The sequence below is a fragment of the Diadema antillarum genome, unplaced genomic scaffold (genome assembly GCF_040938485.1).
Source record: "Diadema antillarum isolate AM-2024a unplaced genomic scaffold, OU_Dant_1.0 seq00000810_RagTag, whole genome shotgun sequence".
In the NCBI taxonomy this organism is placed as follows: domain Eukaryota; kingdom Metazoa; phylum Echinodermata; class Echinoidea; order Diadematoida; family Diadematidae; genus Diadema; species Diadema antillarum.
This window is the reverse complement of record NW_027271690.1, coordinates 952,192-1,074,041: the sequence shown is the minus strand read 5'-3', so window position 1 is coordinate 1,074,041 and position 121,850 is coordinate 952,192. Positions and strand designations below refer to the sequence as shown.

At 37.7% G+C, this 121,850-nt stretch overlaps 4 protein-coding genes across 4 annotated transcripts; 2 read left to right on the top strand and 2 right to left on the bottom strand.

The window, feature by feature from the left end:
• Positions 1-1,765: 1,765 nt before the first annotated feature.
• LOC139739703 (protein brambleberry-like) lies at positions 1,766-17,614 on the top strand. Its single transcript, XM_071650314.1, has 12 exons — positions 1,766-2,100; positions 3,878-4,006; positions 5,163-5,348; positions 5,892-6,114; positions 6,465-6,581; positions 8,302-8,481; positions 9,862-10,068; positions 10,749-10,857; positions 12,395-12,545; positions 13,022-13,170; positions 14,549-14,752; positions 15,591-17,614. The coding sequence occupies exons 1-12, from the start codon at positions 1,846-1,848 to the stop codon at positions 15,745-15,747; spliced, it is 2,067 nt and encodes a 688-aa protein (XP_071506415.1). The 5' UTR covers positions 1,766-1,845; the 3' UTR covers positions 15,748-17,614.
• Positions 17,615-22,992: 5,378 nt separating this feature from the next.
• Positions 22,993-49,868, bottom strand: LOC139739702 (uncharacterized). The gene is made up of 9 exons (XM_071650312.1): positions 49,547-49,868; positions 47,591-47,765; positions 45,048-45,196; positions 43,794-43,920; positions 32,190-32,248; positions 28,579-28,698; positions 27,113-27,199; positions 25,916-26,063; positions 22,993-25,515 (listed from the first exon to the last, which is right to left on the bottom strand). Exons 1-9 carry the CDS (start codon positions 49,793-49,795, stop codon positions 25,427-25,429), a joined length of 1,203 nt encoding a protein of 400 aa, XP_071506413.1. The 5' UTR covers positions 49,796-49,868; the 3' UTR covers positions 22,993-25,426.
• Positions 49,869-53,913: 4,045 nt separating this feature from the next.
• On the top strand, positions 53,914-60,793 carry LOC139739701 (MICOS complex subunit Mic10-like). Its single transcript, XM_071650311.1, has 4 exons — positions 53,914-54,205; positions 57,248-57,295; positions 57,891-58,000; positions 60,623-60,793. The coding sequence occupies exons 1-4, from the start codon at positions 54,124-54,126 to the stop codon at positions 60,698-60,700; spliced, it is 318 nt and encodes a 105-aa protein (XP_071506412.1). The 5' UTR covers positions 53,914-54,123; the 3' UTR covers positions 60,701-60,793.
• A 5,092-nt stretch (positions 60,794-65,885) lies between these two features.
• Positions 65,886-88,609, bottom strand: LOC139739700 (aromatic-L-amino-acid decarboxylase-like). The gene is made up of 14 exons (XM_071650310.1): positions 88,409-88,609; positions 85,739-85,852; positions 83,088-83,210; positions 79,990-80,124; positions 78,581-78,691; positions 77,967-77,999; positions 77,257-77,418; positions 75,363-75,430; positions 73,880-73,950; positions 73,305-73,324; positions 72,329-72,427; positions 69,524-69,625; positions 68,577-68,753; positions 65,886-66,589 (listed from the first exon to the last, which is right to left on the bottom strand). Exons 1-14 carry the CDS (start codon positions 88,607-88,609, stop codon positions 66,098-66,100), a joined length of 1,908 nt encoding a protein of 635 aa, XP_071506411.1. The 3' UTR covers positions 65,886-66,097.
• Positions 88,610-121,850: the final 33,241 nt, after the last annotated feature.

Below are 121,850 nucleotides of genomic sequence, written 5' to 3'. Positions count from 1 at the left end.
GCTTATGCATTTATGTGAGCTCGTGAGAGGACTTCACACGCACGTGCATGTGCACTGTCGAGTGTTTGTTGGTGCAATTCTAACCGCACCAGCGACCCCAACCCGTTACAGCGCCCCGCACGCGATATTTTTTTCCCCAGTATGGGAAAGGCATTTATTTGTCTTGGTGACTTGGATAGAGAATAACTATCAAGTCTTTGACTTTATTACTCTCTCTAGCCTTAAGCCTGACAGAATGAACCGTTACAAACTTAATATACTTTAGAAATTAAGAGCAAAAATGAAAACAAGATGTTGAGCAAGACCCCGAATGGGAGTCAAACCACGGACCTTCTGTTTATCAGTCCAACTCCAAGCCCTAACACACCGTGCCAAAGCGAGGAGATCAGTTCGGGAAACCCACTCACAAGGGGGGCCTCTCCTTATAAGTAACCCGTCCCCCTTATAAGTAACCCCGTCCCCTTTATAAGTAACCCCCGGGGCACCCCTTATAAGGAGTCTCCACGCTTTTTTGCAATGCAACGCGAAAATGAAAGGACTGCGGCAATTCGCTTGATTATGTCCATTAAGCTTCACAAGTTTCCTAGTTACTCACGAAATTTGAGCAAAATCGGTTCGAGTGGCGACTGTCTCGCCACGTCTGCACTCAAGCATTGCCGCGCCGCCGCGCCTGGCGACACTCACGCCAGTAATCGCTCGCATTTCAGCATTCGCATGGGTCGTTTGACATCGCATTTAAATCCATGATTTTAGATATGATGCCTCGAACCGATTTTGCTCAAATTTCGTGAGTAACTAGGAAACTTGTGAAGCTTTATGGACATAATCAAGCGAATTGCCGCAGTCCTTTTATTTTCGCGTTGCATCGCAAAAAAGCGTGGAGACTCCTTATAAGGGGTGCCCCGGGGGTTACTTATAAAGGGGGACGGGGTTACTTATAAGGGGGGACGGGTTACTTAACAGTTAGGGGGGCCCCCCTTGTGAGTGGGTTTCCCGAACTGAGATGCCTAAAATGGTGGTCATTGTGCTTAAGAAGTATGCGAACACAATTTGTCTTAGGTAGAGTCCATATACATGTAGTCTTAGGTTTCAGACCTTTTTTGTCAGTAGACTGCCGTAGACTTTACACACACTAGTGACTTTCCCCATCCTGGGAAAAAAAAATATTGCGCCCCGCGCCGGGGTTAGTGCAATTCATGAATTGGTGACTGTGAGTAAAAATTACTCCTAGTTTCTCGGAGTCATCCTCGCCTCGTTATCGGAAGAAGAAGAACAAAAAAGAATGAGAATATCTATTATCATTCTTTACTAAATTTACATATTAAAGTCACTTTTTTCGGGGTCATTCCATCGCCATCGCGATTTAATGGAATGACAGAAAAACACAGCATAAATATGAATGCATGGGACCGTACTTCGTCGGGCCCTGCCTTCTGCGAACTTCAACAAAATCTGCTTTAAATCAGATATGCCTACTACCATTTGTATCATCCTCTTAGCTCCTTACACTCATTAATCAATACATGACATAGATTAAATTCGGACACAAATCAGACATAAAATTAACTAAATAAAGTTGTTACGATTTTACCTTCAAGACGTCAGTCTGTCTGACCTTTGAACTGTTTAAATGCCTGTCCAGACTCGACTCTGCATCTCATTACCATGCAAACCAATGGATGTACGTGTAGCGTGTGAACCGCCCCGCCAATGTTTTGAATAGAAAGCGCTTGCATTGTATTGTATTGCTTGTGAATGAAGACGATTGACTGTATTCAAAACCTGATGGACACACACAAAAGAAAAATTATTTCGCAACTGCTGTGATTTGAGTTGAAATTTATCATGAAGGCACATCTGATGGTGTTAGTTGTGATATTTTCATTTCTTATTTGTGATGCAGACGCTTTCCTTTCGTGGATTTTTGGTCGATCAGAGCAGCAGGAAAAAGATGCCTCTTCTTCGCAGAGCACAACAACCACCGCGGCTGGGCCAGCCGGGCGAGTTCCGTTTGAAATCAAGTCGGCGGACGAAAGATTTCTCGGCACCGGGAAAGAACTAATGGCAGGGCTTTCAGAGTTGGACACTTGCCACCATACGGTACGCCATGCGCCAACAACAGGGTGGAATTCAAGGCATAATTTGTTTTACCAGCTAGAATTTTGATCAAGTTCAATGACACTTAAATTCCCATTCAGTATCAATGACTATCAGACTACCAAATCTAAGTTAATATAGGCCCCTACAGCATGTAAATTAGTAATTACAATTGTAGTATAAATAAAACTAGCATATAACTAAAGGGTCTAACCAGTGTTTTGTAACATTCATCATGTTCATTGGTAAATACACCTGTAATTTATAATCTGCAGATTCGTGGTCAATAATGTCACTGTTGTCTATGGGCATCATTTCCAGTACCTGCTCTGTCCCTTTCTGTTTTATTTTCATACTTTCGTACACTTGACTTGGGTTGGTTAGGGGGCATTTGTTTGACCGAAAGATCGGTCTGTAATTACAGTATCTTGTCGTCGGGGATATAATCCGCAGAGACTGTGTTTGGCTTCTCGGAATCCCCTCCTTTAATGGAGGAGAGCCGTAAAAGTAAAAAAAAAAAAAAAAAAAAATGAGAAAAGACTCCTCTGGACAGACAGATTTTTCTGTCTAGGCATTTGTATGCCATTCCAAAGACTGTTTGATATAGAACTAGACTCTATATATATTTTTTTGTATGTAGAAGTGTTTCACAATTGTATGATGTTTGTTTGTTTCTTTCTTTCTTTCTTTTTTTGTTGTCATAACAGCTATGTTTGTACACTGTACAGTGCAACGATCATGACTCAGATCCTACAGTGTATCCTTGTAACATTCTGGGACTGTCAGTACAAAATAAAAAGAGATACCAAAGTACTTCTACTTCTACGTTGGTACTCGACAGGATCCATCACTCTGAATGTAGCATCAAGGGGACATGGGTTAGACAGAAAAATCTGTCTGTTTTGAGGATTTTTTTTTTTCAATCATTTATTTTTTTTTGACATTTATGGCTCTCCTCCATAGACTACATATAGGAGGGGATTCTGTGAAGCCATACGCAGTCTCTGCGGAACATACAATGTACATGTATCTCCCAGGACCAGATAAAGACCAATTTTTTTGGTCAATATGTGGGTTTGAAACTGTTGAACTGAAAACCCAGGATAACTTCTTAAAACATTATGTTAAATAGAGGGTTACAAAAGTTCTATAAATTGTACATAGATGATAAGTTTTGAACGGGAACCTCTACTCAATAGGGTCTTTTAAGACCCTACAAATGACCAGACATACGATATTTGCAGCAGATCTGAATGTAACTGCGACCAGCCCGAACGCAAAGCTCCCACAGTATTTACTGTGTGAAGGAGCGCACCGGGGTTAATCTGCATGGTAACTAAAGTTTTAAACTATTTAGCAATTAGGTTGTACTTGAAAGCCCTTAGTGTCAGAGCCTTAGCCAATGAGTGTATATAACTTTAATTAATGATATGTACATGTATGTAATTGCAGATGTTGGATACTAAATTTATGATAGCATGATATAAATATTACAAATCTACTTATTCTCTTTATAACAAAATGCTTAGGTCAGGGATGCCTGCATTGATTAAAAAATGATAATGAAGAAAATGATTCAATTAAAGGCAGTATCACATGCCAGTTGTTGCTAGTTTTTTATATTTTTTTTAAAAATTTTTTTGTTTAGATTTTTGCTTCACTTTGTAGTATTACTATTAAGCAAAAAAAAAATGTACTAGACTCATCAAATACTTTCAAAACTGCATTTTAAATTGTCCAACTGATCTCTTCTGTTCTATTTGTGCTATGTTGTGGGTAGGTGGTATATCAACTGAAGGCATCCTGCAATGACATGACCGAGGAAGAAATTGCCAAACTGGGTGTGAGGTTGCTCAACTGTCAATCACAGGCTGAGGGACGGCCTACCTACAAGTGTACAGATGACATGGTGAGCTGTAAAGGTCTTGCCTCGATTTTGTTTGTTTGTTTTGTTTTCACTTTACAATATTTTTATGTTTTCCCTGTCTTCATAAACTAAGCATTGGTTTATTCACATGGTCTGCATCCAGCAGTTCCCTTTAGCATGATATGAACCTGTCACAAGTGTTGACATGGATTTCTATTCTTGAATAAAAGCTTTGCTGTCACATTCTCTCTTTTTAGCTCTGCTCCAGAAGATAACACATTGTGTTTAGATCCTGACATGTGGTAACCTCCCTTAGCAGGTATAATAGACTACAGAATTTTCTTTTTCTTCCCACAAGTTTTTTTCCTTTCCTTACCACGTACTTCTGCATCAAGGTGTCATGATAGCACTCCAAAAGGTTTTTTAAAATGCACATTCTTTTTTTCTTTCTTTTTCTAACCCGTTGAGGATGAGTCCTTAGTATACTCGGGCAAGCGTCTATGGGAAATGCGCGTTGTAGCAAAATCAAACCGTCTTCAACATATTGGGTTAATTGTCCTCATTAGTCATAGCCGATGTACATACAATACATGCAACCGGTATTCATGGTGAAAATGTTCTTTTATTGTATTGCCTTGGATTTGCATTATATTAATTTCTGTCCAAGGCTCTTTACTCTACATTTACCTTTGCAGAAAAAAGATAAAACATGCATATGAGAAGATACAAAATGGTAATGGATGATTTAATATCTCTCAGAAATCTTACATCTAGACATTCAGGGAGGTCTAAGGTTATACAACAAGATGCAATACATCAGAAACCCTGCCCTTTTCATGAAAACAGGAAAAATATTGGGCCCTCAGTTGTACAAAGATCATAATCTTGAATTCATCATCATTGGAATACTTACAAAATGTACACGAAAAGGTAATTTTTTTCTTCAACGCATATTTTACATAGAAGCAAGTTCTGTGGAAGAACTATGAGGATAAGGATTGAATGAATGAAATTCTCTCTTATTGTGTGACTTGGACAGTAGTTCACAGATAATAGAGCTTGTCCATCTCTTCATCTATGTTATCAATGTGGAAGCAAGTACCATAGAAGAAAAATCTAGAATATTTTTTTTAATGTGTCATTCTGAATGATAAAGAATGGCAGGCTTCTTTAAAGATGGGCTTTTTCCTCCTTCTAGACTGTAGCTGACTGCACTAGTGGCATGGACCCAAACACATGGAATGCCTACCATATCGTTAGCAACAGAGCCAGGTCGGTGTGTTACTCCGTGAGGCAGCAGCAGTTCCAGAGGCAGACCCAGTTTGCCGTCAACCAGCTCGCCTTGAGTGCTGAGGGACAGCTTCACCTCATGGAAGACCTCAAGGTAGGACTAGTCATGTCCCTCACCTGGCCTGGATATTACTGCCCATATGGTGCAAATCGGTCCAGTTTAAAATACTATAATTTTATATAAGTAGTTATGGTACATTATCAAGATTTTAAGATCAACTTTGCTTGCCCTCATAGGGCAGAGTTGATATCTAAAAAAATCATTCAAGGTTATCGCTGTAAATTCTTTTTTAGGGTATACACCATTATCAGCATACAGTACCAAATATTCAATTTTATGCCTCTTTATGCCACTGTATTAATCAGGGCAGCATTTCATGGAACTTGTCAGTCTCTGACAACTACATGTATTTTAAGCTATTGAAATCCTTGCATCTGAGTGACTGAGAGCAAATTTGGTAGTGAAAATCTCTGACAGAATACCTGGTGAAATGACGCTCTGACATCAAAGGAGTTCAGACCTAAATAATGCTCCCTGCTTGACAGTTTATCATGAAGATGATAGATGTTTGACAAGATGCATGATTATACTGTCAGTGACTCAACTGTATGTGACTTGATTCTGTCTTGTGATCAGACTGGTCAAGAAGAGCTGGGCGCCATGGCAACAGATACCTTGCAGACCATCTCGGAGGGTCAGGAGAAACTGGTCAAGACCCAGGAGGCCCTAGGCTCCTCTCAGGCCAGACTGAAAGTCAGCGTGGAGAGCAACATTCGGGACCTGACCAGGGAGAAGGCGCTCATAGCTGCCGGTCATCAGGAGCTGGCCGAAATGACGGACAACATCAAGCACCAGCTGGGTCAGTTTGCATACTGCCTTTGAGATGGATTTCCCAATATCTCTTGTTTTGCGCTGACAGTGTGTATCTGTCAATTATGCAACAATTGCATAATGCTTTCCTCAGAAATTATGGTGACTTCTTAGCTTGTTAGTACTCACATTAGACCAAGTGAGATTTGACTCAGAATCTCCTTTTTTAATGTCCAAAATGATGTCCACTACACCACCCTTGTACTCCCACACAAATTGGTATGATAATGTCGTCAATGTTTGTCCATGATTTTTAAAAAAAAAGAGAAAGAAAGAAATACTCTGTGTTGCAGTTTTAATCTATGTGTATAATGAATCATTGCTTCATTCAAATCACAGATGAGGCTACTCGCCAGTTGTTGGACCAGGATCTGGACCAGGCTGCCAAGCATCAGGAACTCCTCAAGGACCTCTCCAGCCTCAGCCGTGTTGCCCAGGATGTCTGGGACAAGCTTGGTATGCAATTAGAGTATAGAAAACATTTTGCAGGGGTTGATCGTAAAGTTACCCTACCTCCTTATGGCTGAGAAACAATGTCAGCTCACCTTGTAACTGCACAACCAGGCAGAGGTCAGGTTAAAATGATAGAAATCGACTACATTTAATGCTGAAATTACACTATTGTCACGCATTTTGGTTAAGATGTTTGATGTAATATTATGTATATGGCATTACTTGTTTTTCATTGTTTTCATGATTATTGTACAAGTCTATGTAAAGGATGTCTCACTAGCGCTATTGCAAATTACTAGTTTAGCAAGCCCAATCCCAATTGCTTTGCATACAGCGGAGTACTCTCTTTGGCCATCTTCTTTGTTCTTCTGACCTTCACATGTCATTCTGTGCCTCCCTCGCTCTGACTTTGCTTTCACCTTCAGTACTTTCGCTTTGTCCCTTCTCACTTTGACTTTGCCTTGTCTTTCAAAACTCTTGCCTTGCTCTCCTCAGTTCAACCTTGTCCTGACTTTCAGAATCCTCGCCCTTACCCTTCGCCCTTGCCTCTCACTGTCCTTCAGCCCTTTGTGCTTGCTTCCTATCTTGACTTTCTCCTGTCCTTGTATCCTCTCCTTGCCTATGACTTTCAGCTCTTCATCTATGCGCTCAAAGACGTCCTTCTCCTATATTCTCCGCAGCGCGATAAACGTCTTTCTCGTGACTTTCATGACTGGTCCTCTCTATCTCTCTCGAACAAGAGGAGCTTGTTTGACAGCAGTATATAAGACAGACTTTGCGCTTATCTCAAAAGAATTGACCTAGAGGAGAGTGTGTCCGCTAAGAGTGAAACCCGTGTTTGGACAGCGAGAGAGTAACCTACGAAAGAGATAAAGAGTCAACCAGTCCAGAAACGGTCTTCAGTCATGTTAGCTTTTCGCATTAATTAGTCTAAGTCTTTCACTGCATCGCATCCCTCTTCCCCATACCTTCGAGAGTACTGAATGGATACAATTAGTCAAACTAGGTATATACATGCATTTCCGCACAGTGATTTGGTGGAGGGAAAGATTTTTGCCATGGGGTCAAAGGTCAAGTGAAAATTTTAAAATGTCACAATTCTTTTGATAATAGCTCAAAGTATTGTGAAAATTTAATATTACCAGGCAATGATTATTTGAGAAAAAGTTGTGAGCCATGGAGTTGAGTGGCAAGGGTCAAAGGTCAAGTGAAAATGCTCAAATTCCTGAATACTTCCTCACTGAAAAATTTGGCAATCCAAATGAAACTTTGTTCAAGGAATGTAAACACTCAACACATTTGCAGTTGTGCCAAACTTTTAAACATGTCCATTTCATTTTTTTTTTTTGCCAATCATGTGAAACTGTCATCTCACATTGTCAAGATGTACTTCAGATCTATTGAGAGAATAATGCTATCACATTATGGTGGAGGCGTATTAGTCTCTATAGCGACATTTAATTCTAATCTAATACTATGTTGAAAGGCATCCTGTTCCATTCATTTTCTATTTTCCACAGCGCCATGGATATCTTTTATGTGTAGAATGAGTGTGTTATAAGAGTACACTATTACCATTATTATCATCAATATTATAATGAAATTATGCTGCAAGTTATATTGAGTGCCATGATATGATGGGTGGAGATGACGACATGACATACAACCATCTTTCATGATTACTTTCTTTTTGATGTTATGGACTTTAACTTTTGTGGTGCAGACCACAACATGCAGTACATGCACACATACCAGGAGGAGGCTGCTCACCACTACCAGCACACACTGGAGAACCTGCGCAAGATGAACGAGACCATTGCCTACCTCCTGCACGTCATGGAGGACATGCAGGCTGAGATCAACCAGCAGCTTGGCTGGGTCACCTCGCTCCTCAAGTGGACCGGTAAGATGAAGTGATATGCCAGAAGGGGGAAGGAGAAATCGTCATTTTCAAATGTTTCAGATTAGCCTTGAGCTTTAATAAGAGGGGAGCAGCAAAATTGATACCATGTGTTACAAGAAGTCAGAAAAAAAGTACTTGAATCATAATCTACGAAGTTCTAGTTTATAGAGGAATGATGTGGTACCTATACTGTAATCATCTTCTCATTGTTAACACTTACCTCCCCAAAGCATATGAGATATCAAGAGAGATTTTCACTCCTCTGCTTCATAGTCTCTTGCTTTCAAGAGAAATTTTATTTGTAAAAATCAAACATGATTGGCAAGTATTCAAACATTTATGTTTAAGCTTTGCCATTTGATTTAAGGCTTTGAGTTTTAGCTTGCTTCCTATTCTTTATGGGAAAGATGGGGCAGTTCTAGTCACCTTCTCATTACACTCCCATCAATACCTCATAAATTTCTCACTGTCCTGCATAGAAATTTTCACCAAATTTCCTTGTATTTACGTTGCAAAGAAAACCCTGTGTCCTGCGCATTGAATATTGTGTTTTGATATTTTCACAATAATGACCCTTTTGGCAGGAAGGGGTCGTAGTTGTTAAACAAACAACCAAAGATATGATTTTTATAATAAATATTTATGTGTACTGGTACTTGTGTACAAGGATATGAGAGACTTTAAAAGTGATTACATCATCACCTAATATGGTTGTACATGTATATGATTGCAGCTAATATCTGTGTTCTATACGTGTGTGTGAAACATCAAAATTCCATTACCTTATTTGTTATTTCATGTACTTTTTTTAAAATGAAACTTCATATTGCTCTTTTCTTTTAGTTATACTCCATGTAGCAAAGTTATCTTGAATATGGATTTGAATTGCATTTGAATTATTTAGAGCTCTCTCAGACGATGGAAAAATCTGTCTTGTAATCATGCTTATGACTCGTAATAGTAATTTTGATTTGAGTTTTGGAGGTACGAGCTTTCTGACCTGTCAATTAAACTCCCAAAGCACATGCTAGATGCATCGCAGGTAGATTACTTTAAATTTCATGTGGTCTGTACGTGGAAGTAAATGTAGGGTCAAGCAAAGCTCCGCCTCCTCACTTATGTTTGGAAGTCAAGTCTTTCAGACTGGAAGTGCGCAATATTAATCAAGCAAGTCAAGATTTGAAAACATTCTGGACCTCAATTTGCTAATCAAGATTGGAGAATTTTGAATTCATGAATTTGCTTTCAGATGCAAGAATGATCTTGATTACAATCAGGATTCTTCTATAGAGATTATAATCATGATTACACAAGAAATTTTTCTACCATCTGAAAGGAAGCTTAGTATTTAACCAAGTTTTCTTTCCTTCCTTTCTTCAGGGGAAAACATGGCGGTCCTAGTCACCTGCACCCTCCACTCCATCTACTTCTTCCTGGCTGCTGTGCTGAGCTCCTTCCTCCAGACACCATTCTTCTCCCGTCTCGTCCTGCTGTTCATAGTGCCGCTGAATGCAGCAGCAGAGATGAAGAATGGCACCAGTCTGGACTTTCCGGCCCTCTCCTTCTTCATCGTTGCCGTGGTAACAGGTTAGTGTCTTCCTCTCCACTCGGGCATTTACTTTGGTAAATCAGAGGCAAATTGTGCCACTGACCCTTCCTCAGATGTCAAAACATCATCAGCGTTATTATTATTTTTAGACTTATTATCCATTATCCAATGTTAACAATGTCTTTGGTACATTTATATATGATGCAGTATTTGCGCTGTAGAATAATTGCTGTGTATTTGTATTTTGTATATACATGATTTCATTCCATTTGATTTCTTTCACATGTATGACTCTCATTTAATATTACCAATTTATCTTTGGCATAGTTGCTTTGTACAAGTCAATTTACACCCATTGTATAATATCATTCACAGAGAAAATCTGTGAATATGCTGCTGATTTCTCTCTTATCAAGATAAGAAACTTGTACCATTCCAAAGTTTACCAGGATGCATCATAGTTCATTGTATTCATTATTTATCAATCAAAATCTAATGTCTGTAACACAAGTTCTGCGTTACACTTTCTTAACCGCAATTGTTGTTGAAATGTTGCTTTCAAGTCATCATTTTTAGTGCAGAGCTCAGATTGGTATTTCAAAACCTTACTTCATCGTTCTTTAACATTGGCTACTAAACAAACTAAGAAGTGGTCAGAGCATAGTATGGTCTATGGTGTGCACTAATGGATTTACCCGTATTTATTTCTTGATTCCAGCAAACTGGCTTGCCCTGTGGATCTCTTCGTATAGACGGAAGGGGGTTGAGAGAATTGAAGCAAGGAAACCTGTGACTCTTTACCTTCCTGATATATCTCACATTCATGGGTACGTTAAAGCTCTCTGTTTATCAGTGAATGAAGTGAATTGTAGCCTGTAAGTGATGTAATACTTGAGCATGCCAGTCTCAGACAACAGCCCTCTTATTAGAAAAAATGCAAAACCACCACAACAACAACAACCTGTTTTTATGCCTCCGCCACGAAGTGTCGCCGGAGGCATTATGTTTTCGGGTTGTCCGTCTGTCCGTCCGTCCGTCCGTCCTTCCGTCCGTAATCAATTTTGTGGACAGCATATCTAAAGAACCGTTAGAGGTATCCTAATGAAACTTGGGATGTATATGTATGAGTGGGCGAAGTTGTGCCTATCAACTTTTGGTGCACATGCTCAAGGTCAAAGGTCAAAGATCAAGGTCAAATGCCCAAAATTTCACTATTTCCCCTATATCTCTGCAATGCCGGAGGTATTTTCTTGAAACTTGGTGTATACATGAACTACCAAATGAAAATTCCCCAGAGAGAGTTTTGGGTCGTGAGGTCAAAGGTCAAGGGTCAAAGGTCAAGTGAAAATTTCAACATTTCACTTTTTTTCTCCATATCTCACAAATACTTCAAGGTATCTTCATGGAACTTAGTATATATGCATGTACTGACTTGCAGTGATCATGTAGGGAATTTAAGGGTCATGGGTCAAAGGTCAGGGGTCAAAGGTCGAAGTCAACTCATTCAGTCTTATCTATGCAATGCCTGCAGGATTTTTTCTTGAAACTTAGTATATGCATGTATTACACAATACAGATTCTCTGGGAAGTTTCTTGTCAAAAGTTCAAAGGCCAAAAGGTCAAAGGTCAAGTGAAAGTGTTAAATTTCACACATCTTTAAACTTATAAAAAGGTCAAAAGTTGGGTACAAATCCCCAAATTCCTGCGCTCTTATCAGACAGTATAGCCATTCATCCAAATAAACCTAGTTCAAGGAAAGTGAACATTCAATGCATGTGTGACAAACCTGTCATTTTAATATTTTGCCAGTTATGTGAAACTGTCATCACACATTGTCAAGGCATTGTGCTATAGACCTATTCGGAGAACCATGCATTATGGTGGAGGCATACCAGTCACCATAGCGACATTTCTAGGTATTTTCATATTTTTACTCCTGCATGCAGCAGCCCCAAGTACACTATTTGGAAGCTGAAGACAGTAATTCACTGGGGTAGCCTCATACATGTAGCTGTTGTTTTGCTTTTCCAGCATCCATAGATCTCATCAGCAAGTAATGGCCCATCCATTGAGTAGCATATTTGTCAAATGATATATCAAAGAGTCAAGGTGGAAAGTCCTAGGTAATGGTCAGTCACATTGAAATGATGAAATCCAATGTTGAGCCAGATAAGACTCCTATGAATTGCTTTACAAAGAACAGTATTATCTTTATGAAATATCTGAACATGAAAAAGTCATTCTATATTTCCAACTTCTCTGAGACCACCTGTGTTATTAAAATCCTTTCGCTGAAGAAACAGTAAAAACCAGTTTTCCTCATGTACCATTTTGTATATGTCTTATATCATACCAACCTTATAGCTCTCCAGGCTCAGGTCTGACATTGACCTATGACCCCTCCTCCCTGAGTAGTGATTCCTGCTCCAGTCCAACCGCCCATCACCGTCTCCACTCTACGGGGTACACCAGCATGCTGACGGAAGGAGCCAGGGACATGAGTAGCGTGTTGATGGTGAGGAATCTTGTCTCTTTCATTGCCATGGAAACGCATCATCAGAGAACAATCTAGCCCCATATGCAAGATGACACACAGGACGTCATATAGTTCATGGCATATCTTGTGTAGAAATAGAAAGCTCTTTGTCCTTCCTGCTTGTCAAATATTGATACACTCACAATTGAGTATTGAATTTAAGGCATCCCGAAAAAGAGGGCACTTTTAGACATTCATATGACTAGTTTTCCGTGCCTGAAACTTTTCAGTGCATCATTTCATTTGTTACATAGTATGACATGAAAGTTCATTTTGAATTTCTTTCTTCTTTCTTTATTCTTTGGTGTAAAAATCATACCTTATTGTGAAATGGTTCTAAGTTTATAACCAACAAAGGATCCATTTTTACATATAAGGATAATGCTTTTGCAATGCTTACAGACATTTTTCCACATTTCAATCAAACTGGAGCAATTTTCCTTTAAAACCCTCAGGATAGTCAAAAGAAGAAGCAACCAGTTACTGATGCCAGCAGGGATGAGACATTCAGAGGAGATGTGAACGATACTGGAGACGACAAAGAGACGGAGTCAGACTTCACGAGTGACGAGGGTGAAGACACTCTAGACATGACGTCCAGAAGGTCAGATTTCTCTGGTATCTCTTCACAGGATTCCTGCTTAATTATCTGTTTCCAAATGATACATGTAGGACCCAAAAACTTTGTGTTCACATATAGTCTTGAGGAGTCTGTGCCACTTTTATGAGTGCCCATTCTGTGATGAAGTATTGTTTTCTGTGCTTTGACACATGCTTACTGCACAAGATGAAATGCAGGATGCACCATGTATACACACTATTCCTGTAACCTTTGACCTGACTTTATTGACACAAGTAATGGTGTGCTTTCATGCATTCCCCAAGATAATCCCCCTTATTTGTGTGCTGCGATTATCTTGGTAATAGGTGGAAAAGAATACCCATAGACAGTTCAATGATGTGACATTTTCTCTTGTTTAATGGTGTAGCACTTCTATTAAAATCCATTTCCAAGATTGTCTGAAAGAGGTATTATCTTTATGATACTGTCATCTCATTTTAGCGCTGGCCATTTTGTTGTAGTCGGGTTCCTAGAAAAGGGCTGCATCATGCTCGTACTCTCTTTGAAACAATATATAATACTGTAATCATCTTTTCTGAAATGTGCGAAAATATCTTGATTGCTTCACATTTGAGTAGCTCATCATTTTTAGCTTCTGTTGTCTTGGGTCGTAAATCTGAATTGAATCATTGTAATATACATGTACAAGATCAGCTTCGGTAGTACCTAGATTTAATGCTATACTGTTTGGAAACACCCTGGAGGAATAAGTACTGTATAAGCTGTTATTTTCGCGAATTTTGCGAATCTCAGTTGGATCGCGAATTTAACAACACACGATATGTCTCCATGAGCTAGTGTAGTAGCGCATGTACGTTAGCGTCGGTGTCAGTTCGCGAAAACAACATCTTGCGAAAATGTTTATGACCTCCTCATTCGCAAAAATATCTGTACGCAAAAATAACAGCATATACAGTAGTATGTATTGCGTGCTCTGCTATGTCTTGTAATACTTGCCATGTTATTTGACTCTTTGTCTGCATGTTGCATTTGGTTTTATTCTTATGCTCACTTTACAATGTGTGCTATTAAAAGGTTGCATAGCATGGTTTTTCTCTTCCGTGCATCTAAAAATGTAGATAAGAGTAGAGTTGATCCTTTGCAGATGTATTCCTGTAACAGATTTACAAATGTAGAAGACATGTCAAATAGATACTTAGGCTTTATCTTATGTTTTCTTTATGTTTAAATAATTCTGTCACCATTAATCCCTTTAGCTGTACTTTTATTTTTGGTCACACGTTCAAGTTTCTTATTATCTCACAGATTTTCCAAGAAACATACAGAAGCCACTATAATAAGGAAGAAGCAGAATAATATACTGTTTCTGTTTTACCCTCCTCAACTTATACCCACCCAGAACTCTGACAGTGACAAACCTCAGCACCAATGCTGACCCGACCCCAATGCCCAACGAGCAGTCCACCATGGGAAATGCCATGAGTTTTGGGGCCACCCCAAACCTCTCGGTGACCAAGCGCCAGCTTGGACCCACCCTGGAGCAGGTGCAGATGGCCACGCCCAGTCCGAGTCAGAGGGGGCGCAGGAGTGGCACCCCTTCCAGGTGAGATGGTGCAACATGCCACCTTTTGGCTGGTGTTTCAAAACTTCTTCAAACTTTTTAGATGTTATAATGCATGCATGTGTAATAATGTTTTATTGATTGTCCAGGCAGTTTTTACACACAGTTTGTTGTGATGAGGTCTAAAGTCCTATATTGTAATACTTGTATTCAATGCAAAGCTGTGTTGTGTGTGTTTTGGGCCTTGTGAAACAAGAGATTCCCTTGGTCAGTTTACTTATGAGTCAGCAATGAGAACTATAATCTTGAGCTGTGTTTGTTTTATGCTCAAGACTTAAATGTCTTTTTTCATCACTTATCAAGTTGGTAGATCCATTTCTTATCTCTCCACTTGACAGCAGTACTATGTAGAAAAACTGTGACACTAAAGATGTCATATATAACCATCGTAATGACTACTGATTATAGTTATTATGATTTTGATGGTGATTTATTGTCATTATTACTATCATTATCAAGATGATGATAATTATTATCATCATCATTATCACTATCTGAACTATTGTTGTAATAAGTATCATTATCACTATCATTAGTTTCTTTTTTTTATTTCTTTTTTTTTTTTAATTGACATTGATATTTTCATGAAAGGCAACAGCATTAGATGCTCTTTTATTGGTAATAGGCCTATTTACATTTACTGGTCGGAAGTCAAGCATACCATTACATTTACACAAAATGTTTATAACACATTTCTAGTGTTGCTCATATCAAACAATATCCAATATGCTGTAAAAATGCCACGTGTATATCAGTTACCAGTATGTGATAGTAAAGTTTGATAAGTTTTACATCAGCAGGAATTGTCCCTGTCCTCTAGTTCCAGGTCCTCATCCCCCAGCCGCCGTCCGTGCGGTGGTCTGACCAAGGCGGGTTTTCCCTGCCGTCTTCCCTGTGCCTCAGGCAGGGACTTCTGCTACAGGCATGCTGGAACGCCCACTGGCAGCTTGACCAACACTCCAGCCAAGGCAAACTGAGCCCCCTGCCTGCCTGACCCTTGACCCTTGACCCCTGTCAAGGTGGGAGAAGTCAGCAATTCTCACCCATACTACACCACTTCATGGAACTTGGATTATCTTGCCAAGAAGAAATCTTCATCTTCTGTTACGTAGGGATACAAATTGCATGTTTATTATACCTACAAGTGAGATAGATGAAAGTAGAGATAGCTAGCTGTATGTGGAAACTGCATTGAAAATATTAGTCGGAGTATGACAGCAAACTACCATATGCATAACAGCTACGCACTAACACCCTAACCCACACATGCACAAAGCCTACATGTTGTACTGTAGCACCATCCACTTGCACATGCATAGTATGTCTAAACTTTCTTTGACTTGACATTTCTTGACTTTTCATTCCAGCAATATTCTTCTTCGTAAGTTAGATGTAATGTATTCAGTGGTATCTATGAAATATTTTCTTACATCTCATGTCTTGTTTTCATGTAGCAGTCTTGCTAGAGAGGATTGTCTTTAAAAAAAAAAGGAAAAAAAATGCAAGCTCGTCATAGTGAATTGGTTCCATACATGATTTATAAGTGTGAAATTGTTTTCATGGTTTCACACTATTCAGTTTTATATTAATCTAGGAATGTAATCATTGTAGTTAGAGACAGTAATTACTCTTAACTTCTCACAGGAATTGTCGGAGGGAGACTGTTGATGTAACACTGTGTATGAATTTGATGGGATTGTGCATTTTATAATGTATGTATTTTGACTGACTGAAATCTCTGATTGGCAGATACAAAACTTAGGCAGAATATGACACACACGTGCTACTGCCTACTGAAGGAAGTGTCCTTAATTGCAGTTTACATGCAGCTTGATGTATAGGAGAGATGTGTAGAAAGAGTCATTAGAGTACAGATGGGTCAGATTTGCAGATGTGGTCACGGCAAAAGTATTTTTCTGCTCAGCAAAGATGATAGTAAATAAAAGTTTTTAATCTTCTGTGATTATGTTTAAAAATTGTATGGTGCTCTGAAACTTGTAGCAAGCCTGTGTGGTTTACCTCCATTCTTTTTTTTTCTATGTCTGTGCCTGTCCAGGTGGTAATGCCTGCCTTTACACCAGAATAGAAAGCCACTTTACTTAAGGACAACATGCCTTTGCATTGCAAATATCAGTGGAAGTCGGTTTAGCATTGTTAACAAAAGAAAAAAGAAGCACAAAATCAGTCGCAACATCATGTTCATTGCAATGCTATGTATTATTTTGCCATATCGTCGCTGGGGTGACAAGACCTTGTATCTGCAATTTTGGTAAAAATGACTTTTTTTGGTTAATGGTCAGACAATCAGTTAAGTGATGTCCTGTCCAAATCCTCAATGTATTACCCCAAAAATGAAGCCCCCACGGCATGTCAAAGGAATGTCTATCCCATTGGATACAGTGCTTTGGCTGCCATGTTTTTTTGCTCTCCTGAACATTTGACATTTTGTAGATAACGAGGTCTTGTCGCCCCAGCGACGATATGTGCTAGCTGTTCTTGGGTGTTTTGTTTGTTTGTGAAGAATGTATTGTCACTTTTTTGTTATTTTCAATTTGAGTTCTCTATTATGTAGTGCATTTGAATAGCTGGCACAAGTCTCTACAGCTGTACTCCTTTCGTACTTTGATACCGCTGCAACAGCCTTAAATCTTGGAACTAGTTATTCACTGAAGAAAAAAGAGCTTGTATTCATTGGTTTGGTTTGGTGTTCAGTGTTTGCACAGACCCAAGTGCTTGTACACTTTATGGTGTGCTTCAGTGTTTAATTTGTGAAATTTGTTCTGTCATCACTTGTGAACTGAAACTGTTTCCCGGATAAATGTATGGTGAGAATATATGCTTCAAGCAAACAAATATAATTAAATGAAGTAATGATAATGTTCAATAGCTTTGTGGATCCAGTTCCTGGGAATGTAGAACCTGTTATTGTTCCCATAAGCACTTTTCCAGGGAAATGGTAAAGAGCCAAAAAAATGGAACTTTTCTTCTTCTCTGCCAAAGAATAGTGATTGACCAATTAGGTGTTGTAACTCTGATAAAAGTACAAATGTTTAACCATTCCAAAATAACACAAGTCATTTCAGAGCTGTGTTTAAGTATCTTTACCTATATGTGTATACTCAATGTGAGTGATTTTCATTTTACTCACGTGAATTTCACCTTACAGAATAGAAGTGTAGTAACAGATTGAATGTATCTTTTCTTCTCGTATAATTATTTGTTCATTTACTGAATCAAATGCTCTTCTCCCATTACAGTATTATTAACAAAGTATCAAAAGTCATAGTCAGTACTCTTTCCTACCACCTGGTGCTGTAGAATATTGTTATGTAATATTTGTCCTGTACTTGTAGTGTTTAATCTCGTAACAATAGGCTGCTATCACATGGCATTCATGGAATCTTTTTGACAAAATATTATATTTTATTGTTCTGAATAATACAATGTACATTCATGTCTGTATCATTTTCATCCCCTGCATTGAAGTAAACTTTGCTATCATGATTGACGAAATATGAACTCATGTAATCAGTACTCGTGTCCGATAAATTTTTTGCAATATGATATCATGTAATACCTGCCCTGCACTTGCAGTGTCTAATTCTGCTTTGAATTCTTTGCAGATTTATATTCATTGAATCTTGCTGGAGAATAAAACTGTACATGTAGTATGCCATTCAGAATGAGATAATGCATGTCTGTGTGATTTTCAACTACTGCATTGAATGCTTCTCTACTATTGTGCTTTAATAACATATATCATATCATAATCAGTACTCATTATATGCCAATTTTTGCAATAGAAAATATGAAGTAATACCTGTCCTTTTCTTGCAGTGGCCAATTCTACATATTAATGTTTTGCAACTAGTTATTTGTACTCATTGAATTTTGCTATAAAATAAAAGCTGAAGTGTATAATTCTAAAAAAAAGAAAAAAAGAAAAAAAAAGAATGCCTGTCTGTGTGTTCTTTCTGACTGTCAAACACCCTAATTCTGAAGTAGTGTATTTGGCATACTTGAAGTAGTAATTGTTTGGAGAATTTGAACTGCATGGAGGAACTGGGTTCGAAATTGAAGTATAATTCCATGCCATGGTGAAGTTACATTGATGAGTGGAGTAAATGCAAACAAAAGATAATTATACAGTGTAGTGGTAGATTATACCATTTTGTGTTTCACATTCCTTCAAAATTCTTTAGTTTTATCCCTGATGTAACTAGTTTACCCGATATAAAGAAGAAATTTCAGCAGTCCAAAGCAGCTCATTCTATGAGCTCCCCTTGTTAGTGTGTGGGTGTGTGTATAATATGTACTGTGAAAGCTGTTATTTTTGCGCGGATTCAATTTTCATGAATTTTGCGAATCACTGTTGGGCCGGGTATTTAATATGTCAATGTCAGATCGTGAAAACAACATCTCCAAAAATGTCTGTGACCTCCTCATTCACAAAAATATCTGTATGTGAAAATAACACTTTGTACAGTACCAATTGGTATGCACATTAGACACACACATTCACACCAAATGATAAGACAGTTACACTGCATGCTCTCTCTAATAACAGCGGAAAGATACTCGCAACTACAAATTATTCTTAAGATAAAATATCATAACTGCATTTGCTTCAATCCATCGTTTATTTTCTTCACTTTCTTACAAATAATATATATTCCACAGTATGCTGCATTTCTAAAAGTGTAAATAGAAGCACATACCATGAGAAAAGTTTACTTTGGGAATAAGGTCTCGATGATCATCAATACCTTATGATAAATGTACTTGTGAAAAAGGACAAACACAGCATTTGCTTTGACGGTTAAAAGTGCAATTTAACACCGTTCCACTTCACCTTAAAGGCAAATTCCACACGATTTTCACAATTTTACATCATGAGCAAGTGTAATGCGTAAATCGATAGTGCCATGTATAGATTTGAGGAATTTATTGTGGTCATTGATCAGATAAACCAATACGCTGAAAACCCCACAACAAATAACACTGAGCAAGGATGATGACATAGGGGGCTCACACATTCCTGTATGTTGCAATGTGATTCCATTACCGTGCCACTTGATTTGTTTAACAACTTCACCTGGGTAGAATTTATGCATGCTTCTTCTTTTGCTCTGCTTCCTTGAGAATCCAATCATGCATTGTCATGTGAAGCTGTTAGGTCATCATACTCGTTCACTGTGATTTGTTATGAATTTTGAAAACATTATTCCTTATCGCAATCACTATAAATTCTGAAACTGTGTACCCAATGTAACCAGTTTACGGATGTACATTCAAATGCCAGTTTGAAAATCATCCAGAGTTCTCCTTTAAAGGGAAAGTTTCCCAAAATGCACATGCGGATTGAGTGAATGATTTTCATAAAAATGAACTTTTGTGGAATTCTCTATATATTTTCTATATCTCGTACTGCAGCAATGTAATAAACTGTTAACAGTCTTCTCACAAAGCAATGACAGCACCAAAACTTCACAACTTCTGAAGAGATTGTGGGATTTTTCTCAAACTTTGACTGATGCGTTCGGCTAATAATGCTGCATTCACTCAATCCACATGTATACTGGGGAAAGCTTGCCCTTTTAAGGAGAGTAAATCAGAACAAACAGAATGGTTAAACTTTTATCACATTGGACACAAGTCTTTATTGAATTTATTTCGCAATGAAGTGAAAAGGAAAGACTTGTATTTTTCCATCAAGTTTGTGCTGTGTTGCAAGATTCTTGTAATGAAGATTAAGGGATGAAAATTTGCATAATGTGGGCGCAATAAATACCACCATCTGGAAAAAAAACTTGCAAATCATTGAAGTCCACAACTTTCTGATTTTAGGTCTGATTTTGCTGAAACTTCTTCCTTCACTTTGGTCTGATTTACTATATCAAATTAATGAAGAAAAAGAGCTTTACATAGAATTGCACCTGAAGAATATTTGACATGGCTTGAGTGTGTCCAAAATATACAATTTAGGCATTTATTTACAACAAACAAGTACTGAGGGGAAAAAGAAGAAACCAAAATGTCTCATAAAATATGAACAAAACATAGAGCCAAAAACACAGTGATTCTTGTGTGGGCCTTTAAAACTATCATATACAATGTACTTGTATCCCACAGTTAAAGCTACTTTCTTTTAATAGCTCTATCAATCTATTCTAAATCTTGTTATGAAGAGGTTTATTTGTGGTATGAAAATAAGAAAAGTGACATCACAATGTGACAGTGGTAGCCCACTGCAAACATCAACCTCAGAGCCTGCTTTACCTTGAATGGTCAACTCTGGAATTACCGGAAAAGGAAACAAAATTCTTTAATGGATACCACCTACATCATTGAGCACTACACGAATCTCTTTTACTCAGACCCGTTTAAGACCAGTTATCATTTGTGTAATAATACACATCCATCATCAGTCCATCTTGTCCAAGTATGCTGAAGAGGATTCAAGACTTTGTCATAGCTACACAAGTTAACTAGGCATATGAATACTTGATACAGAGTTAAGGTGTGCACATATCGAAGATGAAACACAAAGTTTTATTTTATTCTCATTACAATTCATCATTATCTTCAAATTTGAATATTTGTCTCTTTCACAGAGTCACAATAAATTCTGTTGCATGCTGTTGCATGTGCAAAATTTTATCATATCTGTTAATATAATATTTATCTTCTTATTTTGTATAAAATAGATATTTGATATGAGAAGTAAGACCACATTTACAACACACTTAAGTGCATTTCATATATTCATTTCCTTTTAAACCATTTTTGGAAGTACAGTTGGTGGGGCAGTAAATTGCATATTGCAACCTTTTAAAGACTTACGGTGTGTGTTTGGGATGCCGTAAGCGACCCATTAAAACTCTCTTACCTGAGCTAGGAATGTTTTTATTCTTGTGTAACAAATCCAGCAACAAATAATCACATGATGTGGAAGTGAAAGATAAATATTGATATTCTGCCATGGTAAATTGAGAAGATTTGGCAAACTGGTGTCATGCTGGCTTTAATTTTAATTGTTTATTTTCTATCCAAACTCACAATTCTTCTCAGCTGAAGAGTCTTATGAGCAGTGTGAACAAATTCAGAGGAGAGAAAGGATTATATTTCCTTTTACAGCTGGATTTATCCCTTGCTTTGTTTTCTTTTGTTTTCTTTTGTTTTCTTTTTTTTGGGGGGGGGGAGGGGGTGGCAGCTTCCCTGAAAACTTAAAACTTTCCTTTAGAATGACCAAACAATGGCAGCTCTAAGTTTCATTCTTTTATATCATAAAATATCAGGCCTTTGATTGATTTACAGCATAGAAATCATTGGTATTGCACATACTAACACTACACTTGTCATTTGACAAGAACAAATGACAAACTGGCTAGACTTGGTCATACAATGTAGCTACCGGTGGGACATTTCAAATAACCTACCTACTTGATCTCATTTCTAATCATTGACAGACACAGAAAAGAAAATGGCACACAAAACATAACCTTGTGTGGCAGTAACCCAAGTCCTATACAGATGCATGGACACAGCTCATCAATGAGTTGTAAATACAGAGCCATTGTTAGAAAAGAATGTATGTATGATATACACATCACCTTTTGATAGATATAAAGACAAACACAAGTAAATGAACAAATGTGAAATGAAGCAAAAGCCTCAGTCAAATTTCAAATGATTTATGTCGAGGACTCTATTGCATACACTAGCCTACAGCTGCTGCTGCTACCAGGACAACAAGCAGAAATCCTGCTGTCTGATTGGCTGTTGTTATGGCAATCGCAAACATGGTAAAGTACTACTGCAGTCTGCTATTCTACAGGCCCCAACTAGCTCCCACTGCTGAGGCTGCTACAGACTGTAACAAGAAGGCCAAAATTACAGGCACGACACAGGCTTTTTGGAAACATCAAGCGGAAAAGGCATTGGTGGAAGATAGATCATGACCTGTGCATAATTCTGATAAGAATATTGTGTATATTTTATACATTCTTAAAAATATCTAAATATTTACAGAATTTGCAGTCTCCTTATTTACCTGCAGTATACTGTGTATATAAGATCTGTAGTAAAACAAAACAAAACAAAACAGATTTTTATATCTTCTCCCACAAAAATAATACTAATGACATTGCAATTCATCAATGATTAAGAACAAATATAATGTGATACAATGAATTTTCTAAAAGAGAGTTAATTAGAGAGTTTATTAATTTGTGGAATGTTGACAAGCACCAAGTGACTGTAAATCCACCATAAAAAGACAGTGATACCTAACACAATTTTAAAAAAGTCACTACTGCACAAAACAGACAAAATTACATTACTTCACTAATTATCTCATGTACCTTTGAGGCTTGAGACCACCAAAGTACTCTGTACTTGCACCAAAAATTCGGAAATACCGGTAGTATTCAAGTTTTTACACATGTATGCCTTCTCTATCTGTCAAGGATATACCGTAGCTGTTAGACAAAAGTCAGGCAAACTTCACTATTGGAATTCTACAACACATGGCAAGGTCTCTTTTAATATCAAAATCATCTCAGACAACAATCATGTCTATTTGAAAAGAAAACAGCTTGCTATCACGAGATTCCCAGCTGATGGAGATAAAGAGAAAGAAATAATGAGAAAAAACAAGTGAGAGAGAGAGAGTGAAGACAGAAAGAAGGAGAGAGAGGAGGAGTATTGAAGAAAGAGACAAACCTGATGTCAGATTGGTAAAAATGAGATCATGGTGGGAAAGTTGTAGTCATAAAATGGGCTTTAGAATCTGTGCGATCTGATTGGTCAATTATCAAGGCAGAATTAATTTTTACTGATCCATACAGAGCCATGCATTTGGTAAAATCTGAATACGTGGCTCACGCCATGTATAGTGTTGTAGGTGTACCAGATGCATGATGGGAAAAAGGTTGAATTTCATGAATTTATGGGCCCATTTTATAAAACGGCCTATGTCGTGGATCAGTGAGAATTTGATGCTCTCATTCAGCTTTGGAAATAGTCTAAAAACCCAATCGCTGCTCTCGTGGGTTTAAACACTTCCAAAGTTAAACCCGCACATTCAATTTTCACTGATCCACTCTGTCCCGTGCACCATTTGTATACTGTTTATTCTCAACCAGATACAAACTTCAGTGGGATCCTCCAAGAGGACGGATCTTACGTTGAAAAGCAGAGAGAAAAAAAAAGTGTTGTGAGCTTTACACAGAGGTTGCTTTATGAGAAGCCAAGAAAGACATTGTGTTACCACTGACCGTCTTGTTTATATTTTTATCCCGTATTATCAAGTACATTTCTGTATTTCCACTTAACCCTGAATGCTGTATGAGTTTCCATGACAGGAAACTTGTGAGTGTGACTTTCTAATGCCCAAACTCAAAATGTGTGAGTGTGATCTCACACATTTTTCGTTGAAAAGCAGAGAGAAAAAAAAAGTGTTTGAGCTCTATGCAGAGGTTACTTATGAGAAGCCAAGAAAGACACTGTGTCACTACTGACCGTCTTGTTTATATTTTTATCCCTTACTATCAAGTAATTTTCTGTATTTCCACTAAACCCTGGATGCTGCATGAGTTTCCACGACAGGAAATGTGCGAGTGTGAATGAATTTCTAATGCCCAAACTAAAAATGATTCCTTGACGTGTTCACCTCAAGATCCACTTTGAAGTAAAGATGAGGCCCCACAGTTATATACAGGTGTATTTATGAACACCATCATGCCTTTGCACATGACGCAATGCCTACAATGTACTATCTACGCAGGGAATGCTCTCATTCACTCATTTCTCATTCACTGAATAAAGTACATCCAAGGTGATGTACAAACTGTCTTGACACTTTACAGATGACCTATTCAGACTAAGAGTGACAGGAGCAACATGAGCATGTGCACAAATAACAGGCAGGCTTCTAATGGCTGAGTAACTAACACTTTGATTACCATAACATTTTGAAAAGAATATTACAGTATACACATCAGGGCGGATCCAGGAATTCCTAAAGGGAAGGCGCCTTTACAAAATTAAAGGGGGCACATGTGCCCCCCCATTTTTTCCTTTTGATTTATTTTGCTTTCACAAAAGAATAAAGAGGGGGCGCACGCTGGCCGCCGGTGTGCCCCCCTGTGGATCCACCACTGAATATTGAAGTTACAACAGCAATGATGAATATTTAAAAAAAAAGAGGTACTTAATGCATTTGTTAGTGACCTTATGTCAACATTGTCAACCAGCAGCAAATAGGCCATGACGTTCTGCATGCTGTTGCACTTGACATATTTTTTAAAATCTATTCTAGCCACTTCCTTCCTCTAGAAAGAAAAAAAAAAGAGAAAAAAAAAAGGCCATCAAAATTGTACATTTCATGAATTGGATGCATAGTGTTAAAAATATCAAAGTAATACACAGTAAGAACAGGACTTTCATTCACAGTTTAATGACCTTGGTCCCACTTGGAAACCATGCACTACAACGTAATTTCACCACGACACATAGATCGAAAGAAATGCATATTTGGAGACAGTGGTGGGAGATATGTGGAGTCTGCACAAGGTGATGTAGGGAAATCCCCCTATACCAGCAAGATGGGTCACACGGTTGCCTGGCGATGGAGCGTGTGGCACGCGCCTCATCTCAATCCACTCCCTGGTAGCCAGAGGGTCCTGGCGTGTGTTCGTTGGGACTAAACGGGGAGGTGTCTCCATTCCTCTCATCTCCAAATGCTGTTGTGCAGAGCAAAAAAAGACGTATGTACACACATTATCCAAGGCCACATTCATAAAAAATAATGCCTCCGGCATCACCTCGTGGCGGAGGCATAAAAAATCCACAAAATGAATCAGTGCGGATTACACAAATATACACACATTATTCAAGGCCACATTCACTTTGAGGAAATCCTCAAGAAGAAGAACAAAATGCTTTTAGCATTAAATTTTTTCAATACATCCCTCAACAATGAATTCATAATGGCAAAAAATCACTTCTGCGCACCAAATACACAGATGCTATTCTTTGTGACCGGCAGCGCAGTATTCTGAGGTCTGAAAAGACATTTTTTGTTACAAAAAAAGAAGGATTTTCCATCAATTAAAGAGTAACCATTGTCATCTCTTCAAGTACCTTTTTCCTTGAGTCCCCTGCCAAAATTGGAGTAGACCTTTGCCATACAGAGTACCACCGCCACTCTGATGATAAGACCCAGGATGCCGCACACGATGATGGCGTAATTCAGGAGCATGTCTTCCTGCCTGTCGAATTCCTGTGCCACCTGCAACACAGAAAATGGCCATGATAGGAAAAAATAACGTAAATATAAATACACACACTGTCACACACAATTGTCTCCCCCAGGTCTCCATCCTATATGTTCAGGATTTTAAGGGTACTGGGGGCAGGGACTAGGGCCATTTTCAAGCGCTCAAAAGTGAACAGAACTGTACCGTACTGTACTGTACCATGCCATGAGAAAGAAAAGTGAAATGATGAATACAGTCAACCTTGCCCAAGTCGAATCTATTTGGACTGAAGAAATAGCTTTGACTTTGAAAAAATTTGACTTATGAGGGATTAAAATAGAAAGAATATAATGAAAAGAGGACTTGAAAAGACCTTTGACTTTAACAGGCAATTATTCAACTTATGCGAGGTCGACGTAAGCAAGGTTGACTGTATGCACAAAAACATGAGACACACTTAAAACAGAGGAGACAGTGTGGATGAAGATGAGACACAACCAACGACATTACAAGTATGCTGTGTAACCACAGCACCTCAAAAAGGCTAAAAAAAATGCTGACAATGACCTTTTTGAGACAAGCAATATAATGCACGTTTGCTTTTCCATAGTGCCCACTATCCGCTCTCTATTTGGCATGACAGTGGCAAAAACAAATCATGACCATGTGCAATTCGACATTGCCATCAACTTGAAAGCCAAGGTCTGTGAATGCCAGCAGTATTTGGGGCAGGTACTGTATCATTCTGCTATAAAAGTGAATTTAAAAAGGACAAATTGTGTTCAATGTCTAAAAATGTGGGATGGCTTCTGTTTTGTGGAAACTAATCATGAGTCATGAGAAAGAGACTGGTGTCCTTTAAGAGTGTAGCATTACAGGAAATTCTGTGACCCTTATCCTCAGAGACCAGTTACCATGTTCCCAGGAATTCCAAGAAAATGAGGAGCACCTATCCATAACAGGAAATAACAATTACATCAGAGCGTATAGAAAAGACCAACATGTTTCAACACTTTCTCTTGCCTTATATTATTTCTATATTTAAAAGCATGAAAACCAAAGGAAAGTATGAATAACTCACAAGTACTATCTTGTAGATGATGTAGGCTGGCTCAAACACACTCGTGATGAAAAAGAGCCACGCAAGTTGCCTGTTTTCATACCGCATCTGTAGACAAGATCAAGAAATGGAGTTAGTTACCATCAAAAGTCAATGTGACTTTAAATATAAAATAATGATATAATATAAGTAGAGAAGCACTCTGAGAGCGCAGACCTCCGCCAAGCACGCAGCTCATTTCCATCACTGATCTTGTTCTTCCATATATATATCAGTGATTTCCACCCATACGTACTATAGCATGCTGAAAGTGTTTATAATACTAGTAGTGTGCTGAAAGTCTCCCGATTTCCCAATATAGAAGGCTTTGTTACGTCATAAACCCTCAGCTGCACAGCGCGCCTCACCCCAGCAGAAACTAGAGCACGCACTTTAGTGCATGCATGGAAACCTCAAATACGCGCAGCCTGAACTCCTAAGTTCACTGACCCTCCCTGCCAAAATATCAAAAATCCTTCATAAATTTCCCAAAAATTCTCGGATCACTACCAAAAGTTTGTTATTCGTGTCATTCTCAACCTTCCCTGCAAGTTTCATCCCAATCCGTTGTCTACTTTTTGAGTTATTTTGCGCACAGACAAACGAACGAACGAACAAACAAACCAACGGTAACGAAAACATAACTTCCTCCCTTAGCGGAGGTAATAACTGCTGTAGATCCCCTTCCCTGAAATAAAACCCCATAGTAATGCACTCTGAAAATAAATGAATGAATAGAAATTGAAGGCAAATTTCATATCATACTGGTTGTAAAATGGGGATATGCACATACTAATAGGGCTACACAAAGAAATTATTGTCAATATATTCTAAAAAGAGAATTAACAATTTTGAAATATCATCAATACAAGTTGCCAATTTTGATTAAGATGCAAAAATAAGTAGATATCATCTTTAAATTTGCCTTCATTCTTGTGTGGCATTCCTGGAACAATAACACCTACTTCCTTTCTTCACACCATAAATAGTATACCATGTACAAGAAAGCTCTTTTCTGAGCTTCCCAACAGTTGAATGAAATCGACCACTCTATGATGACAGTAATGAGAGAACTGTGCATATCTTCACAACCTTAGCATGCCCATCTCCGTGCGTGTTTGTATGTTTCCACCTTTAGTTCAAACTGATAACTGAAAAAGAAATAGTCGTGACACATATGACATCTCAGGTTAATATACCACTTTCATTTACTCACGTTGTAGTAACAAGTGTTCAAATGATCATGCCGAAGATGACGTGGTCATGAAGTGAAATCATTGGAATAAAGGCTTACAGACATTGTTGATGAGCACCTACCGGTACATACACAGGAATCAGCTATAATACAAAAAAAAAAAAAGAGAGAGAGTATTTTCAACTTTTATGGGGTCATAATCCCACAACAAACATACATGACATTGTACAGAGTATACTGTATTGATACTCACCACTAAAAAGCCAATTATAGCCCATATGACAGCATAGGCGATGCCAATACCGATGACCAGCTGCTCCAGTAGTTCAATTTGCTTGACACCATTCTCCAGGACCAAAATGACCATACTGACCTGTACGTACGTATGGTTGGGTGGGGGTAAGAGAGGGTTCAAAGGTCAGCTAATACTTCTCATTCTCGACAAAAGTAGACATCAGAAGCACGGCATCACTATCACTGGTGAATCTTCCTCAGGAATGTACAGTCAAATCTGTCTTAGCGGCCACCTGCTTACACATTGTACTTGTAGCAGCCACTGAAAAATCACCCACACGACATGCTGGATTATAGACCCTATACAATGTATACAGCGGTCACCTGCTAATGCGGCCAGCGGCCACTCACTTTGTATCCCATGGTGATTATGCAACTGCATATAGTGACCACAAATATTCTTGCTGAACCACTATATCAGCCATGAATATGTTACATATGTAGCTCTTACATTCATTGCATGAATTCTAAAAGAGTCCTATCAAAAGAATAGAAGTGGGCTAAAAGAAAATTTAGAATTAAGCACTTTGTACCAAAAAAATCCCCATATTACAGCTGCTCGTGCAAACTTATTTGTTTTGTGTTTTTTTAAAGAACATGCGGTATTTTACGCTTTTATACAATGCAAATGTTGAAATTCAAATTGGCCACTGACCTATCTATAGTGGCCACCTCTCTACAGTGGCCTAGTTTGTCGTATGCCTTGCGTGGCCGCGTTTGTCGTATGCCTTGCGTGGCCGCTTATAGGCAGGTTTGACTGTATTCTTCAGGGCTTACCTCAGCAACCCATGGGTATATGCCCTCTCCCTCCCATGGGTATGTAGCGGTATAATGAAAGTTTGAAATGGTCTCAAAATAGTTGCTGAAACAGCACACTTGGCAACAGATCACATAGCACCAACTCATGCACAATTTTCCCTAACTATCATGCTCATCTAACACTCGGTTCTTCATACACTTTATTTGGAGGTAATTGGACAAGGAAATTATGGAAAAAACTTTAAACCTTCACTGATTAAGTCAGAATTTCCTGCTTCAATTGTTTGACAGCTTCATCACTTGAAAACACTTAAATTGATCTCATGCAGCCCCAGTAAAACACAGAATGCCTTTTGAAAGGGGCAAATTTCCACTGATGTGTTCTACTAATATTGCTGCATTCTCCTTTATGTTTGAATAGTGGCAAATGTCTGTCAGAGAAACAGCCTTCTTGTTACCACTTGTTAGATTTGTATTGTGAGTCCATAGTGTTATTTGTGTTTGACAGTTGCTTCAATGTGCAGTTATCAAGGACCAAGTCGTATTTGAAACATTCAAGGTCTTTTCAAAATAAAGACTTCAAAATACACATGTACATGTGTATGAAGAAATAGTTTGATTTACCTGGCAAAGAGTTGGAAAATAGAATGAAATATGTTTATTGTGGTTAGTCTTTGCCAAATTACTTCTCTGAAATTTCTCTCTCTCCCATAGTGTGTTATGCTAAATAGGGCTGAAGTATTCATATAATTATGATGATTTGTAAATTGATAAATGGCAAGATTTCTGGTTGCATGTACACTAGCCCATCGAAGGTGACTTTGTTTATTCTCAATATAGACTCCAGTTTGAGCTATCTCAGGTAATGTTAAAGGAAATACCATCTGTTTTTCTTTCATTTTAGATAGAGTTGTCTTTAATATGTGGTTGAACATAGCACAATGGAGCTTTTACAGAGGGCATTACCTGTTGAATACAATAGCTTGCTGTTGAATCCTAACCTTCAAACCTTAGCTGACATAACATTTGTATCAGCAAAAATAAACCAAACTGAAAGGCATGGTTACCAGTATCAGTCAAAGTACAAAACTTAGGTCAAGGGCTGAGATGAGCATTGTAGTATTCAGTTGAATGCAAGCTGTGTAATGGCTTGGGCATACAATATTGCACCATTTACTATCATGAGCTTTTACTCTATATTTTAAGTAAGTATTGCTAGATGCATGAATATTGAATTATCCGTTGAGGGCAAGCTGATTTTGCTGCAACACAAATTTCTCATAGACACTTGTACGACTATACTTGGGACTAGTCTTCAACGGGTGAAGATGATTAGTCTTTTACCAAGGCCAGTTTAGTGTTTCAGCTGTTATAAAAAAAATACTACAAATAGTACCTTATGACTGTAGTTATGCAAACTTTTCAACATAATATTATGCTATACATTGAGTTACAAAGTCCAACAAGCATATATGCTTCAGTTGTATGGCCCAGGTATATCTCCTGGGTTACATAGTGTAGATGGGAACAGTCACTGTGTGAATATTTCTAGCATGCCACCATAATGTACATAACATGCTCCTTACCCAATTTCTACCCTGTCATTTCCACCTCTAACAAGTTACTGGTATCTGACCCTGAATGTGTGGTTTGCTCCTCCACAATAGATGCCCTGGAAGAATGTGTGGTATTTTATGCTGTTGAGCAGAGGTCTTTGTGTACAAACTTTGAGATATTACTCTTTCACAGTGCCAAGGCATTTAAGTGATGTAACTTACCATGCTTTTCCATTCCATCAGCATTCACTTTTAATTACTTAATTACCTACATTATGTGTAAGTTGTATTTTTGCCATATCATAGCCAGTATAATGAGGTGTCCCAGTCCAACAGGTAGGCAGTAATGACATATAACAGGGATTAGGGAGATTCAGGTAATCTCTATTCATTGGCGGTTTAAGCCCTTGAGGACGAGTCCAGAGTACTGTATACTCGGGCAGGTGTCTATGGGAAATGCATGTTGTAGCAAAATCAGTCCGTCCTCAATGGGTTAATATTTTCCAGACATCTGTGCTAATCCGGGAAGAAAGCACGCCAGCAGACATGACAATTGGTGAATATTCTAGTTAGGATTAAAGGTTAACCCATCAAGGACGGGTTGATTTTGCTTTTTTACACGCATTTCCAATGGGCACCTGCCTGAGTATATCGGGAGGGGGGGGGGGGGATGGGGGTTGGACTAGTCTACAATGGGTTGAATGGCAAACTTTGGTCACTTTTAAAGGTAGTAAAATGGAAGTAACTAGGAAGTAAAATGTGGCTCACGGACACCATTATACATAGTATCACAGGATGGCTCATGGCAGAGGAGGGTATGGATGAGAGATGGCTTTAAGGGTTTGAGCGGGCAATATGTAAGAAAATGGATGGGAGTGGGGGGCAAAAGTGTGGAAAGAAGGAGCAAGTGCAAGGGCGGGAGGGGTTAAGGTGAGGTATAAAGAGGGCAAGGATGACAGTGAAGGAGCAGGGTGAGATGAGAGAGAGGGTGAGGATGATGCAGTAAAGGAATTGAAGAACATGACAAGCATATTGTGAGAAACAGAGGCATCAGGGAGGGGGAAATAGCAAGTCTGGGAAAATGAAAGGGCGGGACAGGAAAATGGCAATGGTGAGCGAGGGAGGAGACAACAATAGGGGTATGAAAAACAATGACTGCAATAATTACTACAATAAGAACAATTCTCATCATCATCACCTTGACACTATTAAGGATGAGACTACAATAATGGTAAAGGAAGTTTATCAATCTCACCTCTAACTGAAGATCAAATTTCAGCAATGATTCACACAGGAACATATATTGGCACATATCTGGAGCAGGATGGAAAAAGAGAGTAAGTCACATTAAAACATTAAAAAACATGAAAGACATTCGAGCACATCTGAGCAATGGACAGGGTCGGTTCAGTCAAAACAAGGTATTAAAGTTTTACAGATGTGATCGATGAAAATCATGGTACATTAGACTGACATTCAGTTTTCTTGTCTCTACCCTGAACTTGGAGAAATTATGTTTCAAGCCACTGCACAATGTTTCCCTTTGGGGTCACAGTCCTTTGAAGAAAGACATTATTTGCCATCAAAAAGGGAAGATTGCATGCAATAATTCCACTCAGACCCAAACCATGATCTATCTCTACATACATGTATGACCTTCTTGTTGTCATCAGGGAGGAGATTTCTTTCCTACATCCCTACTCACATTGATGCAGTAATACAGCCCCCTTCCCTTTCCCCTGTACGGAATCAATAAAGATTTCAGATATGCTTATATTTTTGTTCTTTTTTTTTTTTTTGCAGATGTTGATGAAAATGAAAAATGCTGATCTCATTATGTATGTCATGTATATCAGACAACATTAATACTAAAATGTGATTGTGTATCACAAAACCAACAAAAAGTCGCACCCCTTCATTTTACGTGAGGACTCAAGGTAAAACAGGTCAACAAAGTCAATCTTGAGTTTTTCATATTTTCTGAAAGAGCTACTCTTCTTCTACATTATTCCCGAGTTTGGGATCATAAAATGAATTGTAGAGTAGTGAGATCAGGTATGTTTAATAGAGGCCCCTTTTCATTTCTTGAAAATGCTTTGCACACTCTTCACTTTCAACTCTAATAAATTTTGGAAGGATAATGCTACTGCTTTGAAAGTTGGCATTAATCATGGACAGAATGTTTTAATAGAGCATGCTCGATTGCAGCTAAATCTGATAATCCCTTCATTGTTGTTGCTCCAGTGCTTTACATCCTGTTTTTTGTCCCATTCATCACACAGCCAGCACGGTTTGGTAAAGATTAAGCGCTTGAATAGACACTGTACTTCAGAGCCTCTTTTCTCAGTTCACACTTTTCCAGAGTATGTGCTTTCTTTCCAATACTAGCAGCACCCGTGGAAATCCACGGGTCTGAGGGGTCTTATTTTTTTTCTCATAATACGATTTTGCACATTTTTATTGAAGAAATAAAAAGAAAAGTCTTCTCATTCTTTCGTTAATTGTGCTGTCTTCTAAATGACCACCCTTCCCAGAAATTTTATAATACATTTTTGTAGTATATGCCCGGCGATCCGGTCCATTGGTAGGGATCATTCCCGCCACTACTTGCTTTTATTATAGAACTTGAGTTTCGAGGGGTTATTTGCACCCGTTGAAGTCCAACAGTTGTCTTGTTGCCCCTCACCCCTCCCCCCCCCCCCCTCACGCGCACACACATTTCCACCTCCGCAGGGCAAAAAACAAAAACATTCAGGGAAAAATTACCAAAAACGCAAATGAGATTCCCCGAAAGTTCTGCCCACAGGTTGTTCCCGTCGAAACGGGAAGATATTAACACAATGACTTTGATTACCCCCTGCTCTTGCATCCACGCGGGCACCCGCGGGAATCCACGGCTGGTCTCAAGGCCTCGGTTTGTTTTGTGTTTTTTTTTTTTCATGTTTCTTTTCCCCACGTTATGAGAGAAAAATAAGATATTTTCGTCTTCATAATTTTGCTCCCTCCTTTTTGTTTTTAATCACCAAAACTTGGCTTGATATATCATATAGAACTACATCTGCTTCAGACTGTACATTATCATAATCAATATTAGGCCTACAATTATTGCTCCTATTATAGTTATTATTATATTATTATTATCATTATCCTTATTAGTATTATTATTATTATTATTATCATTGTTATTATTTGGGGAGGGGGAGATTATAGTCATCAGGTTTAATAGGCACCCGTGGGAGTAGGGTCTCACGACCTCGTATTTTTTTTCTTTAATATTTTTCCCATGTTATGGAAGAAAGAAGAATATATACATCACTGCATTCGTCTTCATTTGCTCCCTCTTTTTTTTTTTTTTGTCACCAAAACTTGGTTTGATAGACCATAGAACCACACATTCTATTTCCACTTGCAATTTTAAAAATAGGCGGTCGGCAAAGCGAGGTTTTCCTCTACGTCCGCTCATCTTATGAATATGTATAATTACAGCAGCTCTGCAGTAAACGAATGGACACAGCTGCGCGTGTAATCTGATATGGAAGGGTACGATCGGCAAATATATTTAGCCGCGTCCTAAACAGTCTGCGTACAATGACATCGGACTTGAGAGCAAACGGCGAGCAAACTAAATGACGTACCTGAGCTGCATATTATAGTATTCTGCAGTTGTGCAAAATACAATTACATAACAACGTTCGTTGTTTTCATTTGGGGACGCCGAACTGTACGTAAATGCCCTTGTAGTCCATATCACGCACACACAGATTCGTGTAACCAGGGAGGTGGAAGAAAGATAACCTCCCTGGTGTAACCATCGTCAATACATTCAGTACACGTAACAGGCGGAGGCAAAGGTACATCACAGAACTATACACACAGTGTAGAGTGTGTAGAGTTCTGCGAGGTACATTGTGTGTGTGCGCGTGCGTGCGCGTCCGCCGGAAGATGTCAGAGATTTCGCTGCACCATCATCTTTAGTATCCCCCAGTGTCTCTGCAAGCTAAAAGATGGAAGATCGAGAAAGCAGGAGGCCAGCGCAGGTTCCGTGAATATTGAAACGCTCGGCTCTTTCGTCACGCACAAAAATGCATTATGCATGTTGCTAATTAATTTTTCTTTTTCGTCCTCGACGTCGACACGGAGGCGGAGAGGGGACGAAACCCGCGCCATTCGATGTAGGATACTCTCCTGCGGCTGACGGCACCGGTCGCAGCTGCCCGGAGCCGACGGCTCGGGAGGAGATAGACAAACCAGCAACGCCGAAATAAAACAGGAAATACATAAGGCCGCGACAACAACAACAACTTCGAGTATTATAGTAGTAGATTTAGATAGGTAGGAAGAGACTATTTTAATTGAATTATACATCATTTTCAAGCTTAGAGTCTGCTCTTTCAGAATCTGCCCCTAACTAAAACAACTTTTTGTTGATTTTGTGATGCAGGGTCACATATCATAGTCATCCTCTAACTTTAAGTCTAATTCTTTGCTTAAATCGAGCAATACAATGATGTAGAAACCCTCCCCTGAAAATATGACAATCTTAGTTTTTTGTTTGCATTTTTTTCTCCTCTTGAGTACAGAAGTCAACATTATCTTTCTAATCAAGCGACATACAATTTATGTGTTCCCTACAATTATAGTACAGATTCAAGCTTTAAAAAGAAAATGAAGATGTTATATAATTTGACCAACAACATTAAACAATAAGGACAGAAATATGCATTGTGCAGGGAGTGATGTTAGATCTATTGTGTCTGTAGTAAATCATGGTACAGATATATACCATTCTGAATGAGAGTTAAGTGTAGAGTACATTTCAGTGTTCATATTCTTGGTGATGCAGCGCAATTTTGAGTAAAAGTGGCCTAATTTCATTGTTTTACAAAAATCTCACATGTTCTTGAAAAGCAAACAACAAAGTAATTCACTAATTGTATTGTCACAAGTTTGTCCTTCATACATTTGCCTTCTAGAAACTTCATGCAATGATTAATACAGAAATATTACTTCAGCGTGTGCTAGTTGATTTTTTTTTTTGTCCAGAAAATTGTAAACATTTCCTGTTTTCTGACGATTAACCCACTTTACCCAAGCTTCAATGGAGTTATTAGCTTTCAAAGACACCAAACTTATCATCTTACCCCAGCTATAATAGATTCAAGTTGTGACTTATTCATTCATTCATTCATTCAAATTAATGAATTCAAATAAATGAATTCAAATGAATTAAAATTGAATGAATGAATGGATGAAGAGCAATATTTAGCTTGATTACAAACAATTTTCACAATGAGACATGATTTTAAAGCATTCCTTCTCAGATATAGCATCAAAGTCAGAAAATGATTTTGGTGACTTTTTGGCAGTTCTGTGGCTGGTAATCACGTATTCCAGCCTACTCTCCACTTCTGGCTCCTAATTCCCCTATATTCACCTAGTTCCCTGTCACTAGTGATGCCTGTAAATAGAGTCGAGGGCAAATCCCTTCGGCATGAGCTGAGCCATGTCGGGATCTCATTCACTGATGACTCAAAACTTGTTACCCAGTTACCAGCAGTTTATGAGCCATGGCCAATAGCACCTTGTTGTGTCTAGTCACTATGGGCTGGTAAACTGTAAGGGAGTACCATGTACCTGCATACCAGCTTGAATGACACGACAAACATTTTTATAGCATAGAGTACTTGATACCAGTATATTTCTAGAGGTCTTCAATCAAGTGAATGTCTGCAAAGAATGCAAACATACTGATGCTACTTGTTACACTGCTTCCATGTCCACTATCTACAGCAATAATGAATCACACATTTTCTAGAGAAATCGAAAATTTCCCATTTGCCCAGCGTACAGCATTTTAAGCTGTAGAGCCCTGCTTCCACAACTTTGTATGTGCTGTGTTACACACTGCAAAAATTTGTGTTGCTTTTTAAATCATGCTCAGTCTATGGTTTAACTCAAGCCTGAAATGCATTTTTGGCCCTTTGTTGGTCAGAAGAATATTGTATACAATATTCTTTAAAAAAAAAAAAAAAAAAATCTTTTACTGAAGTAATGCAATGACTGCATTTTAAAAGTGGTTTTATATCCAACAACCCTTGAGTAGTGGAACCACTATTTTGTCTCATTTCTAAAATCTAAAGGTGAATGCCTGTCCTGAAGGCAACACGTATAGCAATAAAAAAAAAAAAAATGCATGTGACATATTTTTCCATATATGTTTGTCATATGTGAGCACCAGTTATATCCTCACACAGACAGAAACAGTTATTTACAAGTGTATCTTGCTAAATTTGTAAACAAAGGGCTCGTACTTTAAAACAATGGAAAAACATGGATGTGTGTTATGAACAAATTTTAATGTACTGTGCTGCCATGAAGAGCTAAGTCACAAGATCATAAAGGATTTGAAAGCGAAAGTGGAGGAAGCGTAATATTGAAATTGAAGGTTGTGAAGAAAAAGCTCCTATGAGGAGAAAAGAGCTCTTTCACACTGACAAAAGGACTTGTTAAAAACCTGTTTCATGCTCATCAAACAATATTTGTAGGTCTGAACTGTAGTAATGTTTTGCCAAAATATGTTTCTACACTCACATGTGCTCAGGGTGTGGCTGCAGGGTGCTCAAATGAAATGCCTCCTTGGAATGAGCAACTTACATTCACAGATGGGTGAGCAGTATGAATGGGGTACCAGCCTGACAAATGTATGAGGTTCTTACCCAAATACCTTCACGCAAACTAAGAGTGGTATATCCTTTGCCACACCCTGCACAATGCTTTCCAATCGAGCTTTGCTTAATTCTAGGTGTATGCTTAATTCTAAGTGTACATTTGATTTACATGTACAATGTATAAAGTGAACAGTACTACGACATGTTTGAGCAATCAGCGCTCAGCTTGATCTAAATGGACTTCCAATGACAATCTGAACACTCCTCAAATTTATGCATGTATGGTTCATACATTCCAAGCACAGACATACTCTTGCATGACTACATGATGTACCAGCATATTAGATTAATAATCATGACTCAGACATTGCTAATTGTACAAGATTTTTTCTGTAGCATGCAAAGAATTTAAATGGGATAATTTCTAATGCGTAGTCAAGCAAGAGTAGCATTGAAGGGCCTCAGAAAGAGGAAGGCAGGAACTGAAGAGGTTTATGTCAGCCATGCTATCAGTATACAAAATTGTGTAAATGAGAACAACAACACTGCTTTTTAGCTTCCCCTCCACTTTCAACATTAAATAACTTGTAAACGCATATCTATTTCTTCCTTAATTTATGGTGTTTATAAATATATTTCAACATATTGAGAAAATATATATTTTTATTTCCATATTATTGTTCTTCTCTAGAGATATGTTTGTACACTGCCACTCTGCTGAAAATGAAATGAACAAAATGAAACATAACACTAATAATGATAATAATATTAATAATAATAATAATAATACACTACTACTACTACTACTACTACTAATAATAATAATAATAATAATAATATGACAATCATAAAACTGATGACCAAACAAAAATGTGGTCAGCCCTCCTAAAAGTATTGTCCTACCTAGAAATACAATGAATCTGTAATAAATTGGAGTTTTATGTGAAAAGATAGCACACAAACAACAATTACGAAATTGTTCTTCTGAGACTTTTTTCTTCACCCCATCAATTTGAGGAAAAATGAAATGACCCATTGAAACATGACATTGAAAAAAAAAACATATTCGTTCTAAGTCCACACTATGTTAAAACCATAGGACAATGTAGCAAAAAAAAAAACCACAAACACTTGAATTGTCACCTTTATTAAAAACATCATGGGTGTTACAATATTACTTTGTGTGAGCAACCTTTTCCCTTTCTTTAATTGTTTTTTTTTTATGGGGGGGGGGGGCTCACCTACTTTTCCAGTTGAGTTTGTATCAATAAAATTCTAGGTGTTGTTGATCTGCATTGTATGCATACCTTTACTTGAACAAAAGCAAACCAACATTGAATAAATCTTTGATACTTTCATTTGGACACTCTTTAACTGATCAAAACAGTTTAGTTTTGTCATTAGTTGGATATATAACTGCAAAGATTTCTTTGCAGAGTGGAAAACTTTACACCAAGAGAGGCTCTAACATGGAAAGTCTGTAAAGCAATGCAGAACAAACTAGGGCACCTCACATGATGGGCAAGTACTTGTTGAACATTGAAGCTTTCTTCCAGGATTATATATCCTGGCCGACCACAAGTTTCCCTTCACAAACAGTGATCAGTCATGAACCATGCAGTCATCCTATCATGTGGTTATTGATCACTGATTCTAGATACAGATCTCATACTCTCCTCACACTCAGGACTGGTACATGTACATGATGAATGCCCCGTCGGGAATTGTCATATTCCAGTTTGATAACATAACCTGCTGTGGTTGTGCAGTGTGCTGCTTGGTAAATAATAATGATAATGATAACAAGATAATAATAATGATGATGATGATGATGATAATGATAATAATAATAATAATAATAATAATAATAATAATAACAAGGAAAAGTAGAAATTACGCGGTGCGTAATATATGTCCCCGCCGGAAGTAGCATTTTGTAGCAAAACGTGCAATATAGGTAAAAAATCAAGGTCAAAGGTCAAAGATGTCAAAGGTCAAAATTCTGTGTAAAAGTTTTGAAGCCCTCACCTAGCGCCATCACATAAAGCAAACGGAATCGAAATCGGGTTAGAAATGGCGAAGGAGTAGCATTTTGTAGCCCATGTACAATACAGGTCAAAAATCAAGGTCAAAGGTCAAAGAAGGCAAAGGTCAAAATTCTGTGTAGAAGTTTTGAAGCCCTCACCTAGTGCCATCACATAAAGCAAACGGAATCGAAATCGGGTTAGAAATGGCGAAGGAGTAGCATTTTGTAGCAAAATGTACAATATAGGTAAAAAAAAATCAAGGTCAAAGGTCAAAGAAGGCAAAGGTCAAAATTCTGTGTAGAAGTTTTGAAGCCCTCACCTAGTGCCATCACATAAAGCAAACGGAATCGAAATCGGGTTAGAAATGGCGAAGGAGTAGCATTTTGTAGCAAAATGTACAATATAGGTCAAAAATAAAGGTCAAAGGTCAAAGAAGGCAAAGGTCAAAATTCTGTGTAGAAGTTTTGAAGCCCTCACCTAGTGCCATCACATAAAGCAAACGGAATCGAAATCGGGTTAGAAATGGCGAAGGAGTAGCATTTTGTAGCAAAATGTACAATATAGGTCAAAAATCAAGGTCAAAGGTCAAAGAAGTCAAAGGTCAAAATTCTGTGTAGAAGATTTGAAGCCCTCACCTAGTGCCATCATATAAAGCAAACGGAATCGAAATCGGGTTAGAAATGGCGAAGGAGTAGCATTTTGTAGCAAAATGTACAATATAGGTCAAAGGTCAAGGTCAAAGGTCACGACTGAAATTCTGTGTAGAAGTTTCAAAGCTCCCATGTAGTGCTATCATATAAAGCAAACAGAATCAAAATTGGCTCATAAATGACAGAGAAGTAGCAAATTGAAGATTTTGATCACACACGGACGCACACACGGACACACGGACGGACACACGGACGGACGCACGGACGGACGGACGGACACACACATGTACGGACGGACGGACACACACACGTACGGAGCCCGTTTCATAGTCCCCTGCTCGAACTCGTTCGGCGGGAACAATAATAATAATAATAATAATAATAATAAAAATAATAATGATAATGATAATAATAATGATAATAATGATAATAATAATAATAATTTCGTCTTATTTACCCAGGGTAGCCTCTTCAGTGTTAGTACTGCTGTACACGAGGGCCCTGCATTTATTACTATCCAAGCATCTACCCCTAGCTCAAGAATATATCATGCTATTGGGTAAAAACACCTTGTCAGAGGACAGAAGCACTTGGCAAGATTTGAACCCGAGACCTCCATTGAAAGTCAAGAGTCTTATCCACCATGCCACGGTGCCCCCATTAATAATCAGACAAATGCTTAAGTGCAAACTCCACAATGAAACCCTCAATGTATCAAATTCTTTTTATAATTTTCATCATCATGTCATCAAGACTCTAATCCAATTAACCCATTGAGGACGACTCCTGGGTATACTCGGGCAGGTGTCTATGGGAAATGCGTGTTGTAGCAAAATCAGCCCGTCCTCACCGGTTACCTGGGTCATATTTTGCTGAAACATCACTACTTGCAATAACCTATGATGCCTCAAAATGATCACTGATATCTATTACTGAACTAAAAAACAAACAATCACATTAGTTTAATTTTCTTGACAACAATGGCTAATTCCTGATGTATCCAGTATAAAACTACTGAGTGCATTGTCTTTGCTGTTTGACAGTTGTAGGGGGACTACATGATGGGAGGGGGCCATCATGTTGGTGGTTACATGTATATCACAGGGGCAGATCCAGGAATTCTGCAAAGGGGGGGGGGGGGCGCAACTAATATTTCTGGTGCCACTTCCGGGTTTCATTTCATTTTTTTCTTTTTCTTTCTTTTGTTTTTAACGAAAAATAAAGGGGGGGGGGCGGAGGCCGAATGCACCCCCCTCTGGCTCTGCCACTGTATCATGCTTTGGACATGCGTATCAATTCACGCCACTACATGCAAGGACAGTCTCCTTTCCCCATATTCAAACATTTTGCAATCATGGCAGTAATCACCATGCCTTTCTCTGCTCTTTCTCTTACAATGACTGCATGAACAAGTGACTGAACATTCTATCTCTAGGGCACCACTTAAAATGGTAGAGCTCCCTTTAGACCCATAGTAGCATGGGGATTCACTAATTGGAAAGGCTAAACCAACTCGGCAATATATATTCCAGCATCCCTACAACAAATTTTGTACAGCTTTTAATGTCATGTATCTCCAGGTAGGAAACAGAAGAATTGCAATCGAGTCAAACGTTAATGATGAACGTATGCCTTAAAAAAAAAAAAAAATGCTGATGGGCAATTCAATACTAGCAGGCTGTGTTTGTCATGGTTTTCCAATGAACCCCAAAAGAGAGCCAATGAAGATCAATTCATGATAGGCCAATCTTCTCTGCCCATGCTACTACAACTGTAGGTCTTCTTCCAGAGGAGGAAACTTTGTCTCCCAAACCTCCTAGTTTGCAAGCACATACTAGTGTTGGTCATGAAGGAGTCTGTGCTAAGACTACAACATGCACCACTGGCACTGTAGCCTCTTCCAACGAGGGAGAGTATACATTACAGGGCATACTGTAAATGCAGAAATTTTCGTGGTACATTCACTTTTGCATATTTCGTGCTACTCTTTGTCTAGCGAAAATTTTAAAACCCGCGAAAATATCTTGCACAATTTTCTCTGCACGTCTTGAATGGGTTGATAATTGCACATCGCCAATTCAAGAACCCCCCCTCCCCCCCCCCCCCTCGGGTATTTTTTTTTTTTGAGCCGCTCAGTGCAAGCAAATAAGTCACATGAAAATTTCGAAGTTTACAGTTTGAAACAGTGCCAGTGGTGCATGCTGTAGTCTTGGTGCAGACTCCTTTGCTACCAAACTTTTTTTATTTATTTATTTATTTATTTTTTTTTGGGGGGGGGGGCTGCACTGTCTACAAACATGCTTCCAAGGGTCTAGAGATTTACCAAAATTCTTCCTTGTTTGCAAGCAAACAACAGCAGGGGGTTCTATCAAACTAGGCGATGTATTCACGATGTGCATTCTCAGAGCGCAAGAATGCAGTAAGACATAAGCAAAGGCCAAACATATCTGACCCATGCACTGGTATGTGATATATTGCTGAGTGTGTATAGAAAGGTTAAGAAATGGATATTTTCATTGAAGACACCTACAATTTGCTGTGCCTTTTAATGTATTTCTAAAGACCTGCAATATACATGAGAATCAGTATCTTCAATTTATGAACTTCTTACAGTCCAAAGATGTCTTCATTTTTCTCATGTGTGATTGAATGCAGGACTGTGTGTGTTTAATTTCTGAATTAATGTCAAATTCCCACATGCGAGAGATGCTTTATGTGTTACCCTTGACCTTACCACATCAATTGTTTGCTTGTTGTAAAGACTAAATCTCGCCAAGGTTGTGATTTATGGTGGTCTCATACGTGTAGTGCATGTTTTCATAAAGTAAAGTACATTTACAGAGCAATTTTTGTCTGAAAAAAAAGTATTAGAAAAGAAAAATGCAGGGCTGAGTGTAACTAACATTTGACCTTCCACATACCGTACTGCAACTGTATTGAATTTGAAAAAAAGAATCTCATTTAAAATATTTTGAACAATTTGCTTTCTTTCATACTTTCACATTTTTGTTGGTCCATTTGAATAATTGAAAAGACAATTTCTTTTTTTTTTTTTAATTAATGACTATGATGCTTTGCAAAAGAAAATAAACCAAAAAAAAAAAAAACATAAAAAAAGAGTGAGAGGAACTGGCAGAAATTATCATACAACATGATTCTAGCTCACAAGGGACTAAAGTGTGTGTCTTCAGACACCAAATACATGCTAGTCTTATGTAAGCACCACTCTTTAGAGTTCCTGTATCCAGTCACTCCAAGTTACTCTGTGCAGGTTGTAAATGTACCTTGACAAAGACTACATTTTGCTTGCCATAACAGGGAAGAGACTGAAATGAAATCGCACGGTGCCATCATAACAGGAAAATCCATATCACTGTCTTATAAATTCTATTTAGAAACAGTATCATTTTGAATGCCAGCAATTCTTACAACAGGAACATCATAGTGAACATAAACTGCAACAAGTGAAAGGCAGACTGGGAAACAGAAAGAACTATTAAAGGACCCCACTAACCTTGTAATTCAATGCTTGCCCCAACTGTTCGGAAGATGAGGTTTCTTGAGTCGTAGTACTGTTTTGCAATGTAGACCGCCATGATGGAGACCACCGGGCCAACGGCGGCTATGAGGATGAGGCGAATCTGGGAGGAATTAAAACCGAGAAATGTTAGGCCCTTATACAAGCGGTAGCACGTACAGGTTCCTTGCAATGTCAACTTTTCCTCACTATGGGACCATCTCTCAATGTGAGCATGGGCTTCCACTTATTGAGTATGAATTTTTGGAGACTGATATATCATAGATGAGCTATGATCCTACAAGTTACAAGTTTTTACAATGATATAAAGAAGAAGTCATATAACATAAAACTGTATGCAACTTGAAGTGTACAACCAGTGACCAAACCAATGTACTTAAGTACTCATAACACTAATTTCAATAGCTCGTCATTTCAGGTTCCAGAGAAGATTGTAAGATTCCTTAATTTAAGGCTTTTTGTATCCCTGCCCCCTCCCCCCCCCCCCCCCCATGATACTTGCCAAGTTTGGTGATAATTGATTTATTCGACCTTGCATTTTCAAGAAGATGAATATTTAAAATTTCTGAATTTGGATACCCCACAGGGCCCAAGGGTGGCACCCCCAGATCCGCCATGAACAAATTGAAACTACAGTCACCAATCCACTACTTACTCATAGCACTTACTTATGGCTCTTTCACTTTTGGTTTCATGGATCTGGAGAAAAATATTTTTCAAGATTCCTTATAATTGACAAGGGGGGTATTGGGTGGTTGTGGCTCCCCTAGGGGCCTGGGGGAGGGGGGGGGGGGGGGCGAGTGGGGGCAATGGTGCCCATTGGCACAAATTTAGATCCTGTCCCCCAGGGATACTATCTGCCAAGTTTGGTGAAAAGCCGTCATGGGATTTTTAAGGAGATGAAAATGTAAAAAGTGTCGGCACAACGGACAATGCACGATGGACGGCGTGCACCACATGGATGCCAGACAATGAAAGATTGCAACAGCTCATAAATAGCTAATAAAGCAACTTTTAATAGCACCCCTTAACATGCTTAACATTACAGAAATATGAGTAGCCTCCTATTCAGAACACGAAATTGACCAGTTCCTCTTCTCACACCCATTCATCATCCAAACTTTTACGAGTTTCACATTTGTACAAAATGACTAATCAATCAATGGCTATATTGCTGGCTGGTAGTTTAGCTTTCAGGTTGCCTTTCCCAATGTTTGGTTCTAGACTCACCAGCTTGACGGTTTCAGAAGTGGTTCCCCCTGGTTGGGTGTAGTTGATGATGCAGTAGATGAGGACGATAAAGACTCCAGCGACAAATATAAGCAGCTCATTGGCCCTCTCCCCAAAGACACCATTGAGCACGTAGAACAGAATAAACACTGGCGGAAGGAGAGAAATGTATGTATCAAAATATGGAATGTGAAATCACTGAAAGCAAAAGTTGTGTGAAAACATTAACTGCTAATACGTTTAGAATTCAATTACCACATGGGCATCATCTATCAGAGAAAGTATTCATGTGAAAATGTCGGCCGATCTGTTCTTTGGAAACTACAGAAAGGCACAGTCCAGGGATTCACATTTCATCTTAACCCGTTGAAGACAAGTTCCAAAAATACTCGGAGAGGTGTCAATGGAAAATGTGTGTTCTGGGAAAATCAGTCTGTTACAGTAACCAGGAAGCAGTAAGGCTGTAACAGCCTGACCACAAGTTTAACGATCAAGCAAGTGAAAGTCTTTTGAAGGAAAATCTCACATTATTGACAGAATTTGAATATACTCTTCTTCTACTAGCAACTAGAATATCTGGGCATTTGTATTTTTCTGTTTTTTAATAATTCTACCCACAAAATGCTTTTGGGCTACAACTGATGATAGGGCACTTTGGATACTGGAACAAGAACCAAAGAAAAGAATCCACTTCCGCTCACTGAAAAAATTCACTGAAAAAAAAAAGCATCGATTGAAAACAGATTTATAAGATTTGATTATTTGACATGTTTCTTCATTCCGTTGCTTCTATGTATGGAAAAATGTTTGTCACTGTTTTTGAGTGTTATATGATTTGTTTCATTCTAGACCTAACACAGCAAAGGAACTCAAGGAAAATGAAATACATACATAACAACAAAAATGACTTATGTAATTACTGTCATAGTGACCCTGCATCACAATAACCAACAAAAAAGTCGTCAGACATGAATTTTTAGATAGGAGCAGATTCTGAAAGAGCACACTCTAAGCTTTAAAATGATGTTCAACATATTCTTTATAACTAAATTCAAATGGACTCCCCTAACCATCTAAATACTGGAAAGAAAGCACACACTCTGGATAAGTGTGAACTGAGAAAAGAGGCCCTGAAGTACAGGGTCTATTCAAGTGCTTAATCTTTCACCAAGCTGCGCTAGCTGTGCGATGAAAGGGACAAAACACAGGATGTCAACCACCAGAGCAATGACAATGACGGGATTATCAGATTAAGCTGAGATTGAGCATGTTCTATTAACACATTCTGTCCATGGTTAATGCCAACTTACAACACAGTAGCATTATCCTTTCAAAAGTTATTAGACTTGAAAGTGAACAGTGTACAAACGATTTCAAGAAATTAAAAGGGGCCTCTAATACACACTTGATCATTCTTATACTCTCCCCAAAAAAGGAGTTGTAGAATAACTGCTGAAAACACACTTTTCCATTCGTATTATGATCCCAAACTAAAGAATATTGTAGAAGAAACATAGCTCTTTCTGAAAATATGAAAAACTCAAGATTGACATGGTTGACCCATTTCATCTGCTTTGAGTCCTTACGTAAAATCAAGGGGTGCAACTTTTTGTTTGTTCTGTGGTGCACGGTCACATATATTGAAAGCTCATACACAAAACCAATCATTCACAGATCAAGTACCCGTAAGTAAATTTCTACTACATGCAGTTGAATCTGTATGGATTTCATTTTGTTGTCAATGTACGTTGTACGGCACATTCTACATTATCCATAGCCTTATGTAAACTTCCTGTGTAATCCTGTGCTTTGTTTGGATCATACTTTATTTATCTTTTTTTTTTTTTAATTAACCCACTATGTATTGGACTCTTGTTCATTGACTTGAATCTAAATGAACTATAATTTGATATTTTTGAGTCCAAAACCCACAATCTTCTGCTAGTATCTAGTCTCTTCCTTTTTATCAACTGAATATGACATCTGTTCAATGATTAAATGGATGATGCCTTGATGCCATTAGCCTGTCAGGGTCTCTGTAGTCACCACATGAAGTCCTGAAAGGCAATAAATGCAACCTACCACAGTGTATCCCACCTACACTGTACACTCGTAAGTGAAATCTTCATTATCTCATACTGTCCCCGAAAGAAAGTAGCTATGAGGCCAAGTAAAGAAAATTAATAGTTTCTCCTTCCTGCCAGCATAGTTTTTTGCTGCTTTGTCAAAAAAAGTGTTTTTTTCTGTTTTTTTTTTACATTTTAAAATGATACAAAGATGAAATTCTGCACATGCACAGCCTACATATTGTTATCGTACAAAAATACTGTCTGGAAATTAGACTACATTGTACCTGAATGGTGTTGTGCAGTGAATTGGCCATTTTCAAGTTTATTACATCTACTGCATCTTGGAAAGGCAAAAAAAAAAGAAAAGAAAAGAAAAAGTGCCTGCATCCTCCTTTTTTCAAAAAGTTAGGACAAGAAGCTAACACTTCTTTTTACTTGGCCTTTAAACAGCACCCTGTTGTGCTCTACATGTACCTGCATTGAACAAGAGGAGAACTGCAAAGGTGGCATCAATATTGTTGCGCGGTGTGTTTTCTCCCAGGAGCTCCACCAGTCTATCGATGGTGAGGCTGATGACCACCAGGATACTCACGATGGACAGGAAGAGGAACACCCATTCTAACTTGGACACGTCCCTCACTGACCGCCTCTATCGGTCAGCAAGCATTCCGGGACAGTGCAATACACAGACAGGAGATGGGAGGATAGGGAGAGACAGAGAAAATATTGATGGCACATGAGTCACATGACAGGGGTCTTAACAATTTTTCTTCTCTCTTGTTGAAATTCTTGCTTTCACATTATAAACAAATACTTTTTATTTGAATTAAATTCTAAGATTACAAATCATAACTTTTGGGGTGCTCCATACAGCTCCCTCAAGAGTACTGTCTCTAATACATTATAAGGGGACGGTATAGATCTAGTTTTGGTTGAGATGGGGATTCAGAAATGACTTTTTGTACAAAAATTACAAACCACTTATGACATAAACTTATTCAAGTTCAACTTAAGAGCATACAGTTCTGAGAGGAATTCAAAGTTTATTTGACGAAAATAATTTTTGAAATGGCCGAAATATCAAAAAACAAAGTAGGGCCTATAAACCAAAACAAAGTGGTCCTGATAAAAGATGGGTCCCACCTTTTATTAATACAAAAAAAAAAAAAAACCTCTTTGGGTTTGGATTTTCATCCATTTCAAGACCCATTTTTATCAAATCAACTTTGAATTCCTCTTAGAACTGCAGATCTACATTCTGTCATATTTCATAAGACTCAGAAGTTTCTCATCATCCCCCTCCCACACACACACACACACACACACACACACAAGTACTGGAAAGCTGAAGCCCCATCTTTATAAGCTTAGCCAAAACTACAATGTATAGATCTCTAGTATAACTGTGTTAGGCCTACAATCCATTTTGTAACTTCATGTAGATCTGTCTAATCAAGTTTGTACCAGACTTTTTTTTGGGAGAATTTACCCATGCCATGTGAAAAAGTGAAGAAGAATTTCATTTTCTGGTAGACATCTACAAACAAAAGACCAACATATCAATTTTTATCATGAATACAAACATCTATATCAAACAAATTACCGGTACTGAGAAAATTAGGCCTTAGGACTATTCATCAAACTCGCTAAAATTACAGGTACCTCGAATCAAGCATAATAGGGGGGGGGGGGGATCGGGCTTTTTCATATATGGGCCCAAAACTATGGAATGGCCTACCAAAATCTCTTAGAGAAGCATCTTCCATTGATAGTTTCAAAAAGAATCTCAAGACATATATTTTCAATTTAAATTGACAATATCGTATACCTGTATGTATAGTATGTGTACGTACAGTATATAGGCCTATTGTTTGTTGGTTTATTGTCTTATTATTTTCTGTGATACTGTTGTAACGTGACACAATATGTACTCTGTATATAGCGCTGTGAGTATCTTTTTTTAGGTAGAAATGTGAGCTTTGTAAGAGTCTCACTATTATTATTATTATTATTATTATTATTATTATTATTATTATTATTATTATTATTATTATAATATTATTCCAAAAGGTTTTTGTGAGAGTCTAATAGTTAGAGATAAACCTTTCACTGATCAGAGTGACTGCTGCTGGTTCTAAGACACTGAAACAAGGAAATGGGGCAATGAGGTCGGGCTGGCTAAGTAATTAAGAGCTAACACTATTATGAACAGTTCAACATGAGCTACGCTGAAAGTAGCCCGACCAGACGCCGTGCGCGACCTACACTTGTGTACAGCGACAGGGCTGTGTACTATAGTTACGCTGAAAGTGAACTGATTGAACTAATTTACAGTTGGGAAGTTATCACAACATTACAATAGCTGGGCACTGAAAAGTACAAATGTAAGTCGATGTCAAACTGGACCAGCCAGCGATACTCGCTCCTTACCTGTCCAACAGGCGTTCGTACAACATTGCTCCCCGCAGTTGGTATTCCCAAATCTTCGAAGGTAATGGTCCCTTCACCTGCTGCCGTCGCTCCTCCCCCGGGCCCGCTGCGGCCGCCGCCACCACCGCCGACTCCCCCTCCTCCTTTATCCGTCATCTTGCCAATTGCTGCATCTATCGCGTACAACGCCGTTGTGATCACGAAATCTCTCTTCAGATTATAACTGTAAATGGATGTTGGTCTCAACATCCAACTTTCACTTTCGATTCACAGTAGATCGTTGTTTCAAAACGGTTGAAATTGTAATCCTTTCCAGAGTCTTATTAGGGCACTCGTGGTAGCACACAGTCACGAGATCCTCATAGTCATATGTACGCACTGCATACGATACACTTCAGACTACACAGTACACACACACTTCTTGACTTCTGAGTGTGTGCGATTTTATGTACAGTAGTATGGGTTACCTGTGAGTTCATTGCACTGTGTCGTGCAGTCCCTGATGACTGAAGCTAGACGAGAAAATAATCAACTGCGTTTCGATGGGTATGGTGATGCAAAATAGTCATGTAATAACAAGAATGGAACCAGAGGATAGACCAAAATATGTACTCTATCCGAATGCTTACTTAGGTGATCCTCGATAGACACTGAAATGTACAGAGACCTTTTCAGTATAGTCATCGAGCTATCTTATATCATAGACATTGCGGTGAGTTGACAATTCCGCAATGGAAGATTTGATTAATTGTTAAATTTCAGTTTGATATTTGGCCCGGGTCTCTGACAATCATAAATGGACTGCAATGTGATGAATGAAGTCAGAGTACACTTCTGATCTGCCCATTATAGTTTTTGTATCCAAAATAATATGAATGGTCAAACTAGGAAAATATCAGTTTAATCATAAATAGTGCAAAGTTTTGATTAGAATACGTGAATTTAATGGATTGTTTATTGAAGATACTATAGTAAAGGAGTACGTCCCTATTGTAAGTCCCCTTTTGTGGAATCTATTTAAAGATACAATACCCAGCGTTACGCCCTCCACACTGACAAGAGTACATTTGCGCCCCGACTATCTGGCTAACTCGCCACAGTCCAGTTGCTTGTGACGACGTACTGAGTCACGATTTTTTTTTTTTTTAAATTCTGCGCATGCAATGCCATATTGCTTTGATATTATCATCTATATGAAAGACCAATATTCTTTCATCAAATATATTCAGTGACAAAACTGACGAATTTTCATACTACTTGATTTAAGATTCGAGTTCATTTCCAAATGTTTCGGTGTTCAAGTTGATTTTTTTTCTTGAACGAGTGAAGCCCCATTTCGCTGACATGTATTTGCTGTAAACTAATGGAGCACGTTTTAGCCAGCAAAATTATGAAGCACGGGGACGAAAATAACATAATTTTTCCCCTGCAATATGGCTTCCGTAAGAACATGTCATGTGAACAACAATTACTTGGTTTCACAAGCGATTTACATAGGAACTTGGATGCAGGACGTCAAACGGATGTTATAGTCATGGATTTTTCAAAAGCTTTTGACAAGGTTGGGCATGAGCGGCTTTTACGTAAACTGGATTACTACGTTATCAGGGGGAAAAATCTGAAATGGATTCAAAGTTTTCTCAATGGAAGAAGTCAGAGGGTCGTTTTGGATGGTATTAAATCTTCTTCAGTAGCGGTAGGATCTGGAGTGCCTCAGGGGTCGGTTCTTGGGCCTTGCCTCTTTCTACTTTACATCAATGACTTGCCTGATGGTCTCGCGTCAAAGGTTCGCCTTTTTGCCGATGATGCAATTTCTTACATGACCATCGACAATCAACATCATACGCAAAATCTTCAAGAGGACCTAAACAAAATTGGTGACTGGGCGAAAAAATGGATGATGGATTTGAACACAGATAAGTGTAAGGTTTTGACAATATCCAGGAAAAGAAGTAAGGTGCAACACGTGTATCATCTAAATAACGCCCCTCTTGAATCTGTTGAATCCGTGAAGTACTTGGGTGTAACCATCACTTCTGATTTGAAGTGGACCCAACACATCAACAATACTGTCAATAAAGCCAATAACGTGCTTGCATTTCTAAAACGCAATCTTCGCATAAAATCTTCTGATGTTAAAGCCACAGCTTACAAAACGTTGGTTCGACCAATTGTTGAGTATGCTTCCACAGTTTGGGACCCATCTACCAAGAATCTAATCCACCAAGTGGAAATGGTCCAGAGAAGAGCTGCGCGATTCACTTTAAATCGCTACCATAACACCTCGAGTGTCACCAAAATGCTACAAGAACTTAATTGGACCACTCTGGAACAGCGCAGAGAAAATGACAGGCTAATTATGATGTACAAAATACACAATAATCTCACTCCTCTTTCAGCACAGGACTATATCATCAAACAGGCTACTCAGTTAACGAGAGCCTCGCAACCACACTCCTATCAGGTACCATATTCGAGAACTGAATCGCATCGCCATTCGTTCTTCCCAAGAACTGTAAGGAACTGGAATTCCCTGTCGTCAGAAATTGTTTCAGCGCCATCTGTGGGATCATTTCGAAACCGTCTAACGGTTGATCACAGTGGCTAGTATTTTCGTGAAATTTTCTGTGTGCTTGTATATATCTGTAAATAAATTGTATTATAATGTAAATAGCACCAGTCTGCAAGAATCTTCAGTCTATTGAAGGAGGCAGACTTAATCAGAAGAAGAAGAAGCCAAACAAACCAAGTGGTGTTATACTTCGCTGAATTTCTGCAGAAAATAAAAAGGATGATTTGGTGTGACAAAATAGAGCCAGGCCCATTACTAGGATCAATTTTATGAGTTCGTTCCCCCTTCATCCTCTAGTTACGCATAATATATACAACGAATGTTGTAATGAGGTGCATGACAACGTTATTCATTCTATTTAGCTCTTTAAATCCCCATCCCACTTTAGTTTTATGCGAGACTATGGTTTGACCAACTTAATTTACGGTGCCTATCCCTTACATGGCTGGTGCCACGTTTTAAAAAGTGTGGAGGGCACTTCCGGGTTTCATGAGCTAACAAGCAAAAAAACAAAACAAAAACAAAAACAAAAACGAAACCCCAAAACAACAACAAAAAGGCCTTCAGTGCAACATCGGGTGCCACTTCCAGGTTTCTTCAGCTGTCAAGCAAAAAAAATAAAAATGTCTTATGGTCTTCAGCGCATCTTCAGCTCATACAAGCAAAAAAAAAAGAAAAAAAAAACAAAAGAAAAGAAAAAAAAAGTATCCAGCGCAAAAACAATTAAAGGCCTTGTTTACCACGCACAAAGATTTCATTCTAGTTGGTTTTTTTCCTAGTGCCACTGCCGAATTGGGGGGGGGGGGGGGTGTCTCCACTTTAAAAGTAATCTAATAAACTATGAGGAGGGACAAATCCAAATAAGATTATTAATTTCAAATCTAATGGATTTAATTTCTAAATCAATTAGACTAAAAATTGTAATCTTATGTGGATTTGTCCCTCCTCATGGTCTTATTAGATTACTTTTAAAGTGGAGACACCCTATGTATTTCTATGTTTACGGGAGCAAAAAAAAAAAAAAAAAAAAAAAGAAAAGTGAGGAGCCCGACCCTCCCCCCGGCCGCCGGCCCTGCCAGTAGCATCTCGAAACTTTGTCCAGTTGCCAATTTGTACGTCAGTCTATCCAAGTAGAACAAGTCCTTATTTCACAGAAAGAGAGAGGGGAGAGAGAGAGAGAGAGAGGGGGGGGGAGAGAAGGGGGAAGGAGAGAGAGAGAGAGAGAGAGAGAAATAACTTTATTGAAGATTAGAGTGAGAGTCTTTAATTATATACAGTTCAATACTTGTATTTTGTTCATTAACTATCATCGATATTACTGTTTTATAACCCAAATTCAATTGAAACTTTAATATCAATGCTTTTACCTATTTATTCTGTTCCTCTGTTTCACAAGATCCAGAACTTACCTTGGGTATGCCTTAGTGTGTGTACTACCTTGTTGTCCATAATTTCTCTTCAAAACACACAAGCTGCACGGGCGCATGGGTGACACATTGCAATATGTAGTGTCCATGACGGTATACCACCAAAAGATGTAAGCCTTTTGAAGGTTGTTTTAAAGATACATGACAAATAGAATTTGTCTTCTTTCAGCGCCAATAATTATCATCTCATTTTCCCCAATATATCTTGCTCTTATCAATAAATTCTGAATTAGCGTGCTTATATTATTCGCGCCCCGCGGTGACGGGTCGGCCGAACTGCCTCATATCTCACTGTGGTCGAATTTTTACCAGGCGAGTCAGTAAGCGTGTACAGCGAAATTGTCCGACTATTTCAGGTTGGAGCAAAGTACTGTAACATTTCGTACGTATACTACATTGTACTGTACGTCCACATTGCACTGCTCACAGCCGGCCAGATTCACAGCACATGCAGGAGCATTGGACACCGGCTCACAACGGGAACTGTCGGCGTGCTAGGTCTCTAAACGTGAACACATCTAATCACAAAAAAAAAAAAAGGCACTGTAATCACATCACAGTGCTGTTAAGCAGAGATTATGGCTGATTCTCCGACGAGAAGTGAAGATGTCCTTGGACAGAAATGGGACAGATGCATTTCCGACACTTTGATTAAAGTTGGTAAGTGAATGTTAAATGAGGCAGTCTCCATGCAGTAGATCTAGTGGCAGTGAGTGTGCTCTTTCGACTTGGTTGGGCAAGACACCAACTTTGTGACCAAGGACAGGTCCAAGCGAGCGACTAGTCTAACATTAGCAGATTGATTAGAAGCCAGGTAGACTACAATGTACGTTCTATCTGCTGACCGATTAGTATACATGTATGAGTCATCTTCTTCTGTGAGTGCTAGACTTAGAGCCTAAAAATTCTGTTAACTTTGTTTCTACACTATATATAGACCTACAGTTTATCTGCCTTTATTTAATTATATTATGGCCTCATTTAGTCCTGAGCCGGCTGAGGATTATTGCAATGACCTCTAGTCTGACTACTCAGTAGTCTGAGACTAGTGAGAGTGTGTGCATATTAAAATTGCAAGGGCAGTCTCAGCTGTCATGTGCACGATGCCGGATGAGTGGTGCATAGATTGTATACAGTATAGACTAGCTACATGTAGATCTACAAAAAACCTAATTTTACAATGTAAATTTATTTGTAGACATGGATGGACGTCATTGTGCTACATGTACATATACAATTGTATTACTGTAAGAGAAACCTGATCTCACCCTCTATTTACTAGATCTAACGTTAGAAGAGTAGTAGTATATTAGAGTAGTAAACATGGGTCATGGTAAAGCAAGTTACCCAATGTTCGACATCCTATTGGATTCCTAAATTGCGGAAGCAAAATAGCGTGCATGATCCGAACGCTTGCGCTGCAATCATCGTTCAAACGCCTGTACTAGTATTGTTTGGCACCGGGTGTCCTTGGTTCGACATTCGCGACGTACCGCGCCGTGCGCTCGCCCTGCCTATGAGAATGTATTGCAGGGCTGCCAACACTGGAAATTAGTTGAGAGTGAGACTCCCATAGGCCAATGCTATATTTTAAATTTAGGAGTCAAAATGAGTGAGATCAATAGAAATGCATGCAAATGAAATAAAGTTTTAGAGTGAGAAAGGACCAAACTGCGTGAGTCTCACTCTCAATGCGTGAGAGTTGGCAGCCCTGTATTAGCGCGTGTGCCACGCGTGGGCAAAACTGTATAAAGCAAGTGACCCAATGTTCGACATCCTAAGCAGCGGAAGCAAAATAGCGTGCATGATCCGAACGCTTGCGCTGCAACCATCGTTCAACTGTTTGTACTCATCGTTCGACCCCATATGTCCGTGCTTCGACATTCGCGACGTACCGTGCCGTGCGCTCGCCCTGCCTATGTGAATGTATTAGTGCGCGTGCCACGCATGCAAAACTGTATACATAGTACATCGCACTACGAGAGCGCAGTACTCCATGTACTACTCCACGCTGTGTGCGAGAGATTCAATGCATTCACAACAGGCTGCGATCGAACCATGGTGATGCAGCAAATTCTGGCACGGGTGGCATGCAAAATATAAATATCACGTAAACGCTCAAGTTATCTCAGAAACGGCTGCCATCATGGCAGTAAGTGTACACGCTGTACAGATTCAATGCAGATAAACGGACTAGTAAGTTCGAAACTTGGAACAACTCACAGCAGGTAAAATTTGGTTTCTCCAATATAGTATATATGAGTCCTAGGTGTAGTCACGTACTGTCCAGATTGATAATTTTTCCTGATTCAGTCAAGGGTAGACTGTAGTATGACAACTATCCACTTGAAGGATTTGGAACCTGTGCACATGCGCCAGCAGCCCATCACTTCTCTGCATATTTGCTGATAACAACAACAACATTTTCTACATTTACAAACAGTCATGAAGAAATCATGAATATTCATGATAGGTCCATACGAAGTGGGAACATCGATATCGATGGGAGCAACGTGTTCACAGTCACTCAAAGCCAAACTTTCAAACATTTCAACTGCACAATGGAGTGCCCCAGGGTTAGAACAAAAATATGTTATATAACTTACAGAGACTCCAACCCCAAGCACCTTCTGATCTGGAGATTCTCCCGCCCGAAACCCCTAGCAAACGGGAGACTCCAAGTTGATGTGTGAGAAGCGCGAAGTTCGTAGGATTCTAGATATTCTCTGGTGCTATCTAAGGCTTATTTTTTCAACATACGATACAAATAAGTAAGAAATCCTTTCCACCGGGAGACACAGAGCCAGGGCGGGAGAAATCAAATCTCAAACGGGAGAACAGGAGATTGTGCAAAAATGGGCTTTCGGCGGGAGATCTCCCGTCAAAAACGGGAGAGTTGGGGTCTCTGAACTTATGGGTAAAATAAGACAGGCCTCATAAACTTGTGAACCCACAGTGTACGTGTATGTAATTCTCCAGTTGCCACCCTATTGTGCAGATGTAGACCTGTTTTATTTGAAGTCTACATGATCATTGTATTCCTTGAAAAGGAAATGGTCATGCTGTTTATGCCAGGACAAAGACTCTACCTGTCACACAACTGAGATTACATAGTTTTTGCCTCTGGCTCTGGCTCTGTTACATTGTAGTTGCTGCCATTTGAATAACAGGAGCAGTGATACTACTTGGTAGATAAGTGTTAGTTTTAGCTCATAAATGCCCTAGTCTCCACAACCCCAGGCCCCACCCCTTAAAAAAAAGAAGAGAAAATACACAATACATACAGCAAAAAAATTATCCTGTCTTCTTCACGTTAGCCTGCTTCCTTCAAGTTCAATCTCGACTTGGAAGTTGATGTTATTGGAAGTGTGACCATTCTTTGTTCATGATTACTGCAATGTCTTTACCCAACATTGACAATATAAATTCAGTATGTATGTCACTATGTATGTCTGAGAGTGCAATGACACCCTATAATGATATGGCAGAATAAAGACTGGGGCTCACTGTACAATGTACTTCCTTCAATCTTACAGTCTCCCTTGTTTTGAAATTTACTGTCAATTTACTGTTGATGAATATGAGTTGTTTATTCCTGTTAAATCTAATTGATCTTCTAATGTCATGTTGTCATCTGTAATCATAAATGTTGATTTGTAAAGTGAACATTTGCAATTACATTTTCATTCTTTACTTGCACAGCTGGAGGTCTTGGACTTGGAGTGGTTTTCTCAGTATTCATCTTCAAAAGTAAGTTGCTCTTTACTTCATACCATGCAGTTACGCGGCATATTGCATACAAGACCAGAAATAGTTCTTGGTATGCGAAAGCTTGCCAGGAATTGGCAGAAATAAGTGTAAACTGGAATGATCTCTAAATAAAGCGGCAACCCACTACCATTGTGAATGTTAGAGAGCAGCTAAAAAAAAATTTATATATGTGTACTTCTAAAGGGGGCTCTGTGGTGTTGTGGATAGGACTCTTAACATTGAAACAGAGGCCCACAGTTTGAGTCCTGCCAGCAAGTGGATTAGATGTTTAACTGACAATGTCTCCCTTCAATCCAGGTGTGCGAATGGGTTTCTGGCAATGGTGGGATAACTAATGGCAAGGATGTCTGGAAAAAATAGTGCTAATACATGTACTAGTAAAGGATTTCCCTTAGAAAATAAGACCATATCGTCGGCTGAGAATGAGGTGGATGTTAAGTTGCCTCTAAACCCATAGTGTTTGAGATAACTAAACACCCTTCTCATTCTTAGCCAATGATACAATTGTATTATCATCATATTATACTGTATTCTTTTATAGTTTATGATGTTATTTTGACAATTTCATCAACAGGACGACCATGGCCCATTGCCTTTGGATCTGGAATTGGACTTGGCATGGGCTATGCTAATTGCCAACATGATTTCAGGGATCCATTCAAACTCCATGGAAAGATTGTCAAGGTGGGTAACAATTTCACATATCACTGATAAAGGGGGAAAAAACCAAACATAATTTGATAGATCCATCTCTCACAGTGATGACCACAGCAACTGAGCAAGCCACCAAGGGCCACATAGTGCCTTGACCCTCGAGACATCAAAGATGTAACAAATATGTGTGCCCTGTTAAAAAGTCTTTCACATTGTGTTTCTTCTTCTTCCAGTTAATTACAGACCGCCATTGGCGTATTATCGTACATATAATTGTATTACAATGTATATGTACTAGAAATATTTAGGAGCATATAGGGAATTCATAACAAGATAATTAGGCTTGTGACCCAATCCCTCAACATAGTTATTGATGCCAAGAATGATGCTGATAATAAGTTTATTCTGTAAATTGGGAATGCTATAGCACATAACATCAAAGATTTTCACAAAGTAATTGCTGTCATTATAATTACATTATGAATACAAATGTGAGTAATTGTTCCATCTCTGTTGTATTGGAAGTGAAGTGACGTTGCTACCAGTGTGATTTTGATTTTTGAGCAATTTTTAAAAATTGTCTGCAGAACTAAATGTTTCAATAAAGTGCACTTGCATCTTGATCCTGTGAAGCAATGGTGGCTATAATATTTACAGACATAATGGCAGTGCTTTTAAACTTTATTTAAGCTCTATATGAATTATGCTGTACATATTATGCTGTTCATTCCCACAGTAAGAGTATGTTACAGATGTTTCATACCTATATATGCTGTACTGATCTTTTTATGCACTTCATTTGTCTGCTTCATTCACTCAGCAATATTTTCCAGCAAACATTTCCAGTACAGGTTCTTAAGGCACTGGTGGCTAGCACACACTGAACTTTTTACCCCTCCCAACATTCTCTTAAGGGCTTTTTACACTTGTGTTTCTTAACCCCGGACTTTCTCTGACCCAGGACTATCGTTAGTCCCGTACCAATTTTTTCAGCTTTTTACACTCGCTAATTAGTCCCGTACTATCTCTTGTCCGGGGCTAAGGAGAAAACTGACGTTTTTACACTCGTATTTCTTAGCCCCGGACTTTCCAAACCACATGAATATTCATAATTACGTTGTGTACTGTACACGTACACGCACGCACCGGCAGCACTTGATTACCTCGTTTCTGATTGGTCAGTGAGGGTCGGACTTCGTCTCCGTCGCTTAGCCCAGGATTATTTTTTCGTTCTGTTTACACTCACTTGCTTGGCACCGCAATTGCGGTGCTAACCCCTGCTAATTTGCAGGGCCAGATAGTACCGTACTATCGGTGGGGCTAGCCCACTTTGGCAAAAACGAGTGTAAACAGAAAGTGGGCTAAGGATAGTCCCGTACCAACGGTGGGGCTAAGGCCCCCCCTTAGCCCCACCGTTGGTCCGGGGCTAAGCAAAAATTTACAAGTGTAAAAAGCCCTTTAGTTCCCCCTCCTTTCCTTTTTTATGCCTCCGCCACGAAGTGTCGCCGGAGGCATTATGTTTTCGGGTTGTCCTTCCGTCCGTCCTTCTGTCCGTCCGTCCTTCCGTCCGTAATCAATTTTGTGGACAGCGTATCTAAAAAACCGTGAGAGGTATCGTAGTGAAACTTGGCATGTATATGTATGAGTGGGCGAAGTGGTGCCTATCAACTATTAGGTGCACGTGCTCAAGGTCAAAGGTCAAAGGTCAAGGTCAAATGCTCAAAATTTCACTATTTCCTCTATCTCTTCAATGCCTGGAGGTGTTTTCTTGAAACTTGGTGTGTACATGAACTACCAAATAAAGATTCTCCAGAGAGAGTTTTAGGTCATGAGGTCAAAGGTCAAGGGTCAAAGGTCAAGTGAAAATGTTAAAATTTCACTTTTTTCTCCATATCTCACAAATATTTCAAGGTATCTTCATGGAACTTAGTATATATGCATGTACTGACTGGCAGTGATCATGTAGGTTATTTAGGGGTCAGGGGTCAAAAGTCAGGGGTCAAAGGTCGAGGTCAACTCATCAAAATGTCATTATTTCCCTCTTATCTGTGCAATGCCTGCGGGATTTTTTCTTGAAACTTAGTGTATGCATGTATTACCCAATACAGATTCTCTTGGAAGTTTCTTGTCAAAAGGTCAAAGGCCAAAAGGTCAAAGGTCAAAGGTCAAGTGAAAGTGCTAAATTTCACTTCTTCTTTAAACGTACTTGTATGAAAGGGTCAAAGTTTGGTACAAACCCCCAAATACAATTTTGTACCTGCACTCTTATTAGCCAGTATAGCCATTCATCCAAATAAACCTAGTTCAAGGAAAGTTAACATTCAATGCATTTGTGACAAACCTGTCATTTTAATATTTTACCAGTTATGTGAAACTGTCATCACACATTGTCAAGACATTGTGCTATAGACCTATTCGGAGAACTATGCATTATGGCGGAGGCATACCAGTCGCCATAGCGACATTTCTAGTTCTCCGTTCTTATCAGTTTTTATCTTCCTCTTCTTCCCATCTCTTTGTCTTTCTTCATAGTAACATGTATTCCATCTGCTTCTCTTCCTTCTTCACCTTATCATCTTGAATTCTCCTGTGTGATCTTTTATACCATCTGTACCTCCCAACATTGATGGTTTCCTCCTCATCTACTTCCAGGTTCTACCGGATGTTGTTGCAGACACAACCAAAGCAGTAGAAATGCCAGCTGTTCCCGAAACGGCACCGTCGTCATAGCAACTGGAAGGCCTGCATTACTAATGCACCATCAGTGTTTTAAACTATTGGTATATCTTGCAGGTGGTGTGGATATACTGTATATCTACATATATGAAGAAATGTTTTGCTGGAATAATTTCCAGCCAAACAGTTTCTTGACATGGATTGATCTATGAACTTGTTGCATGGCATGACAGTTTTATGATATGACTCTGTGTATGAAAAGGCCGGAGTCTACAAGTGTATGCTTGTTGAACACTCGTTGATATTTTAATGGTATCATATTCAGGCAGATATATTTGTGGTGTCAAAGGGATCATTTACTGTCTTGGAAAAAAAAGAAAGAACATACACACTTACCATGAGTTCTTTGCAAGATTATTAATTTCTTAATCTGTGGTCATTTGAATGTTGCTGTTGTAAACTTAATTTTTTTTTTTTTTTTTTTTGGTAATACACTGTAAGTTGTACATTGGGCATAAATCATGGGTGACTAGAAAATGCTTTGATGACCAAAAATAGTGTATGCAGAAGAGAACCCAGGAACATATATTTTCTTTTTCATAAAACATCTGAAACCTAAATTTCAACCAGCCATTCAAATTGCAGTAGTACGGACCTCTGTTGACTATTACAGATTAATTTGTTTGTTCATTTTAGGTTTGTTTGTTTGTTTTTGTTTGTTTTGGTCAAGAGGGCATAAGTTTAGTGGAAAAACTAATCACGCATGGATTTAGTATAAAGTGGCAAGACAGAGTGCTCTTGTAAAGGTTTGATGTATGCCATTCTAATCTTGGTAATCCATCATGTAAGATTTCACTGTGACATGTGATAAGTCCAGAAAAACAAACAAACAAATAGATCCAAAGAATACAATAGGAGATTAGTATGGATTTGTATGTACACATGCCAGCAAAATTACCCCACTTTACTGTGGTATTGGTATTCATGCCTTAAAGTGGGCAATTTTAGAACCCATGAAGTGGTTGTTAACCCGGATCATTAGAGTAGTAGAGCATTTTATTGCATCAGCAAAGGACAGTACAATTGGACGTCATGTGGTCTCTTTAGCATTTAGAATGCTGTACAATTCTGAAATTTTTGTTGGTTTCGCTATCAGGCACTTGGTTGCGACTGTAAAGACGTGCAAAAATACTGACAAAAATGAAAACAGCGTTGTGATCATGACCCCCTTTCACTGGTTCAAGACCGGCACACTTGTGTTACATTAATGTAGAGGCAGAACCCTCATACCACTAACATTTTAATAGCAGTCACTGGTAGAGTCTAGTAATGCTAGCACTACTTCACAGAATTCTCTCTTTCTTCAAAACCTTTGTGTTGTTTATTTATTTTTTGTTGCAGTTATGAGGAATAATGAGAAGACCACAAAGTGTGAAATTACGCAGCTTGCGAAAATTTGCGATTAACAGGCAATCACAAAAATATCTGTATGCGAAAATATCAGCGCGAACAGTACAGTGTTTTCTCAAGTCTGAATGTATGTGTGTGTGTGGGTGGGGGGGGGGGGGTTAAGTGGCGGGGGAGGTCACTTAATTGAGTAATGAGATCTACACAGTGCTCTGTACGAGATGTCAGGCAAATTCCCAGAGTGCATAGTTTGTGAAGTGGTTACGATTTCTATGACATGATGCGATTGAATGTGCTGAAGTGTGAAGCAAGAACGTTGTAGCCATGTAACCTACCATGTCATATTTGTGTAAATATGGCTACATGTGTAGCCTTTGCCCGGGTGAGAGGCTTTTGATTATAAATTTATGATGAATATCAAAGATTAACGTCTTCATTTCAATAATTTTGTTTTCCTCCTGTCTGTTTGTCTGTTGCTCTGTTTTTGCTGTTCAGTGCTGCTTTCAAGCTTTGTCTGTAAATGTTTGTGTGTTTGTGTAAATGTGATGTTACAAATTTAGAAAAAAAGTTGTCAGAGAATGTGTGTCATTCCAAATATGGTGTGCGTAAAGGACACATGTTTCATAGACACTACGATGACTGAATATGTTAGAGGAGCATTTAAAATGATAAAGCATGATAAAGCATTATCATTATCCAATGCCATCATCAGCTCATCAATATACAAAGGTTGTGACTACTCCTGATATCACTGTCCAGTGTTAATAATAAAGCTTCTACCATTTTCTTTCTTTGGTATTATACTTTGTGTTGAAGCCATCTTGAACATTGGAACTGCACTAGAATCACATGTACATGTATTTACAAAATGAATTAGATTTTTTATTTTATTTTATTTTTTTATTTTATTTTATTTTTTTTTTCTTTTCTTTCTTTCTTTTTCTTTTTCTTTTTTTTTTTTTGGGGGGGGGGGGGGTAAAGATGTATAAACCAGTAGGAGAGTCGCTAGGTGATGACAATTCTCATTAAAGTGTCTTTTTGTGATTGTGACTAATATTAAAACCTAGATATGAGAAAAATTTTGTCAGGGTAATCACTGTTCTTTATTGTTAATAATGACGGTGATAGTATTAGTGTAGTAGTGGTAATAATGATGCTGAAGATGATGATAATGGTAATTATGATAATTACTGTGAAGATGATTAGAGTATCAACATTATTGAATCATTACTTTCACTTTCAGCATCCTTATTATTTGCTACGTTAACCTCATGTTCAGCAACATGGAAAGGAATGATCACAACGAATATGATGCCAAGAATCGACTTGTGTTTCTCTTCACTGTTTAATGAAAATGCGTCAGTACAACCATCTGAAAATGTTACAAAAATGGAAACGCCACAAGACATATTATATGGTGGTGCCATTAAACTGAATGATGCAAAAGCATACACTACAGAAACACTACACCAACAAGTGGAAGACAACATTGTACTGCATGGACAGGGATTATCAATAACTCCTCCGTTATAGGACTGCAGTTGTCGAAGTGACGTCACATGCAGATTATGACGTCAAAGACCATTCCCGATAATACACATTGTACACGTAAAATTTACCATGATATCGACCAAAGGACAACAAATCCCCGGAATATGTACAGAACAGGATAAAGATGAAGCTTGCATAACGATATTCACAGTAATATAGGCCTGATTATTCCGCGGATGAAGACATTGTCTTACGTATGAAAGTGATTACAGTACACCAATATCGTGGTACATTGTAGTAACCCATTTAGTCCCTCCATGGACGTACATAGTGCTAGGTGAAACAGTTTGTCCAAGGATAATTGAATAAAAAAAACAAATATGGATGTTCTTATGCACTATGCATGATTCGAACCCTAGATCATCTTTTAGAAGTCTAGAGCCTTATCAACCGTACTGGAGTGGGGACTAGGCTTGTTTTTGATTTACGGAATATTGTTCATCGACGAAATTTCTTCACGTAATATTTTACCACTTGCAAATCTTAGTCGCTACCTGTAGGGCACCTATGTATTTCTGTATGATGGCACTTAATATGTTGTAAATCATCAATATCATTCTGATATTGATACGTTGAATACGTCCTGGCTGAACCTATCGAGTATCTATAAATAAATAAACAAATAACTATATATAATCATATTAACCTAATCGCTAGCAACACACACATATCATTATTAGTATTCAATGCTGATAATCTAATGCCCACCGAAGTACGTTCTGTTTTTTAAATAAAAACTAATGAAGAATAGATTTAAAAGCATACTCATCTATCAAGATAAGGATTATAATCATTATTATGGTGGTTATAATTTTAGCAGCAACAATTATGGTAACGGATTAATACAAGGATCAATTTGATCTTGTCGATATCAACATCAAAATCGGTATCTTTTCCCCTTTGTAACATGTACATTGTAATATATAAATAAATATTTTCTAATGTATTACTACAAAGAATTTTGATTCATGTATGAAATTATGTTGAAGAAAATAAACTCAACATACACACAAACAAACAAACATCATAACCGTTCCTAAAAATGCTTGAATTTTGCCTAGAAAATAAATGGTCAACGATAAATCTGTAGGTGATAAGAGTATTCATTGCCATTCCCTGTACATCCGTGAAATGGCAGTCTTTTGGGAAGATCGGATGTCGATAAAGTGATTTCAATGCTTGGATGTATGAAATATTACACAATAATAACGTTAAAGAAATACGAATCTTAAAATACAAAAAAAAATGTTACTTTTATAAGCCTGTTTTCCTTCTAGCCACTCACAAGATTATATGTAAACACATTTGAAAGATACAGTTTTGAAATGTTTTCCACTCTTTCCTTCCCTGCTGCACTATTATGCAATTACAAGAAAACAAATCAAATTGAAATACATTTACATCTTTTATATGAAATCCACACGCTGCAGCCACAAAAACGCTCATTATGCACACTTTACCTCACAACACACCTACTTTGTAATAAATAGCGACGAATGTTAACTGTACATCAAAGCTAAAAGCTTCTTATTTATGATATCTCCAGAAACAATTGCTACAGCACAACATCAAAGAATAGTCGATTTCATGCGCATAAAGAAAGACTCCGTGGATGTGAACGGATGACAAAAATAGGAAAGAATTTGGAAGACGTTTTGGAATAATGGCAGCTGTCTCGACTGTCGCAATGGTACGTAATGACGAACAAAGGAGTAAGATTTATGATCGAACGTTCTGCCCGGGAGGCGAGTGTATAGGTAGAAGAGACCCCTGACCATGGAATCCCCAAAAAAATTGTATGATAATTCCAGCTATAATCCCAACTGGCTTGGAATGATGCAAGTACCCTGTGGAAGTTCGGATGGAAAACAGCGGTAAATCAACGACTTTCGCTGGCTTGGTTAGACTCCATGGATAAACACCGCCCGTGAACAACTACTGATGGCTTTGAATCGTTATTGATACCAGCGCGCTGAATTCAGTGATAAGATGAATACACGTAATATGAAATTGGGGAAAGAGGGTGGGGGCATATATTTAAAGTGGATTAAGGAGAAATGCGACTTGACGAGGGGAAAACACACACACTGTGATTTATGTGAAGTAGTTTTTGTTGTCGTTATGTCATAATTTACATAAACAGACAGATGAATACGACCAAAAGCAACAGCTAAATGCTGCTCCCCCGAGTAGTTGAAAATACATTTGTATTCTGATGTAATATTCTGGCGTAACGTAAAAGACAGAAAATAAGGCTACAATATTATACTTGTTGGCTTGATTCTCGTCATAAGAGAGTAATCCGCACTGACCTCACGTCAAACACACAAATACAACCGTGAAATGTAAAAGGCGAAAACTGGGCTGGAGAATGTGTCCACCCAGCAGGTCAAAAGTTGTCATGGAAAACCTTCATTTTGATTATGTTGGATGGATGGATGGTAGGGGACTTAGGGGCGCGGCGACTGTAGACAATGGCAACATTGACTGTTCTCAGAAAATCGTCATCCTCCTATTGTACAGCCGGTTGTTGTTTCTGCTCTCACCGTTGTCGAAGCTAAGCCTTTGCACTCGGAAACTCTCCTTGAGCTTACCGAAGGCGTCGATCTCGTATGCGATAGGCCTCTGGAAGACGGCCTGTTTTCGTGATCGGCGATGGTGGGTCGAGGTCTCGCTCACAGTGCGCCCACTACGTCCGTTGCTCACGGGCTCGTACGCGCCGAGCCCGTTGCTGACGGCATCGGCGAAACGAGTGCGCAGATCGGCGATTTTTTCGTTCAGCTCTTCCTTGTCATTCACGCGTTCGTCCTCCTCCTCGTCGTCGTTATCCGTGCTGGCTCCACTGCTTTCGGACGTCGAACCCGGTTCAGGCACTTCGCGCATCATTTCGGCGTATTGTGAGCTGGTTGTGTGCATAAAGGCGGTGATTTTGTTGTCTAGCACCGATGGGCGGCGCTGTCTAGTACGGGTGGACGCCATACAGACCTGTATGAAAGAGAGAATAATAATGGAATGATATGTTCATGGGTCATAATCATAATAACATCAGGCGGTGACTGCAATTTCTTACATTGTTTCGTTTTTCTCATTCATCCGTCGTCCAAAATGACAGGCTTTCCTTAGTATTATTTTTCTTTTTGAAAGTTTTGCTGTCATTATTTGTGCTTGGTAATCAGCTCATAGAAATTTATACCCCGCATAGAAATGGGGGCATTAATTCCATTAATCATGGCATTATATTATGAGCAAGCGTGTATAAGAAATTCTTCAAAGCATGGACATTTCCAGTGGTCACTGTTATCTCATGCTCTCTGCTAACTGTTATACTCTTTGTACGAATTAGCTGTTTTATAAGTTTGAATGGAAAAAAAAATGATGAAAGCAACGATTTGTCAGTTTCCTATCAAAAATATTTGCAAGTGAAATGATCTCTTTCGTTCTACACACCTAATGATAGGCCTAATGCTATGTCTCATTATTTTTTTCCCCTTTAGCTTGACATCAAAACATAAAACAAGGAAGTGCAGCACAACGATCTAAGTTCTTATTCAGTGCTCTTGATGAGCATATGATGTGTAAGCGTCTAATCTTGAGAGGGTGACTGGTTGATGGTTCTTTTGGTTGATGAAACGAAGCATAATAAGATGCCACATGAATAATGAGTATGACTACCCAATGGAGGTGATAACGGAGATGATATCCGTATAGTTGACAAATGAAATGCTGAAACCAGTCGAAAGAATTACATGTACTGTATCAGAAACGATTAATGAACAGAATGTGTGACAGAACAGAAGAATGTATACCTCAACCTAAAACCATCTGCAGAAATTTTATGTGAATGCGATGATAGAATGACGATTGACTTGTATGTTGTGATAGCTGACGAGGGTGATATAGCGAACGTAACTTGTAAATTGTGTAAAAAAAGAAATGTAAATAATATCCCAGCACGAAGCATGCATGCTAAGTATCTCCTTCATTGCGGGCAAAGAAAAGTAGCGCTATTATGATAATGATGACGCTAATATACCAGAGGTTTAAACCTTACAAACACTTCGACGGAGCCACAATGCGAGATAAACGCATCCCCTGAAAAGGGACGAGGGCTAATTCTTGGCAGATGCTCAGTTGTATATGATCCCGGTCTTCCATTGTGCACTGATTATCGTGGGCAAAATGACATAAATCTAATCAATAAATCATTAACAAATTGTACCTTTTTTTGGCTTCTGTGAAATCTTTCCCTGTACTCGAGTTGTAACTATAACACTTTTGTTCATATCTAATTCAGTCCATTGAATTACACAACTATTCCACGTTAACTGAATTACTTTGACAACATGAACTATCGGTTACATTGGTAATATTGAGACGGCATTAACATCTTATCATAATGTCGACGCCGTGTAGGCTTAGTCGATTAAATAAAAAAAAAAATATTCTCGGACTCGCCTCGTGATTGGAGGACACGGGAAACACTTCACAAATTCACAAAACTTTAACCTAAATACCTGACAATCAATTCCATCACAGTATTCAAGTTCTACGCAGCTTGTACCTTTTAGAGATGATATTAAAATTGTTTAATCTCAATGTCATTTACTTAAACAGAATAGGCAGAGACTATTGATCTGCAGTCAAGCGAATTTCTATAATTCTCTTCCACAGTTCTACAAAACTCACTAAGTCCGCCTAAAAGATATTATGACGCGATATTGCCCAAACGCAATCCTAACCACTGGCAAGCTTATCGTATACAATACACCGTTCTTTGAATTTCCATGGTGGTGTTGTTAAAAAGGTCAGTTATAATTTACATTGAAGCTGCCCAAACACTCTCACTTCCAGTTTTCTACGAAACAAGATGTATTTATATACCGTATAATGGTATCAAATTACATAAAATGTGCCATTATTTCGTCAATTGTAATATACATGGATATCTTTATGAGATGAAATGTAGGCCTACCTCATCGGCCATCTCCTTGATGACTTCCCACGCGTAATTGATGTCCTCCTCGCACGCCCTCTGGTGGCAGATGGCGAACCTGATGACGTATTTGCCGTTGAGGGAGGATGGGATCATGTGCAGCTTGCCCGAGTCGTTGATGTTCTTCAGCAGTCTTTCCGTCAGGCTGTTCTCACCCTGCGGATCATAGACGCACGATTTTAATGAAACAACAACCCAGTCGTTCACTCTATATTACGAGGCAATCCATGTAAACAATGGGCATTAGTTCATGGTATAAAGTACTCGAACGATAAACAGTAACATACTCCTTCTAGAGCCGCTACAATGTCATCACCGGTCATGCATTGTTTTATATGCTGGCCATTGTTAAAATGAGATGATTTGATCATTTTTTTTTCCATTTTAGATTACAGTTGACCCACACAATGATTTTCTGTCATTCAGTTTTCTTTCCATCTCTCAGTAAGTCCTACACTGAGTCAAAACGGATTTAACTGCCATTTTATAAACATTAAAGTTAAAAGATAATACCTAAAAATAAAAAAGGCAAGAATATAATAAGACGCATGCAACCACAATAACGAAGATGATACTTATCAAAGTAAGATACGGATATCAACGACATTAATAGTAAAGATGTAATGGTAACAATGATGGGAGTATTGACAATCAATTTCGTTATGAAAACAACCATCTGTCTTCATCACTGATATCATTATGATATAGCCACAAATGAATATCAACAGGAAATACCATGAAAGAAAGAAACTATGAAAACACTATCTGATGGATAATTTCTTTTTTGCTTTTAATCATAGTGGAAGGAAGTTTCGATGAAAAGGTAAAATGCTACATACACATGATGTATTCTGAGCCATTTTAAAAATCTTGTAGGGGATATGAAGGTGGGGGAGTGATTGTTGTATGTCAACAGTCCTTCCTACCTTGAGCCGGAAGCAAACGAGACCCATGGTAACCTCGCCAAGGACTTCGAAACGGTTGTCGTTCCACACCAGCGACTCAAAGTTTTTCGCTTGCTTGACATGCTGTTTGGACAGAAGAGCAAAACATGGATACTATAAAAATTAACAATCATGTGTATTTAACAACTATAATAATATAATAAGGGAGAGATGGTACATTCTACAATTCAAATCACATTCTAAATGGTCATCCATCTTAAAGGGGCAATTCAAATCTCATTTTAGCCATCCAACTTAAAGGGGCAAATCAGTGAAATGAGGGAACAGCTGTCACATCTTCTATATTTGCATCGTAAATGACGGATCGAAGGCCCCAAAATGACCCGACGGTCATACACTCCTGTTCTTTAGGGCCATGTTCAAATAATACGACCTTGCTAGTTCCTTTACACAAATTCCGGAATTTCCCAATTTGGGATTTCTGAGATGTTGATTTCGGCACGTCTACAGAATTCTTGTGTCAATGTGGATCCGTGACCGCACAAAATGTTGACATGGGCTTTTGGCTACCATCCGTGAGCGTTTTTAGCAAGTCTCATCTGCCTCTGGCTTCCCTTCACTCCCATCGAACAATTATAAAATTAACAGCACCAACAACAATAGCAACAGTAGAAACAACAATAACAACAATAGTAACCGTAGAAACAACAATAACAACAACAACAATAACGATAATAACAACAACAACAACAATAAAGAAGGAACAAGTAATTTTGGTTGATTGTTTACGTCAAGTCTCCTTTCTACCTCGTCAGCAACGCAATATTGTTGTTATAAAGAAAAGTCTGTACCCGCTGCATGCTATGAATAAGGATTAGAACAAACTCTTGCTGTCGGGTGGAAGCTCGGTGGTCTAAGTGGAGATGGCGCCTGTCCGGAGATCAGGGGGTCGCAGGTTCGAATCCTGCTCGAGTATGTACGCCGATGATTTCTTTTATCATGGCTACTACTAAAACACTGATCAATTCAGTGCTTATCTACGTCGATATAATTTGTCAATCAGTTGTAGAGATTTTTTTCTCTCTTCTTCTTTAAAAAATAACAACAACAGTGTCTCGCTATATGCTATATACGTGAATTCCCCCACTCCAAAAAACATACCTACCCCCACTCCACCTACCCATACCCCATCCCCCCCCCCCAAAAAAAAAAAAAAAATGTAGAGGTACCAAAGCAATTTTGTTGGTCAAAGAGCCCTACCGTCCAATAAAAGTATGGTCTAAACATTCAGTTCGGGCGCACTCTCTCGACATGCAGAGGAAAGAGTATACACAGTGATGTCACCCGTGACATCATACTCGCTGCAAAATGCATGATACTCTCGACGCTCTACCACCCCTCCAACCCCCCCCCCCCCCTTCCCTTCTCTCTCCCATCCGTGATCTCACCTCCAACACCCTCTCCCAACTCCTTTTAGAGAGTGGAAAGGGAAACAAACGGAACGTGCCACTGCTTGGTTTTTTTTTCTTCCACAGGAATCTGTTTGTGACAAGTGATTATTTCAGTTGGTGATATCGATGTTGTGAGTATCCTTTGTTTCTGTTTTCTTCTTCAGGGCGGTCTAGAGTCTTTGCGTTTTCCCCAGAGACCAGACTGACCGGAGCAGATAAACTTTGCTATACAAGTTCTCTGACAATCTCGATTTGATCGGATTTGTCGATATTATTACGGGGAAATTTTCTGGCTAAACTTTGTTGCTTCAAGGGTTATATGCATAAATGACATCTGTTCTGCATTATGAACATCGTACTTTTTTGACGATGAAGGAAATCGAGGAGGTGTTGTGGTTCCTTTCTTAAGTAACGAAAGGACATTCATCCCTCTACAAATGATATCGTCAGTTGTTTGCTACATTTTTACTTTTTGTTTGTTTGTTTGTTTGTTTGTTCGTTTGTTTTGGCTGTCACACGGTGTGTGTGTGTGTGTGTGTGTGTGTGTGTGTGTGTGTGTGTGTGCATTTACGAATCCAACCGGCCAGACATCTAGCTATAGTCGGCGTTAGATGATGGACGAAACGGACACGACCCAATTTGATCCAGTGTTATGCTACGCCACTCATGTTAATTAGAAATATCACCCAGCACTGACTGAACATGCGGATCGAACTCAGCCCATCCGTATAAGTTTATAACGCACACGCTCTGTGTTGACAGCAACACTTGACGTGAATAGTCAGTTTGCAGCGAGCAATGTTCTGCAATCACCTCGGAAACACAGATTTTCAAAACATGATTAATCTGTTGATTTGAAAAGCAGTCGAAAACATCCAAGCAGAAAGTGGTCATTACAGCTAAGTGCTGCATGTAATGGCTTTTATTAACATTGGTGAAAGGAATAAAGCATTCATCGGTTCTTTCCGATATGCACCTAGATCACACATCAATATTCATGACATAAATTTCATGAGGAAATTTCCAGTTTTTCAAATACCTCACAATGTCAAGAGAATGTCTGCAATGACCTTTTATTTCATGCTAAGGTTGTAACTCTGAAGGGGCTTATTGTATGTAACATGGACGCATGTGCAATTAAAGACGGGCACGCGCGTAAGGGAAGGGTCTTACCACATCAAGTACGATTGACGACATAAATAGATTTTTCTCTCTTACAATCATATTCGCGATCCCTCGCAATGGTATTTCGCAGATCGGGATTAATGTTTGCTAAATTTAATAGAAAAGATACATTACTTGCAAAATACCAAACATTTTAGTGGCTTCCAACAATCTCTGACTGGATGTTTTCAACAATCTATGTTATACTTACATTTCTGATGTATTTTTGCAGTCCTTCTACCCCGTAGGTTCGGATGACGAACCAGAGCTTTAGGGCTCGGAACCTCCTACTGAGCGGTATTGTCCAGTGCTGACGGAGAAAAAAAAAATAAATGTTATGGCTAAAACTCGTGTTTTTTTTGTGTTTTTTTTTTACTTGCCTCTTGTCTACCACTATTTTGATGTTAGTGTGTCAGAAAAAGAAAATCACAATTGTTTATCGTCAGTTACTTGTGAAGTCAGCAATTTTGTGGAACATGAGTTGTTAGACTAGAATGGAATAAACTCATTGGTTGCTTGATGTGATTACTCCTCTCTGGATTGTCATATTATGTGATGATGGTGCCTTTGATAATCTTAACTGTATCATAATAATGTACAATTAAGTGCGTCAGGAATTTGTCAGGAAAAGATGATTCATCATTGTCACAAAACCATGACAGCAATTGGGTTTACGTTAGACAGAATACAAGCATTAGTATCAGGATGGAAAGTTCACCCTTACAAATAGCATGTGGAAATAAACTTTTGACAGAGATGATGAAAAAGCCGTAGGAGACTTCAGCTATGACGTATCAATATTTACCGGTCACTATGCCACAGCAGTTATGTATCGTAAAAAGCATTTGGTATTGAAGTTAGCATGACCATGGTTTCAATTCTGAATAGTTCGGTTTACGACCACAAGCAAATTTGAAGGGCGAAATCATAACACCAACCTAAATACATCATATCACAATAAATCAATTCCCACGGGAACCCTACATTATCCAGAAGCTGCCCTACTCTGGAGGACGCAATTCTTGGTGAAAGCAAGCCGAGGTTCAAATTGTAATAGCATTTAATTGACTCCAGTTTAAATATAGCTACACATACATTACATTCCCATTGCTTCAATACTCTCAATACATGAACGCAAACAATAGACAGATCATTGCTATCAGTAACATATGTCTTTTTCTACTTACCCTGTAGTCAATTGCAGCATCTGGATGTAATAGACAAAAGCCAAAACAGAGCAAACATTATGGGACCAAACATTATTTATTACCCATGTGTCACATTCGAGGACAGAAAGCAGGATCTCTTTTCTGAAACGTTTAATATAATGGATCCTCGAAATACAGTAGACTGAAAAGCGTACACTTTGACCTTAAGATAATGTTGTCGACTAGATAGCCCATAAACTACGTGCCTCTCTTGAAATAAACATGTAAACCATGCGAACAAACGCGCACACACACACACACACATACACACACAAAGCAATGCTATAATTCAACATGTCCACCTGCGAAAATAAGACCACAAATATAGTTCTTGGGAAAAAAAAATCAGAGTAATACTTGTGCTTTTGCAAAACCCCTCCCGAATAATACTTGTTTTTTTTTTTTTTTTTGTGCAAGTCGTTTACACCAGACAATATTTAAGTATAGGATTCAAACTATATAAAGTATATGACACTCTTCATTTTCTGACTGCTTCTTTTATACTTGGAAAAAGAATATTGACTAATCAATTCACTTTCTTTTAACTGCCTTACCGTCATTCTCGTGTTGGAGATACAGCGGGTTGACGTTGAAGGTACTTGTTAACGCAGTTTTTTCCCGAACCCTGAAAGCAACAAAATAGTTAAATAACAGTGCAAACATTACGACAAGAGAAATGATATGTAATGTACTCTTAAAGGTGTCAACTGAATGCTGTTTGCCTTTTTAAGAATGATTTTAAAATGAACGATATTTAATGAAGCCTCGTTTGTCTATATCGGTCAACTTGAAACATATATTACCAAAATTGGTGTATCATGCCAGGAATGTTAGTTGCGAAAGGGTTATAAGTGGTTGTTTTTAGGGTTCTCTTTTTACTGAAAACAAAGTTCTTTGGGAACAGTTCTTTGGGAAAGACGTCAAATAGGTAGTATTGAGTGCTTATACAGAAATATCAGCAGGACATGGGTATTATGCGCTGCAATTTGAAATTATATGGTCAAATCAAATTCTATTTCCAATAACACATTACTACAACGCAACACAATAATACAACACAAATCAGGGCAGTACAAAAATAATAAACGTGGTAGGCCTTAAAAAAACAACTACTTATTCAAAATCATTCTATTACTGTAAAATAACGAGGGAATTCTTGAAGTTCGCTCGATTTGAGATAAAACTCTTCACATGCATAGATTTACATTTACAGGGAACATTTCACACGACGAAATATTCAAACAAAGTTGGCACACACACACTCCCTCAAACAAGAATACAATGATACTCTTTTTCGTCCATATTTTGTTGCATATTTCGCCATACTTCTGTCTTTGAAAGCAGCGGACATAATGTTTTTACCATACAGCGAAACAAGGTGGAGTGACATACCAAGAAGGTACTCTAGTACCTCCTTGGACATACTAGGGCACAAGTAAAGACTATTGTAGGCCCTATATCTTAACAGTTTCAAAGACACGTAAAGAGAATGAGACCTCGAAACGTCGCAAACGGGCTAGCTTTGGGAATAGAAGCACTTGCCTTGTTTTGAGGTCGTGGAATTGGAACACTGATCTGATATGAAATGAATAGTCGTCTGAACAATTGGAATTTCAGGGAAGATGAGGCTAACGAGCGGCACGCGAAACAGACATTAAATGTGCCAGACGGCATCGTGTCCGTATTTCATGGAAAGACAGAATCAAACATTTTCATTCTAACCACAAAAAAAAACTGACGTTCAAAGCACTATGAGTTGCAACGCCATTAAGTCGTTTGACTGTAAGTTATGTGCGAAAAAAAATACATGTAGAAGATCTGCGACATATTTCACTTCCTTCGGTATGCCACGGCATATTTTCTGTTTATGAATATTTTCTTCTTCTTCTTCTTCAAACGGTAAGAATCAATGAGAGGGGACAGGAGGCAGTAAATCATCATTGAAACGACCACTCAGGGGTCATAGTGTGTTTACAGGTGATTCGAACACCGACGGCGGAATGTTCGAGGGGCGAGAATAAGGCGTATTTTACCTACCACATGACGGAGCAATCGAAGTTGACGAGCATCCATTTGTTGGGGTTGAAGTTGAAAGAATCGACGTACTGAGGGGGAAATTGTTACAGATGACTTCATAAAATATGGTTAAGCAGATGGATAGATACATATGCATACGCACACAAAGGAATATAACGAATATGATATACATACACTCGGAAAAAAAAAGAAAGAAAAGAAAGTAAACACTTTTTCAAGTTCATTTTTCTCATAGCATATATGGCTAAATAATAATGTTTTATATACCACGTTAAAGGTAATTTAATTGGCTATCAACCCGGTAGGTCAATAAATAGGCAAACTTTACGCATGAGTGAACACAATCATTTTTCTCTTCAAAAGCACAAAAGTACAAATTGCAAAAATGGACAAGTTGTCATTCATGCGTATGTGTATTTTCATATAACAATGAGAACAAAAGGCAATTCAACGCGATAAAAAATACAAATTAATTCGCAACAATCATCCTATGATCCCTATCATGACTTTGTAGCCCCCCCCCCCAAATAAAAAATAGCGAAAAAAATATGGAAAAAATGAAGAATCTTCTGTCGATCCAAATTCAAATGGCATTAAAGAGACAATGTTAACAAAAATGGTAGAAATTTCAAATGTTATTTCAAATCAAGAAAATTGAAAATGATACTTGATTCTTAAATTTGTCTCATGAATTCTTAAATTCGTCAATAAAAATAACGAAATAAAGAAATTATGTCCTTTTTATCACCTTTGCACCTTACTTCCTGTGTCATTTGAAGTTTGATTCGCAGAAAACTCTTATTTGTCCCCTTAAGTTCCCTACTTTGTTTTTGTTTGAGGATATAAAGAGATACAAGGGAAGGAAAACTTATTTTTGCTGTTTCATTCATGTCTCTCATTACGTTAAAATGGCCTTTTGTTATCATTGCTTTCTTGAAGGGCATTTGCAAATGAAGGACAAAATGTCACTTGTTGCAATGTTTACTTTTGCATCTTGGAGGAGAAAAAAAATCAATGTGTTTACTCATACATAAAATCCCCCTTTGAATCAACCTACCAGGTTGATAGACAAGTGAATAATCTTTAATATGGTATACGACACAATGACTTTTATCAAAATCTTCTATGAAAAATAATGTACTGGAAAAAGTGTTTACTTTCTTTTTTGGTTGAGTGTATATACAGATAGATAGATAGATAGATAGATAGATAGATAGATAGATAGAGAGTTTGAGGAGAATAATTCAGAAAAAGTGGATACAAATCCTTTCTTACACAGTATAACCAGGGAGGTCCACCTCTCCCTGGTATAGCACATGGTCAGATTCGGGAAGAAGATGTTAAGTTTGCCAAGTCACCAGCTATATCTTCGGAGTGATGGTGGTGGTCTTGGTGATTGGACTATCCACAGGCATTCGGCAACAGATGGAAATATTACTTCCCATGTCATGCATACAAATTGACATCCATGCACATATGGCTTGTGCCAATAATAAAAGCTTCATGTACGTACAGGTGCATGCAAACATTAGGCCACCTACAAAGTAAAAAAATTCATTTGCTAATATGTTTTCTCCATCTGTCTTGTTCGTCTTAATCTATTTCGTTCCACCACCCCATAACGTTATCAAAGTTTTTTAAGCATAATATAACAACACCAACTAGAAGAAAAATAAAATCGTTTCAGTAATACTGCATTCGTTATGTAACAATATTTGTGAAGATAATTTTTAAGTAACCACATATATCTTAATCATTTTCTCTGTTCTTTAGCAGAATTCAGTCTCAAATATCTCAAGTTGATGAAAATGGATATCGTTTTTTGCATTTAAACTCTATAGAACATGGCATGCTTGTGAACGTGTGTTCGTGCACGTCCTTCGTCATCTCTTACCTCGAATCCGGTAAGCAGGTAGCTGAATTCGGGACATATGAGAGCGTTCCCGCCATATGCTCCATCGACGTGAAACCACAATCCACGTTCTCGGCATATTTCGCCCAATTCATCGATAGCATCCGAGGCGCAACACCCAGTCGTTCCGAGTGTGCCACAGACCTGAGGGATGAAATGCGCAGTATACATGAAATCGGTATGATACGTGAAGACGACCTGGCGCGGAGACTAAGTGCAAGGCGTTTTCTGATTTTGCACGTATTTCCAAATTTCTCAGACTGCTGGTTTAGAAGCAACTTCCTATTGATACTTTCCGTTTGTTTCCAACTCTATTACAAAGTGCCAACAGATCGGTGTTAACAGAGAACTACTCGAATCATAAACCTGCGTTTCAGACATCTAATCCGACACCAGCTGGTATTCAGGACTTCAATTTCACATTTCCAGCTTGATCAAGCCAAGGAATGAAAGATTTCACTATGATATCACCATGTCATGTCAGACACTAAAAATGACCTATTTAAGAATCCGACCAAACCAATTTTCACGTGTCTTTATTAAGGAATTATCAAGGAATTTGTGTATAAGGTAATCTAACACAGCCAAGGGAATTTTATTGCAGGATTATGCGCGGGTGATAACTTATTGAATTACGGTACAGGTAAAAGTCTAAAATAAGATATGAAACTTAGCCCGCAGGATATACTTACATAAAACGGTATCAGTCCTCTTTCTTCATCAAGCTATAAACATACAAAAGCGGAAATAAAGGTAATTTAAGGTACACCGTTTGATAAGACTTATCAGGGTTAAAACATTTTTATCTTTGGAAGTAACATTTGGTAAATCCAAAAGTTACAAAAAGTCATTTCTGTCAAGTTGAGTAGAGAATTTTGAATTTCATAACGTTGCACGTCTTTTACATGAATTTAAATGACTCTGTATGAAATCGCCACGGCTAACTCACTGTAAAATACATCAGTGATTCTGTATGGCTAATGAAATTAATTCAACAGCAGAGAAAGCCAACTTAAGAACGTTATGTTATGTTATGTTATTTCATTTCATTTTATTTCATTTATTCGTCTATTATAAATATATAATAGACAATTAACCTCTATAGTGGCTGAAAAGAAGTTGGATACCATGAATAATATGAACATTCCTGTCCCTCTGGGCAAAACAACTAGAAGGTTTGTCCTTTTATTTTAAGGAATAAAAAAGAAAACAATCCTGCAGTTTCTCGCGATTAGAGTCAATCAAATTTGAAACAGATGCCACGAAGTATCTAGTCCAGGTCACAAAATAGGAAACAAACTCATACCTGGATTGCCTCCAGAAGTGTCGTCCCCCTAAGGGAGTACTGGTCGTCTGTCGGAAGCTGGTGAGTTTTTACAAACGAGATGATTCCCGCCTTTTCCACAGAGGAATGAGCCTGATTGGAGGAAAACAAAAAGGTAAAATGTACAACACTGTAGTTTTGTAATCGATAATTCAGGCTCATAGTTTTCATCTCTCGCAACATCACAAGTCAACACCCTTTATACTTACACATTTGTTAGGGTTTCTTTATTTATTGATTTATTTATATATGTCACATACAATGATAACTCTTGAGCCGTTACGTTTATGTGAAATAATTATCGTAGGTTTATATACTGTAATGTGTATTGTAGTTTTAATTCGTATATTTTGTTTTATAGTTTGATTTGTTTTGGTGAAGCGCATCGAGATTTTGAAAGTCTGAACTGCGCTATATGAAAACTTGCCATTATTATTATTATTATTACATCAAAAGAGGATTGAGTAAATTCATTAGTAAGAGCGTAGTATTTATTGCTATCCACAGCTCACTACATCCTTGTTTTCAGAATTATTCTACCTTTAAAAATGGGTTTTTATACTAACTGTTGATGCACACTGGTGGGCACATTCTGAACTAAGTACGCTGTGCCTCGCTACTTGCATTTCTTGTTATCAAAGTCGTCTCTATAATGTTCTGAAGATACATCAGTAACCTCCCCACCCCCCACTTATGCTTTTGCTTCACGGTACAGTACATGTGAATGAATTGTATGGGAAAAAGAGCAAGCCCAGTTTAAACTTTTAATATGTAAAGCTCGCAAATCACTCGGCCACTCGAGTGTTACAATATTGGCACCTCCACATGGAACGGCAGCCACGCCAATTGAAAACTCGTTTTAGATTGATTTTTATTAAACTTCAACATAATAAACCGAAGAACTTTCTTTCTCCTCCTAATGATCAGACTAATAAATCCTAGAAGCTCATTGTTGTGATGATCTTCAATATCACCAAAATACTCAAAACAATGTAAAATTAACAGCTATTTTTACACATTACTACGAAAGATCACTGTCACAAAGTGACAGTGATCCCATGTGTGCTTTGAGTGTCGATTGGAAAAGAAAACTCCATAGCATTGTACACACTGTCCAAGGTTGTAATGTCAAGTTCTCTCGGAGAACAAATAAAAGAGTAAAATGTATTGGTACTTTCTGATAATCAGTTTATGATATTACATTTGATGGCCTTTCGAAAAAACAAAAACAAACGGAAAATGTACGGTACTTGGTTTTACCGTAATGTAGTGATACCCTTATATACCCTTTATTATATCGATATAACAGACGACGAACCGGGTTGTAATTTTCATTTGTTTTATAAAAGTATGGACAGTCTATTTCAACAGAACGATCCTCGACAGCTCACCAGATTTGAACAGTAGGCAACCAATTTTGTCAGCAGTACGCCGTCTTCAACATCCGGGTGTTTTTCCTTGAGCTTACGCAGTGCCGCTGTTCTGGCGGCCAGCATGGTGACGAGGGTACACTCGCTAGCCGAACCCTGTGGACATAGACAAATAGATTGATAAATAGATAAATAGACAAATAGAAGAATAGATATGAAGAGACAGATGTAGATTTTTATGGACAGTCTACTGTAATTCAGGTTAAACTTGAGGAAAACAATTGACAAGGGACAGTTTAGACCAAAAAAAAAAAAGTCTACCATCCAGGACTGCTTTCCTTGTGATCTCGCCAAAACAGTCGAATTACGGTTTTGATGACCGAAGTACCCAAAATAAATGAGAACATGCAGACACTCGGAGACTACACATCCAGTGCGTGACGTCATCCGACACGAGCCTTCAGGCGGACCGTTCAGTGGGGTCTTTCCGAACGCTGCTATTGCTAGGACCGAGTTTTGAATAGCGAATATGAAGTAGTAAAACATTTGTTTCTCTTGATACATGACATAATACCTTTATAACACAATGAAATTCCCATATTGCAAGTTCTATTGCTACCAAATTCCTTTGAATGGTCTACTTTAAAGTCTGTCTTCCCGAATGGGTAAATAACCTTGACTTCAATGTTTTGAGGTGGGTGTTTGTAAAGGCTTTAAAATCAGTCTTGAGATGTCATGACAATGAAAAATCTTTAATTCACACTGAAAATTCTCATCGGTTAGGGAGTTTTTATTCCCAGGAAAATCGGTTAAGCATTGACCCTACAGTGTCATTGATGCCATTGCATCCAAAAACTCAAATTTACGAGTCGAAAGTAGAGCACTGTAAACCCTCCGAGATTGTTTGCGTTTCTTACGTTTATGGCGCAAATGGAGGTCCACTCGTGATGTTCACGTGATATCTCTTTCCCCTGATTTGTTTTGTGCGTGTGTTGTTGTTGTTGTTGTTGTTGTTTTTTTTTTGCGATGCCCTTCATGAGAAAGAATGATATGTTTGCGCAAGATTCGCATCTTGTCCCTTGCGTGGCCAGAAAGTGAAGTATCGTGGAAAATGGCAAGCATATGTTTGGTTAATGTCCCATGAAATCATCTTCAGCCGGTGGAGAATCAGAGCAATTGGAGCAAGCTCCGAATCCGTATGCCGGAGGAACGGAAAACTCACCAAGAAGATTTTGGACAACATGTTGTAAAGATATGTGAATATAGCTGTTTCTGTATTATAACGAGCAGCAATACTACTTCGTCAAACTAACAATATCATACACATACAGGTTATAAGATAATAAAATCAGATTTATTATGAGGTACGCTGTATGCGTTGTAGCCATTAGCTCATTACGAAACCACCAAACCATTTTTCACATAACTTCCGGAGATTTTTTTTTTTTACTTATACTGCCTCGATTTTCTTTTGATTTTGTGTAAATAGTGTCATACTTGAACATAATGGGGTTAACATCGCCTAAACGTCATGGCCGAAATTCGAACAAAAAGTTATGAAACTTCTATAAAGTTTCATTGGCACTGAAGTATATTTTGAAAGCAAACGAGGCAGAACAACATTAAAGGAACTTGACAAATAATAAAAATGGATTTGATGACCTTGACCTCTCTGTTCATTTGTGTAATCTTTATAGGATTGACGTTATATACGGTATATATATATATATATATATATATATATATATATAAAACACAAAACAAAATCATTGCACGTGACACATGATTTCTAACGAAGTATTTTCGGGAAACTTGTGTTATGAGGGCTGCCAAGCATTCTGCAAGCAAGAACACCGATTTACCTGTCAAATTTCTAGCAATGGATTGTCGAAAATTCCCAACATTCCTTCTCATTCTTCTATAAAATGCACATTGATCAAGTAATTTCATCAGCCCGGTAAGTAATACATAAGTGAAAAATCTGATATTACTGCTACACTCCGACATATCAACTCTAAAAAAATATAGTTTTAGGAGGTGGTTACTTTTAAATTTGCTTTGCTTCGTTTGCAGACCTTAGGCTGGACGACGTAATTGAAATCTAAATCTTTCAACAACAAATAAGCCATAAAAAGATGAGTCAGGGCTTAGACACTTGTTGTTGTTTTTCGAAGGTGAACGATCATTGTCTCATTGTTCTGTTATGTATGCTTTAATTGCATATGGGAGAGGCATGAAAGGATATAGACTCGCCAGTTACATACACACATTATTTGACACATAATGATAATTATACAAGGTTAGTCTTCAGTATCTCAGAAGGTCCTGTCATTATCATTATCAGGGCACTGCCAGCCAGGTACCCGGTGATGCACCTGGGTCGAGCGGGATATTGCGGGTAAGCAATCTTGTCCGATGATCAAGAAAAAATAATAGTGCATAAAAACGAACCTTCGGAAAAACGAGCCTTACTTGATTTCCGGATTAACGAACCTTCGGAGTAACGAAGCTCGCTTCATTTTGGAATTCACCTTGCGAATAACGAACAGTAACCATATAACATGTGATTGAAAAAAAAAAGGAGGTAATCGAGTAATGTGGTTTCGTCATACTTTACATTAAGAGGATGAAGTGACAGGATAATGGAAGAAGCCAAGATGGAGGTCACCTGTGGATTGCCTCTGATATTATAATTGAATGAAACACGTCCACATCCCTTGTGTGGGATCCTGTTTCCAACTAAAATCCTGCAATTATTTTGTTCAAAATAGATTTTATTAAAATGATAATCTAAGGATCAGGAAATACTTTTATATCCGACTGCAATATTCTAGCAACTGCATATTTCTTAAAAATCTGATGCAGATGTGAAGGTCTGATCGTTTGACGTCAATCATTTGAATTCACACTGGCATGAGGAACTATGCTTTTATCGGCTGGAATGTTTCCCTAAATTCAGGACACAGTTGAAAACTGTTTTCCCCCTTGCAGTTACTCCCTGCAGTATTCAAGTCCATATGAAATAAAGCTATAGCTTGACATAGTTTGGCATCATTCATTGAAAGGGAACAAAGCAAAAGGAAGAAAGTAAGCTGGTAACATCTAGATTTTTGACCCACCTGTATCACGCCTCCTCCACGACCATTGTCGGTGAAAGGTAACAGGTGCTTCGGTAGGTTGAGCATCCGTCCAAGCCAGTCAATCATTATCGTCTCCAGCTCTGTACATACGGGGCTCGCGGCCTGCACGGTGGAAGGCGTATAATGCAAGAAATGACAGAAGTGACACCAATTATTGCATCATATATACTTAGGTCAAGTGTGATTTTCATCTTTCCACAGATGAGCCTGCTGTGGATAACTTGCAAATACCTTGGGCTCTCAACCTTGAGGTCCCCTGCCGTTCCCTTCGGCAAGGGATGTCATTATTATACTCTTACCCTTCATAGTCACTGCCATAGCCCATTTTTATGCACGGAGGGGAGCTATAGGTGTCGGCCTAACGGTTGGAATCGTGTTCTTCGTGGCCATGTAGAACTGGTCCTACTGATAATACTAATTCTAGAGTCTCGCAATAAAAAAATACCTTCATAGTGTTCATGATTCCATAAGTTAATACGCATTTTGAACATAGATATGTCAGGGTGAAGAAGTATGATAAAAAACAGAGGAAAACAGCAGTAAGAGATAGCTCGCAGTAAACATACAGCATGATGGATTCGTGTTGTGGGGAAGTGTTCTAGTTTTGTTTTCCGTGTATTTTGATATTGCTTAAGAACAGGAATTGTTTAAATCATTTAGAACTTATACAAGAACTACTACATGCTTTCACTTCAACAAACGTGGTCATAATGCTCCACCATATAAACAACAAACTTTACATTCTCCTTTGTCAATCAACCATGTGGCGACTCGATTCCAGCAGTATCATTTTATCATTGTTGTTGTCAAGTGAGCTGTTTGATGATGTTAAAATGTATATAAAAAAGACTCCAGCATACAAATGTTTTGACAACATAGGCACATCCCGTTACTCTTGCTATATTCATAAACAGGTAAGATAGTGTTGGTAAACATTTTTGACTGCAGTTCTAACTCTATACCAGGGCTCGACACTAACGGTGGCCCGGTGGCCCGGGGCCACCAAAAATGAAAGTCGGGCCACCAAATTTCAAAAATGGGCAAATTTGGTGGCCCGCCTCGGGCTACCAATTTTTTTTTTTGAAAAGTATGTCAATAAATTCGTAACTTTTTGCGCCGGAAATTAGCAGTTAAATTTGTTTAAAGGATGGATGAAAAGGACTGAATGAGTGCCTGAGAGTGAGTGTTGTAAGTTTGTTGAAGTTTATTTACGAGTAGATATGTCCAACTTCTAATTCTTACTATCATAAAACTTAAATATTTGACTCATAAAAAAAGGACTTTTAATGTTTTTTACTGCTTTTTTTCGGGACACCAAATTTTTCTCTCGGGCCACCAAAAATTTGAAATTTAGGATTTTGGTGGCCCCATCGGGCCACCAAACAAAAAAGTTAGTGTCGAGCCATGTCTATACTACCTACGAGAAATGCTGATTACGATTGATCTCATGACTCACACATTTGTAATGTTTTGAAGAATAGTATAGCTTTTATTTTCAACCCTGAAAGATTCATTATGTTCCTTATTTAAACGATATCAAAAATTCTGTCAGCACAACGTGTACCTCAAAATATTTAAAGTAGAAGTAGTCTTCTTAATACCTCTTTCTCATCTACCATAATATCTCTCTCTCTTCCGCTCTTCCGATTGTGGGTGTCATTGAGACTGACACTCAGGATCACTGGCAATGAGTGACCTTTGTTCGTCATTGAGAAGTTTCGGACCGTAAATATTACTCGTTTGTAATAACGTTTCTGAATCACGTTTTTAACATGTCGAGAGTTCACGACACCTCGCCCAGGAGTGTTCAGACACTAAAGTAATCCGCCTCGTCGACCAACATCAATGGGTCAACAGCTGTTTGCTAAAGACCGCGGTCTATCAACATGCACCTCTCGATGCGCTTACTTGCCAGAGTGTGGCGGAAGTGAAGAAAAGGTCAGCTTCACTGTATTTAAGTTACACTTCCTCAATACGATTATTGTGCTTTAAAGGTTAAGTCTGTCAAACGAGAATCAAAAACCCAAAATCAAGCAGTAGACGATGAGAAACCACGACTTGCCAACAATGTGTAAAAAGGACAACACTTCATTGAACATTTGCCTTGCTTCGAGACTTACAAACATTACGCCATTGGTATAGAAATATTGAACTTTGATTTTTTTCTTTTGCTATTACTCTCCTTAATTTAAACCACGTGCTCAATTTGTATTATTATCACCAAGTGAAAAAGAAAATTGCCTGAAATTTGAACCCCCATTACCTACCGCTTTAATACCGAGTTGTGGCGCTATACCAGTGAGTGGAAGGCCAGGTCATGAAAGTGACTCATTGACTTTTGATCAAATTCCTAATGCCTCATCGTTCATTTTTTTCTTCGTTTTCTCTTAATTGGGTGTTTTGGTTCAAATCCCAGGCTACTTCCTTCTTTTTTATTTGGTGATCACTATGGTACAGATTGAGCACATGATTTTATTCACGGAGAGTAACAGTAAACATTAAAAAGAAGACCTTTTTAACTGCGCTCTCTCAGAAAAAAAGAAATCACTTCAGTATTGAATATCTTTCTAAGAACGTTTACAAACAATTCTTGAAAAGGTCTGGAACTCTTCACAGTGTCGTCTGCTTACCCAAGAGAAACCCACGCAGCCGATGGCATCGGAGAGCATGTCAGCCAGAATACTCGGGTAGGAATTCCCGGCGGGAAAGTAGGCGTGAAAGCGTGGGTGCTGCCAGTGGGTTACCTGTGCACGCCAGAATAGTCGGAGAGAGATAAAGGACGGGGGGGGGGGGGGGGGGGGGGGAGAAAGAGGTTAGCAAAGCTGGCATCATCTGGTGCAAGCAATAAGAACCGGGTCCCATGGAAGACCAGAAGCCACAATCATTATCACTACTTATGATGGGCTCCCCGCCGTATATTGTTCGTAAAACCTTGCATATATGTCACTTGTATTTGAATCATAAAAAAACTGCAAGAATAACAAGAGGTATATCTGCCAGAGTTTAACAATAGTTTAGAGAAATCTGTGTTTGGAAATTATATGTTTGATATTATTGCCATCATGCATCTAGCAAACTGCATTCTGCAGCACACATGGTGACGGTCAATCCATAATACATTGTAGGCCTGTATCATTTTCCAGTGTAGTTTCTAGGAGAGCGCATGGGTGCAGACTGAAGACAATGACCAGTGGTCCCACGTATGTCAATAGACGTTATTTCGTTCTCAAACATATTGTAAATGAATTCAATGAATGCAGAAATATTGCGAAAACACATACCAGTGAAGTTCAGTGTAATATATTTTTTAGAAAGTTATGATTTCTTTTTAAAGTTTTGTTTAGCATAATGGAAGAGCACTTGACGTACCTCCTTCAGAAGAAAGGGTGGTAGATGTTATCACTCTTATTATGTCGGTGATATTAAAGTGAAGTGAATGTGTGTTATTCGTTAGAACTTGCAAATTTAATCACTTTCCTTAAGTTGAAGATTCCCTTTAAAATCATGGACTTTTTGTTTTTTCTAAATAGGCCTACAGCGCTGAATGGAACCAATTCGGTATGATTTAATGCATGAAAACTAAATTAAAGTGCATTGGACTTTTTCTTTTCTTTTCTTTTCTTACTGTACAATAATGTATGGGACGGTGGGCGGGAGAATTCTATAGGAGGCAGACGACCACGGTATTGGAAGGGAAAACAAACAATTCTCTCAAGAGCAAAGTTGTCACCAGGCCGTCACGCACGTATATCATCGGATCAGCACGCCATACACACATATCCATCCTATCAGCGTCTTCAAGAGGCAGCGGCCCTCACCTCCGGGTACGAATCCTTGACATGTATTAGTACGTACCCCCCTCGCTTAGGCATGAATGCTAACAGACATCATTCACGAACGGAGCAGCAGAATTCTCGAGACACATACTTTATTTTTTATTTTTTTATTTATTTTTTTTTGGGGGGGGGGAGGGGACGAAGGTTGTTATTGAAATACAATTGAACGTACATTGTACTTCACATCTGCAGAAGAAGTTTGCAAGACAGAGATTTTATACATCTATGCCTATGACATCTATTCTTTCATCTAAAAAGAGAACGATTCTTCTTCCACTATTATAAGTGATAAGATCCAACATGTAGGGCCTATTATTTCTGAAACGGGTTAGTATAAACGGATTTGTATTACATTCAATTCTTAAGTCCTGAAACGGTAAGTACTGAATTTCTGTTTAAAGACGATGTAAACATTCACAAATGATGAGCTCTTTCAGACTTAGAAACCCTATAGATACATCTTGCGTAATCAATTTATTGAATATAGTAGGGCCTATGGACCTAATGATATATGATCATTGATATATGAAGATTAGTGTGTATTAATCTAGTCAATTCTTATTCAATTCGTGATACCAAAGCAAGGAAACAATATCAAGAAAATACTAAAATGATTCCATTAAATTCAATTTCTTATGAAAAGTCTTGTGAAATTCTTGAGCTTGAATCATAAATTTGTCACTGGCATATCGTTCAAGGTAATGTTATTCCTACTATATAGCTTTTGAAACAGGTAAGAAATGTGTTCTTTCAAGATGCTATAGGAAAAATGAAAACATCATATAATAATTTTCTAATAACATTTAGGCCTATTTTCTTTAAAGGGATCATATAGTTTTGGTTGAGACCTAATTTTAAGTTCTAACAATTTTTGGGTGAGATAATGAGAAACCTCTTATGAAATATGAAAGATCATGTAATTCCATGAGGAATTCAACGTTTGTTTGATGGAAATTGGTTTTGAAATGGCTGAGATATCCAAAACAGAGCGATTCTAATAAAGTGTGGGATCCAACTTTTATTACGATCGCTTTGTTTTACTTTGTTTTTGGATGTTTCAGTCATTCAAAACCCGATTTTCATCAAATAAACTTTGAATGGTATGCTCTGTACTATTTCATTAAGTGTTTTCTTGGTATCTCGCAAAAAGTTAAAAGCCCAATTCTCATCTCCACCAATACTGTACCATCCCTTTAAATTCTTAATCTATTGTGACATCGTGAATTGTTGTCTTCTTATCAAAATCCTAAACTTTTAAAGTCAATAACTTTTGAATGGGTCTCCAATATTCCTCAAAGTTCATTGATGTTTAACACCAACATTTCTGCATTGCTGTTGAATCCACATGCGTATCTGGGGCCATTAACGCTCTGAGTACTGCATCATATTACCTGCTCATAGATTAGTGTGTGAAATCTGTGCACATTTGACTCGTTGGCACAGAACGAGTTAAAAGATTCTCACCCCGGGCATGATCTTGGAGTGTACGTCCGACATAACGTCCTCCCAGTCCTCCCCCTTCACCGGAGCCTCCTCCGGGAGCATCTTCCGGAGGTACCCCGGTGTGACATCCGGGAAGACGCGATAATCCTTGATATTATCCAGGTACTTCACGATGTAAGTGGATAGCTCCTGAGAGCAGACCTTGAATTGCTCGCCGTCCATCTCGATGTCGGGATCGAGCTGTCTTCAGCGAGAGGGAAGATAAAATGGGAAAACACACTGAATAAAAAAAAACAAAAACAGCGCCATCTTTCTATGATCTGTCGCTTTCAACTGAAATGAAGTTCACAAGAAGTTACCCAAGTTTGAAACAAAATATTCAAATCATATACCACAATCTAAGGGTTGTCCTTCAATTGGCTACGGTCCATGATGAAGATTCGTCCTTGTTCATCCTGCCCTTCCTATAGCATCAACCGAAGAATGCATGTAGATACGAGATTTCTCTCAGATTACTTTTGACTATCTTAATTATGAGGAGGCAAAATCTAGGATGCAGGCTAAATAATTAAGAAATGTGTCAATTCACGTGACGAAATTACCAATGAGTTTGAATACTTAATGAAACTTTTCTTTTTCAGACAACTATATATAGGCCTATAGGTTGTTAGGATGTGAAAGTATGATTTTCTTTTCTTTCTTTTTTTTTGCCATAATGTAAGTAATATAGTGTAATATAATGTATGAATATTAGATATGTCATCACCCACGTGTGATTTGATTTAAACTTTAATATTGTTTGGTTGATTGTATAGGTGAAAGTTAAACTGAGATCTATTTCTTGTTTCACAAGTGGATTCACAAAGGGCAAAGCAGATTCTAAAGTCAAAGCAAAATCTGCTACCATAGACACGTAATGAATACAAAGTTTTTGCCTTTTACAAAATATATTCCAAAAATGTTATATAAAATTTGACACAAAATCATGTTATGTTTTAAGTAAGTGTAGCGATAAAAGCCTGTTATTGAATAACACTGTTCGCATAATTTACCATTTGCAGATGAAACAAAAACCCAGCATTAGTGCTTTAAAATGATTCTAAAATGTGAGTTAGGGCTAGAAACAACCACTGTAAAAAATTGAATCCGTATAATCGACGTTAAGTATTGTTAAATACACAAAATGTGAACGATAGTTACAATAAGAATGCTTCTAGACTAAATCGTCTACAGTTATGGTTTATTGAGAAAAATGCTGATATATCTTCTTATATCTTAGGCTTTATTGTGAAAATTTTATATGGTAGGATGTTTTGTGAAACAACAGACCTACACGTATGCATCAAATGTGATATCTTGAACATTTTTGAAATCACTGCACCCAAAGGTAAACTGGACCTTTAAGCAGGACAGAAAATATTTCAGATATCTTCTAATCTTCATGCAGGATGAAGAATGACAAAGTGTTCATTCATTTTTTATTTTCGTTTTACTTTCGAAAATCAACAATTTCTTATTGTACAAACTTATCATAAAACATTTATTGTGGAGGAAAGGAAACTGAAAGGATCTGTGGGAGATATCTCTAACAAAAAAAGCTGACATGAGATTATTATGTATTTTACACCAGTATACATTGCACGTGTTCGACCCCCTGCTAGCTGCTTGTAGTACTACATTTATTGTGGAATAAAGTCAACCATTTGCAAGTACCACTGACAGCAAAATTGGTTTGAGCAACTATAGTATGTTAACGTGTATCATATAACGTTACCAATACCACAGGCAAAGAGAGGAAAAAACAAATCTCTTCAGACATGTCAGAAGGAAATTTGGGACCTTTCAGCCCTCCTTACTATAATTACACTCTAGGAATACAAAATGTCAGTGCTGGTTTTGTATTTTTAACAATAATCTTTTCAATGAGTCTATATGAAATAAAGATAGGCCTATGAACAAATATAAAATATAAATAACGCATGATCAAGCTTTCTAGGGGGACGGTGTGTGGGAAATGTGTACTTAGAGAGGCAATGTCAGCAGTATAAAAGCACGCCATTGAATGGGATATGATATATTCGGAAACATTAAGGAGACACATTGTATTATTAATAAAACAATTATGACCGTCTAATATAATGTCTCCTTGAAGCTGAAGACATACACACATACAACAGTGAATAGGCCTAGATGGCGAGTGAAGGCATGCAGAAGGCGTAACAATGATTACTGTGATGGAATGTGTTCATCGGTTAGTGCTCGCGTAGTCACAGTAGATGAATTGAATATAATGCATACTTACCTAACTTGTTGGACGATTTAGGTCGTGAAAGGAAAAAAAAATCTTCTCCTTTTTTTTTTTCCTGCTGGATATCTCCGAACCGTCTCGAGTGCACGAAAGAGAAATTTACTAATTGAAACTAATGTCAACTATGTAAAGAGCTGAATGGTTTAGGCTCTTGTCAATTCCGATTATATCCCAACTAGAAATCAAACACACATGGTTCGATGAAGCAGACCTCCGAAACCTGGCCTCGAGCTAGCTCCCAGCTTACGGTAAGTGGCGTAGTTACGTCTGCTAAGCGGCCACCTGTTACTTGATTCTTACGTAGTGACGCGATTGGTCCAGCACACTGATTGGCTGATGCAGTGGTCTCTTCGTTTATATACACAGGATTTCGCTCAGTGTACGTGGCTTGTTTGGCTCAATGAAAGACACTGGATCAGTCGCAAAAAAAGTTGACGTGCTTGTTGGATGACACGAGTACCTGGTATCCGTGTTCAGAGAAAATTAATAATCACAATTCCGCATTTTTCGAGAGCGTACCACTGATTGTTCATCATATTGTAAAAGATTTTGGTAGCTATGTCATACAAATGATGGCAAGTGTGATTTTACTCTTTGTCTCTTTTCTGAGTATCCTGGACAGTTTTCAGTTTTTTTTTTATTTAAGCCAGGGCCTATAAGAAGTCTTCAAGCGTGAATAAACACCGCCTTTGGTTATAAACATAAAGTATAGAGATACGCTGGATGAGAAGCTACAGATAACTGACTTCTGTTTGTTACAAACGATATTGTTGCGTTTGTCATTGTACTTTATACAAGTTATAATCATCTGTATTGACATGTATATCATATGGGTATGCTTCAGAAGTAAAAGAAGATAGGCTTTCAGGGCCTATGTTTTGTTGTGTATAATTTTTAAAAAGTAACACTAGATAAATTACTTTAGTATGAAATGTACATCATGTGTCTGACGGTAATTAGGCCTATAATAATTGTCAAAAACACATAATAAGTATTGCACCCTTGTGTGGTGAACAAAGAGAGAAAAAGAGATAAAGAGGACAAATAGTTGCAATTTTCAACATATTTTGCTTTACACTCTTAACTTGTAACCCCCTGCACACTTTCCACACAGCATAGTTTATAATCATGTTTAGGGAAAAAAAAAATCATACATCATTGCATTCATATTTATAATGAGTTTCCATGTGTTGAATTGTATTTTGATTTTTTTTTTCAAGTGATATGTATTGTATATGTTGCCGTAATTCCATTCCATTCACTTCAATGGAGCTTGAAAAAAAATACATCGCCACCCAATCATGCCATTATTCTAAATGAAATTGTATGTTTTCATCCAATCATACCATTATTCTAAATGAAATTGTATAGTTTTCGTAAAATGTTTCCATTTTTTTGAGCGCATTGGGACATAAGATGCACTCTGTGTAATGCGCTATATATATAAGCACTGTTAATTACTGTTATTTTGATAAATATCATTAACATGGACTCGAATGAGTTTTGTCTCTAATGACTTAATTCCCCAATGTACTTTCAAGCATTCTAACAAGCTGGAGCGATTCATGATCAACCTCGAATCGAGGCGAATACTCGTTTGTGGAGCAGCTCGTACTGCAGATAACAGAATTCCAACCCCCGGGCTCATGCATTGGTACTAGGTCTACTTGTCGTATTTCACGATATGATTTAGAATGAATTGTGTTCAACAGCAATTCAAAGATACAGGTATAAGAGAAGGATTCAGTAATAGGTCTTATTTCAGTTTGCGTTCCACAGCAATCTAAAGATGAAGAGGCGCTGAAAACGGTTGATTTCATTTGAATCATTGGATATTCAATTCAATAGAAGTAATTTCATTCTAACTTTTAATCTTCGGTTTTGCCTGCATGTAATGCAGTTTCATCCAATATCACGTTTTCTGTCGGCTGGGAGATATTCTGTATGGTAACAATTAAAAAGAATCAGCTAAGCGCCATTTTAAACATTTCAAAGTTAAAACCATCAACAGATAGAGCAAAATGAAACTTTCCCAATGATATGCTATTTCCTTAAAACATAAAAAGTAACATTCTGTTATGCAAGATTAAACAAAATAAATGTCTCGTATTTTCATATTATATTTGTCACTTTTTAGCTTAGCAAGAATGGAGCTAGCTCGTGTTGAGATAAAACTCTTCAATTACGATGATTCAAACAGTGAAGTGGCATAACCACTTGTTTGTTTGTTTGTTTATAAAATCCTTAACGATCAAGCTCCGAAATATCTAGACGCCTGTTTGACTTTTACACCTACTAGAAATTTGAGGTCATCTAGTGATCCGCTTCGTCTCACATATTCTGTTACTCGCACCTTAGCCGGTGATAGGACATTTACTGTGTCTGCTTCAAAGCACTGGAACAATTTACCACTTACCGTTAGACAGTCTCCATCAGTCAGTGTGTTCAAAAAAGCCTTGAAAACACATTTTTTCAGTAGCAACTAGTTCGTAGCTGTAACATTTATCCAATTATACATACTGTCGTACATGTTTTGAATTAATTGTAAGCGCTTTGGGCCTTGTGGGAAAAGCGCACTATAAATAATAATAATAATAATAATAATAATAATAATAATAATAATAATAATAATAATAATAGCGAGTATGTTTCACCTTAAATGTATACGATCTCTCGTGACCTTTGTCCTATAGCAAGAACACGATTGTCTGATTTGTCCGTCATGTAGGGTTTGTGGGAAGGATGGGAAAGAAAATTATACAACCATGCAAGACTATTAATCTGACCTGTTGTGATTTCCTGATGATGTCCCACGGAGTTATGATTCAAATTGTCCTCTTTGACTATTATGATCAGTGAATCAGCTTCAGTCTTTACATGGAGACGGTCCACGTCATTCATTCATTCGTTCATTCATTCATTCATTCATTCATTCATTCATTCGAATTAAAATGTTGCTGTAGCTGTTCTGTTCTCTTTTTCTTGACAGCAATTTATACGACGCCCGTGTTTACAGGTCTTTTCAATTTTCGTAGATTTTCTAATATTTCCAAAAACATTAGGGTGAACTAAGTCAACTCCACTGGGTTCTACGGCTGCCACGATATGAGAATACGCCCACTTTGTGTCTTTTTTAATGTGTATTTGGAAGTGGACTTGAGCCTGACGTTTATTAACTAAAAACGAAACAAAAAACAGAGCAAAAACAAAAATAAAAACACATAGATGATTCCAAGTCATGATTATGACGGATAGCGATGTTCTCATGTTTACGCTTTTAGAAATCATGATTAATTATGTAAGTAAAATGTTTACCATGACCAGACACAAAAGTATAACCACAAGTTGAACTATAGTATTGGTTGTCTCATTCTGCCATATATTTGTGTGTTGTGTTATCATTTCCTTTTTACCTCATGGTTGGTGAGATCACCAACGATGATTTCAACAAGTGATTCCTCCCACGGCACCACGTCTTTACCCGGTACAAAGAATGATATCATAATTCACATTCATTTCGACACCCATCTGCCTACGTGCTGCATCGCACCCGTCTCACCCGTGGGCTAGGGGAATAACCCTCCCGCTTGCCCTCCTCCGAGCTCACAATCGTCAGGCTGGTCGTGCCAGCTTTGCTCAGCTGGGGGAATTGGCGGGGTCTTTCCTTGCACGGTGCCCTATAGCCTACTTCAAACCTTAATCGTGTTGACTTTACCCGAAGCTGCAGCTCACGGGGATTCAAGAACAACAGGTATTTGATCAAATTGATGACTTTTTGTTATCAAAAAGCGAGTCCGTTGCCCTCATATTTTCCGGATTCCTAGAAAGAGATCTCCCCCACCTAATTCTTCAAACTTAAAAGTCAAAACGTCCGTCAAGCACGCTAAATCTCAAGGCCGGTGCGCATGTGTCTTTTTAATCGGCGTGTGTTTGTTTTCAAAAGGAGTCAACTGGGGGTAGCTCAGTTTGATGAAGTTGTCAGAACACAACTTCTTGGTGTTGATCTTTAGCCTTCTGCGTATCCCTAGACGTCCGTAGCAATGCCGAGGCGGAAAAGTACTGACAGAGCGTGTGACTGGGTCGAGATGAGGATGATTGAGTTGCATTGCACTCGCAAGGGAGTGTTTAACACCTTCACAAGATTGATTATAGAACAGAGGGGCCATTGAAGTGAAGGGCGTGCTGTCTTTCGGCTCTTCAACACAAAGAAATGACTTGCGATGACATTAAATGAAGAGAAATGTATGGGTTTTTTAACGTTAAATATGGCCTTGTACTATATAAGAGCGGTGAGTCAAATCAGACGGATGGGGAAATAAAACCTTAAAAAAACCCAACCAACAAACAAACAAACAAACTCCGGAAGGCATGTGCGTGTTTGTGTGTGTGGGTGTGTGCTTGCCAACATCTGAAAGTCACATTCCTATCAGGTGAACGCCATTGTTAAAGCTTCAAATATGATATTTTTGTACTGTGCGCAACGAAGTAACTAAAACCTTCGAAAAATAAAGATTCTACGAGGTACTGTAACGATACTGTCGTATGAATAAAAAATTCATTTCTTTTTTAAATTCAAATTCAAGAGTGTTGCAATTCTGATAAAGTGGCAATCAATTTGAAAAGACATATCATAAAAAGTAAAAAAAAAACACGACAAGTTGCTGTGAAAGGAACAATGGAACTATCAGATAATGTCATTACTAATGTGAATCAGGCATCTTGAATTGGAATATGCATTGATAGTCATCTGACTTGGAAGAGTCACATACAAGCTGTAAATAAATGTGTGAGAAAGAAGGTTGATATTCTTTTTATATTACGACACTATGTCCTCCAACGTACACTTATTCTCCTGTATAAATCTTTTATCCAGTCTAACATTATGTATGGAATTGAAGGCCTACTTAGTTGTTCATTATGTAATACGTGTTGAAGGACTAACACCTATACTAGCACTTGTGCTATCTCTTGGTTCTTTTATAGTATAAATGTATGATTTTTTTGTTGTTGTTGTTGATAAATAGTTTTAGATTACTTAATCATTTGTTCATTATGTATTTGTTATGTTTCTGAGATTGTTTAGACTGTTATGTGTGCTGTTAACACCAAAATCCAGTTTAAATTACCATTATGTATTCAATTTTTTGTACATGATATTTCAATATGCTGTTGTTATAAATAAATATACTAAAATAAATAAACTCAAACTCAAACGAATAATGTGGTGTAGGGCCTATGTATGTGATTCAATGTAATAAAATGTATAAATGTGATGCAATGAAAATTGATGTCATGCAATATTGTGCAATATAGCCTACTGCTTTACAATATAATAGAATAATCATAACAATTGATAATTCTCGGAAAGCTTTTCGATCTTGAGAGTCCTCAATGTTGTGGTAATATTGACATCTGTCCGCCCCCCCCCCCTCCTAGGTAAAAGCCAAACTTTCAATTATAAATTCATATTGGTTCTCATTTCACAATTGCGCTGCTTTGTTCGCTGCTACAGGCAAATATATATATATATATGTATTTTTTTATTTATTTATTTTTTTAGATACGCTAGTGCATACGACATGGACATTTTTTCTTTTCGTTTTTTTTTCTTTTGACTAGAAGTTCTCGTGTATACGCAAAGTCTTGGAAGAAAGTGTCCCTTAATGAACCAATGACTCATTGTTGCTTGAAATCACTGCTTGTTGCTGAATGAAAACCACCTTCATGATACAAGATTAATCTTCTGTATGCATAAACCAAGGAGGTTCAAGAGAATGGAGTCACAACCGTCTTATTTCGTTTGCTAGATGCTCGATGCCGCCGTTTAAAATATTTGAAGCATGTGCCAAACAGGATCTGCCACGAAGATAGTAAGAAAATTGACTCGTGTCTCATTGCATAACCACCATCCACTTTCTAAGGAAGATATGTCTTTGTAGTTATTTTTCGCTATCCCTCCTTATAAAAGGTAGGTGGTATACAGACACGAGGATGCGCGAATAAAAATTACTCGACTGGGCATACCCGGGCACTAATCTGATATATCTATAAATAAAGAATTATAATTGAAGATTATTCCATATGTAGTTCTATTTGTGGAAAGTGATGAAAACGACTTTCCAGGATGGTACAGTTTTAAACATTTTCACATGAAACAGCTCTGATTAACACTTTTGCACACATTTCTGAACGGGATTGAGTTTTGTTCATGCTCTATCATTAAGTGAAATTTCATTTCATTTCATAAATAAATGAATAAGCGAAATATGGCAAACATTATTTAAGCGTTCAAAATAAACCTTCAGATTGCTCAGCAAGAAGGCGGCGTCGAATAGCAATCATCAAAGACACAAATGCACCTGTGGAATTGTTTTGTACATCAATACAAAACTGACAACTGTTTGAATAGTTATAGCCAGTTGGAACTCCAGCTATGAAACCTCCTTGCATAAACGAAGTACAAATTATTACAAGAAGTACACGATCATTTTGATTAATTTCATTCACTTTTCATTTCAACAAACTACAAGCCTGACGTAGGAGAATGGTATTTGTGCATATGTTTATAATTAAGTGTTCTTTGATTGTAAACTTTAATTTGAAGGAGAAAGGCAAAGGCTGAAACAATATGCTTTATAATGCAAAGATGATGAGGGTAAATTACGAGCTGTGTAAGCTATAGTGGGATGTTTTATTCAGCATAATATTCAGCATAATATATCATCAAAAACATAGTCGAAATTGCAGGTTCCTATGAAGGGAATCAGTCCTTTAAATAGACCCCAGAACATCTGTTTACGTTGCACATCATAATAGGATATTGTCATGTTGAGTGAAGTAATAACGGTTTGACTCTTTCTTCGCTAGATGACGGCAAAATATTTCCACATGATTCATGGCCGGGCAGTCGTGCCAGTGCAAAGTGTAAGCACACAGATGGTGCCATTGAGTAGCTTATTTGTTTGTAAAAGCCTGCAGGTGTTAAAGTATTAAGGAGCCAACCAATAATACCATCAAACTGCTTAGAAAATTGGAGAAAAGTTTCCTTTCAGACTGGTTCCATGATCAAAATCCATCCTTATGTTATGATGTATGACCGCACCACGATCTAGTTTTAATTTGTAAAATAATTTCTTTGTCTTCATGTGTGTGTGTGTGTATGTGTGTGGCTGTGGGAAGGGGAGGGGGTATGGGAAGAGGGGAAGTATGTAGGCCTACCCTCAACCTTCCCACGAATCTTTAAATTGTTCATTTCATATCATTTCATTTCATTTCATATCTAAGACCCACGAATTTTTACCTTTTTTCGTTTCATTTCATTTCATTTCTCTCTTTTCCAACAACAACAAAAAATAGATATACACAATTATATGCACATCGTAACCTTTTGAAATGAGGCCCAAACAAAAACCTTCGCAAGAATTTTTTGCTTGTTTGTTTTGTGGTTCAAACTTAGCAAGGCTGACACTGAGGAAGAAAAGGTTGCAGTTTGGATATTCTTGAGGCAAAATAATATGAACATTATATTAATTCTAGCAATTTGTGAGTTGCAACATGCTGTTATTATCACCTATAGACTTTTATGATGTGTTTTTTTTAATCTTAGGTCTGCTTTAGATGTAACTACCACTCCATAATTGTAGTTAAATTGAACATTGGAGGGAGTTTGATATCAAATAATGAGAGATTAAGGTTTAGTAAAAGAGCGTCTGAAATATCATACATCAACTGATATTCTTAGTGCAGGGTTAGTGCTAATATCTTGCATTTCTTTAAACAAAATTGATGGAAACGTTTGTTTCCATATTCTTGACACAATACCAGTCCTGTATTCCTCCAACAACACTTTTCCTCATTCTTTTGATCAAAATTTATGTTTGACTTTAAAACATGACACGTGGATTGCAGTGCTGCTTTTAAGTTTTGACATGGAGCACAGTAAAAAATGATTGCACAAAATAAATGGAGGGGCAAAAAAAAAAAACACTCACACAAACCTATGCTCACTGTTGAGAGGCATGGAAGTCAAAGAGCTACAACAATGCATGGTTATTAAATACCAAAAGGGTTTGGAACACAAAATTCATTTGGACTAGATGCAAGCTCCATACATCAATGTACATGATTTGACTTGTATTTTGTATAGCGATCGGTTGAGATATTGGCCAAGCGAGAGTTTAACCTTGGAATGTATTCCTCCCATGCATAGAGAAGCACAAGTTAGAATGTGAAAAATATGTCGTCAGTATGCTGCCTTTAACAATTGTGTGTGTGTGTGTGTGTGTGTGTGTGTGTGTGTGTATTCGAGTCGACAAAACACGGCCATACTTTTACGACAACATTTTATTACCCAAGAATGATCGAGTAAAAAACACAAAAACATACTAATTTTTTTTTCTTGGGAGGGGGCGCAAAAATGAGGTCAACATCCGATAAGATGTGCAACAGTTACAGGACACACGCAGACACAAATAATGATTATGGAGATGCAACGACAGCTAGTCACTGCGGTGCCAATCATGACAATAATTAATGGTTGGTGTACGTGTGGAACGAGGGAGAAACAGGATAGCCGCTTCACCGACTGGTACCCGTATCTTGTGAACAAGAATCCGTCTTCACGAGCATGTATTTTACACTCCCGGTTTCTTTCTTTCTTTCCCTCTTTACTTCTAACTTTATTCCCGTCTTTTGCTTTTGTTTGTTTGGTTTTTTTTTTGTTTTTTTTTTTGGGGGGGGGTTATTTTTGGTGTTTATTGCTCAGAACAAAACCTCGTCTTTTGTTCTTCCATCGTGATGACTGATATCCTTATGCCGAGAGTAAATTTAGGTCACAGGTTAAGATTATGCAGAGCAAAATTGTCGAATGATGGGCGTATATATATTATATATATATATATATATATATATATATATATATGAATATGTATATATATATATTTGATATATATATATATATATATACATATATATATATATATGTGTGTGTGTGTGTGTGTGTGTGTGTAAATATGAAAAAAATATTCACCAAACAATAACATCAATGGCAAACGTAGCATAACTCATTGATAAGCAAAGTAAAAGAACTTTATCGTTGGTTAAAAAATAAAAGTAACAAGGAACCAGCAACAAGGCGGGTACTCGAGACGAGACCTTCCACAATACAAATTGTACTACTGATTTCATTATTTACAATTGTAGATCGTCTATATAGGCAATATTCACAGAAGTACTGTTTTAATTTACATATCTTCAGGTTATTGTTGGGAATTGTACAAACGTCATCGCAGAAGGTATAAGTAACGATTTGTGAAAAGGTTCGGTGAGCTTATAGCTCTCAGATCATTATGGGAGATCTCTCCAAATCATACTGCCTGCATGTGACATGTAAGGGTTGATTACTTAATTATTAAGATTTGAATTTTGCTGGTTTATATGTCAAACTTTGTTTTATATTCTTATATCATAGTCATGCTCATTTTAAAAACAATAATCAGACCCATCCTGGGACAGATCGTGATTAATTAGGTCAAAAAATGCAGATGCAATTACAAATGTGTACAATTTTAGAATATCGACAAAACACGGCCATGAATATTTAGCATTTGTAAAGTACGAAACAAAGGGTCAGTATGCTCTCAAGGTCTTTTAAACCAGATCAATAAGTCTAAATCTAAGACTGGAAGTATATATTAGAGTTTTATATAGTAGTTGTAAGATTTGTGTTGGTCCAAGTTGTTTAATTCTAAATCTAATTTCATTTTTTTTTCTCATTGAAGAAGAGACACACTCAATATTTTTGTTTTTGTTGTTGTTTTTGTTGCCATGATAAGATTTCGAGTACATTAAATCCTAGAAAGTAATGGAATCTACCTGTTTCATCATTATCTATGCCTACGAACGATTTCCACATGTTTACGTTTACTTTTGGTAAATATATAATTTGTATAGTAGACCACTTATGTCATACAAGGTTGTAATCTACACGGCAAAATGTAATGATTTATAAGTTTCGTAAGCTCTTATATGAACAGTGACGGTACCCTCGTCCATTCGTTTAGTTAATTAATCACTTACATTAATCAAAAATACTTTTGTGCTGTGTTCATGTTAAAACCATATCGGTGTTCCTGTAATACCCTATTTTCATTAAAAGAAATAATCAAACGATTGTTTAGGATTCTTTCAACGGCTTTACTGATTATCGGAAGGAGGGAAAGAGGATAACGATAATTTGAGAAGAGGATAATTTAAGGATGCATCTTTACCTCTGTTTTTATAAATACAGGTATTACATTGGCAATGTTAAGAGCATCAGAAAATACACCAGAAGCTGATGAAGAATTTATCATACAATGTGAAATGATAACTATCTTAAAGACATCATAGCTATGTGCTGAGCAATATCAATGGTAACTCTTACTGGGAATAATTCCTTTAAAAAAAATGATTTATCAAAATTACCAAACAAAACACTAATTGAACATTTTACGTATTTCTCAGGTTTTTACATCGAATAACCAAGAGTTTCTGTACGAACAATTCATCAGCATTACCATAGTTTTTGATTGATATTTCGATTTTATATGGTTCTGTTTTCCACATATGCCTCATATCTCTTTGATAGTTCATAATAATGCATCGAATTTGTACACTCTTCATGAAACCTTAAAGATGTTTCTATAACGCTTATATTAAATTGTTAAGTCAAAATCATATTTAGATGCAAATTCCTCTTTGACGATTTATACTTTGTAGAAATCGATTTTTGTATGGCAAGTGTTATCCATGGCTCCGCTATACGGTAGGCCTATAATAATAATAATAATAAACCATATTTATATGGCGCACATCACAAAAATAGATTAATGTCTCTATGCGCATTGAAGGAAAGGAACTAATAGAAATAAGGAAAATAGACATGTGAGAGAGAGAGAGAGGAGGCAAAACAAGATTAGAAGTGACAGAGCTGTGATAAACATTGCTTAGTGTTAAACCTGGTCCACGGACATGTTGAAGAGATATGTTTTCAACAAACGCTTAAAATCATGTACTGTATTAGTTTGCTTAAGATACGTGGGTAACTTGTTCCATAACTTGTTCCATAACTTCTTCCATATATCTATATTGTGTAAATACTAGATTTCTTTTTCAATACTAAAACCTCCCATTATTCATACTACTTTAAAACAAAAATGTTGATTATCCTGTTTCATTATACCTTCTAGCCTGGTTTAAGTGGTAATATTACACATAATACTAGCTGGTACTTAATTGGTTGTCGTTGATCCAACTGCGTATGTTTAAAGTGTGAAACACTGTGAAATACTTTGAACATGTAATTGCCCATATAGTGTTCAAATGACTGAAGGCCTACTTAGTTGTTCATTATGTAATACGTGTTGAAGGACTAACACCTATACTAGCACTTGTGCTATCTCTTGGTTCTTTTATAGTATAAATGTATGATTTTTTTGTTGTTGTTGTTGATAAATAGTTTTAGATTACTTAATCATTTGTTCATTATGTATTTGTTATGTTTCTGAGATTGTTTAGACTGTTATGTGTGCTGTTAACACCAAAATCCAGTTTAAATTACCATTATGTATTCAATTTTTTGTACATGATATTTCAATATGCTGTTGTTATGAATAAATATACTAAAATAAATAAACTCAAACTCAAACGAATAATGTGGTGTAGGGCCTATGTATGTGATTCAATGTAATAAAATGTATAAATGTGATGCAATGAAAATTGATGTCATGCAATATTGTGCAATATAGCCTACTGCTTTACAATATAATAGAATAATCATAACAATTGATAATTCTCGGAAAGCTTTTCGATCTTGAGAGTCCTCAATGTTGTGGTAATATTGACATCTGTCCGCCCCCCCCCCCCCCCTCCTAGGTAAAAGCCAAACTTTCAATTATAAATTCATATTGGTTCTCATTTCACAATTGCGCTGCTTTGTTCGCTGCTACAGGCAAATATATATATATATATGTATTTTTTTATTTATTTATTTTTTTAGATACGCTAGTGCATACGACATGGACATTTTTTCTTTTCGTTTTTTTTTCTTTTGACTAGAAGTTCTCGTGTATACGCAAAGTCTTGGAAGAAAGTGTCCCTTAATGAACCAATGACTCATTGTTGCTTGAAATCACTGCTTGTTGCTGAATGAAAACCACCTTCATGATACAAGATTAATCTTCTGTATGCATAAACCAAGGAGGTTCAAGAGAATGGAGTCACAACCGTCTTATTTCGTTTGCTAGATGCTCGATGCCGCCGTTTAAAATATTTGAAGCATGTGCCAAACAGGATCTGCCACGAAGATAGTAAGAAAATTGACTCGTGTCTCATTGCATAACCACCATCCACTTTCTAAGGAAGATATGTCTTTGTAGTTATTTTTCGCTATCCCTCCTTATAAAAGGTAGGTGGTATACAGACACGAGGATGCGCGAATAAAAATTACTCGACTGGGCATACCCGGGCACTAATCTGATATATCTATAAATAAAGAATTATAATTGAAGATTATTCCATATGTAGTTCTATTTGTGGAAAGTGATGAAAACGACTTTCCAGGATGGTACAGTTTTAAACATTTTCACATGAAACAGCTCTGATTAACACTTTTGCACACATTTCTGAACGGGATTGAGTTTTGTTCATGCTCTATCATTAAGTGAAATTTCATTTCATTTCATAAATAAATGAATAAGCGAAATATGGCAAACATTATTTAAGCGTTCAAAATAAACCTTCAGATTGCTCAGCAAGAAGGCGGCGTCGAATAGCAATCATCAAAGACACAAATGCACCTGTGGAATTGTTTTGTACATCAATACAAAACTGACAACTGTTTGAATAGTTATAGCCAGTTGGAACTCCAGCTATGAAACCTCCTTGCATAAACGAAGTACAAATTATTACAAGAAGTACACGATCATTTTGATTAATTTCATTCACTTTTCATTTCAACAAACTACAAGCCTGACGTAGGAGAATGGTATTTGTGCATATGTTTATAATTAAGTGTTCTTTGATTGTAAACTTTAATTTGAAGGAGAAAGGCAAAGGCTGAAACAATATGCTTTATAATGCAAAGATGATGAGGGTAAATTACGAGCTGTGTAAGCTATAGTGGGATGTTTTATTCAGCATAATATTCAGCATAATATATCATCAAAAACATAGTCGAAATTGCAGGTTCCTATGAAGGGAATCAGTCCTTTAAATAGACCCCAGAACATCTGTTTACGTTGCACATCATAATAGGATATTGTCATGTTGAGTGAAGTAATAACGGTTTGACTCTTTCTTCGCTAGATGACGGCAAAATATTTCCACATGATTCATGGCCGGGCAGTCGTGCCAGTGCAAAGTGTAAGCACACAGATGGTGCCATTGAGTAGCTTATTTGTTTGTAAAAGCCTGCAGGTGTTAAAGTATTAAGGAGCCAACCAATAATACCATCAAACTGCTTAGAAAATTGGAGAAAAGTTTCCTTTCAGACTGGTTCCATGATCAAAATCCATCCTTATGTTATGATGTATGACCGCACCACGATCTAGTTTTAATTTGTAAAATAATTTCTTTGTCTTCATGTGTGTGTGTGTGTATGTGTGTGGCTGTGGGAAGGGGAGGGGGTATGGGAAGAGGGGAAGTATGTAGGCCTACCCTCAACCTTCCCACGAATCTTTAAATTGTTCATTTCATATCATTTCATTTCATTTCATATCTAAGACCCACGAATTTTTACCTTTTTTCGTTTCATTTCATTTCATTTCTCTCTTTTCCAACAACAACAAAAAATAGATATACACAATTATATGCACATCGTAACCTTTTGAAATGAGGCCCAAACAAAAACCTTCGCAAGAATTTTTTGCTTGTTTGTTTTGTGGTTCAAACTTAGCAAGGCTGACACTGAGGAAGAAAAGGTTGCAGTTTGGATATTCTTGAGGCAAAATAATATGAACATTATATTAATTCTAGCAATTTGTGAGTTGCAACATGCTGTTATTATCACCTATAGACTTTTATGATGTGTTTTTTTTAATCTTAGGTCTGCTTTAGATGTAACTACCACTCCATAATTGTAGTTAAATTGAACATTGGAGGGAGTTTGATATCAAATAATGAGAGATTAAGGTTTAGTAAAAGAGCGTCTGAAATATCATACATCAACTGATATTCTTAGTGCAGGGTTAGTGCTAATATCTTGCATTTCTTTAAACAAAATTGATGGAAACGTTTGTTTCCATATTCTTGACACAATACCAGTCCTGTATTCCTCCAACAACACTTTTCCTCATTCTTTTGATCAAAATTTATGTTTGACTTTAAAACATGACACGTGGATTGCAGTGCTGCTTTTAAGTTTTGACATGGAGCACAGTAAAAAATGATTGCACAAAATAAATGGAGGGGCAAAAAAAAAAAACACTCACACAAACCTATGCTCACTGTTGAGAGGCATGGAAGTCAAAGAGCTACAACAATGCATGGTTATTAAATACCAAAAGGGTTTGGAACACAAAATTCATTTGGACTAGATGCAAGCTCCATACATCAATGTACATGATTTGACTTGTATTTTGTATAGCGATCGGTTGAGATATTGGCCAAGCGAGAGTTTAACCTTGGAATGTATTCCTCCCATGCATAGAGAAGCACAAGTTAGAATGTGAAAAATATGTCGTCAGTATGCTGCCTTTAACAATTGTGTGTGTGTGTGTGTGTGTGTGTGTGTGTGTGTGTGTATTCGAGTCGACAAAACACGGCCATACTTTTACGACAACATTTTATTACCCAAGAATGATCGAGTAAAAAACACAAAAACATACTAATTTTTTTTTCTTGGGAGGGGGCGCAAAAATGAGGTCAACATCCGATAAGATGTGCAACAGTTACAGGACACACGCAGACACAAATAATGATTATGGAGATGCAACGACAGCTAGTCACTGCGGTGCCAATCATGACAATAATTAATGGTTGGTGTACGTGTGGAACGAGGGAGAAACAGGATAGCCGCTTCACCGACTGGTACCCGTATCTTGTGAACAAGAATCCGTCTTCACGAGCATGTATTTTACACTCCCGGTTTCTTTCTTTCTTTCCCTCTTTACTTCTAACTTTATTCCCGTCTTTTGCTTTTGTTTGTTTGGTTTTTTTTTTGTTTTTTTTTTTTTTGGGGGGGTTATTTTTGGTGTTTATTGCTCAGAACAAAACCTCGTCTTTTGTTCTTCCATCGTGATGACTGATATCCTTATGCCGAGAGTAAATTTAGGTCACAGGTTAAGATTATGCAGAGCAAAATTGTCGAATGATGGGCGTATATATATTATATATATATATATATATATATATATATATATATGAATATGTATATATATATATTTGATATATATATATATATATATACATATATATATATATATATGTGTGTGTGTGTGTGTGTGTGTGTGTAAATATGAAAAAAATATTCACCAAACAATAACATCAATGGCAAACGTAGCATAACTCATTGATAAGCAAAGTAAAAGAACTTTATCGTTGGTTAAAAAATAAAAGTAACAAGGAACCAGCAACAAGGCGGGTACTCGAGACGAGACCTTCCACAATACAAATTGTACTACTGATTTCATTATTTACAATTGTAGATCGTCTATATAGGCAATATTCACAGAAGTACTGTTTTAATTTACATATCTTCAGGTTGTTGTTGGGAATTGTACAAACGTCATCGCAGAAGGTATAAGTAACGATTTGTGAAAAGGTTCGGTGAGCTTATAGCTCTCAGATCATTATGGGAGATCTCTCCAAATCATACTGCCTGCATGTGACATGTAAGGGTTGATTACTTAATTATTAAGATTTGAATTTTGCTGGTTTATATGTCAAACTTTGTTTTATATTCTTATATCATAGTCATGCTCATTTTAAAAACAATAATCAGACCCATCCTGGGACAGATCGTGATTAATTAGGTCAAAAAATGCAGATGCAATTACAAATGTGTACAATTTTAGAATATCGACAAAACACGGCCATGAATATTTAGCATTTGTAAAGTACGAAACAAAGGGTCAGTATGCTCTCAAGGTCTTTTAAACCAGATCAATAAGTCTAAATCTAAGACTGGAAGTATATATTAGAGTTTTATATAGTAGTTGTAAGATTTGTGTTGGTCCAAGTTGTTTAATTCTAAATCTAATTTCATTTTTTTTTCTCATTGAAGAAGAGACACACTCAATATTTTTGTTTTTGTTGTTGTTTTTGTTGCCATGATAAGATTTCGAGTACATTAAATCCTAGAAAGTAATGGAATCTACCTGTTTCATCATTATCTATGCCTACGAACGATTTCCACATGTTTACGTTTACTTTTGGTAAATATATAATTTGTATAGTAGACCACTTATGTCATACAAGGTTGTAATCTACACGGCAAAATGTAATGATTTATAAGTTTCGTAAGCTCTTATATGAACAGTGACGGTACCCTCGTCCATTCGTTTAGTTAATTAATCACTTACATTAATCAAAAATACTTTTGTGCTGTGTTCATGTTAAAACCATATCGGTGTTCCTGTAATACCCTATTTTCATTAAAAGAAATAATCAAACGATTGTTTAGGATTCTTTCAACGGCTTTACTGATTATCGGAAGGAGGGAAAGAGGATAACGATAATTTGAGAAGAGGATAATTTAAGGATGCATCTTTACCTCTGTTTTTATAAATACAGGTATTACATTGGCAATGTTAAGAGCATCAGAAAATACACCAGAAGCTGATGAAGAATTTATCATACAATGTGAAATGATAACTATCTTAAAGACATCATAGCTATGTGCTGAGCAATATCAATGGTAACTCTTACTGGGAATAATTCCTTTAAAAAAAATGATTTATCAAAATTACCAAACAAAACACTAATTGAACATTTTACGTATTTCTCAGGTTTTTTACATCGAATAACCAAGAGTTTCTGTACGAACAATTCATCAGCATTACCATAGTTTTTGATTGATATTTCGATTTTATATGGTTCTGTTTTCCACATATGCCTCATATCTCTTTGATAGTTCATAATAATGCATCGAATTTGTACACTCTTCATGAAACCTTAAAGATGTTTCTATAACGCTTATATTAAATTGTTAAGTCAAAATCATATTTAGATGCAAATTCCTCTTTGACGATTTATACTTTGTAGAAATCGATTTTTGTATGGCAAGTGTTATCCATGGCTCCGCTATACGGTAGGCCTATAATAATAATAATAATAAACCATATTTATATGGCGCACATCACAAAAATAGATTAATGTCTCTATGCGCATTGAAGGAAAGGAACTAATAGAAATAAGGAAAATAGACATGTGAGAGAGAGAGAGAGGAGGCAAAACAAGATTAGAAGTGACAGAGCTGTGATAAACATTGCTTAGTGTTAAACCTGGTCCACGGACATGTTGAAGAGATATGTTTTCAACAAACGCTTAAAATCATGTACTGTATTAGTTTGCTTAAGATACGTGGGTAACTTGTTCCATAACTTGTTCCATAACTTCTTCCATATATCTATATTGTGTAAATACTAGATTTCTTTTTCAATACTAAAACCTCCCATTATTCATACTACTTTAAAACAAAAATGTTGATTATCCTGTTTCATTATACCTTCTAGCCTGGTTTAAGTGGTAATATTACACATAATACTAGCTGGTACTTAATTGGTTGTCGTTGATCCAACTGCGTATGTTTAAAGTGTGAAACACTGTGAAATACTTTGAACATGTAATTGCCCATATAGTGTTCAAATGACTGCGTACCTTTATAGGAAAACGAAGATTATGTTCACTCATTTTTTCTCTTTTCTTTGAATTCGTCATGGGGCTAATATACAAACATCTTCCTGGAATCAAACTATTAACTACGACATTCCTGGAGGATTTTCTTTTTGTTTAAGAATAAAAATTTTGTGCGCTGAGCAAAAAAACGGAGACTTCAACAGAAGGTGATATAGATAAATAAAGAAAGAGAGAGAGAGAGAAGGAGAGGGAGAGAAAGAGAGAGCTGGATTATATGCCTGTGTTTGTCAGACAATGGAAAGAGTGTCATTCCAATGTCTGGATATAAAGGGAGCTAAATGGAATACTGCTTTTGTTATTCTAGTGGGCTGAATATGACTAGTTCTGTCATCGCTTTTTGATCCCTGGTGTTTGGGCGAGAACGTGCAAATGACGTGCAAGGTGGTTCTCTACTCAGCCGCGGGGTGCAGTGGATAGCCGATTTGGTCCGCCCCCGTCGAAACGCTCCAGGGGACCAATTTGACGGTTACATGCGTTTTCAAACTTTTTACTTCCTGAGACGAAAAAGCCTCCTTACATTTTTTTTTCGGAAAACATTTCTTGACTAGTTTTTATGAATATTCTAATCAGCAAGTTGACGATGTTATGCTTTCACAATTTTTTATTCAGTTCATACACAGAAATGACAAAAATCTCATATTTCAGCTGTACGAGTGCAAAACATGTCTCAAAACCACCGAAAATTAAAAAATAATAAATATCAACTCTGATATATATTTATATTGTAACATGCTTCTACTTGCACAAGCTAAAATAGCAGCTTTTACGAATTTCATTTATCCTAACATACATGCAAAACTTTGAGGGTAAGACATCATCAAATCGCTCATTAGAATAATTATAAGGACATGCAGTTCAAGAAATGTTTTCCAAAAAATGGACCACAGGAATTTAAAAAAAAATACTGTATATGCTTTGTTGAACATCTGAGAAATTATACGGCTAATCACATATCATACCTTCAATTGTCAGTCTTGACAAACCTCTTAGTTTAGTTAATACTGGAAATATTACATGATGGTCATATTTTTTATGACAATAAATGATTTCATTTACTTAGTGTTGCCATTCTTAATGACTTGAATGTCTGAATCTTTACTCACTGCACAAAAACAGAAATATCAGTTACAAGTTCATCAACCGGTACGCAAGCACAAAACCCAGACATGAAAATAGAAAATATTAAATGATACTTGAAATTTTGCATGGCTCGGAGGCACTTGATGACAATAAATGCGAAGTTGTTTCATTTAATTAGTACTGCCATTTCTAATTACTTGAATGTCTGAAACTTCACTCACTGCTCACATCCACACACACACACACACACACACACACACAAACATTCACAAATCCTCAACCGGTACACAAGCGCAAAACCCAATCATCAAAATAGAAAGCATTAGTTGATACTTGAAATTTTACATGGTAGGGAAAGGCATATTATGCAAAGTGCCTTAATAATTTGCTGCGTGCATTGCTAGAATTGAATGTCTGAAGTACTAGTATTAATCTGTTTTAACGGGTTTGCGTATAGAGCAGAGTTGCGTAGTGTTGCGTAGAGACTACGCTATACCGGCGAGGTGCTGCGTAGGTGTAAACCTATAACGTAACCAAAGGCTTTTATATTGAGAAGTTAGGCCACCTTCAGCATGTGTGTATGGGTGAAAATGAGCTGCTTGACGAACGTCTGCGCTCTACATGTGCTTTTCTAGTTACCTCGGCCGAGGGAGGAGGTTATGTTTTCACCAGCGTTTGTGTGTTGGTTTTGCTGTGTGCAAGTCTTCGGGTTACGATGGTTTAAGTGTTTATCTCCTCAAACAGATTATTTATTTCATCACACCACCACTACATTCAACATGTCTCTCAATTCAGGCCGCTGCCCAAACTCACATCGCAAAAGTGATTCCCATCCATCAAAAAGACGATCAAACACAACTAAAAAGAATACCGTCCAATATCCCTTCTTCCAAGCAAATCAAAAATTTTAGAGAAAATTGTTTATAGAAGATTATTTTCTTTTTTAAATGAAAAAATGGAATTCTTATTCCAAATCAGTTCCGATTTACGACAATTTATTCTTGAGACTACGCCATTATTCAACTTTGTGACAAAATAATGAAACCTTTTACTAGGGAACATAGTTTTCACGGACGTGAGTAAGGCATTTGATACTATTGATCACAAAATTCTTATTCTAAAATTAAAATATTATGGCGTTAAGGTTCACCGATTATTTATCCGTATAACTGTGAGCAATATGTTGATTTTGATTCATGTTCCTCCAGGATATGAAAAATCAATTGTGGAGTAACACGAGGGTCTATCTCAGGCCCTCTTTTATTTCTTATCTATGTTAATGATGTAACAATGTTTCACAAATTTTAACTTACATTCTATTTGCAGATGATACAAACACATTTCATTCACATGTTCCAGATCCACAGACACTTCCGCTCACTTGCTTTTGAATTATGTAAAGTTTCTTCTTTGTTCAAATGCAATGAATTATCCTTAAACATTGATAAAACTAAATTTATACATTTAAAAATTTTCATTCTCCTGATATTGAATGCAATTTATATATTGATGGGTTACCTCTTGTAGAAAAAAAAGTCTACCAATTTCTTGGTGTAATTATTGATGCTAATCTTACCCGGAATGAACATGTAAACAGTATAAGTAGTTTTATATCGAGAAGTATAGGTATTGTATATTGTTTAAACTGAAAGATCTTTTGACAGAAAAGTCTCTTTTTAGTTTATATAATGCACTGATTTTACCATACATCACATACTGCAATATGGTATGGGCATATTCTAACAAGACAAAAATTCAATCAGTTCGCCTTCTCCAAAAAAGAGCACCCCATATCTGCACCAACTGACATTACTTGCATCTTGCAAACTCTGAACCATTATTCTCTAAACTGAAAACCCTGAAAATAAACGATATTCATACATTACATTTACATCGGGCAATATTCATGTATATATATCCAACACCCTCCCATCCTCGTTCCACAACCTGTTCACTGTGGACGCAAGCGTCCACGCTCACCCAACTCGACATTCCAAAGATTATCACCTCCACAATCCCAAGCTAATGACAGATCACAAGTCAAGACACCATGGACCATAAGTTTGGAATAATCTCCCTAAGCAAATAAAGGCAACCACTAAATTATATTCTTTTGAGGCACTTATGAAAGAATATATATATCTTATCGAAACATAATAATGTATGAGTGATAGAAAATGTAGGATTTTTTTTAAAATGCTAACTCATAAACAGCTTATATAGGTATATTAGGAGTTAAGCAATTTGCCGCATGAGTCCTTTTGAAATTATATTTATGATCACATTTATGATCAATTAATGTGGTAAACAGAAATATGTAACAGACATACACATGACACACAAATACAGTAAAAACAAACAAAATTATGTATTACTAGTTGTTTCAAAAAACATTTCCCACTTTTGATTCTTAATAATACAAAAACTATCAGATTACACTGTCATTGATATGAGTGATAGCTGAATAGTGTACAGTTTTGTTGAAGGTGGTTTAAATATGAAAGCATAAATCAGTTTCATGAAATCCATGATTAATTTCACAGATAGGTTCCAGATTTTACTCTTTTTTCAACCCTCTGTACAAAACTTTCACTTTGCACAGGGGTCAATGGGTGTGTATGGGAGTGTGTCACGGTTAACCCCCTGACAATGGTCCTGAACAATGGCCAGGGTTTGAATGCATCATTAAATGATAAGAAATTCCACTATCACAACTAGTCTTTATTCAGCCTCTGGCAGTGTGTGTGTAAAGTTAAACACCTGCCGATACTGTCGTTGAGTCGTGTCAGTGCTCTCCCTACTTCTGAAAAACGAAATTACAATGAATACCTTCTGTTCTGTCGTAAACATGGTGACAGGAAGCAAAGAAAATCAATTAGAGTATACACCCGTGTATATGGAGCCTTAAATAAATCTACTGTGAAACAAATCGCCCCAATCAAACATGCTGCTGAACTCTTTGCCAAAAATGATCTCTTTTTATCGAAAAAGTGACAAATTTGTCAGACTATAGACAGTTGTATTAAAATGAAGAACTTTAGATCATAATGCTTATTTATATCCCAAATTTAGTGATATGTGAAGCAATATTTGAAAATGATTGCCAGCTGGAATGAAATGTGGTGTTTGCAAGCACATGGAAACATGTGCTTACTTTTTCCATGTGCATGCATTTTACCCTTCACCGTGCATGAATGCAGACTAGCAGTGCCCAGGGCAATCCACATGAATTATTGATTAAGCATTAATGTGCCTGGAAGCGCGAGACAGACGCCTAGTCAAGTGGTTCAGGCATGCCCATTGTTCAGGGCCATTGTCAGCACACACTCACATACACATCATTAGCTCCTGTGCAAAGTTCAATCTTTGTACAAAGGGTTAAAATTTGACCAAATCTGAAACCTTATATCAAAATCAATCTTAGATTTGCTGAAACTGAATTATGCTTTCACATTCAAATCACCTCCAACAAAACTGTACACTATTCAGCTACTACTCATATCAATGACAGGTTTATCGGATGAATAGTTTTTGAACTATTACTGATCAAAAAACATTTCCCACTTTTGATCAGTAAACATGGCCATTGTTCAGGACCATTGTCAGGGTGCTAACCACACATTCCCATACACACCCATTGACCCCTGTGCAAAGTGAAAATTTTGTACAGAGGGATGAAAAGAGAGCAAAATCTGTAACCTAACTGAATTTAATCATGGATTTCATGAAACTGATTTATGCTTTCATATTTGAACCACCTCCAACAAAATTGTACACTATTCAGCTATCAGTCATATCAATGACAGTGTTTTCTCATATGTAGTTTTTGAATTATTGAGAATCAAAAGTGGGAAATGTTTTTTTGAAACACCTAGTATATACCCAAACTTTATATTAACAAAATCATATTTCGTGGCATGCACTGCACAGCACAGCACTCACCTCAGCACAGTATAAGAGTAAAGAATGACTCTTGAAAACAAATAAACGATAACTACTTTGAATTTCCCCTCTATCCTTTTTCATCTCACAAATTACAACGATATTTTGGAGTTGATTATCAATTCTATTTTGCAGACACGTCCATTTTAATATATAGTTATGTAAATCTAATTTAAGTTTCGAATTTTACCTCGTGGCGTCGGTCCATGTCAAGTTGCTCCTTATGATCGCAGTCTCCTGCTTTTCTGTTATCATAATGTCTAAAAATGCACAATTCTAAAATCAATTCATTCATATCCCCCTTTAATTTTTCCCTAAAATTTGTTTATTGTGACGACATGACATATTCTGAATGAATAATCAATTATTTAGATAATGTACAACTGCTATTTTTATGATTTCCTTCGGAACATTTGTGTGTGTGTGTGTGTGTGTGTGCGTGTGTGTGTGATATTAACCTATACGTCTCTTACATGGAATACTGTCACGTTCATAGAGTATACTTTTGACTAATTTGTAAGACACTATGCTTGCTTATGCGTCACGTAAAGTTATCCTCTAAATGTATTCTTTTGTAATAGGCCTATGTGATTTGGAAAAAAGGCAGAAATAAGACCAAACCAAACCAAACCAAAATTACTCAAAAAGCTTTGAACGGATTCGGATGAAACTTGTAGGAAAGGTGAAAATGACACAAGCAACAGATGATCAAATTTTGGTAGTGATCCGGCAGTTTTTGTGGATTTTGGCAGTTAGGGTCAATGTACTATGTATAGGTAGTTCAAGCTGCGCGATTTTGAGGTTTTCATACGCCCATTAAAGGGTGTGCTCTTTGCCGAAATCAGCTGCGTACTCATAAAAAAATAGTTGTGATGATACGCACAGGCCTGTCATAGTCCCGGCTTAGGGTTCCGTATATGGTTGTGTAGGAAACGCGTATCTTGCGTATAGCGGACGTAGAGATGCGTACATACTATAGTATACGAATAATTTATGAGTTGTGAGTGCATAGGGCACGAATATCGCACGAGGCGCGAGATAAGCCACTGGTCTATTCAACAAGGCGCGTAGCGCCGCGTTGAATAGACCAGTGGCGAATCTCGCGCCGAGTGCGGTATTACGTGCCCCAATGCACGAACAAAATCATAAATTATTCGTTTTATACAACACCTTGTCCACAATCACAGTACTAAATTAGTGACCGCTAACTCAGGAAGGCCCAAAAATAAATGTAACAATTAGGCCGAGAATTGTAGCGCTAAACCACCCTGTGTACTGCTTTCAAACACTCGTCATGATTCGACCACACAGTCACAGGAATCACAAACTCCGCAGGGTCTATACCCATTCTACGCTAACGTTAGATCGAGTTAGGCCTGACTGTTAAGCCTGCCTGAGATGTCGGTAGATCTAGTAGTAGGTCTAGACTTTCTCTATTTCCGAAAATGATTTTGTATAAAAACACAGAAAAATAATCAAATTACGGTTTCTCAACTTGAAATGAAGTCTTGATTTTGGGATCACTGTGGTCCACGTAGCAGATCAGAGTCAAAACTAAAAACACAGCAGTAGGTAGGCCGCAATACATGCAACTAGCTACGTAAAGTAGCTGCGCGTACACGTTAACGTTGCAGTACTCCGCCGCGACTGGTCTGTTTACCGGCAGCGCATCGCAGCGCAGCCAGCCAGCACGTACAATGTAGTTTGCTGGCGCTTTGCTGCTGTGAGCCACAGAACTCTGTGAGCGGCCATGCATTAGTAGCCCTCCACGAAGCCGTGCTATAGTACCTTCGAGCCGTGCAATAGGCCCGTGCCAGGGGGCTATTGTATGGCTGTCACTCTCAATGAGTTTGGTAGGTATTTTCTATTGAATGTCATGTGACATGTTCTTGGCCAATTACAATTCGACATCATTCTGAGGTGTTGTATAATATACGTTGGTCGGGCGTATACAGGCCGCGTAGAGTTGCTTGCAGTTGCGAAATGTTGCGTACCGCCGTTACTCCAGCATATAGCTTTCTGCTTCTCAGTTCACTCTTGCCTGCTGTTCGAAAACGTAGCAAAATATCATGGAGGAGATTAAATCCTTTGCTACTATCTTTAATCCGTAAAGATATTACATAGATATACAATGAGTCAGTGTGGGTGGAATGCTCTGGAATCAAGAGGTTTGAGATCCTTACAGACTTTTCTAGAGTGGTTTGATAAACATTTACCATCACAGAACAACATAACTTTGTTAGCTACCTTCTCACGGGACCAAGGCTGAGACTGGATGGGATCTTATATCTCGCCATTCGTTGCCTTTTTGACTCGAGAAGTCAAGAAGACGAGATCTCATGCGTCTTCACGTCTCCTCTGACTCAAGACGTCGAGAAGACGAGATCTCGGATATTTTGACTTCTCAGACCCCCCCCCCCCCCCCCAAAAAAAAAAAAAAAAAAACTAGAACCGGAATTTGTCAACACTGACAAATTAGGTGATCCGATTTTTTTTTTTAAAATCAATGATTCGAGTCCTGATCGCAATAGGCATGACCATATACAATGTAGGTTTTATCTGTGTTTACAGACATTGGCCGTGTGATATTTGGATTCTCATTTAGAAAAGAGAGTCAGGTCTGCCATCTTTGGTACCAAATTCGGTGTACACTATAACGAAGATACAGAATGAAGTATATTTGACCATTGACCCAACTTTGCACAGCCAAGATGGCATCACATTCTGAGCAAAAAGTGGTTATTTTGTGAAATGAATCTTGTAACATGGTCTTTGCGTGTTACATTCATATGCTATACAAATCAGCACAAAGTACACAACTGTAATGATGAAAAATGGAATGCACATAAGAAAGCCTTAAATGGCTTGTAAGACTGTGCATACCTAATAATGTATAGAAACAGATTTGAACTGAGAAAACAAACAAGCAAAAACATACAGAAACAAACAAACAAACAAATTAACATGGTCAAAATACATAAGGATATCACCCAAAATCTAAAAACGATACTTTCACATAGAACTTCAGTATAAACTCAGAAGAATCTTTTTATACTGTTTTTTAAAAATATTATGAAATTGTACATTAAAAACATGGTTCACGTTCAAATCCTTCCACAATACAGGTCCAGTATACCGTAATGAATATTTGGACCTATCATTTGAGAAAGACCATCGGTGAATCTGGTAACATGATCTAGTATAATGAGTGTGAAGATGTAGTTGATTCTTCCTGAAAAACAGATTTTAAGGGAGAAACCCTCACATCATCATGCACTATTAATGGAGTATCTGTATATAAAGTATCCGAGGTTCCGTTGTCTTCGACCACTTGAGTAATCAAACTATTACAAGGCTCAAACATTTGGGGGAAAAAAAGTAAAAGAAAAGAAGTGCAAAAGTTATACAGAAAATCAGAGATATACAAGTGTGTACATATAATTCAAAAAGAAAAAAAAATACACAAAATTCAACAAGTTACCCAATATCTGAGTGCCTATTTGGGATCAATTTAGGCCCATGTCAAAGCTTTCCAAGTCACATTTACTAAGGATGGTCTTCTTTATTGTCTTTCTGTTTGTTGCTGGCAACAAAGTTTGACGGCTGGGATGTCGCGATGTCGTTGCGGGGGGGCAACACGATGCGATCTGTCAAGATCATTGAGAGTAATGGGCACATCGAGCTGGTCGGAACAGAGCTGGCGGATGAGTTGGTCTGTGTCTTCTAGTCTGCTCTCTTTGACACCATGGAACTTCAGGGAGTTGCGGCGAGAATATTGCTCTGCTTCATTCATCGTCAGTTTGAGATTGTTGACAGCTGTTGCTTGATCATCAAGAGCGGTGGTGAGACGTTTTATTTCAGCATCTTTTGCTTTGAGGGATACTTCCAGGTCAAAGATGCAGCCATCATGTTGATCGGACTTCTCCTTGAGACTGGTGCACTTTTGCTCAACTAGGTCAAGGCGCTGGACAAACTTTGTTGTTTGTTTATTCATGGCTTTCTCAACAGCTTCTTTGATGGCTTTAAGGAAATCAGGACTCTGGATATACTCTCCAAAAGCCTGAATGATTGCTTCAGTACTTGTGGCTTTCCCTTTGCGGGTCTCCATATTGGGGTATCAGGTGCGACAGACAGTGTGACAGTAGTACTGGAATCTGGAGTGATGACTATTAGTACGGTGCTATACTCAGTGACGAACAGAAATGGCGAGGTCAGGCATACTGACTGCAGAGAAGCAGCCAGTGGACTGTAGCTGTATTAAATCCACATTGGCACTCTGAGACTATGATTGTAGAGCATAAGTCAATTCATCTTCACTTCGAGGTAGGTCTAATACTCTTATATATCGTCACGTGAAGAACACTTGTGATAGTCATTTGGTGATAATCACGGGAGGTTTTGAGTTCTGAGAAGATGAGGCTTAACTTCAGATGTCACATGAGATACTCAGTAGTCTACAAGCAGTGTAGCTAGGCGACTGAAGTACGTACAACTTGCTTGCACATAGCATTCAGCACCGCTACAGATATAACACGTATGCACAGTACACAGTTCAGTAGCCGTAGGACATGTATATGTAACAGTAACACTCAGTATCAGTTTATCCAAGCACACTGTGCATTGACATTGATTAAGTTCAGGGTTTCCACGGATATAAGGCTGAGAGACACAGGTCACTGTAGCAAGAGGGCATGTAATATTGGTCCTGTGGTGTATGCAATATCAGAAAAAAACTTACAGCAGATCGTCATTGTCACTGCAATTTCTGCATGATGAACTGGTGGTCCATGACACGAAGATGAATGTGTGGGACTATAGCGCGAAAGACTGTTGTTTGCAGCGGTGTTTGCAGCAGGGACAGAACCACAAAATTCATGTTCAGCAGGTCCAGATGCATGAAATCACAGATAAATCAGTTGCATTATGTCTTTAGCTCTCAGAATGTGAGGCAGAGGCACAGCGATGGCATGTCCATCCGTGAGATTGTGATTTTCTGGCATACATAGGCATACACAGGCATACATAGGCACACATACGGTTAATATGGTGAAATCGGTGAAATTCACCGAAAAGGGTACATGTACGTACGTGAGCTACTGCTCGATAAAGACAATCTGTCCTCCGTAGACAGACGGAAGGTACCGGTACCAGTACCTATTGCTGTGTGGATATTCTTAACCACTGTCTCTATGGAAAATTGGGTGAGGTACCTCACCCTTCTCGATTGCGTCTAATTCACTGCCCTAGGTCGGCAAATTTAAGCTTGTACAGTTAAATCAACTATTCAAGAATAGACTTCACACACCACATTAATGAATAATCCAACATTTCGGTCGAATTTTCAACGTAAAACACACATCAACCAGCCTGTTCCGTCGTCACGTTCAAACTTGTTTGAATGTAAACTAGAGATTGTAATTTGTCATCACTGACAAATTAAGGTGATCCGATTTTTTTTTATCAATGATTCGAGTCCTGATCGCAATAGGCATGACCATACAGTTTCATCTGTGTTTAGAGACATTGGCCGTGTGATGTTTGCATTCTCATTTAGCAAAGGGAGTCATATCTGCCATGTTAGGTACCAAATTCTGTATACACTATAACGAAGAAACAGCAACAAGTACATATGACCGTTGACCCACCTTTGCACTCCTAAGATTGCATCTGATGAAATAGTGGTTATTTTGTGAAATGATTCTCGCGACATCGTCTATACGTGTGAAAAATATGGGAAAGATAGGACAGGTATTCACTAAGATACAAGATGAAACATTTATGACCTTTGACCCTAATTTACATACCCAAGATGTTGTCCGATCTAGTAGTTGTTATTTTACGAAATAATGTACGAGCCATGAACTAAACATGTGCAAAATATGGGGGTGATAGGGCGTGTTTTTCTTGAGTTATTGCAAAGAAAGTTGCAGAAAGAAAGAAATATCTCAATACATAGAAGATAAGCTTTAATTTCAACCAAGTTTTTTTATCGTAATTCCGACATCGTATGAAAAAACGAATGGCACATAACGATAGCGCAAAGTCTCAGCTACAACATATTAAAATCTGGGAGAACTTCACCGAAGGGTAAGTGAGCTAGTGCTCGATAAAGACAATCATGTCAATTTTCACATTTAAAAAAATTCCCTCCCATAGAGATAACACGTCATAACGAAGATACAAAAAGAAGTACATATGACCTTTGACCTCAATTTGCACAGACAAGATGGCATCTGAGTAAAAAGTGGTTATTTTGTGTAATGATCCTTGTAACATGGTCTTTGCGTGTGCAAAATATGGGAAAGATAGGACATGTATTCACTAAGATACAGGGTGAAACACTTATGACCTTTGACCCTAATTTACATACCCAAGATGGTGTCCGATCAAGTAGTTGTTATTTCATGAAATAATTCACATGACATGAACTAAACATGTGGAAAATATGGAAGTGATAGAGGCCGTTTTTCTTGAGTTATTGCAAAGAAAGTTGCAGAAAGAAAGAAATATCTCAATACATCGAAGATAAGCCTGAATTTCAACCCAATTTTTTGACGTGATTCTGACATCGTATGAAAAAACAAAGGGCACACTTACGGTAGCGTAAAGTCTCAGCTACAACATATTAAAATCTGGGAGAAATTTACCGAAGCTTAAGTGAGCTAATGCTCGATAAAGATAGTAATGTCAATTTTCATTTCCAGAAAAACTGCACTCCCATAGAGATAACACGTAAACTGGTCAAATTTGACAAGATTACTTTTAATCCATTTTTACGAGGTGATACCGTTATCCAATCAAAATTTTGTTAATATATGTTTGAAAGAACATTAAATAACCTACATCATACTGAAATCTGGGTGAAAATTGACAAAGGACTAGTGAGATACGCTCGAATGAACTTGAAATTTGATGACGTCATTTTGAAAATTTACTTTTTTTACTTTATTAAGAAATTTGATATCTTTTAATCATTTTGTCAGCATTGCCACCCCATGAAATGACATGTACAACTCATCAGCTTTCAAAATATGTACAGAAAATGGGGGGTCACCGTCCATCCTGACGAGTAAAATCGGATTTAAAATTGGCGTTTTTTTGGCATAGTTGCACTGTATATCGCCATTGACGCGCGCGCGGAATTTCAACTTTGACGGGCCCGTATGACGTCATATTGAGTCGGATTGACTTGAAACTTGGTAGAAATATTCCTTGACATTTCAGACAGCCGATAAGTGTGAAAAAACGGGAAATTTCTATTGCATATGAGCTGTGCGTGCGCATATGTGCGCGCGCGTACGCGTCCGTCCAATTTTTTCAATTTTTCAAAAAATGCTCCAAATGACCTGAAACGTGTGCAAAAAAAATTTGAGCTCGATTGGAGCATGTCAACATTTTAACGCGCGCGTACGCGCACGGTTTGAGTGTAAACTGAAATGTGAGAAAATGTGTAGAATACGCTTGATTTGAACTATATGTGACGTAAATTTCATGGAAAAATTCCTTTCCATTAATGAGATATTAATGAAAATGTGTTTTCATATAATGACGTCATAGTGACGTCACGGTCCATTGATCACAATGATTTTACAAAATCTGTCGTCTTTGTGACATGATACATATATGGTATAATTTTGAAATTGATAGGCAGAGGACTTTCTGAGTTAATCTCTGCACAACTTTTGTCCAGAAATAAAGAATCAGTACAGATACAATAGGTGATCCGAAGGATACTCGGATCACCTAAAAAGCTGTCAGAAATTTGGTTTACAACGACGTTTGATCTGTGCGCGATGCTCCACACAGGAGCCGGGATCATTGACTTCGGTGTGTATACGGAGGGGATCCGTGATACAGACCGATCTTTCGGTCAAGTATTCACCAAGATACAGGATGAAACACTAATTTACATACCCAAGACGGTGTCCGATCAAGTAGTTGTTTTTTTATGAAATAATGTACGTGACATGAACTAAACATGTGCATAATATGGGGGCGATAGGGGCTGTTTTTTTTTTAGTTATTGCAAAGAAAGTTGCAGAAAGAAAGAAATATCTCAATACATCGAAGATAAGCTTTAATTTCAACCAAGTTTTTTGACGTGATCCCGACATCGTATGAAAAAACAAAGGGCACATTTACGATAGCCCAAAGTCTCAGCTACAACATATTAAAATTTGGGAGAAATTCACCGAAGTATAAGTGAGCTAGTGCTCGATAAAGATAGTCATATCAATT

Coding starts and splice junctions, on each gene's coding strand:
- LOC139739700 (XM_071650310.1), bottom strand. CDS start 88,609: ATGGACGGCGAGCAATTCAAGGTCTGCTCTCAGGAGCTATCCACTTAC. Junction 77,419..77,966: donor GAGGACTGATACCGTTTTAT/GTAAGTATATCC, acceptor TTCATCCCTCAG/GTCTGTGGCACACTCGGAAC. Junction 69,626..72,328: donor TGCAAAAATACATCAGAAAT/GTAAGTATAACA, acceptor CTGTCCAAACAG/CATGTCAAGCAAGCGAAAAA.
- LOC139739701 (XM_071650311.1), top strand. CDS start 54,124: ATGGCTGATTCTCCGACGAGAAGTGAAGATGTCCTTGGACAGAAATGG. Junction 57,296..57,890: donor CTCAGTATTCATCTTCAAAA/GTAAGTTGCTCT, acceptor TTTCATCAACAG/GACGACCATGGCCCATTGCC. Junction 58,001..60,622: donor TCCATGGAAAGATTGTCAAG/GTGGGTAACAAT, acceptor ATCTACTTCCAG/GTTCTACCGGATGTTGTTGC.
- LOC139739702 (XM_071650312.1), bottom strand. CDS start 49,795: ATGTTGAGACCAACATCCATTTACAGTTATAATCTGAAGAGAGATTTC. Junction 32,249..43,793: donor GGCAAGCATTGAATTACAAG/GTTAGTGGGGTC, acceptor ATCCTGCTCCAG/ATATGTGCCAATATATGTTC. Junction 26,064..27,112: donor TCATCTACAAGATAGTACTT/GTGAGTTATTCA, acceptor TCTGTGTTGCAG/GTGGCACAGGAATTCGACAG.
- LOC139739703 (XM_071650314.1), top strand. CDS start 1,846: ATGAAGGCACATCTGATGGTGTTAGTTGTGATATTTTCATTTCTTATT. Junction 4,007..5,162: donor ACAAGTGTACAGATGACATG/GTGAGCTGTAAA, acceptor TCCTCCTTCTAG/ACTGTAGCTGACTGCACTAG. Junction 10,069..10,748: donor CATCGTTGCCGTGGTAACAG/GTTAGTGTCTTC, acceptor TCTTGATTCCAG/CAAACTGGCTTGCCCTGTGG.